Source organism: Heterocephalus glaber, unplaced genomic scaffold, assembly GCF_053883595.1.
Source record: "Heterocephalus glaber isolate CG9 unplaced genomic scaffold, H.glaber_assembly_v1.0 deba00001497, whole genome shotgun sequence".
Classification (NCBI taxonomy): Eukaryota; Metazoa; Chordata; class Mammalia; order Rodentia; family Bathyergidae; genus Heterocephalus; species Heterocephalus glaber.
The window spans coordinates 41,383,521-41,527,699 of record NW_028258320.1 but is presented as its reverse complement, the minus strand read 5'-3'; the positions used below and the strand labels follow the sequence as shown (position 1 = coordinate 41,527,699).

General features: G+C 37.2%; 3 protein-coding genes across 4 annotated transcripts; 1 reads left to right on the top strand and 2 right to left on the bottom strand.

Annotated features, from left to right (window-relative positions):
• Window positions 1–1,907: 1,907 nt before the first annotated feature.
• On the bottom strand, window positions 1,908–2,353 carry LOC101705831 (histone H3.3A-like). Its single transcript, XM_004838970.2, has one exon. The coding sequence runs from the start codon at window positions 2,316–2,318 to the stop codon at window positions 1,908–1,910; it is 411 nt and encodes a 136-aa protein (XP_004839027.1). The 5' UTR covers window positions 2,319–2,353.
• Window positions 2,354–33,707: 31,354 nt separating this feature from the next.
• Tnks2 (tankyrase 2) lies at window positions 33,708–110,755 on the bottom strand. Of its 2 annotated transcripts, XM_004838503.4 has the most exons (27): window positions 110,229–110,755; window positions 96,301–96,525; window positions 93,167–93,262; window positions 82,215–82,251; window positions 81,783–81,858; window positions 81,319–81,413; window positions 79,341–79,407; window positions 75,502–75,688; window positions 73,979–74,100; window positions 71,303–71,394; window positions 71,142–71,220; window positions 68,020–68,191; window positions 65,199–65,278; window positions 61,518–61,663; window positions 60,606–60,771; window positions 57,729–57,948; window positions 55,303–55,412; window positions 54,294–54,482; window positions 52,290–52,542; window positions 50,825–50,907; window positions 49,423–49,543; window positions 46,827–46,924; window positions 45,083–45,157; window positions 42,190–42,295; window positions 40,139–40,325; window positions 37,299–37,455; window positions 33,708–36,691 (listed from the first exon to the last, which is right to left on the bottom strand). In XM_004838503.4, exons 1-27 carry the CDS (start codon window positions 110,425–110,427, stop codon window positions 36,629–36,631), a joined length of 3,501 nt encoding a protein of 1,166 aa, XP_004838560.2. In that variant the 5' UTR covers window positions 110,428–110,755; the 3' UTR covers window positions 33,708–36,628. The 2 variants fall into 2 exon arrangements, with proteins under 2 accessions (XP_004838560.2, XP_087041030.1); XM_087184904.1 differs by lacking the exon at window positions 54,294–54,482.
• Window positions 110,750–114,703, top strand: LOC101724133 (high mobility group protein B3; the record flags this gene model as incomplete). Its single annotated transcript, XM_087185347.1, has 2 exons — window positions 110,750–110,938; window positions 114,034–114,703. Coding segments are annotated over 2 exons (702 nt in total), but the record flags the coding sequence as incomplete, so codon positions are not given.
• Window positions 114,704–144,179: the final 29,476 nt, after the last annotated feature.

Here is a 144,179-nt window from a genome sequence, read left to right as displayed (position 1 = left end):
GTACATTCCTTGTGGGGAATTAGTACATGTACATAATACATCTTAATTACTTTTTTAAACCTCCCTTTCCCTTAAAATTTTAATATGCATAGTTGCAGTCTGAGTTTGCAAGGGAATAGATTTAACACAAGACATATAATTTATAGGATTATTTTATAATACTCACCCAAAAAGTCAAATGCAGAGTGTGCAAGAGATCTGTCTAAGAACTAGAGGCCTGAAGAATCCACCTGAGGGCCAGGATCCCACAGAAATGTCTCACACAAGTTTGTAACAAGGATCTGCACCGGGAAGGCCTAAGGGCCAGGGGTGGAAGCTAGAGTCTGTGCTGGTGGGGTAAAGGATCTGTGCCACCAGGCTGAGATCCGCATTGGAGCCAGGAGGTGATGCTTAGTGCAAAGACCAGAGCTCCCCCGAAGAGAACAGCAGCCATTTCCAGTGACAGTGAGGAGCTCCTCCAACAATAAGAACAGCCGAGTTCATATCAGGAAAACCAGCTGTGGAAACTCCTCCAGGAAAATCAACAGCATACAATCTTCCCCTCCAGTTCTCCTTTTATGCCGTTGGCAACAATTCTCAGGTGGTTTTCCATGCCCAGAACCACACTGACTCAGTTCAGCTGGGCATTCCAAGTTGACCATTAGTTAATCCACCACATGCATGAGATTTGGTAAAATAGCAACGACAATGACATTAATTACCATGGGCCATCCAGTTGATACTCCCTAATAGAATGAAGTTCCTCAAAATCAAAATTATAGCCTGCTATGTCGGCACAGGCCTGTAATCCTAGCACTCTGAAGTCTGAGGCAGGAGGATCACCATGAGTTTGAGGCCAACTTGGGCTACACAGTGAGTTCAAGGCCAGCCTGAATTGCATAGCAAGACCCTGACTCAAAATAAATAAATAAATTTTAGCAAATAAAAAAGTAAAGAAAAATGAATGAAAAAAAGCAAAACAAAAACGTCTGGATATTCCATTGATTAGTGAGTAAATGTTAGATTTTAATAATGATATATATAGCCAGGTGTGGTGGTGCATGCCTGTGATCCCATGTGATTCCAGCACTCAGGAGGCAGAGGCAGGAGGATCACTGCGAGTTGGAGGCCAGCCTGGGCTACATAGTGAGTTCAAGACCAGCCTGAACTACATAGTGAGACCTTGTCTCAAAAAAAACAAAACAAAATAAAAATATGTATGTATATTTCATAAATTACAATTTTTCTTGCCTTCATTTTAGCCAAATTGCTAGTGGATTATACTTTTTGGATTATAACAACATGATGTGGGTTTTATTGCCAGAAATTTCATATTAGATTTTTAAAAAATCATTATAGTCCTTAGCTGTTTTATTTTTCATTGTATTCTTTATTCCCCCCCCCTTTTTTTTTTTTACAGTTTAGTGTATTTTAATAGCAAATTACAGGAACAGCACAGAAAGACAGACAACATTAAAAACATGTACTAGCATGTAAGTCAACTCAGAAAAGTATAGTGACTAGATGGAAGCTACTGTATGATAAAAATGCTGCAAACACCATTTAGTTGCCATCAATAAGAAATTTACTTGTTCTTTAAAAAATCCAAACGCTGGCATTGTCCAGAAAAATTTAACAGGTTTATGTATAATTGTTATAAAGTTGAACTGCTGAAACTTGTTCACTGAAACATTTTGACTTGCATTAATGCTTTACATCCCCGCATTAACATTAAAAATTCACACACAAATTAAAATGGAAAAACTTCCAATACCTGATTTCTGTCCCCTATTTTCCACTCACAATCATGTACTTAGGTACCTTTTGACCCCATGGGAAAAAAAATATCTAACATTCAGAACTCCCAATAACAGGAAGAAGAGAAAAAATTTTTTTGAGAATGAAATGTTTCCCACCATAATGGACTCTTAAGCACCTTCTCCACGTATGCGGCGTGCTAGTTGGATACCTTTTGGCATAATTGTTACACGTTTGGCAAGGATGGCACACAGGTTGGTATCTTCAAACAGGCCACCCAGATAGGCCTCACTTGTCTCCTGCAAAGCACCAATAGCTGCACTCTGGAAGCGCAGATCTGTTTTGAAGTCCTGAGCAACTTCTCGCACCAGACGCTGGAAAGGGAGTTTGCGAATCAGAAGTTCAGTGGGCTTCTGATAACGTCTAATTTCACGGAGCGCCACAGTCCCAGGCCTGTAATGATGAGGTTTCTTCACCCCTCCAGTGGAGGGCACACTCTTACGAGCGGCTTTTGTAGCCAGTTGTTTCCTGGGCGCTTTACCACCAGTGGATTTGCGGGCAGTCTGCTTTGTACGAGCCATGGTACAGGGACCTCCTTACTAGTACAGCCCCCTTCTCCTTCTGCTGGAGTTTGGTGAGCTAGAGGTGGCGCTGGCTTTGGAGAGCGACGGCAGCCTCCTCTTTTTGTTTTTATTTAGTTTTTTGTTTCTAAAAATTAATTTCAGTTCTGAATCCTTAATTGTAATGTAGTAGTAGCAACTGGATTTTTTCATAGATTTTGTAGAATCAGAAATGAACTAAATTTAAAAAATCATATTCATGCACTGAATTGGAATTACATGTGATGAATTAACATTATTGTAAAAATACTATAAAATATTTTAATAAATTGTTATAACATTGGAGTTTTTATTCTGTTAAAGCTAGAAACATAAAATATTTCTTAAATTTTTCTTTCATAGTTTTTAATCTGTTCAAATCTCTCCACAGTTGAGATTATACTTTGCTCTATAATGACCAGAAAATAGATTACTGAAATTAGCTTCAGGGTTATATTTGAATGTTTTCCTTCAAAGTCATGCAATCATTTACTTTGTTTTAGTTTTCTTATTTTGTTTTTGAGACAGGGTCTTGCTATTAGTTCAGGCTGGCCTTGAACTCACTATGTAGCCCAGGCTGGCCTTGAACTCACTGCAATCCTCCTACCTCAGCTTCTCGAGTGCTGGCATTATAGGCATGTGCCATCATGCATGGCTGGTTTTCTGTTTTATTGAAATGTTACTTTTGTTTATATGCCACATGCATTTTCATTTAAATTAAATAATAAAGTTTCTCTAATATTAAATTTTTTTCTTACTCCTTTAAAAGGTGAAATAATGTAATAATGTTGGAAATATTTGTTGCTTTATTGTTTGTGGTAGTGGAGACTGAACCCAAGACCTCATGCATGTTAGGCAAGCAATCCACCCCGGTTATATCCCTAGCCCCAAGAGCTTTTGATAACATTGTTAGTAGCAAGTGATATTTACATCAAATAAATACATGGACAGAACTGGCACACAAACACATTAAGATGAATGTAATTCTTATTCTTCTTGCTGGTCAGTACCATCATTATTTCTCTTTCTTTATGTGAATTTGCTTAAAAGTAAAAGACTTTAAACTTTTTGTAATGTCTATTTGCTGTTTAAAAATCAAAACACCCATTTTCAAGAAAAAAAAGAGGATAGTGCAAATTTATAATTAATTTTATTTTCCACCAACAATAATTTACTCTTCATTTAAGGGTGTTCCATCATTTCACTTATCTCATGCATCTTTTATCTGAGCTAGATTAAGTCTAATTGTTTGAGCAACATTTTTAGGGGGAAGGAGGATTATTTATTATACTCCAACTGGTTTAGACAAATAATTTCACATTTCACTTAAAGCCAAGGGGTAAAGGTAGGGTACAGTGATAGAGTACATGCCTAGTATGGATGAGGCCCTGGGTTCAGTCCACAGCAATTAATTGAAATCAGGAGCCAGGAAATGTGTTTTATATATCCGGCACTAATAGACGTCATGGTCTAACAATGCAATATTTATATACATAGGCCAACTTTTTAAAGGGAAGAATCATTTTTGTCCCCTTTTTATTGGTTATACAGATTAATGGGTTACATTTTGGTGGATTTGTACATGTACATAACATTCTTTGATAATTTCACTTCCACCTCTCACCTGCCTTCACATTTTGGGGTAGGGGCTTTCAATGTGTATAATATATACATTACCTGGTCATACATCTCTTCCTCTCCCTTATTCCCTTCTTACTTAACAATAGTTTCCCTTCTACTTTCTTGTCATATTTTAAAATCCCATATATTAGGGGAGAACATGCCATATTTGTCGTTTTGAATCTAGCTTATTTTGCTCAACATAATGGAGTCCAGATCCATCTACTTTTTTTGCAATTAACAGAATTTCATTCTGCCTTATGGCTGAATAATATTCCATTGTGTACATATACCTCATTTTCTTTATTCATTCATCTTTTGATGGGTGTGTGGGCTGGTTCTATAGCTTGTCTATTGTGAATTGTGCTGCAATAAACATGGATATGCAGGTATCTACATAGGATGCTGACTTTCATTTGCTTTGAGTAATATAGCTGGATTGAATGGTAGCTCTATTTTCAGTTTTTTTTTTTTTGAGAAACCTCATAATGATTTCCATAGTGGCTGTACTAATTGACATTCCCACCAGCAGTACAGAAGGATTCTTTTCCCTTCCCAGCATTTACTGTTTTTTGTATTCTTCTTATTTTTGCTTTTTGAGACAGGGTCTCACTTTGTAGTGCAGGCTGGCCTTGAATTCCCTATGTAGTTCAGGCTGACCTCCAACTTGCAGCAATCCTCTTGCCTCAGCCTTCCAAGTGCTGGGATTATAGGTGTGTGCCACCAGCCCTGGCTTTATTTTTTGTGTACCTGATAATAGCCATTCTGACTGGGATAAGATAGTATTAAAATATTATCTTGATTTGTATTTCCCCAGAGATCAATTTTTAAAATAGATTTCTATAACTAGCATTAATAGAAAATGCATAGAAGCCTCCTAGAGATGTGCTGTACAAATCTATAATGCAGAGAGGCAGACACTTGAGTGACTACTGTTTAACTTCATACCTGGATTGTTTTCTTATATTACTATCCAGTAAATTAAAAATTTCAATTTGAATTCATCCCACACAGTGATCATTTATTTTATTTTTCTTAACTTTTCTTACATGTTCAACTGTTGTAGTTTTAACTTTTAAAATTATCTTTACTAAATGTAGAAATTTCCCAGTGTTTTCTGTAAATATTGTCCTGGTAGTGCCATGAAAGTAAATATTATGCTGTTAGTGTCATAAAAATCATCAAAGTATGTAGCTAAGTATTGTACATGAATTATTTTTTTAGGATTGTTACAGCAATGTTTTATATTGGCATTTAGTGAATCTATCATCTATCACTGTGAATCTATCAATTGCTGTTTATACAGCCTTCTTTTTCAGTTCTAGTAATTGCATGTTGCTGTTTGCTATGGCTTGTGCATAGATGTCCCTCATGTGGTCATAGGCAGGGCTTTTTCAGAGGTGGCTGGATCTAGAGATTGATTCATGGTGTAATACTAGGATTAAGGGTATGTGATTACTAAATTAGTCCACTGATTGGTTTGGTACCCACCCTAAACTGGGGTAGAATATAAAAGGGGCAGAAAGAAGCTGCTATTGTTGCTTGTTGCTGATTGCTTGTTTTTGCTGTCTTCTGCCTACCATGAACTGTTTCTCCTCTGCCATGCCACCCTGCCTTGGAGCCAGCCAACTATGGACTGAAACCTCTACAAACTGTGAGCCAAATAAACCTTTCCTCCATCAACTTTGGGTGTCTCAGCAGCAAGAAAAGCAACTAAGACACTGTTGTAGTTTTTTTTTTTTGTTTTTTTTTTTTTTGGTACTGGGGATCAAAATGTTGTAGTTTTGTTTTTTTTTTGTGCTGGGGATCAAACTCGGGTCCTTGCGCTTGCGCAGCAGGCAGCAAAACCACTGAGCTAAATCCCCAGCCCATGTGGTAGTTTTTGAGACAGGTTCTTCATACGTAGCTCAGACTGGCCTTCAACTCAAAATCCTCTTGCCTCAGCCTTGGAGTGCTAGAATTATAAGCATTCACTACCACACCCACTCCCAGGACTTTTTTTCTTTTTCATCTTTTTCTTCCCACTCCCCTCCTCTTCCCCTCTCCCCTTCTCTCCCTTTCTTTCCCCTCCTTCTCTCTCTGTGCCTCTTCATTCCTTCCTTTCATGCTTTCTTCCCTTAATGAACAAGTAACAGTCATATTCTGATCTCTCCATTTGCAGGGATTCAATGTAAAATGAAATACTAAACTTTCTGCTATATTTATTCAATGGAAAATTGGATAATCATTCAATTGACTCAAACTGTGTTTTGCCTGAAACATCCTCTCACTGCCAGGACGATGTGATGGCCATCTTCCAGGATGCTTATCCAATATGTACAGTAAAGCTTAACGGGTCTCTTTTTCTTTATCCAGCTTGCCAATTTCATGGATATAACTTTCTTCATCTCCTAATAGACAGTCCACAGTTAGCATTTGGCTTTCTGAATTGTGATTTAATAGGTATAATTCTTTTTTATTCGTATTGCTTTGCTTTGTCATTCCATCTCCATTTTGTTAGAATTTGGAGTGTTGGGAATGTAGCTCAGTGGTAGAGGACTGCTTAGCCTATTTGAGACCTTGGGTTTAACTCCAATACAACAACAATAACAGCACTAATTTGGAGGTGCAAACTGTTTCATGTACTTATTCACGCTGTAGTTCAATGGGAATAACTTTCAATCTAAATTTGTTTTGATAAGTAAGTAAATCCTCACTAAAACATTTCCAGTGTCCTGTTTGCACATTTAATGCAATCATGTCCTACAGTTTAAAAAAATTTTTAAAAGGTCACTTTGAAAACTTTCTACTTTTTTCTTTCTTTTTTAGTTGCTTTTCTATTCTGAGTTCCATTTTGGTATTAAAATCTTTCTTTTTTTGGTACCGGGGATTGAACTTGGGACCTTGCAGTTGTGAGGCAGGTGGCAGCACCACTGAGCTAAATCCCAGGCCCTACAATCTTTTTTTGTTTGTTTGTTTTGAGACATTATTTTGCTATGTATTCCAGACTGGCCTTAAACCACTATGTGGCCTTGACTGGCCTCAAATTCAAGATCCTCCTGCCTCAGCCTTCTGAGCTCCTGAGTGCTGTAATTACAGGTGCATGCTAACAACACTCCAGGCTCCCATTACAATGTTGATTAGTACTCAGAACTAAGAGATTAAAAACTAGCATATGAGGTTGGAGATGTAGTTTAGTGGTAGAGTGTATTCAGTAGTAAGAATGCTTGCCTAATATGCTCAAGGCCCTTAGTTTGATCACCAGCACTACAAGGTAAATAAATAAATAAATAAATGTAATAACTTTTGGTGTGTATACAATTTAGTGGTTTGTTTGCTTTTGGCAGTACTGTGGATTGGTCCCAGGGAACACTGAGCTACATCCCCAGCCCTTTTTATTTTTTATTTGAAGACAGAGTCTTGCTAAGTTGCCCAGGCTGGCCTTGATCTTCAGAGCCTGCTGCCTCAGCCTTCCAAGTAACTGGGGTTATATGTGTTGTACCACCACACCCAACTAAATTTGATGATCTCTATTAAAAAGATGTGATTTCTTTTTAGCAGGGGACAGTAGTAGATGCCAATAACCCCAGTACTCTGAGAGGCTGAGGCAGGAGAATCACAATTTTGAGCCCAGTGTGGGCAACTTAGTGAAATCCAAAATAATTTTTTTTAAAGGATTAGGGGGGTAGCTCAGTACAAAGGTCTTGGGTCCAATTCCCAGTACCACCACCACTAAAAAAAAATTATATGAATTGTTTCCTACTTTTAAAAACTGTAGGTGAGACATATATTGAGAATACTGCTTTTATTCATGAATACTTCATGAACACAAACTTGATCACAGAAGAGAAGCCAGAAAATGGTCTCCTGGCACTATTCAGAAATATAATAGTACAGTACAATATAGGAATCTGTTGCATTTCTGCTGAGTGGAAACACTTGAGAAGTTAATTTATCTCTTCTGTAGCATAAGGGTTTCTGCTAACAAACTCTTCCTCCAACTCTAATAAATCAATTGCCAACATCAGGAGCATTCACAGTTATCTTTTTGTTTTGAGGACATAGATCAACAAATGTGGAGAAACATTTCCTTGGGTCTAAACAGTGCTGTCATAAAAGTGGATGTTTAAGATTTTAGTTTGTGTTGCACCAGAAGTGGGCCCACCCAAATGAGAGAGGTACCTTTATAAGTAGATACTTCATCATTAATAATCATTCCTGTTATATGTATTTGCTTTTCTTGTACATCTTCTTATAGATATTGTAAGGCAGCATTATATGGGTGAGGTAGTAGAGCTGGAACTTGAACCAGGGTTTTTCCAATGCTGCACAGCTGTCCCATCATCAGGCCGTACACCACCCTCTCCCTATACCTCAGTCTTTTATCCTCTAGGAATCCATTGTTTATGCTCAGAGTGCCTTTCTACCAGTCCCACAGGCTTCTGGATGCATCAGGTCTTCCTCCTTAACCAGGGGAAACCACTCTGTGATTTCATTAGATGGGCATAATCCCTTCCATCTTGGCCTGCAGACTCCACCATAGAAACTCATCAGAAAGATGAGTCTGATAATCACCACCTTATTGGTAAAATGATGGTACTGGTCTTTTGGACAAGCCTAAAGTCAGTTCATAATAAGACTTATATTAATCTACCTTAAAATGAGAAAAAAGGATAATATAGTGAGTTGTGATAGTGCTAAATTGATCAGATTGAAGACAATTCTTAGATTACATCCTTCTGAATCTTCAGTAGAGGTGGAAGGAGTTGGGTTTAAAATATCCTTTCTTTTACAAAGTGATGATACTAATATTATAGATGGTAGTTAAAAAATTTAATGTCCCCACTTGGCAAGGTAACAAAGTGGTGGCCTTTCGTCTTACCCCAAAATGTTAGATTTATTGGTTATGGGATTCTAAACATGTGGAAACCACTGGTTTGGCGCTCATTTGACATTCTCTGACTCCTGGGTACATTGCTAGTAGTGTTCTGGGACCTCAACAGAAGAGCTAGCTGATATGGGCTCTCCAAGTGTCCTTAACTGTTAGCCTTTTGCCTAATACACAGCTCTGTCACAAAATCCATTTCCACCGAAGGATTTGTGAACCTGAGAAAACAGTAACACTGAAAAGTGAACTGACAGGTGAAACACCTCTCAAAAATAGAGGTTCTTACCTAGTGAATGAAAGGAGTCAAGTCTTGTATCTCTACTTAGGCAGTCTCTCCCCCCCGCCCCCCCCGCCCCCGCCGCCCCCGCCTTTTGTTTGTCTGGGGTTATTTTGTTTTTTAAAATAGGGTCTTGCTTTATAGTTCAGGCTGGCCTTAAACTTGCTTTGTAGCACAGTTTGGCCTTGAACTCGCAGCGATCCTACTGCCTCAGCCTCCAGAGGGCTAGGATTATAAGCTTCTGCCACCACGCCTGGTTGTCATTCCCTTTCTTGGTGCCATTAGTAACTTCCCACACCATCACTTTGAAGTGTTCTCTAAATCATCCAAATTGAGGTTGAGACTATCTTGAGAATGTAATCAGCGGTGATTAAATGTTGAGATTTTTACAAATATCGATTGAAAAAAAGTAGCCAGGTGTGCACGTAGAGGAACGTGAATATGACAGCTCTCAGTAAGGCGTGCCTGGGAGAGCTCCGGTCTCTAGGCAAGGAACGATGCTCCCGGAGCCCCATCTTGCGGGGCACACAGGGTTAACCTCGGGCTAGGGCGCGCGCGTCCTCTGCCCGCCCACATTCCGCCTCTGAATGGGGCCAGTGGTCTGATGCCGGTGGGGTGATTTCTGCGCTCCTCGTCCGACTTCCCACTGGCCAGGCTGGAGCCCCTCCTGAGCCGTCCCTGGCTCCGCAGTCACTTTACCTTCGCCGCCATTCACATGGCCCCGCGGGTTACAAAGCAGAGCATTAGGAAGTCTGTGGGCGTCTCAGGAACTAGAAGTGCTTGGCCAGAAAAGTGGGGACAATTACAGTGGCTCTGAGGTCCCCGTCGCCCGGCCTTACACTGTGACCCTTTTGGGGATGTTAAAGGGGGCCTGTGTTTGTGACTCTGTTTCTTTGTCTGCATTTTGGAAATAAAGCATGATACAACCTCGGAAATATGTGTGAGCCCCATTCATTAAATCTTTATAAACCAACCAAAAAGGAGACACTTTTATTTATTTGCCTGTTTGATTTCATAAAGCAGATTTTACAAAACATAAACTTTCTTTTTTATAAAAGAAAAACGAAGTTTTAAGACTATGAAGATTTTAAATGAAAACACATGGTTTCACAAGTAACAGTCCTGAGCCAGTGCTAACCTTTTAACCTTTTCTTGTGACAAATCACATTTCAGGATCTTCTACTGTTAGTTTCAGTTGAGATATTTCAAAAAACACAGGGCCAGGATTTAGCTCAGTGGTTCCGCCTCCTGCCTCAAAAGTGCAAGGACCCAAGTTTGATTCCCGGTATCAAAAATAAATAAATAAATAAATAAATAAATAAATAAAACATTTAAGTTCTTCCTTTTAAAATGTGACCCTTCAGCCTTTTTTTTTTTTGGTACTGGGGATTGAATTTGAGACCTTCCGCTTGCCAGGCAGGCGGCGGCACCACTGAGCTAAATCCCCAGTTTAAATGTGATCCAATGATCATGAAAATTGGAGAAAATGTGATTAAGTCAGCAATACAGAACATTTTCACCAGATAAAGTAAACTGGATGCACAGAATGAGTACAGTGAAATGTCCAAGTAGAAAATTAACTCACCCCTTCAGTCTGTGCTTAGAGAGCCACTGACTGGATAGGCTGTGGGGGTGAGTGGGGACTTGGTCTCTCAGGGCGTCCCAGTACTCCTGAGGAGTGTTGTGAAAAAGGCTGGCGCAGTATTACCACAGGGCAAGTTCCAGGTGTTGCAGGAGCCTGGATGAGAGACATCCACAGGGTCAAGGTCTTGAGCCTGTGGGGCTTTGAAAGAGGAAAACTTTATCCTGGCAGATTTCCTTAAGAAAGAACCGAAGTTAGGCGAGAGGTTCCCCAGCTGTGCTGGACATTAGAGTTACTGGGGAGCTCTTAAAATGCCTCATGGCCCAGGTCACATCCCACCACAATTAAAGCAGAGAGCCAGGGAGTAAGAGCCTGGCATCAATGTTTTTTAAAAAAGATTCTAGGTGATTCCATCCAATGTATAGCAAAATCTGGGGAATTATTAAGGCAAAGAAGGGAGGCTGATGTTTTAAAATTTTGTGAAGGAAAACATTTGCCCAGTTGGTACTAGTAATTGTTCTTTTCTTTCTCCCTCTTTATGCAAACTTGTGTCTAGTAAGCATTTGGGGTGTGGCTATTGGAGTTGGGGCAAAAGCTACTCAAAATTTAGATGTATCAGCACCTTTGTGTTTTCCTATCTGCTTCCTACAGAGAGATGAAATTTTCATAGAGGTTAATAGGATAGAGCCACACGGGTAGACTGCTTGCTTAGCATGCATGAGCCCTGGGTTTGATCCCTAGCTACACAGGCGAAATACAGAGACAGTACTAGGGTTTTACTCCCTGAGGCTCCCCAGGAGTGGTGTGATACCATGCTCTTTGGAACTTCTTTTATTTTTTGGTACCGGGGATCGAACTCAGGACCTTGCACTCGCAAGGCAGGCGCTGGAACCACTGAGCTAAATCCCAGGCCCTCTTTGGAACTTCTTAGACTATTAAAGAATAGTTCCCACCCTTACGCTAGAAAAGAAGTTCATACCCTGCAGTTGATGATTCAATGAAAATACAGTCTGCATCAGCCTGGATTAAAAACTTTTCTTTCCTGTCCTCCTTTTAACTGATGGGACTCCCACTGAAAATGCCCAAGGGTATTTTATGCCAAGGCACACTGAGAGCATAATCTCAAAGACTGCTTAGTGAGGTGAGAGTGGTGGGTCAATCATCCCACTAAGAGCAGCAGGCACAGAGAACAGCCACTGGGCAGAGAGAGCCATAGCTTTCAGCTGGGACAGCTGTTCTAGCAGGAAGGAATGTTCTCTTATGGCCTCTTCTTTAGGCTGATCTTGACCTTGTGTGATTAACGCACCCCCAAATTTGGCAAGCTTTGTGTGATTTTTAATAAAAAATGGAAACAAAATTCAAATGGAAACGAAATTCCTTCGGTTGTTGCCTATGTAGTTATGATTGTAGCTCTTGACTGAAGAGGGGGCAGATAAACTGAGAGGAGTGATCCCCCCCGCCCCCGTTATTGAAGTGCTGCACTTGCCTTTGTAAATTGTAAATTTCAGACACTAATTATACAATGCTAAAGAGCATTCTTTAGGACGACTTAGTGTGCTAGTCGGCTGTCTATTACTGTAACAAATACCTGAGATAATCAACTTAGAAGAAGTTTATTTCTGGCTTACAATTTTAGAAGTCTCAGTCCATGATGAGTTGATTCTGTTGAGGGCACATCACGGCAGGAGTATGTGGCAAAGCAAAACCACTCATCTCATGCTTGGGGAGAGAAACAGAGAGGCAGACTGGCATCCCACAAACCCCTTTTCGGTATGCCCTCAAAGACCTTAAGGCCTCCCACTAGGCCCCACCTTTTAAAGTTTCTACCACTTTCCAATAGTGCCAGTTGGAGACCAAGCCTTTGGCACATGGATCTTGGGGGCAGTGTTCAACATCCATACTATAGCACCTGTTTTGGGTTTGGTTTTTTTTTTTTTTTTTTTTGTACTAGGGATTGAACTTGGGTCCTTGTGCTTGCGCAGCAGACGGTGAAACCACTGAGCTAAATCCCCGGCCCTTGGGTTTGGTTTATATGGTTCTGGGGATTGAACTGGGCTTCACGAATGCTTACACAAATGCTCTACCACTGAGCTGCGTTCCCAAGCCTTTTATTTTTTATATTGAGAGACGCTCTTGCTAAATTGCTAAATTGCTCAGGCTGGGTTTAAACTTGGCATCTCCCTACTCGGGCCTCTCGGAATGCTGGGATTACAAGGGTGTGACTGGATACATAGGCAGTTTTGTGACTTAGATTCATGTTACAAAGATAATCCCAAATATAGGACACTCTGAGAGAACAGGGCTAGGAATGAATCTAGAGGGAGAGAACTTTTTTTCATTAGTCCCATATCAAAGGCAATAAAGTAGCTGTGCCTCTGAAACCAATCAGCTGAGACCAGCACAAAGCCCTGAAAAGTGGAAACTGACCTAGAATGAGACAATCACAAGCAAAACTCATTGACCAGGAGAAACTGTGTTTAGTAAGAATGTAAATGTAGATTTTGAAGCCGCCTAGGAGTGGGTGGAAGCAGTTGTAGAGCCTGAAAATCATTCAGGCTCTTCCAAATACCTTTCTACTTGGGTATAACGAAGTAACAACTCACATTCATATGCACTGTAATTTGCTAAGTGTTTTCACAGATATGACCTCATCTGAGCCTCACGTCCAACCTGTGAGGTTGACAGGGCACACATGATATTTTCCCTCTTTTAACAGAGTGGGAAACTGAAGCTCAGAGTAAGTGACTTGAGAAAAAGAGCTACCCCCTTGAACCCAGATCCAACTAGAAAGAGCTCTTTCCACTCACTGTACTTCTTAAATTACACTGAGCACTAGTTGTAGTTGAACAAATCAGGGAGCTCCTGAAAAATACAGATTTCTGGGCTCCACTCTGACCTTCTAAAACTAGCTTCCTGGGACAGGGATCAGACTTTTTTTTTTTTTTTTTTTTTGGTACCGGGGATTGAACTTGGGACCTTGTACTTGGGAGGCAGGCAGTGGAACCACTGAGCTAAATCCCCGGCCCAGTAGACTATTTTTAGCCTGGAGATTTCCCCAGTCATTCTCCCCCGCCCCCAGTCATTCTTATTAAGACTCACTTTTGGTAACAAAACAAGAAACACATATAGACAAGACTCAAGAGTATTTTGTAGTTTTTATAACAGATCAGGGACTGTTTTATGTTGATTCACCACCCTTCTATGTGAACTTGTAGATCCAGCATTTCTTTGTACCAATTAGACCTGTGTGCTGCTGGGGAGGACAGATGTCTACCTGTTGTCTCCTGCCCCTAACCTGCTCTCAATAGTTCTGCCACAGTGGCCAGATATCCACTCTTTTAGGGACTCTGGCTCCCAATGGTGATAACATGCAGAGACATCATCAGGAAGGGCTGGTTAAACCTCTGAAAATGGGGGCTGGAGACGCAGCCCAGTGGTAAGGTGCCTGGCTGGTATGAACGTGGCTCCGGGTTCGATCCCTACTTGCCCAAGAGAAATAAGACCTTCTGATCATGATCAATTTAGGATGCAAGCTGTCCTAAGAAGGTGGAGCTCTGGGAGGGCAACAAAGTGGACTAAAATGTTTGCGTGAGGAAAGGAGAAGGATGCGAGACCCAGATTCTAGTTCTGCTTCTATTATTTGGATGAGCTTGTTCACCAAGTTGCTTCACCTCTCTGGGCCTCACTAACTTCTGAAATCTGAGGGGATATAGCAAACCCAAATCATTATTTCTAACAAAGTGTTAGGGTGAACACTCCCGTATAAAATAGACAAAGGCTGAATAGGGTAGGCAACATGCAGGTGCCTGATATGACAGATTCAAGGAGTCCATGAGGACTTAGAAAGTTAGACATTGTACAGTATGTGTGAGGCTTCATTTCAGTTTTTACCTCCTTGAATCATATTTCTTCCTCCCACATCATGGTTCAGATATGGCAATGTATATGAAAACAAATCCCCCAATCACACACATCTTAGAAACAGATGTGACCTTTAAGATTTCTTCCAACTCTCAATCTGTGAGCCTATGAGCTCAGTCTTAAGTGAAACTGGTTTCTAGCTGTATGAGAGAAAAAAAATTTAAAAGAATGATTACAAAGCTGGGCATGGTGGTGCATACATATATCACAGCTCTCTTAGAGGACTTATCCAGGAGGATCACAAGTTCTAGGCCAAGCTGGGCAATTTAGCCACTTAGCAACATCTTGTCTCTAAATATATAAATAAATAGTCTTCGAAATGTAGCTCATTGTGAAGGCCCTGGGTTCAATTCACACACACACACACACACACACACACACACACACACACACCCCTTTAGGGCTTGGGATGTAGTGCAGTGGTAAAGATATTGGCTAGCATGTGCAAGGCCCTAGGTTTGAATCCTAGCACCCCCTCCCCATTCCCTTTAAATTTAGAATGAAGTAGAATTATACTGACATGGATGTACATATCTTGGAGCTTATGTTGTTCGAAAGAAACAAAAAAAGCAAGATGTCTCACATTCTGTACTATTTGTGTTTTAAAAGGAGAGCAAGAAGAAACTCATATATATTTGATTATACATAGAATTTCTGGGAAAATACACAGGAAACTGATAATTGTTGGTTTTATGAAGGGAACTGAGTGGTAGGGGATGAGTGGGGAGGGATGTTTTTCCTTTTATACCTTTGAATTCTATATAATGTGCATATATTTTTAAAAATTGCACTTTGAGGGCTGAGGTTGTAGCTTATTGGTAAAGTACTTGAATAAAATGTGCAAGGCCCTGGGTTCCGTCCCCAGTATGGGACCCTGCCCCCCCCCAAAAAAAAACTAAAGCAAAACAAAACAGCAACACTTTGATCCATGACCAGCAACTCCATTTCTGGGAATTGAGCCTACAGATACACTCACACATAAAACACAGCCTGACTATATAACAGTTCACTGAGGCTTTTTTTTTCAATGACAAACACTTGAAACATTGTCTATCAATAGGATAGTGATAAAAATAGATTGTGGCACATCCACAAAGTATTTAATACCATGCACGCATTTTTAAAAGATGGCTGCAGATGCTTTCTAGGTACTAGTATGGAAAGATCCACAAGATAAGTGAAAATAAGAAGATGCAGAACAGTGTATATAATGTAGATTTTTAAAGAGTATCCATAGATTCATATTAGCTTGTATACCCATTCAAATCTGATAGATGGCTGGTGGTGTAGCTTGGTGGTAAAGCACTTGCCAAGCATGCACAAGGTCCTGGGTTCCATCTCCAGCACCACCTATCCCCTCATAAAAAAAATCTCTGATAAGGTGTGCTAGAAACAAATAATAATATTTAACATGGAACCATTGGATGAGTAGATGATAGGAACAGCAAAGAGTCTTCACTAATATCTTTTTGTACTTTAATTTAAAAAATTTTTGTTATGGTACTAGATGTTGAATGAACCTAGGAAGCACTGAGCTACATCACTAATCCTTTTTATTTTATTTGTTTAAAGATTTTGAGACAGGGTCTTTCTAAGTTGCCTAGTCTGGTCTTGTACTTGTGATCTTCCTGTCTCAGCTTTCTGAGTACCTAGGATTATAGGTGTGCACCACCTATAATGTTCTTGAACTGTGTAAATATAAGACCTATTCAGAACTTAAACAATGTTTAAAAACAAGTAAATGCATAAAAGTTACTTAGCTTTCACCTGCTTTAGGCCAAACAATGCTATTATAATTTTGCTTCAGAGCCAACAAAACAAAGCAAAAAAACCCAAATCCAAAATCACCAAAACACTATCTTAAAGAGTGGCCTCCAGAGCTTCATCCTTTCACATAGTAACTTTCAAGAAACCCAATTTAGCAGCACCTCTTCTGTCTGACTTCCTATTCTAGGGAACTGTTCCATGTCAGCTTTTTATCTACCCTTCTTCTACCCCCCAAAATAATTCTCATTAATCTTCCGTGGGACACCTCTCTGAACACTGTGGAGCCACCACAGCTCTGATTTATAGCACAACTTCGTGCTTGGAATTATAGGAAGGCAGAAGCTGTGAATACGGGTGTCTCAACAGTTCCTTAGGCTTGTCCAACTCCTATCTCTACTGCACCTCTTAGGGGCCTCACCTCTCACTTTCCCTCATATAATTGTTATCCTGGGGACCTTCAGAGGAGAAATCATTGCCTTCACAATAAATCTGTCTTCTTACACTCGAAGCCAACTCAATCTGTTTCCAACCCTTGCTAGAATCGTCTCTGTACCCTCGTTGTCCTGTTGCCTATTGTTTGTTTACCTTTACCTGCTTCCTGTAGTTACCGTCTAACTTGGCTCAAATCAGTTCTCAGAGCCTTCACGTCTCCGAGAACCCAGTGGTGAGTTTAAACAGGCTGCCATTCAAGCCTTCAATTAATGAGCGCCAGGGGCATTATTGCATTCATTTAATACAAATATCCTAGTCACTAGGGCTGGATACTGGGAATAGTCACAGACAAAATTGACATGGCCTCCCTCTGCCTTTTTGGGAAGGCAGTTTTACAAGGGATTAAATATGAAGGATCTTGACTCTGGCTGCTCATTAGAATTTCTGAGATATCTTCCAATCCCCCCAATTTGTAGTGGGGTTTGAACCCAGGGGCACTCTACCACTGAACTATTTATTTTTGAGACATGGTCTCCCTAAATTACCCAGGCAGGCCTTGAACTTGCAATCCTCCAGCCTCAGCCTGTCAAGTAGCTGGGGTGGTAGGATTGCAGATGTGTGCCACTGATCCCTGAATCCTGAGGGTTTCTTGTTTGTTTTGTTGTTTTTTTGCCATATTAAGGATTAAACCCAATGCCTTGCATGTGCTAGGGAAATGTTCTACCACTGAGCCAAACACACCCCAGTCCTTTATTTTCAGTTCTTTATTTTTAAAAATTTATTTATGTTTTTTTCTGGTACTAGGATCAAACTCAGGACCTTGTACTTGCAAGGCAGGTGCAGTGCCACTGAGCTATACCCCCAGGGCCTAGTTTTTTATTTTTTTAAGATAGGGTGTCATTAGTTTGCCTAGGCTAGCCTTAAACTTGGGATATCCCTGCCTCAGCTTTTTCCTGAGCTATTTTAGTCCACACTTGACTGTTTAAATTGGATCTCTAGAGGTAAGACCCACACAGCAGTATTTTTTTAAACTCTCCAGGTGACTCAAATGATGGCCAGAATTGAGACCCCCTTTCCAATACAACAGATTTACAGGCAATCTCCTATACAATCTAAATTATTCCTGATTGGGTTGGGAATGTAACAGAACGCTTCCCTAGTGTGCAAAAGACCTTGGGTCTGACCCCTAGAACACACACACACAAATTTGTAAGTGACAGTCCTTAACTGAATCATAAAATTCATTTTCTATAGGTACAAGGCTAAGTACGAGGGCTCCAGGGTAATGAAAACCTGTTTCATACCACAAACAACAGTTTAATTCTCAAAATAAAAGACAAGAAAGCCAAAAACATGGAGTATGGTCTATCCCCAGGGCAGTTAGAGGAGTTCATCCTACCTCAGAAAAGAGACTGGCTCTTTCTCTCCCTGGGAGCCAAGGACAGGCATCCAGCCCTGACAGGGGACGCATTTACCATTTCAGTTCAGTCCTTTTGATTGGGAGATGCTGCCATTAGAAGATGTTAAATGCCAAATAACATCATCTGGAATCTCTTGGTGATCCTTTGTGTTGCCAGCTGGGAGAGGGGTGTGTGGCCTCACCTTCTACTTGCCCTCTCTAAACCCCACCCAGGAGGGCTGGGAAGATACAAAGATGGTGTGGATGTCAGGGCGGTATGCAAATACAGACCTCTAATCCTATCAGGAATGCTTAGGGTGTTAATTTGACTATCTTTCACAGCTCATAAATCTACTTGGGGGCAAAGCCAAGCTGCCAGACAACATCAAGCCAAACTCCTTCAGATGCTGGCAGTTTGAGTAAAGCAGCTGGGGATCATGCCTCAGTAAAGTCCAATAAAGAGCTTTGTATGTGGAGGACTGGAAAGCAGCTTCTCACATTTGGATACAATAGAACAAAACAGTGGGAAATCTGAATGTCTGATTTTTCAGACTGGTGGTCTTCCCTATGCCCCTCCTGCCCACTGAGCCATGGATCCTCATTCATTCACAATTCTTTGCACGCAGATGAGTCTATCTTTCTCCCAAACAATTGCCTGCACAAACTCCTGTTGGATTAGTTTGTTTAATCCCTGTCTATAAATACAAACAGACTATATTCACTTCTATTGGAATATGCTAAATCTTTTTATATTAAAATCTGTTAAACTTCAGTTAGGTCATTTTTTTCCTAGATCCTTTCTCCTTGTATTCAGTAGTCAGAACAGAAACGTTTTCCTTTTTCTGAAACAGAACATCCCGCAAGAAGAGTTCTCATTGTTGATAAATATGTGGAGTAGAAACTGTCAACAGAAATCAGTTTCAACCTCTGGATTACAGCTTCATCCAGAATTCATCTGTTCCTCAAATCAATTTAAAGTACCACTGACTAGGGATTCTGAATAAAAACATCCTTTGGAGTGTCTGTTACAAGGGGAAGCACTAGAGAGGCACAGATAGATTTTCAACTACTTCCTCTTTGGTCCTCCTTTTGGAGGGAAAGTTGGAATAGTTTTCTGCCTTGAGGGATATAAAACTCCTGTGACAAATTTGCACTCTGGCTTGGGTGGTTACCAAGGAGGAACAGCAGTTATTGTTCATCATCTGAGACCGCAAGTCCCAGAAACACTGGAGATGCCTACTCCTCTTGCATCCCTGTGGGGTACAGGCAACCAATGACATTCCCACAGATTCCTGAGAAGCAGGAGCACAGCACCTTTAGGATAAGAGTTTCTGAACATAGCAGAAGAAGAATCAGAAAAGATGTTCTACTTATCAGACTTGGACTTTGAGTAAGTTTCTTTAACTCTTGAGTCCTACTGCCATCATCTGGAAGATGGGCATCTTCCATGTGGGATTATCTAGTGCATAGTATAGGGATTTCATGAATGTTAATTGTGATTATTGATATAAGTGATACTGGATTTGAGAAATAACTGTGATTATTGATATTAATGTTACTACTAGTGGTGAAATTTTAAAATGATAACTTTGATTATTGATATAGTTATTGCTGATAGTGGATATGATGTTATTACTGTGGTACCACTATTAGCTATTGCTCTTTCCATAGAGCAGTGAGTAGATTTTTTAAAAGAATTGAGTGAAGATCATTCATATAAGCCCATTAATTCGCTTCGCAAATGTTTATTAGTACCATCTATATGCTGTTCGAGATGGCACTAGGGGAACATTAACGAAATCCATCTTTGTGAAGTTCAGATTTTAGTGTGTATGTTGGAGACTGCAATACATAATAAGAAGTAAGTAAATTATACAGTTTTTTTTTCAATGTTGAGGATTGAGCCAAGAGCCTTGTACATACATGCTAGGCAGACACTCTGCCATTGAGCTATACCTCCAGCCCCTATATTGAATTTAGAATGTGATTAGTGAGTGGTGTAGGAAAAAATAGCAGGGTAAGGATTGTGAATGATCTAGGGGAAATGATGTAATAGAATTTAAAATAAGGTGGTTCAGAAAGTCTGTGAAGGTGACATTCAAACAATTGTGAAGGCAGTGGGACCATAGGCATGGGGAAGAGCATTCTAGGCACATAAATAGCAAACACAAAGGCTCTCAGGGAAGCATGTCTGTGTGTTCTGGAGAAGACTGAAGTGGCCAGAGGAGACTTAGGGAGGTGTAGAGTGGGAACTGGTGTCACAGGGATGCAGAGCAGGCCACATAGGGTCAAGCTAGGCATTTTAAGGACTATAAGATGGGGAGCCAAATGCCAGGTTTTGAGCAAGATGGAGAAATGTGGTTTGACTGAGGCTTCAGGATCACTCTGGACCCTGATCTGACATCAGACTATGGGAGTTAGGAGATGCGGATGGTGGACAAGGGTGAAAAAAGAGACTGGTGGATCAGTATTTGCTAATGATATGATACTCTACATAGAAGACTCAAAAAAACTCCACCAAAAGACTTCTAGACTTAATTGACAGACTCAGTAGAGTAACTGGATACAAGGTCAACACTCAAAAATCAATAGCCTTCTTGTACACAAATAACAGACTCACTGAGAGAGAAATTAGGGAAGCAATACTTTTCACAATAGCATCCAAAAAAATGAAATATCTAGGAATCAATCTAACGAAGGAAGCAAAAGACCTCTACATTGAGAACTACAGCACTTTGAAAAAGAGATCAAAGAGGATATAAGAAAATGGAAAGACATCCCCTGTTCCTTGTAGGAAGAACCAATATAGTGAAAATGGCCATACTTCCAAAACTGCTATACAGATTCAATGCAATCCCGATTGAAATTCCAACAGTATATTTCACAAAACTAGAGAAAACAACCTAAAAATTCATTTGGAACAAGAAGAGACCTAGAATAGCAAAGCAGGGGGTATCACAATCCCCAACTTGAAACTACACTACAAAGCCACTGTGATAAAAACAGCATGGTACTGGCAAAGAAACAGACCCCAGGATCAGTGGAATAGAATAGAAGATGCAGAAACAATTCTAAACATACTCAGCTACCTCATCTTTGACAAAGGAGCCAACCATCCTCACTGGAGGAAAGATAGCTTCTTTAATAAATGGTGTTGGAAAAACTTGATTTGAACTTGCCAAAGATTAAAACTAGACCCCTATCTTTCACCATGCACTAAACTAAAATCGAGGTGGATTAAAGATCTAAATATTAAAACAGAAACACTAAACTTGCTGGAAGATAAGTAAGGTAGAACTCTTGAAGATATTGGCATAGGAAAAGGTTTTAGAAACAAAACCTCAGTAGCAAGGGAACTAGCACAAAGAATCAACAACTGGGATTTCATCTTATTAAAAAGTTTCTGCAGTGCAAGAGAAACCACCAACAGAACTAAGAGACAACCTACAATGAGGGAGCAAACTTTTACCAGCTGCTCCTCAAAGGTCTACTATTTAGAATATACAAAGAACTCAAAAAAATCAGACCCCTCAAATATAAAGACCCAATCCAAAACTGGGCATTTGAAATGAATAGACATTTCTCAGACAAAGAAGTAAAAGCAGGAAATAAACATATGAAAAAATGTTCAACCTCATTGGTCATTCAAGAGATGCAGATGAAAACAACACTATGATTCCACCTCACCCCAGAAAGAATGGCTGCTATCAAGAAATCAACAAATAACAAATGCTGTCAGGGTTGTGGGGAGAAAGGAACCCTTCTCCATTGTTGGTGGGAGTGCAGGCTGGTGCAACCACTGTAGAAATCAATATGGAGACACCTCAAACAACTAGGATTAGAAGTCCCATTTGACCCAGCTATTCCTCTGCTGGTAATCTTCCCCCAAAATTAAAAGAATCATACCACAGCGATATATGTGGACCCATGTTTATAGCAGCACAGTTTGTAATAGCTAAAACTTAGAAACACCCCAGTTGCCCATCAACTGGAGACTGGATAAAGAAGATGTGGTTTTTTAATAAAATGGAGTACTACTCAGCCATAAAGAATGAGAAGCTAGAGACATTTATAGCTAAATGGATGCACATTGAGGCCATACTCTGAAGTGAAATAAATAGGACACACATGTGTAAATACCGAATCATTTCTCTGGTGTGAGAAACTGAAAGTGTAAATAAGGATTAAAATGTATAATTGATAATGTGAAATAGGAAGAAAAGGTCTAAAGGAGCAGGGGAAGTGGGAGGGGTAGGGGAAAGGAAAGAAGGGAAAAGAAAAAATATATGAGACAAGGAAAAAATGGAAACAAAGTCTTTGCAAATAGGTAGGGGTGGAGGGGTTGAAGGGAGGGCAGGGGAAGGGGAAAAAAATAAGAACCAAGATACATCATGTAAAGGTACAAGATTCCGATGATGAATGTAACTGTATTGTATTCCTAAAATGTACCAATAAACTTAATGACAGAGAGAGAGAGAGAGAGAGAGAGAGAGGGAGGGAGAGAGAGAGACTGGTGGATTGGGTGTGGGATGTCGGAGAAAGAGAATAATAACCCCAAGGTTTTGTCTTGACCAATTGGAGAGTTGGGGAGCCATTAAGTAGGATGGGAAGGGCAAGTTTGACAGAGAAGATTGGTTTGGTTTGGGCCACATTTTTTCAGACTTAGAGCTTAAAATATAGAACCCTTAGATATCACTAAAATATCACTCAAGTCTAAAATTATGTTTTTACATGAATGTGCACAGTAAAAATTCTAAGTTCAATGAATGTAGAAAGTGGAAAGTTAACTTTTGGCCTATCCTTTATCTTTGGCCACTTGGATCTCATCCTCAGATTAGTACCACTTATTAGCATGCTTCCAAAATAGTCTATGTACAAACAAGCCTATATGTTGACACTTCTTCTATATTAATTTTTCACATTGGTAACACATTGGTATCATACACAGTTTTGAATCTTGCTCCTCCCATCTCACCCAACTCAATAATCTATCTTGATCAGTACACATAGAATTGGCTCCTTTTCATGATTCCAATTTTCTGGCGTATGAATGCACTATATTAACCAGTCCTATATTGATAAGGAGTTGTGCTATTTATAACTTTATCTTTTTAAATAATACTGTGATGTATTTCCTGATCGTGGATCCTTTTATTCAGAGCTATCGCTAACATTTGAAAAGGTATTGCTCATTTCTCCTGTTGCAATTTTTTTCACACATGATATGACAGGTATTTCCTCACAGTGCTGATAGGCAGCTACAAGCCCATTAGTGGGGCTATACTGGTTGTTACAATATTAGCATATTTCTATAAACACTGTAAGTAGCTGATGCCCCAACACTCCCATGTGTTCTTCTCTAATGTCTCAAAAGCTCCAGTTTCCCCACAATGCAGCAAGGATTAATCCCAAGCAGAAGAGGGAGCCGTGAGTCTGTTCTGATGAGTTAGTACTTGGGTATTAAGTATTTCAAGTATCATTTCTTTACTTTTACTAATATGAGAGTTGAAAAATTACATTATTGTAAATTCACATTTCTCTTTTAAATACCTTTATTCTTTTCTTTTTTTTTTTTTTAGAGGGGAGGGGGTTTATTTCACTTACAGTTCATAGAGGTTTCAGTCCATAATTGGCTGGCGACACGACTGGGTTGGCAAACGTGAATTACAGAGGAGAAACAACATGTGGACACAAGGTAGCAAAGGAAACAAGGGGGTTACCAACGTCTTTCTGCCCCTTTTATTTTATTCAGGCTACTTAGGGCGGGTAGCACTCACACCCTTAATCTTAGTGCCCTTGAGCTTAGCATTACATCATGAATCAAATTCCAGCTTCACACACTCTAGATCAAGCTTATGACCATATCAGGCTTTGGGGGGACATCTAGACCCAAACCATAACCTGTCATTCCCTAAAGACTCAATTGTACATTCCTTTACACAAAAGGCCTTTAGTCCATCTCTAAGAGTTGCCAAAGTCCTAACAGTTTCAGCATTGTTGAAAGGTCCAAGTCCAAAGTCTCCTCTGAGATTGAAGGCAAACTCTTAGCTGCAAGTCCTGGTACAAATGAAAAGAAAGTTAAACATTTCCAACATTCAATGGCACAAGATAGACATTACCATTCCAAAAGGTACAAATAGGGGGATACAAAGGAATGGAACCAAAGTAAGTCCAAAATCCATCAGACCAAACATTATATCCTACAGTTCCACTTCCAGCATCCAAGGCAATCTGTGGCAAGTTGTGAACTCCAGAGGGCTTGGGTGGCTCCGGCCCTACAGCATTTCTGGTAGTTGTAGCTCCCATAGCTTCCCTCTGGGGCCAGCTCTGCTCCTTCTTTGCAGTTTTCCTCAGAGGATCCACACTCCTGGCTTCTCCAAACTTCTGGGGTCTCCATTGCACCTTCAGCTTCCCACTCACAGCTTCGCACATTGCCCTCTCAGGCCTCATTGGCCTCCCATGCCTCCTTCTGAAATCTGGGTGGAAGCCTTCCTGATTCAATTCTTGCATTCTGCAGGCACCTAAAACCAGTACCATGTGGGTGATGCCAAGGTCTCCTCCCAGCTGGAGCTGTAACCAGGCTTCCTTCTCTCTTGGCTGTAGGGGTTGAGCACCTGGATCGCTGAGCACTCTGAACCCAATCCCAAGGAACAAATTCTCTAGGCTGCCACCATTTTGGTACAACTTCCCTAGGCTGCCATTTTGGAACAACTTCCCCTAAGCCACTGCCATTCTGGAACATGGTGCTCTGGGGCTTCCTTCTCAAAGCAAAGTCCTTCACTTTTGCAATTTTGAGGCTGCAAAGGGTGGAATCCTGCTGTTTCTTGCGATGTCCTCAGGCCATCTTTTCTATTCTCTTCTTCCTTCTCAGCTATCAAGATCTCCTCTGCTCCATCTTTGCAGTACACACCTTTACTGGAGCTTCCTTTCTGGCCAAACTCAAAACATTTTAAATCATTCTGCTGTGCTCTTTGGTCTTGATTCTCAACATAGGTATGGCTAAAAGCCCCCAACTGTAGCCATGCTTCAGCATCAATATTGGACTGCCTTGAAATTTCTTCTGCAAGATTAATTAATCCACCGCCCCTAATCTCAGTCTCAGGCAGTCTCTGGACACAAACATAATGCAGACAAACTTTCTGCCAAGCCATAACACACATCATCTGGAGTCCAGCAGCCAATGCAGTCCTTCTTCCCAGCAGAAATTTCCTCAGCCTGGTGTTTACCAGCCTGCTGGTCTGCGCTCTCACCAGAATCTCCCATACAAAATAGCCTAAGGTGTTCTAGCGCTACTTCTGTCGCCAACATTGCCCAATCTTTCCTAATTCTTCCACTTCCCACTTACCATTTCTAAAGGCTTTTGAGCCACCCAGCCAGGTAATGTCGCAGCAACAACCTCACTTCTCTAGTACCAAATTTCTGTGTTAGTTACTTTTCTCTTGTTGCTGAGACAAAATACTCACACCGAAAGTTAGAAGGGAAGGGGTTTATTTCACTTACAGTTCATAGAGGTTTCCATCCATAATCAGCTGGCTCCAAGGCTGGGGTGGCAAACAAACATCACAGAGGAGAAACAACATGGCGTACACAAGGTAGCAAAGGTAACAAACTACCCCTTTGGTATTATATAATGTCCATCTTTATCACTGATAACTTTCCTTGCTCTGAAGTCTGCTGTGTCTTTTCTTTCATTTTCTAGGGCGGGTGTTGGGGATTGACTCCAGGACCTTGTGCATGCTAGGCAAGTAAGTGCTTTACCATTGACCTACACCCTCAGGCTAAATGCCATTTTTCTTTCTTTTTCTGGATATTGTTCATTTTCTATTGGGTTATGTTTTGTATCTTGCTTTTGAAGAGGTTTTTATATGTTAAGGAAATGAATTTCTTGTCTATGTTTTGGAAATATTTGGTACAGTTTTGCACTTAGCCAGATATTTTAAATTTTTATGAAGTTGAATTTATATTTTCTTTCAGTTTGAGTTTTGTGTTATATTTAGGGCTTCTATATGTCAAGATTAATAAAATTGATGTTTTATTCTTGTAGTTTTATAGTTTCATTTTTCTCTTACTTCATATTTGACTCATCTGCAGTATATTTTGATGTAAGGAATAAGGTTTTGGTCCAGTATTATCATTATCATTATTATTATTATTATTATTATTATTTTGTGCCAGGGATTGAACTCAGGACCTTGTGCTTTTGAGGCAGGCGTAGCACCACTGAGCTATATCCCTGACCCTACTATTATTATTTTTAAGCTCACACCAGAGGGTCTCCCATCCAAGTACTAACCAGGCCTGGTCGTGTATGCCTTCCAACATCAGATGAGATTAGGTGCACTGAAGGTGGTGTGGCTGGAGATGAGTCCAACATTATTTTTTCCCAGAGAGCTCCCCAGTTGTTGCAACACTATCATCTTTCCCACAATTACATTACATTAATATATTACCTCCTTAGTCAGTTTAGGCTGCCATAAGAAAATGCTTAGACAGGGTGACTTAAAACAACATAAATTTGTTTTCTTATAGTTCTAGAAACTGAAAATCTGAGATTGGGGTGCCAGGACAGTAGGGTTCTGGTGAGGGCCCTCTTCTTGGCTTGCAGATGGCTGCCTTCTCATTGTGTCCTTACAAGGCAGGCGCCCAGGAGCAAAAGCTCTCTTTCACTAATCTCATTGTTGAGGGCCAGCCTCATGACCTCACCTAAACCTAGTTAACCAAAGGCTGCATCTCCAAATACCATCACATTGAGGGTTATGGCTTCATGTCAGTTTTGTTTTCAAGATAGGGTTTCATCATGTAATGGTCTTCCCATCTCAGCCTCCTGAGATGCTTGCTGGGAATGCAGCACCACACCCAGTTCATGATATGAATTTTAACAAGAAACAGTTTTGTTCATAGCAGCCAGCCACCTTTATATATAGTCGATTTCAGATCATTTCTTCCATTCTGTCGATTAGTCTATTTGCCAGTATTACTGGCAGTAACCTTAAAATATTTTAACATGCAATAAGGCTGGTATTCCCTCAGGAAGTACTCTTCCAGATATTTTTCATAAAAATCCTTTTATGTTCATTTTATTCATTCACTTTTTGGGGTACTGGGGATTGAATCCAGCACCTTCACACTGAGCTACATCTCCAGCCAATTTTTATTTTGAGAGAGGTTCTCATTAAATTACCAAGTTGCCCAGGCTGGGCTCTTTCAGAATCCTTCTGTCCCAGCCTCTGAGAGTGTAGGATTATTATGTGCGACCATGCCTGACCTTGTATGTTTATTTTTTTCATAGTAACAGTATAAAAGTACTTTCCCACCTCTTTCCTCTAATGGGTTAATATGTTATTAGGTCATAGTAAATTTATATATTAATTTAGGAAGAGATACAATCTTTATAAAACTGAATCTCTCCAAGAACAGCATATTCTACTTGTACCAGTTTTGTGTCTCTAAATAACATTAAATATTTTCTTCTTTTGTTAAATTTATTCTTTTGTGTGTGTGTGTGTGTGTGTGTGTGTGTGTGTGTATGTGTGTGTGTGTGTGGTACTGGGGATTGAACTCAGGACCTTGTGCTTGCAAGGCAGGCGGTAGCAACACTGAGCTAAATCCCTGGCCCCACTGTTAAATTTATTCTTATATATTAGATATGTTTATTATTATAAATGGGATCTTTTCTTCCAGGATCCTGGAAGGCTGAGGCAGGAGGACTGCAAGTTTGAGTTCAGCCTGGGTAACCTAGCGACTTACTGAGATACCATCTCAAAAGACAAAAATGAGAACAAAAATAAACAAACAAAAATTGGGCCTCAGTGTGATGGCCCTGGGTTCAATCTCTAGGAAAAAACAAACAAAAGGAAAAAACAAACAAAATTTTCTACCATTATATCTTAAAACTGCATTTATAAAGAAGAGTATTATTTTTATTAATTTATACCGGCCATCTCAATGAATTTTATTTTATTTTTTTATTTTTTATTTTTATTTTTTGGTACCTGGGATCAAACTCGGGTCATTGCGCTTGTGCAGCAGGTGGTGAAACCACTGAGCTAAATCCCCAGCCCTCAATGAATTTTATTATCAATATTTTTTATTTTTAAAAATTTTATCATCAATATTTTTGGGGTTTTTTAGTTTTCAAATCAGTTGGAATTAAAAGTAACTTTACTTTCTCTTTTAAAAATTTTAACTTTTTTCCATCCTAATAAAATCTGGGTTTGGTAACTTACAAGTAAGGGTCTGACTTCAAAATCTAATTGATGCTTTCCCTGTACTGATGTTTATTTCGCTAGGAGTTTCAATTTAATTTCCAGAAAATATTAGTTAACAGGCTCATAAAACCCTGAGACCTGAATTCCTTCTACTCAACAAAATGAACAAAAGGCCCACACATTCAGATTGTGCATAGAAACTGTTCAGCTAAAGGAATAAATGTCTATTAAACTAAAAACAATACCCCTGAAAAAGCCAAAAAGCTTTTGCATTATTGATCCTACTCAGTTATTTTCTTATCCACTATTTTCTCCGTCCATCCATCCATCCATCCATCCATCCAAGTCTTGTATCCTCTCCTTGTTTCTTTTTGGTTCTATCAGTACTCATTTAAATACTTATTTTTGTTTTCTGCTATCTTACTGTGAACACATAAAGTCTCAAGTAGTTTAGACAAACTTTACATGAATCTTGTATTTTGATAGTGTTCTTTTTATCCTATTTACTATCCTGTAATTTCAACTGTTTTCCTTGTTTGAACTACAGGAAAATCTTAAGTATCTAGGGGTTTAGGATAGTTTACTTTTTTGTAGTAGTGGGATTGAATCCAGGGCCTTTATGATTATTTTTTATATCACCCGGAACTTGTAAATTTTGAGATAGGTTTTTTTTTTTTTTTTTGTACTGGAAATCAAACTTTGCCTTGTGCTTGCCAGGCAGGTGCTATACCTCTGAGCTACATCCCAGGCCCATGAGACAGGGTCTTGTTAAGTGCCTAAATTGTCCCGGCTGGGTTCAAACTTGTGAGGCTTTTGAGTAGCTGAGATTACAGGAATGTGCCACTGCAACTGGCTTTTTTTGTTTTGACCACTGTGATCAGAGGATGTTTTCTAAACTGTTTCTAATTTTTTGAGCTTACTAAGGTTATCTTTATAGTCTAATGCATGGGCAATTTTTGTCAATGTTCCATGAGCACTTGGTGAAAAGTTTTATATACAAGAATAGCTATTAGATCTACATTACATTATTTAGGTACCTTTTTCTTTTTGATCTCCTTGGTCCATCACACATCCTTTTACATAACTATTTCACAGAGTAAGAGTTCTAGCTGTTCTGATAGTTAACCACTTTTTGCAGCATTTACTATGGATGAGGCACTATGATAGGAGCTTTCCACATGCTTACTTTAATAGGTATAGCAGGGACCAGCTTCCCTAATCTTCAAAAAAATTTGCTTGAGAACTATTTGAGAGAGTATTATTAAACTTGCTTTGATATGCAATCACAGAATTCTAAAGAAAACTTTGAACTTGGTTAATGAGACTTTTTGGTCTAGAGGGCCTCTTTTACCAGCTACGGGTTTTCCCCTACTCCCCCACCTTTATTTGCCACATTTGTTCTCAGCCTTCTGTCTAGTGCCAAATAATCAGCAAGTGATACGGAGTAGCCTTAGGAATAACATTTTATTATTGTCATAAAAGCCAGATGCCACATTCAAAACTCAAGATCTAATCAAGAACTTTTTTTTTTGAGACAGGGTCTCTCTATGCACTATGTAGCCCAGGCTGGCTTTGAACTGTCCGTGGGTGATCCTTCTGCCTCAGCCTCTGGAGTGCTGGGGATACAGCGTGCACTACCATGCCCAGCTAATCAAGAAACTATTTAGGGTACAGGGAAACCACAATGGATAAAGCACCAAGAGTGAAGATGTTATCACTTGGGAGGCCTGAAGTAGAGGGAATGTTTTATCAAAACCTAGAAGAGAGTTGTGTAAGAGAGCCATTCTTTGAGGAGCAGTGACTTTTTTGGTTCAGGGGATAGCTAACCCAGTTTCTCTCACCCAGGGTGACTTTGCCCTCTAGGACATTTGACAATGTCTGGAACATTTTTGGTTGTCACATGGGTGGGTGGGTACTATTTGTATCTAGAGGCCAGAAACGCTCTTAAAACATCTTAAAATGCAAAGGCAGCCCCTACAACAGTTATCCAGCTCAAAATGTCAGTAATGTCAACACTGCCCCGAGACTGGGCAGGGTGGGAGCTGGCAAGTGCCTGAATGTTACTCTTTCCCCACACACCCTCCAATATCCTCCTGGGCTTCTACTTTGGCCAAACTCCATGGGAAGTCAGAGGGTAAGGGAACCTGAGCATGAAGGTTAATGCTATGGGGCAGAATTATTTTATGTAGACTATTCTTACTCCTTTACAGATGTTTTCTATTCATATTTGGGGAAAAAAGTACATGAATCATTTCCATTTCTACCAGTGTTCATTTTTATTACTTTTTTTTTTTTTTTTTTGTACTGGGGATTGAACTCAGGACCCCGGGCTTGGGAGGCAGGCAGTTTATTACCTTTTTTGCATCTTCATATTTTTACTTTTAGTGGTTATCTTTGAAAATTTAATATGCACACTTCAAGTTCAATATTTCAAGCTTTTATATTACATATTATTGTCCAGTAGTACTTCTAAGTCCATCTTGGTTTTAAAATCTCAAATATGTTTAATTGTAGTGTTTTAAATAGATAAAAACAGTCCTGTTACAAAACTCAAAAGAAACAAAAGAATATATAGAGAAAAATCTATCTCATATCTCTGTCCCCAGGTTTCCTCCCAATAGTTTATCCTATATCATGGAGGTTATTTTAAGAATAAACAAATCTATATTGTATTTTCCTCTATTACATAAGTAGTAGCAAATCACACACATTGGTCAACTGCCTTTTAAAATTTTCTTTGAGTTAAGATCTTGCTATACAGTCCAGATTCAAACTCAACATTCACCTGTTTCTCCCCTCCCCCGTGACCTAGTGCTGGGATTATAGGTGTGTACCACCACGCTCAGGAACTCCTTATACTTTATATTTCTTAAGACTTGAAGCTTGTTCCTTTTTTCTTTTTGGTACCGGGGATCACACTTGGGACCTTGTGCTTGTGAGGCAGGCAGCGGCACCACTGAGCTAAATCCTGGCCCATTGAAACTCATTCCTTACTGGTTAAAAAAATATCTACTTTGTTCACTATGCTTCTTGCATTGTACCTTTTCCTTCTGGATTCAACTGTTCTGTCAATGGTTTTTATCTTTTGAAAACTATTTTATCTGTGTACAGAATTTGAGGACAAGTTTTTCCTTAGCACTCAGGAGCTATAATTTCACTGCCTTCTGGATTCCACTGCTGCCACTGAAAAGCCTGCTGTCAGTGTTTTTTTTTTTCTTTTTTTTTTCCAGTACTAGAGATTGAACCTAGGGCCTCACACATGCTAGGGAAGCACTATACCACTGAGTTACACTCCCAATCCATGTCTTTTTTGTTGCTTTCAAGATTTTGTCTTTTAACGTCTGCAGTTTCCCCATGTAGAAGCCAACTTTTTATTTACCATCCTAGGTATTTGTTAAGCTTCAACTTAAGGATTCATACCCTTCAAGATTTCTGGGAAAACTTAAAAATTCCTCTATTCTTTAGATCTTCTACTCAATGTTTTTCAGTCCTTTCATATTTCTCATCTCTTCCTCTCTGCTACAAACGTTTTTATCATCCCAATTTATTGTCCGGGTCATCAACTATCTCTTCATATTTGCCTTATCTGTGGTTTAATCTTTTTAATTTAGTATGTATTTACATTTAGTTCTAAAGACAGCTTTTCAAATCTAATGCTTTTCACTGCTTGTGTAATGGCTTTTATAACTCTCCACCATTACACTCCAATCACTGAAAATATACCGATTCCATAGTTCATTTTTCTTTTGATTTGTGGAGATGCTAATTTTCTATTATGCCCGATTTGTGCTTACAATGCATTATTCTGGATTTTTGATGAGTCCATTTGAGGTTTTAAAAAAATTTATAGGAATATGTACTTCTTGGATCATGGGGCTATCTTTCAACCAGGTTGCCAGGTCTGTGCTTATGTAATTTTCAAACAGGCACCTAGTGATTTATATACAATTTCATGAGAATAAAGGGCTCAGTGGCGCTGCACCTGCCTGGCAAGCCCAAGGTCCTGAGTTTGATTCCTGGTACTTGAGGTGGAGGGTGGAGAGCTAAGTGGCTAAAAAAAAAATTAGTTAAAAAATTCTGTTTGGCTGGGCTCTGTGGTGCATGTCTATAATCCCAACACTCAGGGGGCTGAAGGATTGTGAGATTAAGGGCAGTAGTTAGTTCAAGGTTGGGCCAGAATACATAATGAGACCCCATCTCAAAAAATGAAACCCAAAAAACTATCTCCATGACAAGTAGACTCAAACCAGTAGTTTTGAGGTATTAGGGAAATGTTAATGATTATAATCAGTTATTGACCAAGTATAATGGTTAATGGTAACATAGGGAAGGGATATTTAGTTCTCAATAACCCTGAGGTAAGTACTATAAAACTTACAAAGGTTATATAATTTATTCAAGATTGCACAGCTGGTAAGGAGTTGGGTAAAAATTCAAATCCATACCCATCTGATCCTGGAGCCAAATCACTTAATCACTATTCAGCCGAACAAAAAATTTAATGAGGAAGCTAGGCATAGTGGCACATGCCTGAATTGCAGTTATTCAGAGGCTGAGGCAGGAACATTCCAAGTTTGAAGCTGGTCCTGGCAAATGAGTAAGACAGTCTCAGAATAAAAGATCAAAAGTGCTGGGAATGTAGCTCAGTGCAATCTCCAATCTCCTGCGTTCAATCTCCAATACGGAAAAGAAAAAATTTGTACTGAGGAATTAGTATGTGCCAGATATGCTATGTACTAGGTCTCTGGGATATAAAGCAAATATTGTCCTTAAACCTCTCAAATTATCTATAAAGGATTAGGTTTTTTCCATTATTGCCAATCTATTGCAGATTAATATTTTTTTATAAAATAAAAACACTGCAGCAGCATCAAGTTGCTAAAAGTTTATTCTCACCGTTTTAAAGGCAGTGCTGGGGACTAAACCCAGGGCTCTGTGCATGCTAGGCGAGTGCTCTCCCACTGAGTTATATCCCCAGTCCACTACCCTCAGTTTTTTGTATTCATCTCCTCGGGATGGTATGAAAGTGTGCACATCAAGCCTATCTACAGACCACACTTTTGTGCTGCACTGCTCTACAGTATACTAGCAGACGATTCTGGAGTTCTATGTACCTTTTTGTTATACAAATGACAACTGTGTGTAGATGACAAAGTAGAGAAGATATGGTGGCTGGTATGTGAATAGCAAGAGCTTCTTAAGGAAGGGTGTAATTAAGTATTTTAGTTCACAGCCTGCCAGAGCTAGTAAGCATAAAGGAATGTATGTGAGGACTCAGGAGACAGTGAATGGCCATACTTTACAGAAACATGACAGTTTTATTGAAAAAGGGCTAACACTACTTGCTTCCTCTGTTACTCTAGTCCTCTAATGGGTCAGAACAATAGGTAAAGGCACAGTCAGGAATACTAATTGTAAGAGCTTTGGGAAATTTATTTGTACATTTTCTCGCCTCATTAACCTGCAAACAACTGGATTACATCATACATTGGCACACATGCTTAGGAAATAGCAAGCAAATACTTCAATATTATCTTAAATGAAGCAGAAAGATAAAGCTGCTGAAATCTATTTCAAAGCAAGACTTACTGATTATTTGCACCATGATTTTATTACACAAAACAGAACTAGTCACACACAAGGACACTTATAATACTGAAATATAAAATATACACACTACTACACTTTCTTTTAATAAAATATACCACTAACTTTGCTATTTGGAAACTTACTGAAAATGTTTTTATATGACATAGAAAACAAAAATATATTCCTCTTTATTATAAGAAGACTAATTTCCAGGAATGAGTTTTAAGATTTAACCTTCTTATACCTACTTTCATCTTAAAGCATCTGAGTAACTATGGCCACGACATTCAATAATTCAAACTTTAAAAACTGCACTCTTTATCACTATTAGACTCAGAACTATGTTTTTCCCCCCTGAAATTATGGTTTATTATAATCTCAATCTATTTCTTCAAAGACCATTCAACACATTTATACTATTCCAGTAATTACCATGCTACCCAGAAAATCAAGTGAACAGTTTATTCAGAATGAAATGAGGGTATGGAATGTGATAGAGTATAAGCTAAGACACTCAAAATGGGCATAATGGTACTACTCACACAAAAAAATGAAATTTCACTTCAAAAAAAATTATAAGACAAAAGAAAAAGCAATTCCATGATTTTAAAGGTATTTCATGCAAAGCACTAAAAAATAACCCCCAGCCCCAGCCACCCAATAAACAAAAAGCTACCTGAAAAGATGGCCGTGCTAACCACAATATAATCATTCATGGAAAAACAATACATTAAGCAATGGATTAGATGAAATAACAGTTTGCAATATTTTAATTCCACAATGATTTCAGATGACAACTGCAGATTCACTCACGATAATATGAGCTAAATGTTGAGAGATGGTATGTAAATATAAATCCCATTAATTCATTTCATCACCTTCTAATTATAAACTTAAGATGGTTAAAGAATCTGAAAAATGTATATAAAATCTGGCACTATCTATTTGTGTTCCAAGAAATAACTGTAGCATTATGTTTGCAATTAGTAAAGAGATGTAAAAAAGCACTTCAAGGTCAGGATTTGACTTAAATAATGACAGTCTGTATCATAGAAACAACTCCAGAAATGCATTTACTTCGATTAACTCTAATTCAGCACTCTATGTACAATTAAGGAGTCAGGTACAGACTGAATAAAATGTGAAACAAAGGTGAATTTGTATAGAGTGTGAAGGGAAACATCCTCATTAACAAAGACTAAAGTGGGTAAAAATCTTTCCTCGACTTCTGAAGGAGCTAGAGTAAACAAGTAGATTGCCAAGCAATAATGCATATCTCTATACCAAGATACTTAAATATGCTTCACGGAAAAGATGGTTTTACATTGGAAAGCAGCAATGACATTTTATGGGATGGTAATTCCCTCCACAGCTGCCAAATTGCATACAAGCCTGGTCACCACGTGGACCACAAACTGAAGCATATTTCCAACTGGGCAGAACACCAGAGAGAGGCAACTCAGTAGTCTCACTGCACTTGCCCATTCAGGAGGCCATGGAAGGACAGAGATACCTACATTTATGATTCTTGGTTGAGTTTACCCATGGTGTGCAAACTGGCTATAAATGTAACAATAAGATCAAGAAAAAAAGAATAGAAAAAAAACAACAGGATAAAATACTACCCATTCCCATTTACTGTTTCTTCCCATTTTAGATTTAAGGTAATTAAAATGAATTGGGGAATTATCTAAGATTACCCTTTCCAACTCTGAAATTTAACTTCCTATTTACATTACATGAGAAGAACACCATAAATGTTCAAAAGAAGTCTCTAAAAAATAGAAGCATTAATTTTCACAGAATGTCACTGGAAAAACTTCAGAATGAACTCTATAGAGTTTGAGGTCAGAAAAGAAGCTTCTTTAGTAATCAGGACCTATCAGTTAGAGCTCTTTGGAATGTGTGTCTTATATATACAAAGGCATCATAAATTAAATCCCCAGAGTATTCATAACGTTCTTAAATGGCAAAGATTTCTAATGAGAAATAAATGCTTCCAGCAGCAAATTAATCTGATAATTTAGTTTTTCCCAACTAAATTTCTACTAACAACATAGCCTCTGGAATCAAATATAAAGGTCACTCAATCAGGATGATGTAAGATGAAGTATAGATGAGCAATACATGTGAAAAAATTTTGTAAACTGCTGTTCTAAAACAGTAAATTTATATTACAAAGCAAAGTAAATAAATATTGGGCTAGTACAAAAGCTCTTATTTACAGTTTTACAAATGAATTTGTATTCAGTGTAAATGGCGTGTTTTAAAGAACACGGTACTGTATTAGTAAAATGAGTTCTGTTGAGCGTACTGAGGGAAATGAGTTCCATTAGAATCACTGCATAATGTATAAAAGGTTCAAGTTAACTCTTAATAATTTAGTACAGACAAACCCAGTTTAATCTGGAATGGCATCTGTTAAAGTGCTGTGAAACAGGAAATATTTAGAAAACACTGTACACTATTAAAGCTTTATCAAGTCAGAATGTTTAACTTCTTTCACATTTTTTATCCTTTTGCCACAGGCCTATGGGCAAGACGAATTTTTTTCAGCAGAGTAAACTTTGAGGCCATCAGTTACTTCGGTGATTTTAGGTTCTCTGGAATTAGTTTCCTAAAACAATCATTTATCCATCAACTGTACTTTCAGGCCTTACAATCTGGTAAGTAATTAAATATTCAGGATAAGCCTGGAAAAGAAAGATTAATTCAAATATTAGTCAACAGATTTCTTTGAAAGGTAAGGAGATCTTCTGTAAAGATTTCTAACCTTTAGGGAAGAGGTTCTAAATTAGTGTTCTAGAATCATCTAGGGGCATTTTCTCAAAACATCCTTACCTTGAATCCAATCCTTTAGATTCTCAGACAAAATGTCTAGGATAAGTATTAAATACATGTCTGCTTTTAATAACTAAGGTGATTCTGATACCTACCCCTACCATCACCCCAATTCAGAAAGCTGCTCTAGAACAGGAGAGACTTATACATGTATTTGCTACACAGATTAACTATTAAACTGGGATTCTAATAAATCATATTTTACAAAAATATTTAAAAAAACTATCCAACCCCATTGGGATAGGAATAGGTTAGCTGTATCAATAATACTTTTCTGATTTTGACAATTTCAAGAGAATGTTATTTTACTGTCGTAATTTTTCAAATCTGAAGTTATTTCCAAGTTTAAAAAAAGTCCAGTTCTTAAGGGAACATACCTTATCAATTTAAGGCATTAGTAAGAAGTTAAAAGTATGGCTTTATAGCATTTCTGAAGATGAACAAATAAAATCAAATTACCTGTTCTCCTCTATAAATAACATATTCAGCTAATGCTAGGCCATTTACACTGGGCCGACCAGTGACTGAGTGATGACCTGGAGGAGAATGTGCCATTTTCATTGCACTGAACTGCAGGAAAGACTTTCCCAACGTTACTCGGCAAAAGAGCAGCTGCCTATAACAAAAAAGAAAAGATTGCCCTGAGACAATTATGATTGCTTTTATCATTCCACTCCCCAAAGAACTTGTAAAAATGTCTTCTATTAATCTTATTCATGAAATAACTTGTCAACTGAGTTAATTCTTACTTTAACTATAAAACCTGGAAAATCTAGCTATAGAAATGCAGACTCTACCATCTTGGCTGTATCCCAATAAAAACACAAATCATAGGCCAAGTGAGAAGGAGCAGAAGGTTTAGGAGGCTTCCATGAAGTAGCTTGCAAAGCTTTTATTCAACGAAGTCCAGTGAATTCCACCTTCAAAATATATTTGAAACCTATTTGCTTCTAATTCTACTGCTACCCTTAAGTCCTAATAAACAAAAATTTCACCTGAATGTAAGAGTTTCCTATCCAGTCTTCTTGTTTCTACTCTTAATTCCTGTCCAAAATATTTTCCATCCAAGCAATCAGTGATTAAAACAAACATAAATGAGGTCACATCACTTTTCTGACTTAAAACTTTTTAGAGGCTGTTCACTGTACTTAGAAGAAAATCCAAATTCTTTACAAAAGGCTTCAATTTCTCCACTCTCATCTTATATTCATTATGCCCCAGACACATTCATTTTCCTTCTTCATAAAGGGCAAGCTGCCTTTCCTGAGAGCTTTCATCCATATAATTTTCTCGATCTGGAATGCTATCTCTTTTACAACTACTCAACTGGCTGACACCTATTAATTTTTCAGTTTATTTGAAATGTTACTTTCTCAGTTTCCCTTACCAACACTTGAAACAGATTATTATCCCACTCACCTCAGGCATGTGATTAGCTTGCCTTAGTTTCAAAGAATCCTTTTTTTGGGTTTGTTTTAGAACAGAAGCAGGAGATTTTGGTGGATCAGTTGGTATTTCCCAAAGAAGAGAGGCTATACATTTTTTATTCTAAATTTGCTCTTTGGACACCTTAGTATTTATAAATTTTCTATTATGCTCACAATCAATCCAAGATAACTCAGAATGGAGAAGCCTTAAATTAATAAACATTTCCAGACAATCAAGCATTTTGTCCCAAAGACTGTAGAGGGCAGTGGTGACAAAACCCATGGCACTCATTTTATTGTGTTTTTCTTTTAAGACAAAAGATGTTAATGTGTGAGTTATTTTTTCTAAACTAAAACTTCAGTATTCAGGTTTAATTGCAGAGTTGTCATTTTGTAATAAGTAAGTTTTGGGTTGCAGTTTGGGCACTTGGTCTCTAAAAGATTCTCTATCACCGATATAGGGGATATACCAGGACACTGTGTATTACTAATAATCAGAACTATTTAGCCTTTAGACTACATATGATAACTAAAAACAGCATATGATTTAATCTTGGGAAATTATAAGACTACATAAATTACCAGTCCAATTTATGAACTACAGGTGGGCCTACTATATAACACCTGCACACCTATACAACACCTAGTCTATATTAAAGGAGAAAACAATATTATAAGATAGGACAAAATGAAAATATACTATCACCTTGTTTCTTTCCAGGACTGCAGCTCTTCATCTTGACACAGTTTTGAAATCAGTTGGAAAACTTTTACAAATCCTAATGCCTACACTGTATCACAGACCAGTTAAATGATAGTTTTTAAGGTGGAACACAGACATTAGTAGTTTTTAAAGCTCTCCAAATGAGTCCAATGTGCTGCCAACACTGAGAAGTACTGCTCTATGATTTTCCTCTAGATCAGTGTTCAGAAGTACATCATCACCTGGGAATGTGGTGGAATCTGAAGGTCTTCAGGACCATCCTAGTCCTATTTAATCAGCAACTCAGAAGGTGGGGCCAAGCAATCTGCATTTTAACAAGCCTTCTAGGTAATTCTAACATAAGCTAAGCTTTGAAAACTACAGTGCCTTAACTGTGGGATAAATCTCAGCAATTAATTTTGCCTGATTTCTCAGGCAACAGATGATTATTTTCTTATGATGATTTTATAAATCAGGTCCAAATCATTTAAATTATTTTAACAAGTTAGAACAGGTAACTAAAAATGGGAAAAAAGTACAAAGTAGTTATTTGATAATTATTTGCTTTCTAAAGGGAATGGAATGTTTTAATTATATCTCTTTCAATAGTACTATTACAAACTGAGGATTAAGATTATATCGAGTAGGAGACTCCCTCAGGCATTACTATAAACTGGTCAGACTTGGCAACTGGATGATGATGATAATGATTTGCAGTGCTGGAGACTGAACCCAGGGTCTTGCCCATGCTAGACAAGTGCTGCAGCACATAGCTATGTCTCCATTTTCTAAAAGAGTCCACAGTCCAATAATATTCAAGGGCTATTATAAAGTCTGTTTCAAGCCCAATGTTATTTTCTACTCAGCATTTTTTTTAGCATATGTGCTGCTGAAGTGAGCACGGCTCAGCATTTTTTAAAGCCCTAGTTGTTCTAATGAGTAAATGAGTTAAAAAAAATCAAATGCTTGAAATCATGTGTGGCCAATACAGATCATTTGGTAAACATTAGCTCTTTTAATACCTAGTAAGAAGAACAAAAACAACCTAAAACATGTCTAGTCTAGATTCCCAGAGTTGTCAGACATGCTTTGTCCTCCAAATTTCTCAAATATGTAACCAGTTCTTAGTTGATTCTTAAAAAAATAAGTGAGAACAATTGATCTCTTACCTGTGGCAAATGTAACAAGATCTGTCCTTGTGAACTGGACACCCAGTACCCCCTCCAATTCCATATACATATTGATTGCTTTTGGAAGAGTTTTCAGCAAAATAAATCCCAGCTCCAAACATGCCACCAATGTATGCATGTCTTTCATCAAAGCCTTTATGGATAATTGCATTCACAAAGGGAGACCCTGAAAAACATATAGTTAAGAAATTAAAATTTAAAATTTATCTTAGAAGAAAATGCAAAAAGTATAGCTTCCTAGATTATTTTTCCTGTGCTAGAGATTGAACCCAAGGCCTCATATATACCAGGCAAGCACTCCATCATTGAGCCATACAACCAGCCCTAGTTAAATTCTTAAGTTAAATTCTGCAACACACATCACCATCAACATCATAATAAAGCTAAAATAAAAAGGGTAACAAGTTAATTTTCAGCCAATTTAAAATTGATCGATTTCCCATACTGGGAATTGAACATGAGTGCTGACCTACCACACCATCCCTTTTAAAACTTTTTATTTTGAAACAGGGTCTCACTAAGTTGTCTAGGCTGGCCTTGAACCTATAATCCTATAATCCTCAGTTTCCCATGTAGCTGAGATTATAAGTGCATGCCACCATACCCAGCTCTGCTTGCTATTTTAGAATAAAGAATTCCTAATGCCAATTAATATTTCTAATTACATGGTAGTTCAGATACCGAAGTAAGGACAGATTCAACTAGAAAAACAGATTATGTGATATATCTATGCAAGAAAAGAACAAATTCCAGACCCTGAACTGAGAGTCTCATAATTCACCTTATAGCAGGCTGAATGCAAGTCTTATAAGAATGTCCATTATCTGTGTCCTTTTTCTAGATATCAGAAGTGGCCCAAGAAGCCTGTCATAGTCTTTTTATACCAGTTTCTCTTCTGTCCTTCATCTTGTCTTTTTTATTACCTGTTATACAGATTCCATCTGCAAATATAGCATTTTCCTTCCTTCCTTGTATGTATGCTAAACACAAGGGCTTAGCCAAAGAGGAGTATTGTGGGAACTAAGCCAGGGAGTAGAGTGAGGGTGGGGGTTAGGAAAAGGCAAACTGATATAGCTAAGTGATTTAACACTATCAGTGTCCATCAAAGGACAGGAAAACATATTGAATTCAGCTTTACAGAAATACAGATGAATAGAAACACTTTTTTTAGTTAGCTTGGAAAAACTGAAACTGTTTATTTACAGTCTAAATTTAAAAAAACCTCATAACCATAAAATTAAATAAATAACTACTCTGTTCTGTGTCAAGAGATTATCATAATTTTTTTTAGATTTTGGAATCAGAAGCAATATTTAGATACTGCACATGAATCCATTCTGTTATAACCATTCTTCCAGGAGACTGAATTTTTTTTTCCCGTATTGGGGATCAAACTCAGGACCTTGTGATTGCCAGGTAGGTGCGGCACCAGTGAGCTAAATCCCCATCCCCAGCTCCTATTATTTACTACTGTGTTTTACAGAACTTTGTATGTCTCCCAAAATTCTGTATCAAGGACAAATGAAGAACAGAATGGAATATAGGAAATACACTTAAAAGTTTGATAAACACTATATTAGTATCTATATTAACTCTGCCATATTCTTGAAATACCAATCAACACCTGCCAGCTTGTGATATAAAGAAACCAGTAAATTTCTGAAATAGTATGTAATGGTGCTCTCATTTTGACTAGAGTTATCGGTAATCTCTACAGGTCTAATGGCAATGGCTCTTTTAACACTTTAAAAGTGGTTTTGACAATCAGAATAGAGTGCGCACATTCTTTGGATGTGATTTCTCTGCCTTACTTCAACTCAATCAACTAGTTAAAAGTAAAACACTATTTCTCGGAATGGTCATAAGAAGCAAAAATCTATATAAAGAGGTTGAAAATATGAACATAAGTATAAAAGTTACAGAATCATTAGGTTTATTAAAAAAGCAAGAATATAAAGATTATTTGACGCCTGTCCCAAATCTTTCCTAATGTGGAGGAGGACAGTGGTATTAAGGGAGTAGGACTGTACCATGAAATAGCATTCTCTCATTTGCATGATTGTGGTTTTCTTCAGAAACTTCTTTTCTCCGATGAGTATATCTTTCCCATAGTTTCTTGTTACAAACCTTCTGAATCTAGATTAAAAAACAAGAAAAATTAAGTCTTGAGGTATAAACAGTTAAAACATAATAAGGGCAATATATTTACCCAGAAGGGAGCCAAAACTTTTTTCTGAAATGTAAAATATACTTGATTTTAGTCAACTAAAAATGCTATGTCCCAACCATGGAAGTTTAAAGTATAGCTACATTTTAGAAAGCAAAAAACTTCAAAGAAAAAAGAGCTACACGTGGCCATCCATGAAGATGTCAAGCACATGGTTAACTAAAATACGTCAATTTAAAATTATTTAAATTAAAAAGTACTGCTAAACTGTTAATAAAAATGTCCTAATCACACATGCTGAGTTCTTTATGTACGTATTACAAACAGAATAGTATCCTTCCCCCTTATCTGGTTCAAAGTACCGTGTTAGTCTGTTTTTAGTAAAAAATACTTGAAACAGTCATACAAAAAACTTTCTTTAAAACACACATACTCTCTCATTAAACTTTTTGCCCTAATTACTAAAATTTTTGTCTGAAGATGATTTATAGATAGATGCTGGTTTCATTAAGAGTACTTCTATGGTCACAATCTCAGTGCTGTTTCCTAGTTGTGTTTAAAGATGCTATAGACCCCTGGTGGATACCTAGAGCATACAAGGGAGCTGGTTAGTTTTTGTCTTGGCTCAAAATATTGCCACAGATGTATAATCAAGACCATAACCGGCAAAACCAGAACTCATTTATGTATTAAAAAAGAACAGAAATAAAACCATTTATGATGTACCTTGAGACCATAATGTTAGGTGAAATAAATCAGACACAAAAGCTGCATGGTTTCTCTTATATGACAAACCCTAAGTGTAAATAATTTAAAGAGCAAAATAAAAGATAATAGGAAACAGGGAGATACTAAAGATCTTTTGCAAATGGGAAGGAAGCCAAGAGGAGGAGGGAGAGGGAAAAGAAGGGAAAGTAAAAAGAATTAAGATATGTTATGTACACGTACCAACTCCCCATGGTGAACGTAATTATGTACTACAAACATGAACTAATAAAAATAAAAAATTAAAACAAAGAAAACTCATCTTGTCACTGAACATTTTTAATAAATATTTCATAAATATTTTATAAAGTATCTTTCTCAAATCCAAGTGTAGTACTTTAGAAATCAAACACCTTTAACAAACTCTACACATGAGTTGTGATACCTTTACCTGAATGTGTTCTAAAGGATCTGATTTCTGATAATATGATCGAAGCAAACTGAGTCAAAAATATAAACCTAATAATATACTTCCAGTGGTATATTATTTGATACTATCTACTGAGTTTTCAAATTTATGTATTAGGAAGACATTTGCACATATTCTAAAGTCTTATTTGCTACAATTATTGTTAAATTGTATCAACATAATTAATACCAAATCATTATGTATCTCAAATATGGTATATAATTTTGATTGCTACAGCTCAAGAAAAAGATAGCAACACTGGAAAAGACATAAAGCCAGTGAGATGACTGGACACTCACAGAATGACTCAGAACATTTGTTTGTTTGCAGTACTGCAGGTTGAACACAGGGCCTTCATACTGAACTATATCCTCAGCTCCCTTTTTTTTTTCTCTTGAGACAGGGTCTCACCAAGATCCACAGGTATACTAGACTGGTGATCCTTCTGCCTCAGGCTAAGTGATAGGATTATAGGGATGAGGCACAACAACTGGTTTTTTAAAAATTTTAAAACAGGGTCTTAAGGGAGGGGAGGGGAATGGGAAAAAAAGCAGCAGCAAGATATATCATGTACAAATTCCCTATGATGACTGTTATTCCCTATGATGATTATTATATCTAAAATGTACCAATAAAATTTGTAAAAAAAATAAATTGCCCAGATGACATCTGAACTTTTGATCCTCCTGCCTCAGACTTTTATTAGAGTGCTGGGATTACAGCCATGTCACCATACCCAACTTCAACACTTTTTTTTTGGTACCGGGGATCGAACTTGTGACCTTGTGCTTGTGAGGTAGGCGACAGAACCACTGAGCTAAATCCCTGGCCCTTCAAAACACTTTTAAAAGCTGGAGTAAACACTTACTCTGGAGGCTGAGGCAGGAGAGTTTGAAGCCAGCCTGGGTTACAAAATGAGTTCAAGGCCAGCCTGAACTACATAGCGAAACTGTGTCTCAAAACAAAAACAAAAACCCCAAACAAAAACAAAACAAAAAACTCCCAAAAGGTAAAATGTCTGGTGACTCCCAGAGCCTGGAGTAGTCACATTTAAAAAAAAAAAAGAACACCCCAAATCGGGCATTGTTAGCACTCATTTATAGTTTATAGTTGCAGCTCCTAGGAAGGCTGAGGCAGAAGGATATTTTGAGCCCAGGAGTTCAAGGTCAGCCTGGGCAACAAGGTGAGACACTATCTCAAAGCAAAAATGAAAAAGCAGGGTATCATAAAGGGAGCCTTTTTATAAGAAAGGCAAAAATGCAGTTTTCTTACAAGAGTACGCAAGTGATACTTTACATTTTTAGAGTCCTTAGCCTATATAATTCATCATTATACTAATATCCAGCATAACTCTGAATCTGAATGTTATTCGAGGGATTAATTATTATCAGGCTATTAAAAATGGTACTGGGATTTTAAGAATCTTAGCCTTCCAGGGATATGTTTTTACTCAAATAGTCCATTAAGCCATGTCAATGAACTACTGGGCTGGGAAGATCACGCTCTTCCTATAAAAGTTACTCACAGCTTCAGGCTTTGGAATCTACAATGTCAGAGAACTTTATTTTCACTCATTTATTACCTTGAGAATATTGTATCTATTGAAGATGCCACCTGCATGACCTCCATCTCTGTGTTCTCGGACTGTACTCTGCATCTGATAGAAAAATAAAAAGTGTGCATTAGTTTTTATATCTTTTTAATTTGTAAAACTTAATTCATCTTATTAATTCATCTTTTTTTTTGTTTTTTGAGATAGGATGTTGCTATGTAGTTCAGGCTGGCTTTGAACTCACAGTAATCTTCCTGCCTCAGCTTCCTGAGTGCTAGGGTTACAGGCATGTGCCACCATGTCCAGCCCTGATTTTATTTTTGAGAATACAAGACAGGTTTTAACATTTTTTGTTGTTGAAAGGATATGAATTCTATAAATTAATGAATACTACATTCTAGAAATCGCTATTAGTCAACAGATTTAGGTGAAAATCCTAATGCAAACTAAAGGAAGAAAAAAGAAAAGAGAATGCAAGGTAAACACTCAAAGCTAACCACCTGACACATTAAAAAGCAAAATAAGGATTTGTTTGATTTTAGCAATACAGCACAATATGTATTTCATTGAGTTAAAGTTTCTTGAGTTTTAGAACTCTCACTAAACTGTATCTCTGTGTTCAATACACACATAAGGGAGATGCTCTTTAAAGTGGCAGAGCACTAGGCCTTGGTTTCCCATACACACACACACACCACACACATACACACGGAGTAAAGTGTAAGGAGGGCACCATTCAAAGACTTCAGTTGATCCAATGGTTCTTTGGAAGTAACACTGGAATAAAATTTTCTTGTGTAAATAGTGCCTACAGGTTCCAGGTCTTCTTGAAGATTCTAGGCCCCCATGAAAGGAGAGAACATTAATACTTTCTTTCAAATGACATCAACCTCTTCTCCAACATACCAGGTTAGATATGTGCCTGATTATGGTTGCCCAATAAAATGCAGAATGTATCGTTAAAGTTGAGTTTCAGATAAATAATTTTTTTTTTTTTAGGATAAATACGTCCCATTCAATATTTGGGATATACTTAACCTAAAACTCCTTGTTGTTCATTTGAAATTCAAATTTAACCGAGTATCTTATATTTTTATTTGTTAAACCTGACAACCCTATTTGATAAGATTTATAATTGATATGGAAAATTTTATGTAAGCCATGTATTGCTTAATGATGGGAATATATTCTGAGAAATGTGTCATTAACAGACTTTGTCATCATGCAAACATCACAGAGTACTTAAACTAAGACAGCTATGAATCACTAGGCAATATAATCTTATGGGACCACCACTGTAAATGTAGCCTGTCTTTGACCAAAATGCCATCATGTAGCATATGATTGTGTATTTTTACAGTTTATCATGGTCCATAGCTTAACATAGTAAAATGTAGTTTCTAGTATATCCAGTTTACTATAGCTCAGTAAGTTTAACCTGGTTCTAAGCCTTTACAATTAACTTCTAGTTTATAAAAAAATTAGGAGATAGAGCAAATTTAATGACACAATGAATAACATCCAGGAACAGAAAAAAAAGAATTTTGTGTCAGTACTAATTGTAGTGAACCAAGTAACTGGAATTAAGGTTTATTGAGGGAGTACGCTCTAAATTTTAAATGTCTATTTTTTTTGAAGTACTAAGTGGTAAAAAGGCAAATTTTTAAAACCATACTGCATGTTCGAACATCTGGAAACTTGCAGAAGATTTAGGAATTGAATGAACAATAAATTTGGCTAATCTATCTTTTTCATTTAAGCGACACAAACGTACCTCTTCCTCCACAGACTGAAACTCTTTATCATCAGGAGACAGATCTATAAGAATTGTTCCACTACCAGCGCTGTTCAAAGTCAAATACGGGTTAAGACCTATGAAATGAAATTTGAAGGTAAAAAAATTTTGCCAGTAAAACACCACCAACCAAAAATAATCACCAATTTATCTGATGCTTACTACCAATTTATAAAAACATTAAGTTTTAGAGTAGTTCAGATTTATAGGATGGCTGAATGGACAGACGGTTCCAGTATATCCTTCACCCAACATTCCCTTTGGTTATATACCACTTTATATACATTTTATTTTATTTTCACTAGATTTCCCCAATAATGTCCCTTTTTTCTTCCAGGATCAAAACTAGGATACCACACTGCATTCACATTACTAATTTTTGACCTGACAAGTTTTAAGGGTTTTGCAACAGTATTTCAGAAAATCTTCTATCTCCTATTCTTAATAAGTTTACAACTCATTTTTTTCTTGAAATTACTCCCTCTACTATGTAGTTTTTGTTTTTTTAAAATTTTTTTTTTTAGGTACTGGGGATTGAACCAAGGGCCTTATACATACTAGGCAAGTGTTCTACCACCAAGTCATATCCCCAGCCCTTTTAAAATTTTTTTATTTTGACACAAGGTCTCATAATTTTCCTAGGCTGGTCTCCAACTTGTGATCTTCCTGTCTCAGACTCTTGAGTAGCTGGAATTATGGGCGTGCACCACATTTGGCTTTTGTCCTTTAATTTCTGTAAGTTTGCCAAAGCTCTGCTGTTTTCTCAGGTAGGAGGCCATTAGTGCTGGGCTAATGCAGTGGAGGTTTGCCACTGGAGATTAAAAGCACTATTATATGTAGTACCAGCACCAAGTCAGATTCTGAAGTCTTAAAGGAATGCTTAATTACCACTTGTGTAGGAATAATGGAGATCTGATAGAATATTATAGAATAAAGACTAACAAATGCTTGACTAAGGCATCTGCAACCTTCCCAAGATGTTTATCAGTATGGAAACATTACTAGTAAACTAATGACTGAATGCACTGAATATCAACAAGATGAGGCTTTCATAAGACCAGTAGAGGTAGCTATTGGTTCCTTTTTGCAAATCAGACTAAGGTATAGGACCTGGGCTTCAAATGAAGATGAAGGTGGTAACTTTATGTAGGAAAGTGACCCTGATGTGCTGGAAAAGACAAAACCATTCTGTCTCAGGACCACATTTCTCCTCCATGAAGGAATATGAATGCTCCTATCCTTCTGGAGCCGATTATATCAGAATAATTATAGGACTAGAGGTGACAAGGAATACCTCTGCCACTTGGGAACAGTGTGTCTCTTACTGTCATGTTTCCTGAGACTTTCAATGCAGTCCTAATAACTAGGGTGTGCTAATTGTATGAACACAACCTGCTTTCCTTTTCTTAGTAAACTTTTTCCTGAAAGACCTCTTATCCCAGTATTCTATCACAACCACTAACATACCAGAGGGGTATTAGTCCAGTAGTCACAATGGAAATCCACAATTAGAGTTCTGTTTCTTTTTCATCTTTTATGCTATTCATACTGTATACAAATATTCCAGGGAGTCATGGTTTTCCCTCTTTTTATTATATAAATTTTATTCATCTATATTAGACATAGCCAGGATTTACCTCACATTTTAAGCATCTTGCTCTAGTCTCTACCAGGCAAGGTAAGTACATTTACCTTTAAGTGACTGTATTCCACAATACCAGTTTAAAGCATTCCTTGGCATAAATTACATTTTTAGAAGTACTTTTATTTCTTCAAGAGGTGGACTCTGTCCTGGCTAGTACATAGTATTTCCTAAAAGCCCCTTCATTTTTGCTAATGAAGGTTTCTCTTCAACCAGGTTGTAGGGTTGTGACTTCAATTATAGGATGTTTTGGGTCTCAGGGTAAATCACTCCCTTAGTTTAACAATGAAGTCAAAATGTTTTAACACTTAAATAATTCACCCTTTAATCTCAAGACCCTGTACATAGGAAGTATGTACACAGGAGCTCCAGTGGCACAATCGGTTAGCATGCGGCACTTAAACAGGAAGTGTTAACATCTGTTGAGTGATTGCAATTTGCATTTTCCTTAAGAACCAACTTGAAAGAGGAATAAAAATATTATCCAACTTTGTTGTAATATCATCAGTTGCTTATTCTTTTTCAGTATTTTTTTCTCTAAGTGCTTAAATTTTAGCTATGTAAGAGATATACTACATATACTATTAGGGTTAGCCTAACACTTAGTCATTATCTATTATATTAGCATAAGAAATGAGACATCTAAATTTCAAATTTTAGGGTTAAAATAACTTCAGAAATGATCTCATCTAACTTCTCCATTTTCAGAAGTTAAAGCAATACTCAATTTTTTAATGGCTTTGAAATTTTACTTAGGTTCATACAGTCAATACCAGCAACCTGAGAAGTTTAACTGTTAGCAGAGGCCTTGATCTCCGGTTTCCCCAATCTTCATAAGTATTCCTCCTCCTCTACACACTTTCAAATTATCATTCCGTACACTGAGGGCTGCCTTTGTGTAATCTGATAACAGCAATTATTAAAACAAAATACCTTGTTGTCCAGAAATAAGTCTTTCAACTCCTTTAATTAGTTTGTGTCTGTGTCCGTAAGCATTGATTCCAATCTCCTTCAGCTCCTTGTGCCCCATCTCTACTAATACATCCAAAGTGATCTTACAAAAGAGGATGAAACTATTTAGAATGCTTATCTGATGGGCAGTCATATCTTAGTATTCTCATAATATATTAGACTCATACATCAAATTATTTTGAATAATTTTGATAGAAAAAAATTATTTGTTAAACTGAAATTAACTAAAAATAGAGCAAAACAGAAAGTCAAGTCACGAATGCACTTTCAAATTAACCACATTCAGGTATAACATTTCATCTTTTCCATTACACCTCCCACCCCCAATCCAACCCTATTTATGCATTCACTGTCTGCAATGGTTTCTTTAGTTTGCATTAGGTAAATGGTACTTTTACATCATTGTTCAAATGAACTCTTTCACTTAAAATATACTGTCTACTTCATGCAATTAAAGCCTTTCAATCCTATTTTATTTATATACCTTCCATGGAGCTATGCTGGAATAGTCTAGTTCACAAGTAATTTTTCCTTCTTTGAATTTCTAAAATCTATGGGAACTTTACTTCTTTGTATGTTCTTGTTCTAGCTCCATAACTACACCAAAGGTTCCTTTGGATCCAAGTCTACAATAACTATGTATAGTTTTTGGTAATAACAACATAAAAAATCAGTAAGTAGCCAGGTGTGGTGGTGCATGCCTGTAATCCCAGCTCTCAGGTGGCTGAGGCAGGAGGATCATCACAAGTTCGAGGCCAGCCTGAGCTACATACTCAGTTCAAGGGGAGCCTGAACCACACAGACCCAGTCTCAAACAAACAAACAACAAAAAAATTAGTAAATGTATTCTGCAAGAATATCTTCAATTGAAATTACCAAAAAGCCCAGATCTATGGCTGGCATATCCTTCCCACAGCTAGCAAAGTATAAGAGTAGTGAGTAACAGAACTGAATAAAGAGAGCTCAAGGAAGTTTTATCCCCGGTACCAAAAAAAAAAAAAAAAAAAAAGAGAGCTCAAAGATAATTTATTTAAAGGACTACAATAAACCTAACATTCAATAAAGCCAATTTATTACTACAGGACAGTCAAATTTTTATGATCTAATAAATTAAGTGGAAATTCCAAGATCAACCCAAATTAAATGAGCAAGTGCTATCTAGTATCTTAAAAAGCACTTGGAGCTGGGAGTATAACTCAGTGGGAGAGCACATGGTTAGAATGCACAAGGCCCCAGCACCAAACAATCTAAGAAAAAATTCTTCCCCAATAGCTTACAAGGTTCAAGGGATTTCAAGTATGTCCTAAATTTTCTTTGAGTTTTAATAAAACACGAAACCAAGCAATACAATTCATCTACTCACCTGTTCTCTCTCAAATATGTCCATTAAATGTTCAAGTCCAAGACTCCTTACAAACTGAGTTATGCTAAAATCTACTCCTGGAACTGGGGGAAAAAAATCCAGAACAAACAAAATTTCACATCAGAATCATGTATATCAACACTGTAATCAAGTTTTGTGATGTTACTCTGTATGTGAAGAAAATAAAAATGAGGCAAAATATTGTATTAACAGCCATCTGGGACAGAATACTGAATACAAAGTCAAAAATTACAGAGAGCCGGGTACATCAGCACATACCTGTAATCCCTGCTACCATGAGGGTGAGTTTAGATGCAACTTAGCAAGACAAAAAACCAAACAAACAAAAAACAAACAAACCAGGCAAGGTGGCGCAGGCCTGTAAACCCAGACGCTGGGAGGCTAAGCACAACTGAAAGTTTGAGCCTACCTTGAGTAACTTAGCAAGAACCTGTATTAATCACTTAGCAGTTTACCCTAGCGTCACTCAGGCAGCGCATCTGTTTATGTAACAGCTATCCTGAGCACTGCTTGGGCAGCTGTCACTTCAACCAGTCAATTCTTGTATTAAATAAATTTGGTAAAATTGTCATTTTTTTATATTTCCTGTTATACTATCTTATAAAAGTTAATGAAAAAAATATGCAACTTTTGGTCATCCTGCATTTAAATAATTGGGTCAGTAAGTGGTTAAAAAACAAAACAAAACACAAAACAAAAATGGTTAGGTACTTAGCTTAGTGTGAAAGCCTTGGGTTCAATCTCTAGTGCTGAAAAAAGGGGTGGGGGCAGGGGCTGGGAAAGAGTAGTGCTTGTATAGCATGCTCAAGGCCCTGAGTTCAATCCTCAGTACTGCCCCCAAAATTAAGAGATACATAAAATTTCAGCATTAGAGAAAACAGTTAACCAATGGGGGCGTTCTTGTGTTAAAAAAACTCATTTTTAAACTTTATTTTTAACTGTTATCTTTAAAATCAGGATATCTTTCAGGATGCAAATTCCTTTACAAAAGTTTATGAAAAAAGTTCCCTATTATTGCACAGGGTCAGATGAATCTTGACAGGTAAAATGTTTATACCTAAAGTGTAGGTTAGCAGCACAAGACATCAGTTTTCAACATAGGAGAAAGTTTTGTTAGGAATTCTAATTAATAATGCAAAGAAAACCACAAAAGGCTAAAACTTTTAGGCTATGTCAATTAATGTGGTACTAGTAGTTGTAGTTAAGGTTAAAAAAATGTGTTTCGAACTGGGGGTAGTGGTGCACGCCTGTAATCTCAACACTCAGGAGGCTGATGCAGGATCACTGGGAGTTCCAGGTTAGCTTGGGCTACATAGTGAGTTCAGGGCCAGCCTGAACTACAAAGTGAGACCCTGTCTCAAAAAACCAAGAGTTCCTAGCATTCTGAATGACAAATATGGGGCTGCAGTAACAGTAAAAAAGTTACTTTTACAGAATATCTTACCTTCCTTCCTTTCTAAACCGGAAGCACCCTCTGTTCCACTTGAGCTAACTACTGAAGACAGTTCAGAAAAACTCCCAGATAAGTTGTCAAGACTGCTGGCTGCAGAAAGGCTTGATGGGCTGGATGGACCTGAGGACAGAGAATCTGCAGTGGCTCCTGGGCTTCTCACACCATTGAGCACTTGAGGTTTGTAACATGAAGGCAGAGCAGATGGGGGCATGGCTGCTGTCAGGAGAGCACTGACGTCATCTGCCTAGGGTATATTTCAGAGAAGAAATCTGTCACAAGAAACTTTTAAAATTCTTTTACACTAATAGAATGCAGTTAAAAATAAAACAAAACCCAGCAAATGTGCACTAGAACTGCTTTAACACTAATACTCGATTACTTTATCTTAAAAGTGAAGCAAACAGATTGATAATTCTACTAAACTTATAAAACATAATTCACAACATCTCTTCCAGATCTCATTTAATAAAAATAAAACTCAAATGTGGCAAACCATGAATAAAATTCTAACTTTGATACCATAACTGAAAGGCACTAAAATGAATCAGAAATACCAATTTTCAAAGATAACCCTATTGTGATCCTTAAGTAAGCAATTCAACCTATAGGGAATTGAACAAATGAAATTATGTTTGTATTTCTTGGAAAATATTCAGTGATGTATTTGTTCCTCAAAATTGGGATACAATTCTTTTTGGTAAAAAAAATAATTTTCATCAAATCTACCAGAATGAAAAAAATCTCCCTAATGAACTGGTACATTAATTTGTTTCACTAGTGACGTATAACATTTTTCACCAGGCTCAATTAAGATTCTGAATAACTTAGCACAAAGTAAATCTATCTGTTTTCATGGTTAGTCATTTATAGTGCCTTACTCCAATTCCCACCTCTTTCTTCCCCCTCAATCTGTGCATTCTTATGGCACTTATAGTTAGTGTATACTTGTTTGTCATAACAGTACCATTTATTGGATCATTTTTATGTGCCTGATACCATGCCATCGACTTAAAATATACCACCTTGTTTAATTCTCATACTGACTGGATATATTCTATCTTTTATAGATATGGATCTAAGGGTTAGAGTTAGGCAACTTGTATGATTATATAAGTACAAGTAGTAGAGCTGGTATTCTAAACCAGGTCTGTTGGACTCTAAAGCTCATGCATGTTCTCCAAAGCATTTTGTTTTACTGTCACCTGATAAATGAAGGTAGGGTGGAATGAATTCTAAAAGTTTACTTCTAAGGTAGTTTGGACTGCAAAGACATGTCACTGAAGAAATAATGCTGCAAGTACGGCTGGATTGTCAGCCAGCTGAGAAAAAAGTCAATAAAATACTAAATGTAGCCAAACTGAATCAGTTTCTTATTGTAGCTTGAATAATGGAATCTCTCAGTAGAAAGCAGTTTGCAGAAGAGACTCTCCTTCCTTTCCATCTTATTTTTGTCTTTCTTTTCCTTTACTGTTCTGGTCAATGTCCTCAGTGGTAAAGATAACAGAGAAGCTCATTTCACAGTGGCCAAAGCAGAGGTGAAAGGTAAAATGGAGGCTGTTTCATGAGATTCAGTGGGAAGGTAAGAGGGGAAGAAAAGATTAACAGGCTTTTTGGAAAGGACTCCATGGTAGTAGCAGGCTTTGTGGTTATATCCTGAAGGCAACGTTCCTAGTTGGGCAAGTTGATTAAGACCTAAGGCGTATACTATCTTGCACTGCATATATTTTAACAACTTTCATGGAGGATTTGTGTCTGTTTTGCTCCTTAGCTAATGCAAACAATTACAGTGCTCTTTTGCCTATTTCCATAGTATTTAGTATACGATAACTGATTCATAAACTCCATTATTTACTTATAATAACAAAGACATCCTGTATTTAAGACTGGGCTAAAATCTAGATTTTTGCCACATTCATTATGAAGACATAGTATCTATCAAGTGAATTTTAAAGGGTCAGGAAAGCATGGAGATTTTTTAAAAAGCTCATCACTTACTGAAACCAAATCTAAAGGTGTTTGTCCTTCCTGATTTTTAAGAGTAGGATCGGCTCCATGGGCCAATAATAAAGCACAAAGCTGTGTCCGGCCCTTTTGAGCGGCTTCATGCAAAGGTGTGAAAGCCCATTTGTCCGTGGCATTGACACATGCATTATACTTTATTAGTAAAGCTGCTACATCTACATGCTGGAAAAGAAAATACTCTTGTTACAGTCTGAAATATTATTTTATCCCTTTTCAGTTCTTAAGAAACTAACTGCACCTACTTCCATATTTTCAAACTTTCTCTGAAAATAAATATTAAAGCTGTTTCTCCCCATTATTAATGGTAGCTGCTTAAAACTTACTGAAGATATTTCAAAAAATCTAGACAATAGTTAAAAATTTTACGTAATAGAAACTAAACTAATACTTTTACATTTTATTTTATTTTATTTTGAGACAGGGTCTTGTTTCGTAGTTCACGCTGGCCTTGAATTCACTATGTAGCCCAGGCTGGTCTCGAACTCATGGTGATCCTCCTGCCTCAGCTTCCTGAGTGCTGGGATTACAGGCATGTGCCACCACAGCTGGCACTGATATACCTTTAATGATTTTTAACTTATATGGGTAACTGCTGAAAATCAATTTATAAACTAGCAGCCTTCTTCAATTATCCAAATATAATAATGATAAAAGTCAATACTGATCATAACATTCAGGGGTGTTTTAAGTTAGGATGTACCTTAATCTCTACAGATTCCTGTGAAAATAGGTTTAAACCTGACACCAGCAACCAAAATCACCAATATCTCACTGAAAATAAGAGACAGATGCTAAAGAAGATAATGAAACAAATGACACCATATTTTATATCACAAAGCAAGTTTACAAATGATACAGAACTAAATCTTGGAAGGTATTTTTTTGTAAAGCGAAAAAGTCAAAATTCTATATAAACTGATATTTACTTTTACTCTGAAAATTCCAGATTTTATTTTATATAGGTTAACACAGAAGAACTTACCCCATAAGATGCTGCATTATGTAAAGGAATAAGACCTCCTTTGTCTTGAGCATTCACATCAGCTCCATGTTGTAACAAATATTCTGCAACTTCTAAATTATTATAACCAGCTAATTTAGGAAAGAAGTAATATTACTTTCATTTATAGATACAAAAAAATCACAAGTATGAATTAGCTATATGTATCTGTAAACTACAGGTACTACTAAAAAAAAAAAGATTTTATATAAACCTGAAATTCTGTAGTCTATGAAAAATTAATCTGGGAATTAATTTTCCCTGGCCTCAAAAGTTGGAAGTTTTGGTGGTATCCATTGGTTCCCAAGATTCCAAAAATTATATTAACTGATTTTCTTCTGTCTTTCTACTTAAAACCTTATTGAAAGTCCCTGGCTTTATGGTTGTTACAACTTCCTAAATGCAGGTCCATGGTCTCAAGGCTGCAAGTCACAGAAAGGCATCTAATCATACAGGAGTAAATACCTCTGCAAGTCTGGCAGAGAAACCTGTGCTCCAAAAGGCATGAAGTAAGGCTTAATATATTTGGAAATATGCTGTAATTTCCCAGTTAATGCCCTGTCAACTATCTTACTAAATACTGATAAAGCCTATTTGACACATATAAAAAATTTGGAACTGAACATTGCCCATATAAAAACAGAAGTCACGTAAAATTTGAAAATGGTTCAAAAAATTTATTTTTTCCTTTTCTTAAAAAATTTTTATTTTTACTAGCACATGTTTGTAGTACATAATGACTACATTCATCATGGGGAGTTGGTACATATAAAGAATACATTTTAATTCTTTTTCTGTCCCATTCTCTTCCTCTCTCAAAACATTCATATTTATTTCTATGATAGTTTTATCCTTTTGCTGAAGAATCCAAAGCATAAGAATTTTAAAAGATCAAGTTAGAAAAATGAAACTACCATAAACTAATTATTACACTAATCTAAAAGCCCTTCCAGATTTCAAGATGTAGGAAATAACACTGTACAAGTGGGTAGAAATATTCTATATAAACATACTTCTGATTTACAAAGACAGTGTGGACTTTTCCAATTCCAGATCAGGTTATATCTTGTCTTGCATAGACTACTAAGACAGTAGAAACAGTAAAGCTTTTGCTCATCAGGTTAGCATTTAATCTTCTTACTTAAAAAATGACACACGGAGTAAATTCATTTTCTTGGACAGTGAAGTCCAAACTTACATGAAGTGAGAATTTAAAGATAAAAAGATAAAAATTTGGTATGTATGGTGAGGGGACTGAATCCAGAGCCTCATGCATGCCAGGCAAATACTCTACCACTAAGCTATCTATACCCTAAATTATCTTTTAAACATTAGCAATACATTTAAGTCATACAAGACTGAAATGAACTGAGAATAGATTTTCATCTTCTATATTATACAAAGTAGCAGAAACAGCTGCATTACTTTTCTTTAGTTTTAAATCATCCTTAATCAACTGTGCCTACTATATAATACCATGACATCCACAATGCAGCTAAAAAGGCTATACTGAAACCACACTGTTGTATACCCACATTAAAAGTAACTGCAACCTGTGCCAATTTTGACTGGAAACTTAGAACAAATGTTATGGACTGAACCACGTTCCTTCAAGTTCTTATGAACTTATACCTCGAACTCCAGTATCTTAAACTGTGAATGTATTTGGAGATAGGGCCTTTAGAAAGGCAATTAAGTTAAAATAAAGCCATTAGAATAGGTGCTAATATAAACTGAACAAAGACCTGCTGATGCTTCAATCAATCAGACTTCTATTGCCCCTAGATCTGTGAGAAAACAAATTTCTGTTGTTTAAGCCAGTTAGTCTTTGGTTATGGCAGTTCTTGCAAAGTAAAACAACAAATAAATTTAGCAAGAGGTTTATGTAACTTCTGAAAGTCTTTAAGAAGACTTGGCTGCCTGTACCTAGCAGCTATCGTTAAGAAGCATGTAAGGCTTGAGTTTCCCATGAGGAAGGCTGGGTGCAGCAGGCACATTTTTCAAAACTCACCCACCAAAGATGATTCAAGCCATATAGTGAGCTGGAATAAAAGATCCCAAATCATATGGTGACTGGCACAGCCTGTTTCAATTTTTCTTACTGAATGTAACATGCCACGCTAGTACTAACATGAATTACAACATAAGTAACAGCTTGAAGTATGGTTACCCCATACAAATACACTGAAGAATACAATGGTGCCAATAGAAGGTATTTTTTGGTACCGGGGATTGAACTCAGGACCTTGCGCTTGTGAGGTAGCTGCGGTGCCACTAAGCTAAATCCCCAGCCCAATAGAAGATATTTTACTTTGAATGTTTCCAATTTAGTTACAGGAAGCACTTTACTCAAGTAAAATAAATCTTAGATGTCACCAGCCTAAATCTGTAAAACTTCATTCACTTACCGGCTAAATGTAAAGGTGTAGAATGTCTGCCTTGAGTATCACGGCAATTTACATTATCAGGTGAAGACAATTTCTTCACTCTGGCTAAACAACCCTTTTTGGCAGCGTCTAACAAAGCTGCATCTCCTCTAAGTAGATCTTGAATATCCGTATCTCCATCTTTAACAAGATCCAAAGGAGTGTTCCCATCTCTATTTTTCTTTGTAGGGTCTGCACCATGCTAGGCGTGGAAAAAAAAAGAGGAAGAACTGGCTAAGTTGTACCCTTTGTCAATGAATACAGTCAATTTAACCATACTCTCCCAATCCAGAAAATATTTAATATTAAGATTCTATGTTAAAGGTTTATATGGTTGTTATTAATGTTTAACCTAGACAGAAAATTACAATAAAATGATTATAGAGGCAATTAAGTATTATTGGGGTTTAAAATTCACTAATGTAATCAAAATGTTAAAAGTATACTCAAAATAAAGCAGCAGTTCATTAAAAAGTAACTTTCATGTACATTCTAGTTATACTTCATCTAATGACAAGGATATATCCTGAGAAAGACATCCTTAGGCAATTTCACTGTTGTGACACTATAGTAGTGTACTTATTACAGAAACCTAGATGGTACAGTTTACTCCAGGCTATATGATTATAGCTCACTGCTCCTAAGCATTAAACCTGTACACTACATTATTGTACTAAATACCATATAAACTGTAACACAACGGTAAGTATTTGTGTATCTAAATATAGAAAAAATATAGTAAAACAATTTTCAGCTACAATATAATTTATGGAGCTACTGTCATATACATGATGGCCAACCTTTTAGAGACTGAGTGCCCAAACTGAAGCTCCACTGTGTGGGTACATATTGCAAAGCTAACGCTGCAATTAAACCTGAATACTGAGGTTTTAGTTTAGAAAGAAAAACACAATGACACACGTAACATAGGTTTGCCACCACTGATGTAGTCCATTGCTGACTGAAATGTAATCATGCAGTGCTTGATTTTTACTTTTCATAATGAAATAAGGCATAAATCTATCCTTTCATTTTCACTGTAAAAGACCTATTAATATCTGTATTAAACCAGTACCACCAATTTTTTTTTTTAGGAGTATCAAATGATTTTATTATAAAACACTATTTATCGATCATTCACTTTTCTAAATATTCAACCGTGAGAACAAAAACTTCTAAGACTCACTAGGCCCTTGCAGGACAGAAAGATGCCTGGACAAAGAGCCTGAAAGTGGTTTTCTTTATATCTAATGTCTGGCTTCCTCATCACTCCATGGCTGTATGTTTTGTCACCCGATAAGGGAAAGGAAACTGGCTAGAAGAGTCATATACAAGAAGGTCATAACAACTTTAAGGCTATCAATGTTATCAGCTTGTACATTCTAATTTTTAACTCTGAGACACAATTACCAAGTAAGCACTGTCAAATACCTACTCTCACCTAAATATACTGTTATTCTTTGAAGTTACCTTTGGGACTGACTATGTTCTTTCATTACAGTTTCTGCTTATCTGAGAGTGCAAACTCTAAAGCCCATGTGTAGTCTCCATGTTCAAGTATAAAAGTTCATTTCAGGACCACATTAGGTTGCTGTAGTGTTTATAATTCTGTAGTGTCTACTGAATGTAACACCATTGGACAGGCTGGTCAGGTGGCGGCACAAAGCAGGTGCACATGAACAACCTTCTCACTGCCAGACTTGATGCTTGTTCAATTTGGACACCGCACCATGGTCAAAGCAGAGATCTTGAAATCAGTGGTGACCCTGGCCGACTGAAGTAGTACTCTTAAATAACAGGAATCCATTTCTTCGCCATTAATTAAACGGAGCTTTCAAAAGGTTTCAGGCCTTAGGAGGTATCTTGGGACAGAGCTGGAGGGTCCTGGCTTTCAGGCTCCAGAGGCGGTGCCCACACAGCTTCTTTTTTCTTGGCTGCCAGGAACTCATGAATTGCTCCTTCTAAGTGTGGCCTAAAGATGTGGTTTAGTTTTGGATCCACCACCTGAGATACAATCCTGTCCACTCCTGCTTCCAACATCCCTGACTGAACCACATTCTGTCTCAGACCATTTCGCAATTGGTTCTTGTTCATTGTAGGATTCCATTCCTGCTTGTCCAGATGTGTCGACACAAAATTATCCACTTTCTGCCTCACGTTTTGGTAAGCTGGATTTATTGCATGAGTGGAGAACTTCTGATGGGAAGCTGAGAACATCCAGTACTAGGAAAGGTGGAAAGCTCTGTCAATGCTTTTCTTGGTGTCTACATCTGCCAGGCAGTCCCAGCGGAAGCTGTCAAACAGGCCCTGGCTCTTGAGCTGCTCCACGATGACAGCGATGAGCTGCACCCCAGGCCCACGAGATAAACTCTCTACGGCTTTTTCTCTGAGGAGGCTGAGGGCCTAGATTATGCAAAGGAGACAGAGGGCCCCTCAGAGGCAGTGATGGAGGTGCCGGTGGGGGCGGTGGTGGAGGAGGCCAAAGCAGTGGTGTCGGAGGAGTCGGTGGGGGCAGGGGCAGCAGTAGAGGGGGCCGACCAGTACCACCAATTTTATGCTAAATAAAATGCCAAATAAACTGGGCTAATATACTACATAATAAATCAAGTGCTTTAAGGTTAAATTACTAAACAAGAAAAATATAGATAATAATCAGAAAACTACATGATAGTTGACTATACAAAAATAAATCTATGTGTGATAAATACACTTGTACATTAAAATATAAAAAGTAATGACATCTTTTTCTGAAATCTAGTTATAGAATTAGGTACCTCTGTTTCCTACTCTTTTACTAGTTCAAGTTTATATTAGAGTTATTTGAAAAGTTAACATATTTTAAAAAGTACTTAAATATACCTGGAGCAGAAGTTTGCAAATTTCATATTTTCCTTTTGCTGCAGCTTCATGTAAAGGTGTAAATTTCCATAAATCAGCTACATTCACTACTGCTCCATGCTTAACAAGAAGTTCTGCAACTTCATAATGTCCATAAGAACACGCATTGTGCAAAGGTACAAGGCCTCTGAAAGAAAAGTTAAATGAACAATAATGCCAGAGAATATAATTTCAATAATGGCATATAACTAATAAAGATATTTCTTGAATTGTATGAGAGATTATACTGATTGTACTTTGTAGAATCTAAATGTACTGAAAACAGAATTCTTTTTTGGGGAGAAGGGAAAAAAATTTAAACTGGTAAAATTCAAATATCTTTAATAAAAAACATTGAAAAATTCACATTAGAAATCAGTATCACACAAAAAAAGAAATTAGTATCACAAAAATGTGGTAATCTCCTTGGCCATCTCCAATTTTTCTTTTTTCAGAAAGGGTTTCACTATATAGTTCAGCTCGCCTTGAACTCACTATGTAATCCAAGCTGGCCTTGAACTCACAGACAGAGATCCTCCTGCTTTACTTAGCTTCCCAAGCACTGGGATTACAGGCATGCCCCACCATGGTTTGCTTGGCCATCATAAACTTATAAGGCATTATGCAGGTCAAGTCTGTCCATAAATGCTAGCCATTATAAATTTTTTTCTTTTTGTGATACCAGAGATTGAACTCAGGGCCTTCTCCATGCTAGGCAAGTACATACTCTACCACTGTGCTATACCCCACCCCCCATCATAAAATCTTAAATGAAATTTTAGGAGCTATAGTTATAGCAATTTTAGGAAACAGACTATCTCCTGAAAAATAAAAATAGTTTCATAAAAAGGCTGGACAAAGGTAATGAGAAGCCTGACAATTGTTAGTACTCACCCTTTATCTTTAGCATGAACATCAGCTCCATGCTGTAGCAGATATTCTACCACAGACACCCTGTTATACCCAGCTGCAAAATGAAGTGGTGTAGACTGACGCCCTTCAATGTCTCTGCAGTTGACACTCTGAACAGTACACAGTTTCTGTAGATCAATACAGTATACACGTGATACTACATATTCTCATTTCTTATTTCAACTTACATAGTAGAAAACTCACTTGTCTGATTTATTTTGTCTCATTCAATCTGCATACTCAAAAAAAAAAATATTTTTTTGGTACCAGGGATTGAACTTGGGACCTTGTGCTTGTGAGGCAGGTGGTGGAACCACTGAGCTAAATCTTCAGCCCTCAAAAAATATTTATTATTTCACCTTGCTATTTACTGAGAACCCATGTGGTCCTTTCATCTATACTTGTATCTTCTACTTTTTCTATAAAGCTAGGAGGTAAATTTTATCAGTACTACTATTACAACATAAAAGATAACTTAATATCAATTACTAAAATCATTGTATGGCAAATACAGGTAGAGGTATGCTGGACCACAGAAGTACCAGGATCACCAAGGGGGTTGTTAAAAATTCAGAACCTGAAACCCCTACTTACTGAATCAGAAATTGCATTTTAACAAGATTCCCTAGGTGATCTGTAAGTACATTAAAGTTTGAGAAGAACTGCTGTAGACCAATGGTTCTCAAACTTTCATGTGCATTGGGATTCCACCTCTAGACTCTAAATTTACTGTGCTTGGAGTGAGACTTGAAATCTGCATTTCTAGCAAGTTTCTAGGTGATGCTGATGCTGGTGGTCAAGGACTTACAGAGAATGAATCATACCATATTATACAAAATGCTATACATAGAATGCTAACTGGTTATAAACCAGCTAACATTAGCCAACAGAATGTTACAGGTTGTAAACTGTCCTTCAGAGGATAAAGAAAATGGGCATTCAAATAATTTTCTGTGTTCTTTGGTTCAGATGAAGAAGCTTAGTTGAGAAATACTAACTTCAAAAGTAACACTCAAGATACTTAAGAATATTTTACATGAAAAACAGGAAAGTTTGGGGAAAGGAAAGCAACACAGATAATAAATCACAATGCTGAAAGCCTGAAAAGAGGCTGGGTGTGGTGGCACATGCCTGTAATCCCAGCACTCAGAGGAGGCTGAGGCAGGAGAAATGCTTTGAGTTTGAGGCCAGTCTGGACTACCTAGCGAGACCCTGTCTCAGAAAGAAAGAAAAAAAAAAAAGTCAAAAGAATCTCAGTGTTAGTAAAAACTCTTCTTTTCTTAGCAGTGCAGTGCCTTCCTGGCAAGCGTGAGGCCCCAAATTCAATTCCTTGTACCAGGAAAAAAAAAAAAAAAAAAAGCAGAGATAACCAAAACTCAATAAATCCAAGGAAACAGCTAATACTAGTGGGCTTAGGTCAACAGGTTTAAATCACTAGACCGGCCAAACTCTTCTGTGCTTCCTAAACAAGAACTTGTTAGATATAGAGATTCAAGGTCCTGTTCAAGACATGGTGTTTTTTGGTGGGTCTGAAACTGGACCTTAGGAATAAATTTTTTTGTTGTTTTGAGACAAGGTCTTGTTGTTAGTTCAGGCTGGCCTTGAACTTACTATGGAACTCATGGCAATCCTCTTGCCTCAGGCTTCCAAGTGTTAGGATTATAGGTGTGTACCACAATGCCCAGCAGGAATAAATATTTTTAGTATGTGTACCAGGTACTGCTAGTTTTGGTAGTTATCACAGGCTATTCTACTACTAGTTTAACAAGTTTTGTAATAGTAGGGGTTCAATAAAAGTTTCAGTCTGATGGATTACCACTAAACAGACATAACAGCACACAATTAAATGGTCATTGGGTAAAATACAGATGTTCTTGTCCTAGGATCCATACAAAGCCATCTGTCTAAAGATAGGAAAGGTGTAAAAGGCTGATGAAGATAAATTTTCAACAAGTGATTTTAAAATCAGAGGGAGGGAAGAAAGTTCAGTACCTATCAGGGAGAGATGGTCTTCTTTAATCTAATGGCATTATTTTGTTTTCTAAGTCTAATTCCTGCCTCAATCTCATGTCTTCTTCATCTAGGTCACTTTGATCTTCCTGAAAACAAAGTTTAGTCTTTAATATATATACTTAAGTATAATTTTATGTTCTTCAAATTACCACTTTAAGAAAAATCAACAAAAAAACAAATTATTTGAGATGTTTATACTACTTATACAAATACAGCAATAGGAAAGGATTATATGCATTTTAAAAGATCAATTCCCAGAGGCTCTTCATTTAAAAGATCAGCGAATAAATTTTCTCTGAGCTCTGCAAAGAGATCAACACTCATATTTCATTTTCAGAGAATCTATAATTAGTGACTGTGTGATGGGTCTGTTTAGGATTGAGAATATCCCATGGAAATACAGTGAAATTATTTCAAATAGTTACTTCTGTCACAACTTAAATAAACAATTTTAATTTTTAAAATAAAACTTATCATTCATTAGTGCCACCTCAGAACCATCATAGTTTTTTTTGTTTTGGTACCGGGGATCAAACTCGGGTCCTTGCACTTGCACAGCAGGCGGCAAAACCACTGAGCTAAATCCCTTGCCCAGAACCATCATAGTTTTGAAAAGTCTCTAAGGGGGAAAACATACAAAGCTTTTCTTACCTACTAGCTTTGAAAATGAAAACATTATTACATTACTGAAGAAGTATTTAATTCATGACAAATGGTGAGTTAATTCTAATTTACATGAGCTGAAATGAAAAATAATCTAGTTCTTTCAAAATATTAGCCTTTTTGAGTTATCTACCTAGATATATACTTTCTATAGAGAACAAATACCTGGTATAGGCAGTTAAAACATTACATATATTTGTAAGGTAAAAACAGAAACAGAATCTGAGGAAAGGTTATCTGCTGTAGGAAATGAAGCAGACATGATCTGAAATTGACTGTTCCGTGAAAAAAACCCTCAGTCTACATGAATTGAAGATTAGTAGGCAACAATAGCTCTGCAAAGTGGCAACACATTATTACTGTATAAATATTGGCTGAGGCTGGTTGGAGAAGAAAATAGTAGAAATCTGTGCAAAGAAATGACAAAGTTTTCCTTGTTTTACATGTCATAGGTTAACGAAAGTGGACAGTAATTTGATATACCTTATTCTTTCAAAGAGATGAATAGGTTCTTTAAGCAAAACCCATTTTGTATTATATGAAGTTTACTTAAATTTGTGAATGTGGTATTTACTAAGGTTTATGTTAAAGTAGAGTCTTTTTCTTTCATTACTCAGTGTTTCATATTTGTAGGGAATTAGCTATTTTTGTCCTCTTAAAGTAAGGCACATCTAAGGCCGGGGATTTAGCTCAATGGTTCTGCCACCTGCCTCGAAAGCGGAAGGACTTGAGTTCGATACCCGGTACAAAAAAAAAAAAAAAAAAAAGGTAAAGCACATCTAAATAAACCAAACTCTTCATTTTAACAGTGGAGATTCATTAAAGTAAAAATAAAAATCCAAAGGTAACAGGGCTGGGGATTTAGCTAAATTGTGGCACCGCCTACCTCGAAAGCACAAGGTCCAGAGTTCGATCCCCGATACTAAAAAAAAAAAGACAAACAAAAAAACCCCCCAAAGGTAACAAAAATATGAGATCATATCTTACTTTTACAGTTTCTACATCTCCAGCCTTTGCAGCTTCCAGTAACTGTCTGTCTGCTTCTGAATTACCTAATGGGATACCCTCTAAAAAGAGAAAGAGGGACAGAGTGATTAACTTATATTTACAAAACAGGACCCCAAGCTTTCAGGGGGGGATTTTATCGAAAAGTAAAGTTCTTTTACAGTTTGCTATATTATATAGGTCTAGGATATCTCTGTGGTAGTGGGGAAAAAATATTAAGACCCTTAAAGCTCTTTTTGAAACATAATACATATAAACAAAGTATTTAAGTGCATATAATTATAAAATGTAATTTAAGCAGTATAAAGGAACATAAAACAGATAATGAAAGGTAACCTGCTTAATAATTATGTCATGTGGAATTCTGGAAAAATACTAAATTAACAGAGCAAAAGCCAGAAGTCAAACTATGGTTCTGCCATTAACTAGGGTAAATCATTTAATCTAAACAGAGGCAAATAGTTTTAACTTCCTGAGTCTCAGATTTTTTTCAGCTCAAAGAGCAAAGTTGGACTAGAAGAATCAAACATTTCCAGGTTTGAAATTCTGCTTTATATCTCACTCAGAACTTCAGAAAAGAGTACATCTACTTTATATTTTAGAACCAAATAAGCTCCAGATAGATTAATTACACCTTAAAATAACCAGAAAGACAAATAAATGTTTTTATATCTTGGAACAGAAAAGGTTCTTAGAGCAGTACATCCCCTCGCTCCTAAATCTGTCCAGCATTAACATAGCATTAAATTATAAGGCAGAGAACAATGGGAAAAACCACATTGCATCATGCATTTAAAAGACTACATTATAACATGACATATAAAGCATTCTTTTTTGCCAATTTTAAAAAGTTTTATTTAAGACATTGTACTTTCCATTTATAATACAGTACTTTAAAATGCAATGCTAATATAAGGTGTTCTTATGAGAAACATACTTGGGAAGACTCATCAGACACATGGACATCAAAAAGTACTTCATATACAAAAAAGTTAAAATGGCCAATTAACATAAAATTATGTTCAAACTTACTCATAATGAGAAATGGCAAAAACCAGTTTTTTACCCACTAGTACACAAAGAGGATTTAGGGATTTATACTCATGAAACTTCTACAGTTTGCACTAAAAAACCCACCTATTCTGTTAATTCACAAAATGCACATTCACCTATGGAAAATATTAACAATCATACCTAGTGCTGACAAGAAAAATAGGTCCTTATAATCTTAATAGGAGTGAAAAATAGTATATATGAATCTTCCAGACGAAAAACTGACAATTATATGCTACCCTTCAACCAATTATATGCTACCCTTCAATTTCACTTCAGTAATTTATTTCAAGAAACTAGCTGGAAAGTGAAGCTATATATAACCACTTAGTGTAAAACTGACAAGGCAGTAAAAATTTTCTTTTTGTTTTTTTTTGAAACAGGGTCTTGCTATATATATGGTTCAGGCTGGTCTTGAACTCACTATGTAGTTCAGGCTGGCCATGAACTTGCAGCAATCCTCCTGCCTCAGCCTTCCAAGTATGGAGATTACAGATGTTCACCACTACATCCAGCTAGGTGGTAAGTAGGCAATTTAATGTTATTACTCCTAATCATATGAGTTGGGTATGAAAAAATAAAGTATTCTTGACAGCAGTCTTCTAGTTAAATTCAGTTTTGGAAGATCTTAGGAGGGTACATCAACTTGCTTTATCTATTCAAACAGTATTTTTCTCAAAATGTGTTTTGTAGATCTCAGGCATATAGATCATCAAGGACGAATGCTGAGAACAGAAAAGTCTTGACTTTATAGTTTTTCTAATCTGAGTTTTGAGACCTCAAAGGTACTCTATTATAGTCTAATAAAAGACAGAGATGTAGACAAATATTTTTAAGGATCGGGGAAGTAGTTTAGTGATAGAGCACTTGAGCACTGCCTATCATGCGTAAGGCCCTGGGTTCAATCCCCAGCATGGGGGAGGGGGGAATTTATGGGACCAGATTTCTAGGTTGAACACTTATGCCAAGTATGTAGATGAAATGTAACGAGTACAAGCACATTCAGTAACTGTTATCTTATACAAATTCTATATGCCTTAAATATGCAGGATCTAAAGAGGAATGAAGAAGCATTTATTTATTTTATTTATTTATTTTTGGTTTTTTGAGACAGAGTCTCACATTATGTAGTCCAGGCTGGCCTCCAATTCGTGGTGATCCTCCTGCCTCAGCCTCCCAAGTGCTGGGATTACTAGCGTGTGCCATCATGTATGGCAGGGTCAGTATTTAAAGTATTACATTATCAACAGAGTTGCTGTACTAAAAGAACCTCACCTTTAAAAATTTCCCTTTCTTTAAACGCACCATGATTGATGGCTCATGTTTGTAACCTTAGCTGCTGGGGGGTGAGGTAGGATTCCAAATTCCAGGCCAGCCTGGGTAACCTAGCCAGCTCCTATCTCAAAATAAAATTTGAATAAAGGGACTGGGTGTAGCTTAGCGGTATAGTGCTTGCTTAGCATGCACTGGGTTTAATCCCCAGTGCCTAATAAATAAGGAACTATTTTACGTGGCTCTTAAAAGCTTCCTTGACAAAAACTTGACAGCCATTTATTTACTCAGAGAGACTGGGCGGAAAATAAAACAAGAACAAATTACTTAATGACATTTGGGCATTAACTATAATAAGTTAACAAGTGTGAGTTAAGAAGAACCAAATATTCATTACCAACTACTACATATAACACCTAAGGGGTGAAAAAAATTTTAACAACTAAAAAAAAATTAATGTCATGGAATTATTTAATACCTTGAAGCACTTGCTGCACATTTTCATTTCCCATCTGCAATGCAGTAAAGCCTTGCAGGGATATGATGTTAGGATCGCACCCGTAGCTCAGAAGTAGGCGGCAGGTTTGTAGATGACCACAATGTGCAGCTCTGTGCAGAGATGTCTGACCAAGATTATCCAGAGCATTGACCTTAACAATGCAGAAAAAGTTGATTTTAGCCTTTAGTCACAATTTAAGGACATTTTTTTTTTTTTTCTTGGTACAGGGCGGGGATCGAACTGGGGACCTTGAGCTCCAGAGGCAGGCAATGGAACCACTGAGCTAAATCCCTAGCCCAGTAGTACACAATTTAAAACCACAAAATCAGGTAAATCATAATATTACTAATTTTAAAATCTCAATTATCCTTTTATGAAGTATTGTCCAGTGCCAAAACAATATTTGTTGCTCAAACCCAGACACAAATTCATCAATTATGAGGGCTGACAAGAGAAGGAAGACCCAGTTTTGAGTTAAAAATGTGAGATGTTGAGTATAGGTTGTGTTTAGCATTAAAGTACTCAGATTCACCATATTTAGAGCTAGACACTGCCTAACAAGGTTGAATTTATGTATGTTTTAGATCTCTGAGGTCTAGAAATGTGGAGATTAACCCCAAGGTAGACAATGGTCAGGAGCAAAGCCAGAGATAAATTGGCATTACAATACTTATTTCTATTGGCTTAATCTTCTATCTACCTCATTATATAAAATATAATTTGTGTAGATATGTGTTATATCCACACAATGGAATACTTCAACAATATAACTGAACAGCCATTGGTAGGTAGATGAATCTCCAAAACATTACACTGATAGAAAAGCCTTACAGAAAAAAGTATATATTGTACTAGTCCATGAATATGAAGGCCTAGAAAAGGCAAATCTAATCTAGTCAGAAAAAATAAAAACTATTACCTCTAGAGATGAAGATTGCCTAATGAGGCCTTATCTCTACCATGAGATGGTTCTTTATCTTGACAGAAGAGTTCTGGTTACATTGATGTGTGTACTTGTCAAGATTCAGCATACATTTAAGATTTGTGCGTTGCGTTGCATGTAAATATCTAAACAAATACTTAACTTTAGTTCTGTAGGTAGAGGTATGTGAGCAAAGTGTACAGTAATCTGCAAATTATTTTGATGTGTCAAAAATTAAGATGAATATGTAAAAAAGCAATATAGTAAAAAGTGATAGAATCCAGGTGATGAGTATATAATTATTTTATGTAAAATTCTTTCAACTTGGTTTATCTTTAAAAAATTTCACAAGAAACAAAAATCACTTCTTGGGCCAGGGATTTAGCTCAGTGGTTCTGGCGCCTGCCTGGCAAGTGCAAGATCCCAAGTTCGATCCCCAGTACCTAAACAAAACAAAACAAAACAAAACAAAACAAAACAAAAAAAAATCACTTCTCTCAGTCTCACTTCCACCTCCTTATCAAAGAAATAATGTCAAAATATAACTGAGAAATTCAGTTCCTCAGGAAACAACCTTATGCCTACTGGTGTGCTTTGAGGCACTGGTCAATTTATACTCATGGAATCAGAGAATATTTGAAGAAGAATATAGCAACATTTTCTCAACAAATATTTAACTAGACTACAAAAAGCTAATCTTCATGTTTACAAATCCTGCAAATTCTATATAAAATTCTCAAGGCAATTAAACTGTTTATTCATATACCCAAACTCACAGAAATGTGAAAAGCATCCACTTGAAAACTTTATTTAGGTACGACTCTGTGTTAAGAGTGGGATGACCAATTTTTCCTGGTTTGCCAGGGACTTGCTTTGCTTTGTTTTAGCACTTAGAAGTTCTGTTTCTGGAAATCCCCAAGTCCTGGATAAAAATGAGTGGTTGGTCAACCTAGTTAAGGCTGTCTCATTGAGTTTCACAACTCAAATTCAATATCCATCCAGAGATTCTTAAATATATCACATGTATGAAAGAAGCAATCAAAAAAAGTTACAGAAAAGAAAGACAAATGAGATATGCCAACCAGTCAAGTGGAAATAAACTTTATTTTATTCAATAATTTACAATAAGAAAGACCAAGATTATACATTATCAAGAACTCCCCCAATAAAAGAGAGATTAGGACACAGAGATTAGGCAACACAAAAAGAAACTGCAAAATTCTACGTGGTTAGTTGAGTGAAGGAAGGACATACAAAACTATACAGCAAAACCTGTTTAGAGAAGGGCCTCAGGGGCTAGTCAAGGGAAGGGGGTTTGTGTTCTTTTATTCTGCCTTCATGTGGAGCAGGTCCATTTTCCTATTATATATTAAATGTCTACTAAAGATTTTATTGACTCTGGCTACAAACTGAAAACTGCTGACTTAGGTAACTCTTCTAATCTGGGGTGCTATGTATATGTTTACTACGTACCCTTTTTGTTGCTGTTTTTTTTTTTTGGTACTGGGGATTGAACTCAGGACCTTGAGCTTGTGAGGCAGGTGTCAGCATCACTGAGCTAAATCTCTGGCCTACGTAGCATTTTTTAAGAGTTCCTGTGTAATAAAATTCCAGTCTTGACAGAAGCACAATTACTCAATAAAATGCTTTGTACACAAACACCAACTAAAAGAACAATAATTCATTAACGTGTATGTATGTTTCTATTCAAATTATTTAAATCATTTATTTCCTTCTACTCAAGTGCCTTGGGTTAGTAACAAAAATAATAGAAGCTAAAAAAAGACTTACTACTGGGGTAAATAACAGAAGTTATCGTAGTCAGATATGGTGAGAAAAGTTAATTGACTGAAAAGATAACTGGACAGAATCAGTGTGACCCTAGCTGGGGACTTTCTATCGTGTATACTGTCCTTAAGGATAACTTTTACCAGTGGTGTATGGTTAAAAGGAAGGGAGAAGGCAGGACATATAGGAATAATGTATATGTGAATAAATACATTAACATTCTACCAAAAAATTAGAAACAGAGCTTTACCTGCAGGACTACTTTTAAACGTAGATTAAGAGAGAAATTATTCTAAAACTTATGATAAATATTTTAGGGGTCAAGCGTTTCATTTGCTAAATAGAAAAAGAGCTCACTGGATTACCAAAGATTACCAAAAAGGCGGTATACCTTTGCTTCATGTTTCACCACTACTTCAACAACATCATTATGAGCTTTCTCAGATGCCACGTGCAGAGGAGTCAAGAATCTTAAAGAGAAAAAGCCAGACAATGAGTGTATTTTCCAGAGAATAAAATGTCAACAATATTTAATTTAAAAAGTATACTTACTCTTTAGTCTTTTCATTGATGTTAGCTCCTTTTCTTAGCAACAATTCACAGATTTGTTTTCTTTTGGGATATGGAGATCCAGCAGCACAATGCTAAATAATTTAAATTCTAGCATTAATCGAGGACGATACATAACTGGTTTTTAAGAATACTTGTGTTTCCAATCAAGAAGTTATTTAACTTGTTTTATTTTTGACCTTAACTGAACTTTTGATAAAACTCTCTTTGGGACAAGATGTGTATCAATTACCAAATCTGGACCAGGACTAAAAAAATTTCATGTGCCAATTGACCTTTGTCGTTAAATATCCAGAACAAACTTTGTCTTGTATCTTTGAAAACCCACGACTGATGTGATGAAAAACTTAATGTGAGCAATACTCCTAACACTGTTTCCATATAACATGGTGTTTAAATTATGTTTAAAAGTCAAGAAAACACCCCAAAGGTTGGGGTTTCTTTAAATGAAGAATACTCATCTGTTCTAAATTCTCCTTGGTCAATAGCACTGATGGACTAGCTTATAAGCTGAGTAGTATTTATCTATGTCAACTACTTGCTGCAGCAGAATCAAGAGCTTGGATTACCTGTCTGGCACATTCAGTTTTAGAAAATGATATACTTTGGGTTTCCTGGCTGCAGCATCTATATGTAAATTGCATCAAGGAGGAAAGGAGATAAGAGGTGGGAATTTGCCAGTTAAGCCTAGTTAAGTATTTTGTGGTCATTGCCTATGTCTTTGCAAGCTCAACATCCAGGATCATACTCATGGACAATGGGCATTCAATAATGTTGGAATGATGACTAAATCAATGTATATATGTTAAAATTAAAACTTGAAAATTCATGGAATTAAAGTTCTGGTTAATTATTAAGTAAAGGTGGTCAATACATCTAAAGGTATAGTACACATGAGTTTGTTCTCTGATTGTACCCTGTTATTAATTATAATGCCTATCAGATCCTCATTACTACTGCATGCTCATTCTTTGATACTCTTATAGTTACCAAAATCATTCCTTCACCTTCAATAAAATCAAATCTAACTGGTGAACATAGTTCTTTTGGCATATAATCCCAGGACTTCTACCAGGAGAGCTCAGAAAATGGAAGTAGTTTATTTCCAACGATTCTTTATCACACCCATCTCAAACTGCACTCCTACTCTTCCTATGTACCATCTTAGGGCAGGGCCACAATCTACAGAAACTGTGAAGAAATTGCTCCTGGACCACAACTACCCTCAATATTAATTCCCAGTATGTTTTAAGGTTGTTTAATAGAAAGACAGGGGAAATGGGAAAACAACAGCTAGTAAAACACTCTCCTCTTATCTACACTTCTGGTTTTCATGGGTTCAGCTACTTACAGTCAATTGCAGTCTGAAAATATATGGAAAATTTCAGAAATAAACAATTTGTAAGTTTAAAATGGTGCCTGTTTTTGAGAAGCGTGATAAAATCTTGTCCCATCCTGCTCGCGAAATGAATCATCTCTTTGTCCAGTGTATATAGGCTATATAACTTAGCAGTCATCTCGGCTACTATCAGATGGACTGCTGAGGTATCACAGTGCTCCTTTCAAGTTAACTCTTATTTTACTTAACAATGGCCTTAAAGTACAAGAGCAGTGATGCTGGGAATTTTAATATATTAAAGAGAGCTGTATAAAGTGATTCCTTTAAATGAAAAGTCTTAATAAGGAAAGATAAAATACGGTATGTGAGGTTGATAAGAGTTACAGTTAAGCTACTGATGCTAATTTCTTACTGTGCCTAATTTATAAACTGTATTGTAAGTACGTTAAAGAATAAACAGTACAGTATACACAGGGTTCAGTACTATCTGTGGTTTCAATATCCACTGGGGATATTAGAAAATAGTTCCTGCAGATACAGGGAATCTCTGTTTTAGCTTCCAAACCAGAATTGTTCCATCCAGCAATTCATAAAACAGGATGTTTTTCTTTACAAATTGTTACTTTTAAGGTACCCTGATTTCAGCATTATCATTTCTATATTGTCACTTATCCCTGACACCTATTCTACTCACATCTATTTTGTTATACCTCCACCAGGGAAGTAACCTCTAAAACACTTCATTCACATTTTTGAACTAATTCTGAAAAAATACTGCAAAACTCAAAGGAAACACAGCAGACGTTTTGGTTGTTTTTGAAGATGGGTCTTGCTATGTTGCCCAGGCAAGCTTTGAACTCTACATCCTCTCAGCCCCCAGGTAACTGGGATCACAAGCATGTGCCACTGCACTGGGCTCAGATGGTTTTTATCTGGATGGTGGTATTATTTTGTCATTATTTTCAGTGGGTTCCAAATTTTCTAATATAAGCATTTATAATTTTTATAACCTCTCAATGGCAAATGATACATACCACACATTATAACACATATTAGTATATGAAGAACATTTTTTCTGAATATTTTCAAATTAATAATGGAATTGCCTTTTTTGGGGGAGGGTACTACTATTTGTTACTGTTCGAAATTTTTTCTTTTTATATGTATGTGCACTGCTTTAAATTTTTTTTTTTTTTTTTTGTACCAGGCACTGAACTCAGGACCTTGAGCTTGTGAGACAAGGTGTGGTGCCACTGAGCTAAATCCCTGGCTAATTTTTAAAAATTACAGATTTTTAAGAATTAAGTTTGAAACATTACCAATGCTGTTTCATGTGTTTGAGGATGCTTGAAATTCACCATTTCCAGAGAGAGATGTTTTTTGATTCGTGTAACGTCAGCTTCCCGTGCAGCCTGAAGCAACGAATGGCCTTTAAATTCATCTAGATGAAGAAGCATTTAAATATAAATGAGAATTATCAAATTAATGGTGCTTTACCTAGTAAAAGACAACTAGGATTTTTCTCAAACTTATTTTCAAACTAGACTGGGGCTCTGCAGACATTCTCCAAATATAACTCTGGAAAAGTCACAGTGGTACCCAGTTCCCCGTCAGTTAGGCTCAATTTATCCAAGAGTCTACACAGATTTGGCTATGGCAGATTTATGGTCTGCTCTCATTCATGGCTTACAGATTGTCTAGAGTGCTGCAATATATACCCAGACCAGAGTGTTTTGTGAATTTTCCAAAACACAGAACTTTTCTCAGTTAAAGAAATAAAACAAAGGGTGACCATAATCCCTACACTAATATTATGGCCGTAGTGGATGGTTTGGCTCAAACCTATAAGGTAACTGCGGAGCAGACAAGTTCGTTACTACCAAGTGCCACCCACAATGTAAAAAGGGCATTTTCTCAAGTTTTCTCTTGTATTCATCAGACTTGTGAAACTACTCGTTATCCTTTATTACTCCATAACACAAGCTATTTATATGTAGCAATACTAAATCTGAATTAGGTAGTTATTCTTTTCTATGTCTACTTCAGCTACAGACAAAAGAACCACAGAAGTTGGCCCAGATACCAAAGAATAAATGTTCAGATGTGGGGACCAGCTGAGCATGGTGATACATGCCTATAATCGCAGCAGTCAAGAGGCACAGGCAGAAAGATCTTGAGTTTGAGGTCACCTGGGCTACACAATAAGACCCCGTCTCAAAAAACCAAAAAAGGGGCCAGGGCCACTCAGTAGTGCTGCCGCCTGTCTTGCAAACACAAGGTCCTGAGTTTGATCCCTGGTACCAAAAAAACCCAAAAAACCCCAAAAAACAAAGACCTGGAGACTATATTTATGAGATGTTGATGTCAATCTTACAAATGACACTAACTTCATACTAGATTAATCAGAAAGTCAGGCTCAAAACTCAAGAGCTTTCATTTCAAAAGCATATCATCTATAATAAGACTAATACATATCAAAAGAATAACAACTTCAAAAAGCTAATGTATCTTCTTTGCACAGCATCTAGAGTAAGTAGAAACTTCCAAGTTATTAAATATGCTAAATAATAAGACACTCATGGATAAAGAGAATATTTTATTATTTAGCACATTCATGAGGGGGCCATAATTTGTATGTCTCTGCACCAGAGGTACATGCATGACTGTCTCTTGTATAACTGGACCACGTCCACCACCAATGGTATAAGCCATCTGATCGAATAGTCATGCATGTACCACCAGTGGGAATGCGTTAAGCATTTGCAAAAGTAAGAAAGAAAAAAATGTTTAGTTTTTTGTTATCATAATAGGCTATCTGAATATTTGTAACTTTTATACTTACATGATAATCTTTCTTTTAACTGTGGTGTGGGAGCCAAGTCTATAGCACTTTTATTATGACAATTCAGGAGTGTTGGATCTGCACCATTACTCAGGAGAAGAGAACATACTTCAACTCTGTTCTTAGAAGCTGCCTCATGAAGAGGAGTGAATTGCCACAAATCCATTGCATTCACACAGGCACCATGCTGGGGAAGAAAAAGCATATATCCAATGTTCAATTTTTAAGTTTAGAATTATTAGTACTGTGTAACTTAAAACCATGCAAGGTTTAAAGAGATTATGTTCCCAAGGTTTACTTGAGCCAATTATTTCAGAAAAAGAGTAGTTTTTGCCTAATAGAAAAACAGTAGCTGATTGTTAGGACTGCCTGAAAGGGTGTATTTAACTCTTATTGTGAAGAACAATGAACAAAGCTTTATATTTAACCTGTATCTTTTCCAAAAATTTTATTCATTCATTCATTCATTTTTTTGTTGGTGGTACTAGCAATCAAACCCAGGGCCTTGTGCATGCCAAGCAAGCACTCTACCACTGAACTATATCCCCAGCCCATTCCTATCAACCAAATCAAGATACCTTCAATACTCCATGTTTCTTCATGCTCCTTTTACAAGCATTTTCTGCCCTGTTCTGACTTTTACAACAATATTAATGTGTTCTTGAATTACACAAAAATGATATATAGTACTGTATATACTTTTGTACCTAACTTCTTTCACACATAACAATGTTTTTGAGATTTATTTACATTTTAGCAACAGTTCATTTTCATCATTGAGAAACATTTCATTGCACTGATATATCACAATTTACCATCAATCATCCTTTAATGGATAGCTGGGCAGTTTCCAGTTGTGTGTGTGTGCATGTGTGTGTACCTATGAATCAAACCCAGGGCCTTGTGTATGCTAGGCAACAACTCTACCACTGAGCTATAGCCCCCAGCTCTAATTCTAGTTTTTCACTCTGATGAATATTCTTAAATTTCTTTATGACCATATGTCATCGTAGCTAATATTTAACTTTATTAGAAATTGCCAAAACATTTTCTAAATGGCTGTATCATTCTACAATGTCACCAGCAATATTTGAGTTCCAGTTGCTCCATATACTTGCTAACACAGTGTTACTATTAAACTTTAAAAAATTTTTAGTGATTTCCAAGTGTTGGAGTTGGATGGACCATATAAGTTACACTAGTTCAACTTCCTGTCAAACACAAAATCCCTTTCATAGCATACCCGACTGAAGGCAAATCAGCTACTTGCTCTTTTTAGCTGTGCTACTGAGGACTGAATGCAGAGCCTCACATATGGCAGGTAAGTGCTCTGCCACTGAGCTACATATCCTATCTGGTACTTACTCTTTTAGTACTTTCAATGACGGGGAGCCAATTTTGGCTAACATGGCTTTTATAGTTACCAAATAACCCTTGATATTACGAAGTTTACCTTTACATTAAGTTAAAACAGGCACTTTTAACTTGCTTCATTTGTCTTCTTTGGTACAAAAGAGATCAATGCTCTTCCAATTCAGTATTTGACAATCATTCTTATGTTTTTCTTTTTCCAGTCTAAACACCTAAAAGTTTCTTCATCTTTCTATGAGAAGGTTCCTAGACTTATCATCCTGGTGCCCCTCAACTAAGTAACTTTAAGAAATTCATTTTACAGAGCTGAGGATGTAGCTTGTCTGTCATGTGCAAGGCCCAGTATTACAAAAAACAATAAAACAAAAAAACCGAGTCAAATAATATTCCCAATGTGGTTTGTGTAGAGTATACTGTATCCATTATTACATTTGCTCTTGACACTATACTTCTATAATTAGTTTAAAATTATGATACTTATTTCTCTTTCTCCCTGCACAGTATTGGGGATTGAACCCATGGCTCTCTACCATTGAGCTATATGCCCCAGCCCTTTTTATTCTGAGACAGGATCTCACTAAGTTGCCCAGGCTGGCCAGGAACTTGTGATTTTCCTGCCTCAGTCTCCTAAGTATCTGAGATGACAGGCATGTGTCACTGCACCTGCTACATTATGATACCTTTCTAAGTAGTCACATCACAATTTATACTTACAGTGAAACAGTGAGCAGTTTAAAAACTCTAGAATTGCTTTAAACATGAAGCAAACATCAAAGTATATTCTCACATCTTGTTCTTGTGCACTTGCTCAAATACTAGCTATGTTTTCCTTGTTTCATGGTAATCTGCAAAGCTATAAGACTCCTTTCTACTTAAAAAAAATTTTATTAGTAGATGTTTAGAGTACATCCATCATGGGGAGTTGGGACATGTACATAACACATTTTTAATTCTTTTCACATCCCCTTAATCAAGACAACAATAAATGACCAAAATAAAAACAAAGACAGACTCTTCTGGCAGTCCATTAGAGGTTCCAACAATCCCTTTCAAGCAAAGAAATTTTGGTCAATACTTTCTGAACAACTGTTTAATTAGGAATCTACCTAACAGAATTTTCTCCAAATTATAGCCAGATCCATCTATTTTTCTTCTTTGTATATAAAGGCTATGAGAAGAAAGTTGAATTACTTGTTGTTCTTGTGTTTACTAGTACCATATTTCATTATATGACCCAGGAATCATGTGTTGGTGCCTTCCATGCCTAGACCCAGTGCCCTAGTCAGGAAAAATGGTCACTGAATGTCTGCTGCTAGATGACAGTTTCTGCTACCTGGACTCTTTAGCAAGGGTTGTTGGCTTGGTGGTGCCCAGGACCTCTCCATATATTCCAAGTTCCTGGCTATTTGCCTTCTCCTGATTTTCCTGAACATTGCTACTCTGGCAACTGCCTGTACCCTAACGTAAGCTAACATCCTTTCTAAATATGACCTCTAAGTCAGCTTTCTCTTACTGTTTCGTGATGCTGGGCAAGTGCTCTACCACTGAGCTACATTCCCAGATCTTCCATTCTTTAGCAGAACATCACTCAGTTTTAAGTTCCTGTGCAACCTGATGTTTCACTCTTATCCACAATAATATTCTAAATGTTGTTGAATTCAAGATTCAGTTTTACAAAAAGCAAAAGCATTATTGCTACAAATGCACACTATTAAAGCTACATTTTAAATATACAAAGGTTTAGATGCTACACAGACTGTATAATCATAACTATAAAGTTGCTTCTGTAAGAAAAATGTATCCCATGGTGGCATGTGCCCAGAAGGAAGCACAGTGGCACTGGAAATAATTTTCTTTCCCTTTCCCTAACAGCTGCTCAGAGAGTGAGGAAAGTACCAAAAGGGTACCCAAGTCTCAAGAATGTGTGCAAATTCATACATAGAGAATATGTATACACAGAAATGGGACAGAAGGGAAGGGGCGTGAGTAATATCTTTGGATCCCACTATTCAGGGATATGCACCTTCCACTCTCATCCAGTAATAGTCAATGTAAGAAGTTTCCAGCAGCCTTGGGAACCTGTTTTTTAAATAATAGCTACCAGTATATGGGATAAAGTGAACTCACCAAGTCAGCCTGCTCCTACATAAAAGTACAACTGGGCAAATCCTGCAAATATCATGGTGGTTTTAATACTGTTATGAGTTACTAAAAATTGTTTTCTCATCTTTAGCTATAAATTACAGAATCACAGATCTGTTATTCATGACCATAATGCTACTTCATATTTAAAACTGTATGATATCTTAAAAATCTGATGCTAATCTGTCAGTCACCTATATTTTATAATGATTATAAATATTCCTCCTCTATTAAGCACTTAGAACAGAGGAAAAAATAGAAATACCACATACTTTAAATAATTTTATACAATTATAGAAAGCAATCAAAGGTGTACGAGAACTGACCTTGACCAGAAGTTCAGTTACTTCATAATGACCGTAAGAACAGGCATTGTGTAAGGGCACCAGATCACTACAATGAGAGAGGGGGCAAAAAAGCCTGTTATTATAGACTCCCTAGGCCTAGGGAAACATAAATTAAAATTATTTAGCTTTAAATAATTTAAACAGCAAATGCCTTATGTGACCTAAAAAAAATGTACAAAATTTGGTACCATTCATTTGAACCTTTAGTTCTAACAATTCTAACTCCCCAGTCTCTTTCAAATCTTCTTTCTCCACTGCTATTACCACTGACTCTGTTTCGGCCTATATTTCTTTCCTGCACTACTAAAACAGCTCCCTCTCCAATTTATCCACCTACTTGTAGCCAGATTTTTCTAAAAGGCAAATATGATGTGGTTATCCTTGTTTTAACATCCTTAATAATTCTTCCTTACTTCCTACAAGAGATAGTTCTAATTTCTTAACATGGCTTGCACAAAAATCTAACTCTTTCTCTGGCCGTACTTTCAGTAATGGTGTAGCTACAGATCCTCGTAAGTCTCTGGGTATAAGATACATTTCCTTCTCCTCTTTGATTTAGCTCATCTTTCCAGATAAAGTTCAAACACAAGCTCCTTCTTGAAACATTTTTGAAATCCTATAAGGTAAACTGCTATAGTCTTCAGTAAACTGAAACCTAATTCATTCATGACAGGAATGGAAGAACTTTCTATAAAGAAAGGCATAGTGGAACCTTAAAATCCTGACTTCTGGGGCCAGGGATTTGATGCTCAGTGGTTCTGGCGCCTGCCTCGCAAGTGCAAGGACCCGCGTTCGATCCCTGGTACCAAAAAAAAAAAAAAAAAAAAAAAAAAAAAAAATCCTGACTTTCGTCTTTAAGCTTCTCGTTATCCGTGAGGATCACTCAGTACTTAGTTGCCACAGCCACTATTATGACAGCCTCTTGTAAAAGTGATGGCCACCTGTGATTTAGTCTCTTTACTTCTTTGTACTGTCTTCAAAGGTTAACTGCTTTCCACCATGCTTGTACCATTTTTTAATATATGGATCTTTATTTGCCCGAGCACTAATTTCATTCCCAGCTATTTTAGTAAATACTTCCACTTGACTTTCCATCATATTAATAAAATGAAAAGTTCTAAAAGTGAACTCCGTGGTTTCTCTCAATTTTCCTTCTTGTACTTCAGTATGTATGTTATTGGGTCTCATTTAGATTTAGGATTTGAAATACAATTTTCTTTATATTCTTTTTTCTCTCATCATGTCCAGACTTTCAAAATATCTCATCTACTCTTAAATTGTAAAATCTGTTGCTCCTATGCCTTCATTTTCATTTTTCTCTCCCTCTACTATTAAAGCTCATTATGTTGGAACCCTTATAATGTCGACTTCTCTGTCTGCTCTTTTTGGCTCTAGTCTCTTCCTTCTCCAATTAATCCTACACGCTGTTCCAGAATACACATCTTAAACTCCTCTTTCAAAGTTTTTTTTGGGGGTGCTGGAATCAAACCCAGGGCCTTGCAAATGCTAGGCAAGTGCTATATCACTCAACAATATTTCTAGCCCATTTTCACTGCTCCTTAAATGTGCTGTCCCAACTACTTTAGCACCCTCACTTACACAAATTGTTGCAGAGTGAGTGTTCCCCAACTTCTTGCTTTCTAGCATTGAGAGCTACCATTAAGATCCAGGTCACGTATTCTGAAGGATTTTGAAATTATTCCATCCATCACTGACAGGCCCCTCCTGGTAACTCATGTAGTACTATCCCTATTTAACACGTGGCTCTTAGGAGACACCTCCAGGATTTAGCAGGTATCTTTCATGTTCCACAAAGTGTAATGCCTAAGTGGTACTCTTAAGCTCAATGAATGTTAATGGTGTGTAGTAAAAAAAAAAAAAATAATGCCTTCTATAAAGGTACTAATTTGTTAAAAGAACTGTAGCACATGGTCTTTATTTCTGTTGAAATGCTTACCCTTTATCTTTAGCATGGACATCAGCTCCATGCTGTAATAACAGCTGTACAATCTTTATTCTGTTGTATCCTGCTGCCAAATGCAATGGAGTTGACTGAAATGTTAATAATATAAATTAATGAAATTCACACCATGGCTGAGTAAGATGTGTTAAAAGGTAAGAAACCCAAATATAGAATCAGAAAATATATAATTATAACTCAAACATCTAATAAGTAGTTATCAGTTGGTCCTTATAAAATCTAAAATACACTGAAGATACAGTGTAAAAGTTTTAAGTTCACTACTGCATATGGTATGCGAACAACTAAAATGTTTATGATCTTTAAATTTTACTAAGTTTAAGAATTAGTCTGAATTACTACTTAAAATAAAACATCAATACTCTTTTCAAGTATATTTTAATAAGATAAATGCATCTTCTTATTAGCAGAAGAGCACAAACATAATTCCAAAATATTACCTTTCTGCCATCACTTGCGTGGCAGTTGACATTTAATGGTGTAAGTAGTGCCATCATTTTTTCCTCATTGCCACTCCTAGAACACCAAAAGATGTATTAGCAATTTGTATTCTTTATCAGATCCTAATGGAGACATATACTGCCTCCATTAAGACAAAATCATTCTCTTTTACATTATATTTACTGGGTTGTATTTTGGGGTAGGGGGTGTTCTGAGAGAGCTTCTTGCTTTATAGTTCAGGCTGGCCTTGAACTCACTATGTATCCCAAGCAGGCCTTGAACTCTTAGCAATCTTCTTGCCTCAGCCTCTCAAGTGTTGAGATTATAGGCATGTGCCACCATGGCTAGCCAAATTACACTTACTGTAAAAAAACAGTATTTTAATGGTAAATGCTTTCATGGTACATTATTTTTATAACATTAGAACACACCTGGCACTTTCCAAGAGTTCATCTTTCTTATATTCACCTGTGAATTAGGAAAAAAAAATAAGCAGAAATTAAAACAAAACTCAATGACATCTTATGCAAAAAGATGCCTGGTGAACTATATTTAACAGATATTTAATACAGATAAATTTGGAAATAAATTTCTAATAAATGGAAAGTGGTTAATCAATAGAATATCATGTAGGTTAAAATAATACGTAATGAATACTTCTGTTATGAAAATGAAAAACAAAGAATGATTAAATGCTAATAATGTAGTGTTTGTTTTTTTGATAGTAGTAGGGATTGAACACAAGGCCTTCACACTGAACTATACCTCCAACCCTTTTTAGTTTTTGTTTTTTCTTTTTTTGAGACCAAATCACATGAAGTTATTAAGTCTCTCAAGCTGGGCTTGAACTTGCAACCCTCCTGCTTTGGTTTCCCAGAGTGTTGGGATGACAGGCATGTCACCATGCTAGGGTATAATGAAGTGTTAGATTACAACTATATAAAAACAATATGCAGAGAAAAATGGAAAGTCTAAAGGGAAATAAACCAACATATTAAACTGCCTTGGGCTGAGCCTGAAGATGGCCTTTCGCCTAATCCCTACTCCCTTTCTCCTCCATAGATTAGATGTGTCTGTTTGACTAAGATTGTAGATCCTGGATGGCACAGCCCCAGCAGACAGTTACATTATGTATCCTTGTTCCTTTTCAGCACATGCCCCATCACGAGATAATCACATTCAGCCTAGGCTACGTGGGCTGCATGGCACTAGTTACCCCACCTTCCTACACTATAAATAAAGAGCACACTGGACGCCAGGTGGTCATTAGCTCATCAGGCTATGGTCCCACCTGGTCTCACTTAGAAACCTAATTTTTGTACGTATCCTTCTTTCTTATTATTTTCCCATTTTCTTCATCTCCCACGGCTCTCCCTAGCTTCAGACCAAATGCTGTGCAGGTCATGGCATTAAACAAGTTTGTCTTAAGTGTTAAAGCTTATTGGTAAGCTTTCCTTTTATTTCCTTAAAATTTCCTAAAACAAGTAACTGATGGAAAAAAAAAAAAAGCATTCACAATTTCACTCAAAACCAAAACATGGGGTTAGGGATGTAGTTCAGTGCTACAGTGCAGGCTTAGCACATGAGACCCTAGGTTCAATCTCTGGCAGCAAAAATGTACTAAAATAAAAAATTTAAAAAAAAAGAAACAAAGCCCAATATACTAAAATTAAAAAGAAAAATCTATCACATCACTTAATTAAACAATCATTAAAACTATTATGAACCACAAAGTTTTTTCAACATTAAGGCTGTTTTTAGCCAGGCATGGTGGTGCATGTAACCATGGTGGTGCATGTAACCCCAGTACTCAGGATGCTGAGGCAGGAGGACTGCTGCAAGTTCGAGGCCAGCCTGGGCTACATAGTGAGTTCAAGGCTAGCCTGACAGTTGAGACCCTGCCTCAAAAAAGAAAACAAGAAACAAGAAACAAAAGACTGCTTTTAGTTAATGCTACTTTAAATATCTACAAATATAAAAAAGATTAATTGTAAACTATGTCATTAACATATTTATAAATTAATACAAAACTATAAAGTATTTTATTTTCTCCTTTTTAAAATCAGAGTATATTTGCAATACATATACTGGGGGATTGGTCCATGTATATGATCATGATCATACCCTTTAGGCCCTCTCCCTAGCCTCAATCCCTCAGACTTTCCCATCTCCAGCAAATCTTTTTGTTTCCTATCAGCTCTTTTGTTTTACTTTTATTCATTTTAGGATTCTCATAAGAGAAACTATGTGCTATTTAACTGTGTCTCATTTATTTCACTTACATTGTGGTCTCAAGTTCCTGCGGATGACATGACTTCATTTTTCTTTATGGTTAATAGTATTCTTTTGTATGCATATTCCATTTTCTTTTATCCATTTGTCTGTTGATGGGCATCTAGGTTGTTTCTAGAGCTTAGCTATTGTTGAGCTGTGCTGCTATAAACACTGGTATGCATGTATCACTGAAAACAGTGTCTTTAACTCTTGAGAATATACCCGAGAGGTATGGCTGGATCAAATGTAATTTCTATTTTTACTTTTTTGAGGAATTTCCATACTGATTTCCATAGTGGCTGTATTAATTTACATTCCCACATCCTCATCACCATTTGTTCTTTTTCATGTTCCTGATAATAGCTGATTGCCACTCTGAGATGGAATTTCACAGCTGTACTGATTTGCATTTTCCTAATGGCTAAAGATAAACATTTTTTCACGTACTTATTGGCCAATTATACGTCTTACTTTGAGAAATACATATTCAGTTCATTTCCTCATGTTTTGATTAGGTCATTTGATTTTAGAGGGATTAGTTTTTTTGAGTTTTTTCTATATTCTAAATATATTCTAAATAGAAGAGCTGGAAAAATTTTTTTCTTGTTCTGTAGATTGTTTTCCCACCCTGTTGACTGCTTCGTTATATACAAGCTTTTTAATTTGATGTACGTTGACTGCTTCCTTTGTTATATACAAACTTTTTAATGTGATGTAATCCCATTTGTTAATTTTCAATATTATTTCTTGTGCTACTGGAGTTCTATTCAGGAAGTCCTTGCCTTGTGCTTCAAGTGTTTTCCCCTAAGTTATCTCCTAGCAGTTTCAATATTTGTTTTATATCTAAATCTCTGATCCATTTTGACTTGACTTTAGTACAAGATGAGAGATATAGATCTAGTTTTAATCTTCTACACATGGATAACCAGTTTTCCCAGTACCATTTCTTAAGAAAGCAATCTCTTCTCCAGTGTATGTTTTTGGTGTCTTTGTAAAAAAAAAAAAAATCACATCTGATGGTGCATGGAGTTGTTTCTGTGTCTGTTCTTTTCCATTGGTTCACATGTCTATTTTTGTGACAGTACTACACTTTTTTTGTTACTGCAGCTTTGCAGTGTAACTTGAAAACCAGGATTATGCCTCCTGCTTTGATTTTTGCTTAGGATTGCTGTGTTATTATTCCGGGTCTCTTCTGGTTCCATATACATTTTAAGACTTTTTTTCTAGTTCAGCGAATATTTTTGGTATTTTAATCGGGATAATATTAAACCTATAGATCACTTTTGAAAGTGGGGTCATTTTAACAATATTAACTGTATATCTATAGAGCTGGGAATGTATATCTATTTTATGTCCTCTTCAGTCTCTTTTTTCAGTGTTCTGTACTTTTCATTAGAGGTCTTTTATCCCCTCGGTTAGGTTGAAGCAAAATACTTACTGGTACATTTTAGATAAGGAATTTTTTTTTTTGAAACTGTGAATAGAACTGTTTTCCTGATTTCTCAGTGGGTTCATTATCGGTGTACAAGTATGCTATCAATTTTTATGTACTGTTTTTGTACCTTGCCACTTTATTGAATTTATCTGCTCTAAGAGACTTCTGGTGTAGTTTTTTGGATCTTCTACATAAAGGATCAGATCATCATCAAATATGACTAATATGACTTCTTCCTTTCCTACTCTTATTCCTTTTCTTTCTCTTGCCTAATTGTCCAGGTTAAGTTTTGAGTATTATATTGAACAAGAGTGGTGAGAGTTGACATCCTTGTCTTGATCCTGATTTTAAAGGGAATACTTTCAGTTTTTCCTTATTCAGTATGTTGGTTCTGGGTTTCTCATATACAGCTTTTATCAGTTTTAGGTAAGGTCCTCTTATATGTATTCTCATCAGTTTTTATCACGAAGGGATGCTAGATTTTTTTTCAAAGGCTTTTTCTCCATCTATTGAGATGATCATGTAACTTTTATCCTTGATTCTATTTATATGGTATATTATAAAATTTACATATGTTGAACCATCCTTGCATCCCTGGAATGAAGCTGATTTGGCATGGTATATTATCTTTTTAATGGTTAGCTGAATTATTTGCAAGTATCTTAAAGATTTTTGGATCTATGTTCATCAAGGATAATGGTCTGCAGTTTTCTTTTTCCTTACCTAGCTTTGCGATCAGGGTAATGCTTGGTTCATAGAAATGAATCCTGAAGTGTTTCTTCTCTTTCAATTGCTTGGACATTTGATAGCACTGGCATTAGTTTCTCTCTATAGCTCTGCTAAAATTCAGCAGTGAATCCATCAGGTCCCAGGTTTTTCTTAGAAAGCAGTTTATGTTCTTGTATCAGTTTTATTCTTTGGTAAGTGATATATATCAAAATTTGTCCATATTTTCCAGATTCTCAATTTATTAGAATACAAATGTTCAAAGTTGTTTCTAATAATACTCTGGATTTCTGTGATGTCTGCTGTAGTATCACCTTTTTCATTTCCAAATACAGTGATGTATGCTGGTTCTTTCTTTTGGGTACAGGTTTATAGCAAGTTAACCTTTCAAAGAACCAACTCTTTTTAATCCTTTGTATTTTTTTAAGTCTCAATTTCATTGATGTCCACTCTGATCTTTATAATTTCTTTCCTTCTGCTAGTTTTGGGTTTGGACTGTTGATATTTCTAGGACCTTGAGATGAATCATTAGGTTATTTACAGTATTTCAGGTTGCTGTGCTTTAATATAGGTACTCACTGCTAAAAAATTCCCTCTTAGAATTAATGTCATTATGTCCCACATACTGTGATATGTTGTAGTGCAATTATTATTTGATTCTAGGAATTTTAAAATCTTTTTTCTTCTGTGACCCAATGATCACTCAAGAATGTTATTCAGTCTCCATGTGTTTGTGTGGTTTCTTTTGCTTTTGATTTCTAGTTTCTTTACACTGTGGTATGTTAGGATGCAAAAAATTATTTCAATTCTTTTTTATTATTCAGACATGTTCTATGGCCTAAAATATGGTCTATTTTGGAGGATGTTCCACGGGCTACTGAGAAGAATGTACACTTTATAGGTAGGTATCCTTTTGTTCTACGCTGCAGTTTAACTGGTATTTCTTTGTTAAATTTTTTTTTTTTGGTTTTTTTGGTCTTGTTGAGCTGTTTTGATAGCAGGGTACTAAAGTCTCTCACTATGATTGTACTCGTGTCAACCTGTCCTTTTATGTCAAGTAGTTTTTGTTTTACAAAATTGGTGAATTGATGTTTGATGCATATATATTTACAACTGTTACCTCCTTTTGTTGAATTGTTCCTTTTACCAATATGTACTGACCTTGTTTTGGTTTGAAATCAAATTTGTCAAAAGTTAGAATAGTGACTGGATTGCTTCTAGGCTCCAACTGCTTTGAGTACTATTATCCACCTTTTCACTTTCAGTCTGTGTGTATCTTTGTGGATAAGGTATGTCTTTTGATTGGAAAGTTAAGGCCATTTACACTGTATTATTGAAAGTTATGTACTCTTTTTATTATTTTTGCCAATATTGATTCCTTTTTCTTTTGTTTACTCTCCCAGTGAGATTTATTCTTTCATTTAGGTTCTTGCATTTTGTTCTCCTTCACTCTGTTTTGGATTCCTTTTAAGTACTTTCTGCAGTGTTAATTTGGTGGTCATGAATCTTTTTAGTTTATCTTTATCAAGGAAGGTCTTTATTTCTCATCAATTCTTAAGGATAATTTTGCAGCATAGTAATCTGGGTTGGCAATTATTTTCTTTTAGGTCCTGAAAGACTTAAATTCTCCTGGCTTTTAAGGTTTGTGTTGTAAAATCTGCTGTTATTCTGATGCATGTTGCCCTCAAAGGTAATTTGGCCCCTTTCTCTAACAGCCTTTAGTATTCTTTCTTCTGAATTTCTGGATTTTTTCTATGAAGTGCTGTGCCTATTTGAGGTTCAAAATGCCTGCTTTTTATGGATATCTCTCTCAATGACTTTCCTGTCACTGGACTCAAAGCCTGACATCCACAATCTGAAGGAGGAGAGGTTTATTTTGGCTCACTCCATGTTCAGCTGGCTCCAAGGCAGGAACAGGATGTCATGGTGGAGGGAAAGCTTCTCAGCCCATGGCAGCCAGGGAAGAGCAGAGAGAAGGGAGGAACTGGGGACGAGAATACATCCTTCCAGGCCACACTCCCAGTGACCCACCTCCAACTGGACCCCACCTGCTGCTAATAGCACATTTAGCTATTGAATCATCAATGGATGAATCACTGATGAATACAGAGTACCCATGATTCAACCACCTTCCAAACATGAGAACTTAGGGAGACATCCTAGATCTGAACCGTTAACAGTATCCATCTCTGTATGGATTTGGGGACTTTTCTGCTATAATTTCAGTGAAAAAAATTTTGTACCATTAGTTTCTACCTCTACCTCTTCCTCAAGTCCAATAATCCATACGTTTGTTCTTCAGACTCATTTAAGAGCTCTTGGATAATCTTTTTTTTTGGGTACTGGGGATTGAACTCAGGACCTTGCACTTGTAAGGCAGGTGTGGTGCCGTTGAGCTAAATCCCCAGCCCTTGGATCATCTTTTGATTGCCTCTGTTCTTGTTATTACTGGGTAAATGTAATCAATCTACTACATCAATGTTCTCCTTAAGTCCTGATATTCTATCTTGTGGCTGATCTTGCCTACTGTCAAAACTTCTGATTGAGTTTTTCATTTCCAGGACTTCTGCTTGATTCCTTTTCATAACCTTTAATTCTATACTTGAGTGGTCTTTCATATCCTACACTGCCTTTCTTAGCTCATTCAGCAGCTTATTTGTATCTTCTTTAAGCTTGTTGATCATTTTAGTTATTTATTCATCAGCTGTTTATTTTTTATTTGATTTCTTTTATTATTTTAACTATGAAGTCTTTTGGGTTCTTTGCCTGGAAATTCATCCACTTCAGTGCCTATGAGATCAGCTTTGGGAGAGTTATGTATTTCTGGAGGCATTTTGTTGTCCTGTTTTCTCATGATCATTGTGTTTTGGATTGAAGAGTCTTAGATCATTTGAGGTAGAAAGCTCTGCACTACAGTAGAGATGTGTTTAGTAGACAGATTTCTCTCTGTGATATACTCTTGGCTTTGGGGATGATTCAGTGTGCAGGCACCTACTTTACTTATTCAGATTACTAGGATCAGTTCCGAGCTATGCACTGTGAGAGAACAACTGCCAATAATATCAACATCCAAAGAGCCAATCATATATTAACATATAATATCAAACTTGTTTTAAAAGCTTTCAACTCTTTCAATAACCCAGGAAGACAAGAAAATAACAACATGAAGAATAAGAACAAGCTGGGAGTTAGGAGAAAAGAGGGAGAGAGAGTGAGAAAAGAGAAGCAAAGAATCAAAAAACAAGCTTTTTTCTTTTTTTCTTTTTTTTGGTACGGGGGATTGAACTCAGGTCCTTGCACTTGTGCAGCAGGTGGCGAAACCACTGAGCTAAATCCCCAGCCCTTTTTTTTGTTTTTTGAGACAAGGTCTCCCTATGTAGTTCAGCCTAGCCCTGAGCTCACTATGTAACTCAGGCTATCCTTGAAGTTGTGGCAATCCTCCTGCCTCATCCTACAGAGTGCTGGGATTACAGGCATGCACATCATACCTTTCTATAAAAAACAGGTTTTGATAGTTATTATTTTTAAGCCCTGAAACTAGGGGGTGGGATGGAGGTGGGGGCTAAAAAGTTATGTGTGGAGGTGCAAAGAAAGAAACAAAGTGAAGAAAATATAAATGGAGACACTAACCATATGTTATCAGCTGTGACCTTGTCTAGAAGATCTCTACTATTCTGCTACTTGACAAAGTCAAGAAGTATAATATAGTAGGCAACAGAAAATTAATGATATTCAGATTAATGCTAATAGTGTATACTGACAGGAGAAGAAAAGATAAAAAGAAAAAAGGAAAGAAAAAAATACAAAAGAGAGGCAGAAGGAAGTATGTGAAGGAATGTGCAGAAAGCAGGGAAAGGGAGGCAATCAATATAGCCACAAGGTGAGAGAAGAGGTAAGGGTACTGTATACAAAAAGTCTAAACTAACCATAGTCAACAAAATAGCAATAAGCCAAAAAAAAAGGAAAAAATTATTTATGTATGAGATTGTCCTGCTTTGTTGGTTAGAATGAATTATTTCTGAGCAGTTTGCCAATGTTGCCGTGTTCAGACCACCCACCATATTGAGGAGCCTCTTGTGTTGTCATGAACCATGAAGTGGAGTTGGAGGCACTCTCTCAGGTGTATCAGGTTTAGAGTCCCAGCCCACACTTCCACCACAATCTTTGCAGCAGGTTATACTCTCTCTCTGGGGTTCCCAGGTTGTGTGCTTGCCACAATCTCTATACAAGCTTCTGCTCCTTTCTTCTCCCCTATCGGTGGCACACTTGGCTCCCTATCTGCCTCCTGCCCATGATCCCAGAAGCAAACAGGGGTCATGAACTCCAATCTAGAGTTCTTTGTCCAACTCCAATACTTGTACAACCCAGCTGTCTTACTCAAAAGTCAGAGCCAGGACTGTTGGGATCATCTCTCACAACTACTAGTTCTTGTCACTTCTGTCTCTGCCTCAGTCCCTAGTCTCTCTCTGGGTCACAGTTACTTCAGTATCCCACTGAACTGGAGATGTAAGGCTGAATCTGGGATATCTGAGTTGGTGACTGATTTTTAGTTTTGTCCCAGTCCTCCATACTTCTCTCCAGCTCTGGATCTCACCTGGGATCAGGGCTATCCTCTTTTACAGGAATATGTCAGTTTCTGGGTCCCTGCATCCCAGCAGGAATGACATTAGGCTAGGCTAGGTCTGTCCTGCAGTCAGTGGTAGCTAGGGCAAGCACTAAGCTGGCCTTTACCTCCAGAGGATTCTACCCCTGGAGTATTCTGGCACAGTCTCCAGATCTGAGGTGAGAGCAGTGCTAAGGTAGATTCTTATTCTAGCTTTTCTTATTTCAGTATTTTACCCATTTGCTCTTTTACTCAGATTATATTCCTGTGAGGGTTTTGCTATCTCCCTGTGCAGCCACAAATCTACTAACCTGGATGAATGCCTCTGAGTAACATAAGACTGCTGTTTCCTCTAGACCACCGAGATGGAATCTCCGAAAATTTTTACATATGATGAAACAACAGCCAAACTGCTACCTACAATTTGAGTTGTATGAAGTGTATGGGTGCTGAGACTTCTTTTGTACCCCAAGACTTTTTAAAAAGGTGTAAGTATGGAATAACTTAGAAGAGCAAAAGAAGAAACACACACGGAATTAACTGATAGTTATAATAGCAGCTCATATATCCAAAAACCTTTTCAGGGACTAGTTTTAATTGCCTCAGCAATGCCACAAGAAACTTTGCAAGTCTAAAGTCCAAGCACAAAACTGGAGAGCAGAACTCCACAGGCTTTCCCCTTTTAAGGAACTGGGTTTTTTTTGTTTGCTTGTTTGTTTTCTTCTGGTGGAACTGGGGACTGAATCAAAGGCCTCTCATGCTAGGCAACTGCTCTACCACTGAGCTATATACCCTTGGGCCTTTTTAGTTTTAATTTTGAGAAAAGGTCTTGCTAAGTTTCCCTGGCTGACCTGAAACTTAAGATCTTCTTGCCTCAGCCTTCTGAATGGCTGTAATTAGATTCAGGCATCACAACCCAGCTGGCTTTTGCCTTTCAGATTAGACATGATTCTACTGGTCATCACACAGTAGCTAATAATTCAATAAATAATATGAGACAGTTGCTTAAGCAAAATCATACTGACAATGGAAAAAAATACATGAAGTAGATACAATTTTAAAAAGCTTACTAGTCTAGGCTGGGTGTGATGGTGCATCCTGTAATCCCAGCACCTGGGAGGCAGAAGAATCATTGTGAGTTTGAGGTCAGCCTGGGCTACATAGTGAGTTCAACGCCAGTGTGAACTATACAGTGTCAAAAAAACCCCAAAACAAAACAAATAAACAAAAAAGCAACAACAACAAAAAAAAAAAAAGAAAGAAAGAAAGAAAAAAAGCTTGCTAGTCTAAACTCTAGAGTTTAAATCTTGGAAACATCCCAAATGGCCATCAACTGATGAATGGATAAAGAAGATGTGGGGTTTTTTTATACAATGGAGAAAGATGAGCTTCAGACATTTATATTTTTGCCTATTTCTTTTCTTTTCTTTTTTGGTACTGGGGATCGAACTTGGGTCCTTGCGATTGCGAGGCAGGCAGCGGAACCATTGAGCTAAATCCCCAGCCCAAGCTTCAGACATTTATAGCTAAATGGATGGACCTTGAGACCATACTCTTAAGTGAAATAAATAATACTGCACTGTTTCTCTGGTGTAAGAAACCAAAAGTGGAAGTAAGGACTGAAATGTATAATGGATGTTGGGAAATGGCAAGAAAGTATTCAAATGGGAAGGGGAACAAGGGAGGAGGGAGAGAGAAGGGAAGGAAAGGACAAGAAAAAAAGTGAAAATAGAAGGAGAAATGGAAACAAAGCTTTTGTACACAGGAAGGAAAGGGGACTGGGGGGAAGGGATAAAATAAAACAATATTTATTTAAAAATAAAACTCTAGAGCTTTATATATTAATTGATTCCAAGGGCATGAATATATTACAGCAGAGTATAATAATTAGCATTCTTTATGGTACTAGACTAAGTATACTGTATTTCAGTATTTTAAAGATGATCACTGAAAAGAATGATTACTTCTTTTTGGAAGTATCCCATCAAAAATCATTAAAATACACACAAAAAAGTAATTAATGTATACAGAGGTAGACCTAAGTTATCTGAAAAATTCAGATATTTAAAAATATCCTCAATATATGACAGCACACATGATTATCTATCATGCTCCGCCCCAAATAAGGCAACAATGATAAAATTTAAACATGAACTTGAAAAGTTTTATCCTTTTAAGACAAGAATCAAATGTGAACTGTCTAGATGGAGAAAAGAAGAGCAACTGAACAGAGACTATTTAAAAACCCTAACTGAGGTTACTAGCTGCAGGAGGCAGACGGTCTACCTACCAAACTTGTTCTTTATATTCTTCCTGGAAACATCGAAGTGATTACACAGACTTACCAGTAAGCACTGCTTTGGCAGATGGGTCTGCTAAATCTAACGCTGTTCTTCCATCTGTATTTCGGATGGTTGACTCTGCTCCATGCTGTAAGAGCACTGAAAAATAGCAATACACCTTTCAGAATGGTAATCATGACAACTTTATTGTAGTATATCATTTTCTTAAAAGTTCTGGTCTATAAGTTTAAAGACTCTCATAGCCTAATAATACAGTAAATGGTATTATTTTAAATATATATAAAATATTCTATGACTTAATGCACGACAGGCACATTTAATAAGATTCTTGATTCAATGTGAGATTTTCCTGTAATTTAAATAGCTAGTGACAAGGGACCGAGGACAGATAAAAAATATATTAAAAAAAAAACAAAACAGGTTAAGTTTGCTTGACAGCTTTTCTCATTCCAAAGGAACAGTGCCTATACTAGAAAGGTTGCTCTATTATGATAGAAATGAAAAGTCTAAAGCTACAGAAAGCCCAGGAATAGAGATCTATAGGATTAAAAATTCTAAAGTCATCAGTTGTCATCATTCTACTCATCAAGAAAAAATAACCAAACAATCATCAAGAAAAGAATAATCGACAGCTGGTAGTTGTTCAGATTTGTCCTTTAGTGAAACCATAAGGCACTGCACTTCAATAGCAAAGTAAACTAGCCTGAGTGGAGTAGGTATTCACTGAAATCAATGAAATATTCCTTACAAAGACATGGTTCCTTTGGAAAAAAATCATAACTGGAGATATACAGATAAGAAGTTGACAGCTGAGTGGGTAGTATTTGAGGTTAATGACATTCAATTTTGAGTTAAAATCCAAAAACTCTCTCTAGAGTTAACAAACCCCAAATCGAACTGCTACATTAGTCAATCTGAACAGTTTGGGGGGGCATCTAGACGATTAGTAAAGTACTCTTGTGTGTGTGTCACAGAGGTGGGACTTAGGCGTCTATATCTGGACCCTCATCCTCTACTCTCAGTTGCTGTTCTCCTACTCAGCTTCTGGGCCACCATGAACTAAGCAGTTTTGCTCCACCACATCCTTTTCCCATGGTGTCAGTGGATCATGGACTGAGACCTCTAAATTGCAAGTCATATAAGCCATTTCTCCTCTTCTTCCTTCTTTCATTTCCTTTGTGGTACTGTGGACTGAACCCAGGGCCCTCACGCTGAGCTACTTCTCCAGCCCTTATTATCTTTTATTTCAAGACAAGGTCTTGCTAAGTTGTTAAGTTGTCCATGCTGGTCTCCGATTTACAGTCCTTCTGCTTCAACCCCACAGAGGCATATGCACCACCCTTGGCTAGCCATTTCCTCAAAACCAAAAAAAAAATACCCCCAAATCCTCTAAGTGCTACATTGTAACCCAAGGCACTCAAAAGAGGAAGCCTTGTGTTATGCTCTGTATTTATTATATAAAAGACAAGGGGCCAGGGATTTAGCTCAGTGGTTTCACCGCCTGCTGCGCAAGCACAAGGACCCGAGTTCAATCCCCGGTACCAAAAAAAAAAAAAAAAAAAAAAAGACATACCAACACATTCTATTCATAAATAAGAAGCTGAAGAAAAACAGGCAAATATACAAAGAAAGGAAGCTCAGCTCCTGTTCTTTGATAGTTAATTTCCATCCTATTCTATCTACAATGTGCTGTTCAACATGAATAAAATGTGAGCCAGTCACATATGTAATTTAAATTTTTATAGTAGTTACATGAAAAATAAAAGGAAAATTTTCAATTAATTTTAACATATTTTCTCTAACCCGTATTAAAAAAAATCAACATTTTCATTTGCATTTTAATCAATATAAAAATATTAAGATATTTTACATTCTCTTTTTTTGTATGTCTTGGAAATAGGATATGAATTTCCCCCTTATAACACATTTCAATTCAGCATATCCTTAGCTACTATAGTGGATGGTGTAGGTCTGTAACAATACTTAGAAAACTCTATATCATATTAAAACTGTATATCTGAGACTCCTGAAATACCAGGAAGGGGAAGAGTAACACATAGGAAAGGAGAATTTGGCAGCAGTAACTAGAGAATCTATTTTCCACCTTTTAAATGACTTAAACTATGCTGGTGACTTTGATATAAATGTTGAATTGAGATCTGGGGAGAGCTTAGTTGATCTTTTCCTAGTTCTCAAACCTGGCTTTCCGTCTTCAAGGATTTCAACTGTTCTGTTTTGGATCAGCAGAAAAATGGAGTTAAGTAATACTGAGTCCAAAATCCTTGATTCTGTTTGGCTCAGAAAAGTAAATATCAAGTTAATAAAAATTCTGTCTTCTCACATATAATTTGTCAGTGATCAATCTGTTAGAAAATCTTTGTTAGGTTCAAGTATTTTAAATTACTAATAAATTTTCCACTAAATGCTTCATTTCTCTTGCTATTTTTAAAATCCTCTAACAACATCAGGTTATATCCTTATTTCTCACTTGGGTTATTTTATAGCTCCCTAACTAGTCTTGCTGATACAGCCCATCCCACTCAGCTCCTACCAGATTACTCTTTCTAAAACATAACACTCTCATGAAGTTATTCCTCTCTTCAAATATTTTCAGTAATACACTGCTTATGTAGCAATAAAAAGTTCCTGAACCTAAAATTCAAAGCTTTTAATAAAGAAATCACTATCCACTTTTTAAACCATTCTCTCACTAGAAAGACCAGAAAAACTCCAGGAAGTTGGGCCTCAAGATTTGACTCCTGCCAAGTCACGTCGCTAATCATTATTTTCCAACACTTAATGTTCATTTCTACCATATCTTTACTTGTTTTTTTGTGTATCTTATCTCTCAAAAGATTGTAATTTTTTAGAGAACAGGAAGTTTGTACTCTATTCTCCAAAGAAATTTAAACTCAGGCCGGGGATTTAGCTCAGTGGTTCCAACGCCTGCCTTGAAAGTGGAAGGACCTGAGCTTGATCCCCGGTTCTAAAACAAAACAAGGAAATTTAAACTCAGTACCATATACAAAAAAACATTCAGTAAACAGTGGTTAAATTATGAAGTGTTCTTAAATACCTAAATTCAGCCAGACAGAATTTGATATTAACAAATGAATTCAATTTAGATTCAGAATAGTTACAATTGCTAGAAAATTTAAAAAAGTAAATAGTCTTACCAATGCAAACGTCAATTTTTCCTTTAATTGCAGCTTCATGGAGAGGTGTGTAATTCCAATTATCTCGAGCATTTGGGTCTGCACCATGTTGCAAAAGGAGATTTACTACTTCAGCATGACCAAAAGAACATGCATTATGAAGAGGAATAAGCCCCCCGTCATCACGTGCTTGGACATTTGCACCATTCTGAAGTAAATATTCAACTACATCTTTTCGCCCAAAACCTAGAATAAAACAAATTGTCCACATTTAAGTTTGTCAAAAAAAAAAAAAATTAAAATCAGTAAGTATAAGCCATATTAAAATGTTTCAGGATGGAAAATAAAATTAAACAACCCAAGAACTGTTAAAAGGTGACCTGAAATATATCAGCAATTCATCTTTTTTTCCCATTAAGTTTATCGGTATATTTTAGGTATACAATAGTTACATTGATCGTTGGGATCTTGTACCTTTACATGATGTATCTTGGTTCTTATTTTTTCCCCTTCACCTGCCCTCCCTTCACCCCCTCCACCCTTCCCTATTTACAAAGACTGTTTCCACGTTTTTCCTTTTCTCATATTTTTTCTTTCCCCTTTTTTCCTTTCCCCTTCCCCTCCCCCTTCCTTTAGACATTTTCTTCCTACTTCATAATATCAGTTATACATTTTGATTCTTATTTACACTTTTAGCTTTTCACACCAGAGAAACTATTTGGTATTTACATGTGTGTCCTATTTATTTCACTTAAGAGTATGGCCTCAATGTGCATCCACTTAGCTATAAATGTCTCTAGTTTCTCATTCTTTATGGCTATCCATTTTATAAAAAAAACACATTTTCTTTATCCAGTCTCCAGTTGATGGGAACTTGGGCTGTTTCCAAGTTTTAGCTATTACAAACTGTGCCCCTATAAACATGGGTGCACATATATCACTGTGGTATGATTCTTTTAATTCTTTTGGGAAGATAACCAGCAGAGGAATAGCTGGGTCAAATGAGACTTCTAATCCTAGGTGTTTCAGCTATCTACGTATTGATTTTCACAGTGGTTGCACCAGTCTGCACTCCTACCAACAATGAAGAAGGGTTCCTTTCTCCCCACAACCCTGCCAGCATTTGTTATTGGTTGATTTCATGACAGCAGCCAATCTTTCTGGGATGAGGTGGAATCGCAGTGTTGTTTTCATCTGCATCTCTCGAATGACCAATGAGGTTGAACATTTTTTCATATGTTTATTTGCTGCTTTTACTTCTTTGTCTGAGAAATGTCTATTCATTTCAAATGCTCAGTTTTGGATTGGGTCTTTATATTTGAGGGATCTGATTTTTTTGAGTTCTCTATATATTCTAGATAGTAGACCTTTGAGGAACAGCTGGTAAAAGTTTTCTCCCACATTGTAGGTTGTTTCTTGGCTCTGTTGGTGGTTTCTCTTGCAGTGCAGAAGCTTTTTAATAAGATGAGATCCCAGTTGTTGATTCTTTCTGCTAGTTCCTGTGCAGCTGAGGATTTGTTCATGAAGTCTTTCCTTAAGCCAATGTCTTTGAGAGTTCTACCTAACTTATCTTCCAGCAAGTTTAGTGTTTCTGTTTTAATATTTAGATCTTTAATCCACTTCAATTTTAGTTTAGTGCATGGTGAAAGATAGGGGTCTAGTTTTAATCTCTGGCAAGTTCAAATCCAGTTTTTCCAACACCATTTATTAAAGAGGCTATCTTTCCTCCAGTGAGGATGGTTGGCTCCTTTGTCAAAGATGAGGTAGCTGAGTACGTCCGGAGTTGTTTCTGCATCTTCTAATCTATTTCACTGATCCTCAGGTCCGTTTCTTTGCCAGTACCATGCTGTTTTTATCACAGTGGCTTTGCAGTATAGTTTCAAGTTGGGGATTGTGATACCCCCTTGCCATGTGTCTGTTGCTTAGAATTGCTAGTCTAGGTCTCTTTTTGTTCCAAATGAATTTTTGGATCATTTTCTCTAGTTCTGTGAAATATAGTATTGGGATTTCAATCAGGATTGCATTGAATCTGCATAGCAGTTTTGGAAGTATGGCCATTTTCACTATATTGGTTCTTCCCACTCAGGAACAGGGGATGTCTTTCCATTTTCTTACATCCTCTTCAATCTCTTTTTTTCAGAGTGCTGTAGTTCTCAATGTAGAGGCCTTCTGCTTCCTTTGTTCGATTGATTCCTAGATATTTCATTTTTTTGGATGCTATTATAAAAGGAATTATTTCTCTAATTTCTCTCTCAGTGAGTCTGTTATTTGTGTACAAGAAGGCTATTGATTTTTGAGTGTTACCTTGTATTCAGCTACTCTACTGAATCTGTCAGTTAAGTCTAGAAGCCTTTTGGCAGAGTTTTTTGGGTCTTCTATGTAGAGTATCATATCATCAGCAAATAATGACAGTTTAAGTTCTTTGTTTCCTATCTTTATTCCTTTTATTTCTTTCTCTTGTTTAATTGCTGTGGCTAACGTTTCCAAAACTACATTGAACAGGAGTGGTGATAGTGTATTTTCTTGTCTTTTTCCTGATTTTAGTGTGAAGGTTTTCAGTTTTTGATCATTTGTATTATGTTGGCTGTTGGTTTTTCATAGCCTTTATCAAGTTGAGATAAATACCATCTATTCCAATTTTCTGCAGGGTTTCTATCATGAATGGGTGTTGAATTTTGCCGAATATCAGCAATTAATCTTAACAGAGCCAAAGGATCTTTTGCTGCTCAGGAGCCTGTAGTACCTCAGTAGTGTTTTAACTGGTGCTAGCTACTTCAGAGAAAGAACATAAAATAAGTGATCAAAAGCTCAAAGGTCAAATGTTTTCCACTATATGATAGCATTTCTAATTGTCAAGAGTTCTCCATACTTAGTGTATACACATTTTTAGATGTTCAAAGTATATAAGTTAAATATGTAAATCATCACCTTATGAAATAGTAAATTTTCTCTAATTCTTGCTAGTATAGCTTTCCTATCTCTATTTCATAAAATGATCTTGCTAAAGTGAATGATTAGGAGTCAGCAACAGAGCAAGACTAGCTTACAGTTTTTACTTGTCTATATAGGAGATGTGATGTGGAATGTCTTTAAACAAGCTCCTACTTCGGGCACTTGAACAACACAATCAACTTTTTCTATGTATGGATACCCACATTCCACAATTCTCCTAAAGTGACCTGAAACAAAACAAAAAAGTCTAGTAACTCAATTATTTTAGTTTAGTACCAGTGTGGATTTAAATTTCTTGTCATTTCCATGTATTGTCATTCCCATAGAAAACTGTGAAATGAAAAGGAAGCAAACAGAAAGGTTTATATTTATGCTGAGGGACAGGGAAAGAACTCCTTACTCTTCTGACATTTTTTCTAAAATATTCTTAAACATCACCAAGCCTGAATGTAATCCTAAAATTACTTGTGTGGGAATGAATGAGAAAGCAATGGTACAGTCTTTATAGGTTGACAGGAAACTGACTGTAACTGAGTTGAAGAGATTAACTAGTTTATTTTGGGGGGTGGTATTTGTTTTTAACGCATTCTGTAGTCACCAAGATGAGTATCTTTGCTTCTCTCTCTCAAAAAGTTCACAATTTAAGGGAAAAACGCTGCACTCTAAGCAAAAGAAACAAAATGCACATGACACTGAAGGTATGCAAAAGCAAATTCTTTATAAAAGCCAGTACACAGAACGCTAAAGTAGGTAGATGATAGATGAGGAAGAACCTTGTATATTATGTTAAGGTGGTGTCTGGACTTTCACACACTAGTGTTTTTCAGATAATAGATTTCAATGAAATCTTATCTATGATTCCAATATATGTTTAATGGTATCCAATGCTGGTATATGGTTGGCAGTCAGCTCAAATTAACTGAGATGTGTATCCTCATTCTTCCCTTTCACAAAGATCCAAAAGAAAATATCCCTGTGTTTTTGAGCCACCACCTAGAAACAATTTGAAAAATACTACCATAATACATCAGCAATCAGTGAAGACTTGTTTAGGGCAGTAACTCCATTATATATATATATATATATTTTTAAAGAAAGATCCCTTTGAAGTCTTGTGTGGATAAATGGATGAAATGGGAACAGGCAGGAGGTAGACAAAATCTTAAGATTTTAGACTGCTATTGCCAAAGTGACAAATGAGAAAAAAAATTCAGATAGATATGGCAGTTAGAGAGGTTATGTTCACATGGTTCACGGGAACAGAACAGGTTAATATTCACATGATAAAAAGGTTCTCCTCTGAAGCCTGTCTGCTACTCCCATTCTCAGCTTAGAGGAGATACTTAGATACTCCCTTCTTGAGTATCAATTTTTTACATATATTTTTAAAGTATATGTGTACATATATGCCAAGTAGTAGGTTCTGTGGATCCTGAACTCAGGAAGCTGGTCATGACCATAAAGATAGTACTGAAGCTAGGCAAAAATACTAAGACGACTCACTGTCTGTTTTGTTGAAAGTATACTTTCAATCCTTCTCACCTTGCACTGTAGTCCTTTCTCACCTCAAGGTCTTTGCTGCCCCCTGTCCCTCATTGGTCACTCACCCCCTTTTTACTAGATCATTCTTTTGTTTTTTGAGACAGGGTCTCAGTGTGTAGTTCAAGCTGGCCTTGAACTCACTACATAGCCCCAGCTGGCCTCAAAGGCGAAGTGATCCTCCTGTCTTAGCCTCTCAAGTGCTGGGAATATAGGCACGCGCTACTACACCTTGCTACTAGATCATTTTTTTTTTTGTAACAGGGATCAAACTCAAGACCTTGTGCTTGCCAGGCAGGTGCAGCATCACTGAGCTACATCCCCGGCCCTACTAGATCATTCTTAACAGTATATAAACATGTTCTAAATTCTTTCATTTTATAAAAAGTACTCTCCCTAAACTATCGCCATTTCTCTGGTCATCAACATAACCCAGTCTGTAAGGACTGTCTCCCATTCACTCTTCTCCCAAACTCAATGGACTTCTGCTTCTTCCTTACAACTGCTTTCAACAGTCACTTAAAATTTTCACATTACTAAATCCAAAGGATACATGTCTATCTTTGACTAGCCATCTGAGCACTATTCAACAGACTATTCCTTCCTTCCTGAAAAACCTTCTGGAAGGATTACACAATATCAAACACTCCTGGTTATTCTTCCTGTCTCATTCATTTAACAAATTATCAGGAAATAACACTATGAGCCTGACACTTTTCTGGGTGCCTGAGAGGCACCAATGAACAAACTAATTCCTTAACTTTGTGCAACTTCTCTCCTCCATGGTGATTAGGAAGATGAGCAATAAACGTTTTTTAAAAAACTTATGTTAGGCTGGGCGTAGTGGTGCACATCTGTAATCCCAGCACTTGGGAGACTGAGCCAGAAGGACTGCCATGAGTTCAAGGCCAGCCTGTGATACACCGTGAGTTCATGACCAGCATGAACTACATAGTGAGACCCTACCTCAAACACCACCACCACCTCCACCAACCAGAAAACCAAAATCAAAACCAAAACAAAAACTTATTTTATTAGTGATAAAAAGGAGGTGATGAGAGAAAGAACAGAGGGCTATGATGTGTTGTGAAAGTGGACTGTAAAGTTGAATACAGTAGGTCCTGGTGAGATGGTGATATATGCTCAAAGGCTTAAAAGACATGAGTGAGATGAGTGAGTTAGGCCAGAGTGGGTAGAGCACAGAGAGTAAGGGGTAGCATAGGAGGAAAGGTTAGAAGTTGAGAAGGGCCAGATAAAAGGGTAGGACTTGAGGACCACTAAGAACTCTAGCTTCTTCTATTTTGAGCAAATGGAGAGTCACTACAGGGATCTAACATTATGTGATATTTTTCTCTCAGGCTGCTGCTGGAATAAACTACAGTAGAGTATGAGTAGAAGTAGGTAAGAACTCATCGTGACTTGGACCACAATCTGGTGGCACTTGTCAACATGATAAATGGCAGGTTCTGGATATCATGTAGGTAGAGCCAACAGTTTCTTATGGACTGGATGTGGGGTGAGGGTAATGGTGAGAAACAGAGCAAGAATGTGTAAAACGGAGTGAAGAATCATGGATGATCCCAAGGGTTTTGGCCTGAGTAACGGTAGAATGCAGCTGTCATCAACTGAGATGGGAGAAAGTTGAAAGAGATTTTTGGCAAAGGATATATCATATCTCTCTGGGGGCTTCTTGGTTCCTCTGTACAACTTATAAATGCTGGGATTCCTCAAAATTCAGTTCTTGCCAGGCCTTGTGATGCACACCAGAACTTGGGAGGTTGAGGCAGGAGGATCGATGAGAGTTCGATGGACTACATCGTGATGGGCCGGAGATTTAGCTCAGTGGTTTCGCTGCCTGCTGTGCAAGCGCAAGGACCAGAGTTCGATCCCCGGTACCAAGAAAAAAAAAAAAAAAGGTCATAGTGAGCTCAAGGCCAGCCTGAACTACATAGCGAGACCTTGCCTCAAAAATCCAAAACCAAAGCCAAAACAAACAAAAAGAAAAACCAAAAAATCTCAGTTCTCTACCTCTTTTTAGATATTATCTACTCATGCATTCACTAAATAACTTGATGTATCTTTGAGATATGTCAAAATCATCTCAAACTGAGTATTACACGTTCCAAGCTTCTCTCCACTTCCAGTGACACTGTCCTATTCCAAATGCCATCACCTCCAACCTGAACTACTGTAACAGTCTCTTAAGTGGGCCTCTCATTCCCATTTCTGTTACTGGTGACCTTTCAAAAACAAACGTAATATCACTTCCCTGTTTAAAACAGTTCACTGGCTTCCCATGGATGATCTTAGAATAAAATCCAAACACTTTACTGTGGCCTACAATTCCCCTGTATGAACTGGCCTTTACCACCTTCTCTGTTTCCTAACACTCTTCCATTTCCCAACAATGATCCACATCCATGTGAGTCTATAAAGCATGCAGGGACTTGGTAAAGGCTGTCTTTCTTCTTGGAATGTTTTTCCCTTTGAAACAACATCCCTTACTTCTACTTACTGTCCTGCCTAAATGTCTTCACCTTAACAAAGGAATTTCTAACCATCCTATCCCAAGCAGTCTATTCTGCCCCACTCAACATTATTTTCTTTCTTTTGGAGCAGTACCGAGAATTGAACCCAGAGCCTTCATACTGAGTTAAATTCCCAGGCCTTTTAAAAACTTTTATTTTAATATTTTGAGACAGGGTCTCACTAAGTCACCAGGTTGTCTAGGCTGGGCTCAAACTTGCAATGCTACTGCCTCACCCTCCCAGAGTGATGGGATTACAGGTGTGTACCACTATGGCTATCTTATTTCCTATCTTAACACTTAGTCTGTCTCCCCATCTCCTTCACTAGAATGCAAGTTCCATAAATTCAGGGATTTTTGTCTTTGCTGTTTACAGTGGTATCTTTGTACTTATTAAAATTTGTAATTACTGTTTACTTATCTCATGGAGTCATAGTTCCATAAAGGACAAGAACCATGTATATCTTAGTTCATTATTGCCTTTTCAGTGTCCTTCATAGAATGTGGTAGCCAGCAATTTGTTGGTATTTGCTGAATTAATACATCATGGTATAAGAAAGGAGACTTGGAGGTAAACTAAGAAAGAATGGCAGTACATGTAGAGGCCAACAAGGAAAATTTCAAGGAGGTCAAATCACTTGCCATCAACCCCAACTTCAGTCTTTGTTTAATACTACCTGGGGATTGCTAATCATATTGTCCTCACCAAGTAGGTTATTCATCACTGCCCCTATTTGAGGCATTCAGTAAGTATCTGGAGGAAATGCTTTTTAGAAAACCCTTCTTAAATTGGAAGAGTAAGAGAAAAAGAATCAGAATTAAAAAAATTAGTAAAGATGCCTTTCCCTTTATACCCACTTCTGAAAGGAGGATTACTGTTTCTTTGGTGGTAAAAAGCACTACAGTAATAAAAACAGCAACCCACAGGCTGGTTCCCTCTCACCCTCAAAAGGAGAGTTCAGGGTGGCACAGAAATAGTTGAAGTAGAACATCTAGTTGTTACAAGATACAGTATCAACTGGGAAGACATCTGTTCTAAAGGACTGGTGATCTGGGTTAAAGCTCAAGTAGTGGCCTTTTGTCAAAATATCATTGGAAAGAGATCACTCTGGAGATTATTGAAACCGCAGTTTCATCTGAGGAGCTATGGGTAGAATGGGTCAAGTGATTATAGTTATAAACATTCCAAGACACAGATGTCTTCAATGTTAATGACTCTCTATCAACATGGTTCTGCAGCTATGAATTAGGATGTTTAAAACTCATCTGGAGGTGGACAGCAGAGATGAGCATGTTCTCTAAGTCATACTGTTAGGGGTATAACATATGAGTGGAGGTGATCTGCTATGCAGATAGCAGATGAAGAGTCTGAGAGTTTTCAATGTTTGAAGCCACATCTTGGCACTAAAGGAAAAACCTAAGAGTCAGAAGGTAGATACTTCAAATAAAACTCCCCACTTCTGGTAGTTTGGTGAACATTCAGATCTAAGATGTGACCCAAATTTTCATGGGTAATCTCTGCAGAAATCCTCATTTTTAAGGTCTCAAGCATAGTTCAAGGGCTGGGGATTTAGCTCAGTGGCGCTGTGCCTGCTTCACAAATCCACAGTCCTGAGTTTGATCCCTGGTACCAAAAAAACAAAAACAAAAACAAGGAATAGTTCAGGCCAGGGATGTAGCTCAGTGGTGCCATACCTGCATGGCAAATGCAAGGTTCTGAGTTTGAATCTCAGTACTGAAAGAAAAAAAAAGAATAGTTCAAGACACACTGGCTAACTAGCCATTTCTTGAAGAAAAAACAGCTTCACATGGTGTTATAGCTTGTATCTAGATGTCCTTCCAATGCCTCATATAGTCATAGGTGGGGTTTTTTAGAGGTGGCTGGATCTAGGGTGAGTGATGTTGGGATCAAGGGTGCACCTTGGGTGTTGAGCATTACCCACTGTAGGGGAAGGTAGCCTGGATGGAATATAAGGGACAGAAAGAAGGCTGCTGCTTCTGTTGCTGCTGCTTGTCTTCTGCTGTATCCTGCCTGTGCTGCGATGCCCCTTTGCCATGCTATCCTGCCTTTGAGCCAGCCAGTTCTGCACTGAAACCTGTACAAACTGTGAGCCTCCTTTAACTTGGGTATTCTGTCTCAGCAACAAGAAAAGCAACTAAGACACAGTATATGTGGATCTAGTTCTTACTGGTCAGGTAGAACGTGAACAGGCACATCCTAAGAGTCAATGCCAATCTCCATATCCTAAGGATCTCTTTACAAAGGAATCAGAAGCCATGGATGCTCAGCACACATTATGGTTTATAATTATGAAACAACACTCATCTTCAAACACTGTTCTAGGTGTAAAAGTCCTGATGAATTTATACATCAACTATGAATCTACTATAAAGCACTGACAGTAAATCAAAGAAGGCCTATATGGAAAGTATAACTGTTGGTTAATAAATGATGTCACTTAATGACATATCTGTCATTAAGTCCGCCAAAAAAAGTATACATCAAGAAAAGAAAAACTTGTATAAATGTTTTAATACTAAATTTATTTCAATATGAGATTAATAAAAGTTGGCTTTGGCCTCTACAATTACAAGGGGTGCTCAAAGTGGTGGCCATTAGCTTCCAGACATTTATCAGTATGATGAACTGCTGAAGTGTATATACCATTTTTTGGCAGACTCTATTTTATTAGAATAAAGTATTCAAGGGATAGGGCTTTACCCATCTCAACTTGGGACAGATATACTGTCTGGCTAGACACATGATGGTAGAAGAAACTTGGAAAAGGATGTCATGGCCTTTGGGGTGACAAACGCCGACAATCTGTGTGGGGGATACTGAAAAGAGAACTGAAAACTAGTTGTCTACTTCTAGGTTCAGAGGAGCTGAGAAAAAAGGTAGAGCTAAAAACCTTGATAATATATTGGGAGATAAAATGAATCAAGCATTCTGAATTCTTAGACTCATCTTTATTTGATTTGGAGATTTTTCTGTTGATGTAAGATTAACTGTTGTTGAAGGCAAAGAATGTGGATATTATCTGTTGTATCACTCCTACCTATGATGGATGCTGCATTACAGCTAAATATGGAAGTGGTATTTAAACATTTTTACAAGTCTTCAGTAGGATCCTTTTGGGAAAGGCTGTGAACGGCAATCATAAAAATGATTTTATTTTTAGTAGCTGACCTGTTGAAACCTTGAATTGGGGGCCATGGCAAGTCATTTTACTTTTTTGTGTTAGATCATGAATGACCTGATAGTCAACTGTCCAACCTATGCAGAAACCCCTTCTACATCTCTGAAAGATGTCAATTCAATCACTGCTCAGATACTTTCAACCGAATAGATTGTTAAAATCTGTCTGACTCCTTGCAACTTTCATCCTACTTGCCTTAGTTTTGGCTGCTGAAGGCGCAACAGTCATATCCACTTACTCTTCTTCATGAATCTGTCATATATGTGAAGACGGTAACATGGTCTAGTTTTCTTTCATCTCTAAAGTAACTGCAGTTTTCATCTCTGTTGTGTGTATGACAAATTTTAGATGCTCTAATTTTATCTCCCTCATCTTGAAAAAAAAAATTTCTTTTAGCTGGGTAGGGTGCCATGGACTTATAATCCCAGCTAGTAGGGAGACGAAGGCGGGAGGATTGAAAGTTCAAGGTCAGCCTGGGCAATGTGACAAGACACTGTCTCAAAATAAAAAATAAAAAGGGTGTAGCTTGGTGGTAGAGTGCTTGGCAAGGCCCTGGGTTTAATCCCCAATACCGGGAAAAATGCAACTCACTTAAACAATTCAGTGTTGGACATAGTAGCTTTCTTTCTTTCTTTTTTTCTTCAGCAGCAAGGATCGAACTCAGGACCTTGTACTTTTGCGAGGCAGGTGCAGTGCCACTGAGCTAAATCCCCGGGTCCCAATTGAGTGTTATAATTAAAGTTCAGTTTAATTGGTCCAAAGGACATGGAACAATAACATAACATACTATAAATCAAACAAGTGTTAACTAAAACTTTACAACATAAGCTTGTTTTAAATTTGTTCTTATCAATTTCATAGATTATATACTGAATTTCTTGAAACTAATAAATGATTTTAGATTTTTCTCTATTGAATGTTACTTCTCTGAATACTTCAAAGAATACATATTTAAGATTCTCAAGCCATGAAGTTCCATCCCACTCATCCACAGTTCTAAGATTCTAAGGAATGCCTTTTATTTTTCTTTTACTATGATGGGCACCAACAAGACTTTCTCCAAAGTTTCTGTCACCTCCTATTTTTCAGTAAAAGTTCAGAGAAGCAGAGTTTTAAAAAGTGGTACCTGCTGTTTTCTAGGGGATTACAATGTCAAGAATTTCTGATAATCTTCCTTTTAGTAAAATTAGAGCTAAAGTGGCCTGAACACCAACTTGCCTTTACAAGTTCTCTGATTTGTTAACAAAAAAATCATTCTGTGTGTGTCTAAGTGTGTGTACTGGGAGGGGACAGGCAAAGGGTGGAAGGAAAAGTAATTTTCTGAATAATTTTTCTCCTAAGAAATGGCTTAAGTCACAGTTACCTGGAAGTATGTAATCTATTTCAATAGCAAAAAAACCCTAATAAAAGTTCTTGTTTATGTTTATTATCTTTTTTCATTAACAGAATTTATCTCCCTTAGGGCTGGCAAGTGATTAATTGAATTCTTTTTGAATGAAAAGACAAAACAATTTTGTTCATTTTCTGTAGTCTGCACACAACTCTCATTCCTACTGTTCCTGAGAAGCAAAATTAAAAGACAAAACATGTCTTCCTTGAATAAAACCTCCAAATTTTAATTGGCTGACTTATTAAAAAAAGTATGATTGCTCATCCCCCAATTATCCTCCATAAAGTACAAACAACTAACTACTTGGTCAGGCAGTTACAGTGCCACCACTTATGTTGGACAGCTAAACAAACATATGCTTACATATACATTAACATGGTTGATAACTGAGTGTCTACAAAAGAGATTATGAAATGTATTCTCCAAATAATAGAAGAAAACGCAACTTGTTGTACTTATTTTATTACTTCTATTTATACCTTTTTTTATTTTGGTACTAGAGATCCTGAACTAGGGACTGAACCAAAGGGTGCTCTACCCTTTTTTAGCTTTAAATTGACAAATGGTTTTGCTAATTTGCCCAGGCTGTTGTAGAACTTGTGATCCTCTGGCCTTAGCCACCATGCACAGTTTACACCTTAATGTTTAAATCTTATAACCTAAACCTGACAATACAGGCAAACTGTGATGGGTAGGCTGGTTCCTAAAATATTATTTTTCATTTCAATATGGCCAAACATGAAATCTGTTAAAAATGCTTTGAAATGTTGCAAGAGAACAAAAGGTGCAATGGTGGATGAAGAACAAAGTCAATGAGAAGCTAATATCATAATAGCACACCTCCAAATATTACTTACTATTTTCAGACATGAACTCATTAATACACCAAATTCTTGCAAGGTAGCAACTAAGATCTTCCTCGGTTATTTTTATCTCATAGATCAAGTGAACATAATCTAGGTAACATTACCCTTTGGATTATGTACCGCTTGTTTGTGACAGTCTGCCAAATCAGTTAATGCTGACTACATGGTCAAACAGGACAATTCAAATTAGCTGAAGAAAGGCAGCACTGTCCACCAAAATCTCAGGAAAATGATTAAGTGAGATCTGACTTCAGTATTCTCATTTTTCTTGTCACTGCCTGTTTTTAGTCAACCATCGTCCCCCAAAACCTTTTTTTTCCTCTTAAAAGGCTCCCATACAAACCAAAGGTGCCACTGATCATGAAAGCATGCTTCCTGCAAGTAATTACTTTTAAATATAAGGACAAGTCGAAGCAAACAAGTCTCCACTGTAAAGGCAATGTCTGTGAACAAGAATATTTTTCTCATGTTCCTCTGCATATCATTTTTGCCCCAAAAGAACAGGGTATGTAAAAACGTATACCACTGCTTTTTCAAAAAAAATGTTTTAAAAATCATGATATACACCAAATAAAACACCAAGATAGCAAAAGTATGAGAACTCACTCCCATTTTCAATCACACATGGCTCACTTGAGGTTAGACACAGTCACAGCTTTTCCTCAAAGTAAAAAGTATAAATGCCTTACAGGAAATTATTTGAGTGTCCCACCTCTGGCGGTTTTAAATATTGCGAGACTGTATTTAATACTCTAATATCATCATTAAGTGAACCTAGTAACTATAGTAAAGAAAGTAATTCAAGCGACCTAACTCTCTTTGAGGCAAAGTGAGTTCCACTAAATTCCAGAGTCAAGCTAAAGTACCTGCACCATCTTCTCTCTTAGGCTATTACTTTCCAACTCAATATGTGGGGCTGACTTCCTGCACCTAGCCTAAGACCTCAGTTCTTCCAAACTTTCCTATTTCTAATTCTAGTTTCTCTAAAAACTTGCTAATGATTGGATACTGACAAACCAATTAACTTCAACGTGTCACTAGCCCATTAAGCAACTCCTCCTAAATTGCACTCTCAAATCTTACTAAGGCCTCTAAGACCTCAAAGGATTGATAAACTATAGCAGAACTTGCAAGAACGGCAAATTTTTGAGATAATTAGTGTTTGGAATCACAAGGTCTATCTAAGTCGTCCCCCATTATTTCTTGTATGTTGAGGCCTTTCAGAGTAGTAAAACCGGAAGTTGATTACAGGTATTGTTGATACTGTAAAACAAAACAAAGCCATCCACCCAACAACTTCCAGTAAACGCGGTACGCTTTCCCCACTCACTCCTAATTTCCCCAATCTCCCTTTGAAAAGAGCGAAGTCACTAGGACTAGAGTACCCCGGGAGCAAGGTCAGGGACCCGGGGCACCGTGCGTTTTCCGGCCTGCGAGCCCCGGAAGAGTAGGTGGGCGGCGCTGATCCCGGTTACCTGCGGCGAAGTGGAGCGGGGTGGATTTCCTGCCAGCAGTATCGCGGCTGTTCACCTTCTCGGGCGTCACCAGTCTCTTGACTCGCTCCACGTCCCCGTTGCGGCACGCCTCAAACAGCTCACGGGCTGCCGGCTCCACAGCCTCAGCTACCAAGCTCGCGCAAGCCGCGGCCCCTCCAGCGCAGCGGCGGCCCGACATGATCCTGGCCACCGCCGCCGCCGCCGCCAGGAGCAGCGCCAGCAACGGCAGCAGGAGCCCCGGCCCCGCGAGCAGGAGGGCGAGGCCCTCCGAAGGAGACGCGCTCAGGGCCCGGACCGCTCGGGTCCTTGCTGTCACCGGACCTGGCGTAGTCCCATGGCTATCCAGCCACGCGCTCCTCGCTTGGCTCCCCGCCCTGCGTTTGCCCCGCGGCGGCGGTGGAGGCACCGCGAACCCACTGTCGGAGCCCTGAAGCCAAACGGCAGCGGAAGCTAGCAAGGCCCCTCCTGCCAGCTTCGTCGAACCCTGGGAGTGCGCGTGACATCGCCTCGCGCGTGCGCAGTTATGGGATGCCGGCAGGGTATTTTTCGGGGAGTCAGGCTGCGCGGAGGGCCTTGTGGGAAACGTGAGGCTAAAGCTTTGGTCCGGTGGGAGTGGAAGGGGCTTCGTCCTACCGCCATCTTTATTGCCGGATGTGCTGAAGCTAAACGACTCATTGTCTCTTTTAAAGGTATAGACCTCCCAAGACTAATTTCCATACTCTACGCTGAAAAAGAGCCCTTGAAAATTTCCTCCGTTTTTGTATATTCTTTTAGTAATCTTAGAGTGGAAATTTTCTATTTTCTTATCTTCCACAAGCCCTTTCTGCTGGGGACTAGTTTTGTCATATCACTATGTCTCTTCCCTTAAACCTCCCGCCCTACCCTGTTCCCCCATAACTGCTTTTCTCGTTTCTTGTAAGCCCCTTTTCAGAAGTGAACTGGTTGCTCTCTACTTATTAAGAAGTTTGGATTCAAAGATACCTAACTTAAAAGGAAATCAATAAAGTGATGAAAGTTAATTTCAATTCTAAATTAACAGTTGAGAAGGACGGCTCTTATTAATTTCTTTTTCCGTTGTCAAGGTATTAGCTCAGTACTGACTAGAGGACCTATGTGTGAATCAGTGTCAGTACAGAACACAGGACAAGGCTGAGGTGCTGGTACACTGTGGTAGGCAGAAAGTTTTCTGAGTTTTTACCCGCTTTGACTAACATAAGAAAAACACAGAATTCATTTTCATGCTTAGGGTAGTGACATTATTGTGTGTGATTATTCCTCATGCCATCCCATTGTGTCAAGAAACTGAATGAAAGGTATACATAGATTTTATTTACATAAAATTATACACGTTGACCTTTGATAAGCTGGTAGGAGTTTCCCCCCAGTTATATTATCCTGTTTTTCAGGGAATCCAGATTTTTTTGGAACAATTTTATAAATATGAACATTGTTATAATATGTAAATTGAACCAGGCACCTTTGAGGGAATTGTGATTATTTCATTATTGTTTCTTTAAAGGACATATTGTAGCTGAGTGATGAGCTTGTAGGATAACATTAACTTTTCTCCTTGCAAGCTACATTCACAAAGAAGTTCTAACCCCTTGGTGTACCTTGGAAAATACCATTTATTTTCTTACCCAACTTCAAATTGTCCAATTCTTATCCAACTTCAAAAGTTCCTTTCAAGTACAAACATATATACTTTATCCCAGTCCCCCACCTTGTCCATTAACCCTAGTTAATCTTGGCACTTTTTTATCCATTTTACCTGCAGCAGTTGTTTCTAGCAATGCTGCAGGAACTAGACCCTGTCAAACAGATACAAAGTCTTTAAACAACATATGGCTATATCTAGATTTAAGATGAATGGACAACAGGATCACCATGACCTTACGAAAGTGTTCCTGGGATGATTTTCTCAGATTCCTCTTCACATTGAAATCAAATATAAAGGTTATCTCTTGGAACTTGACCACTGCTCTTTTGCAGTGTTTCAGCAAACTCTCTACTCTTCTATACTCCTTGACAGTAGGTAAATTATTTTACTACCCGTAGTTCCAGCTTTCCAGACAGTGCTTCTCAGGTCAGAACTAGCCTGTAATTCCAGCACTGGCTGAGGCAGGAGGATCTCGAGTTTGAGGGCAAGACAACCTGGGATATATAGTCGTCCCTGCCTCAAAACAAATGAAAACAAAATAACAACAAAAAAACCCCCTAAATACACAAATTATGACGTCATATATACTTGATCCATTTAGAATAAATCTAAATTATGATGAATATTAATAAAATGAATAGCCATGATCATGCCTAAGAACTAAAACACCAATAGGATTTTTTCATGTTTTTCTTCCCTATTCCATCCACTTGTCAAATATACTTCCAATTTTTATTATTCATTATTTAGCAATTTCTACTTATCATGTATTCCTTTCCTCTGAGTGTACCGTGAAACAACATATTGTTCAGTTTTAACTTTTTGAGCTTTGTAAAAATAACACTTTACAATTTTTTTTTACTTAAATGGTTTGTGAAACATATATTCATTTTTCATTGCGTTAGAGAGTTGTATTGTGTGAATATACCACAAATTTACAAACCCAGCTAAACATTTGGGTTGTTTTCCATTTTTTATTGCTATAAACAATAGTGCTATGGGCAAGAACTCAGTATGAGAGGCTTTTAGACACTATGGTCCCTACTAATAGTATAAGAAATGGAATTGGTTTGTTCAACAAGCAAATATACTCAATTATATAAAACAAAAGTTTCTCAAAATAATGAAACAATATCTACCTTGTCAAACCCTTTCAAAAATAGTAATTGTGACTTTGAACAAATGGATTACAAAACTCACCAAGTGGTGACTCAAGGTTTGAAAAACAGTGCAGGAATGGATTATAGTGACTATGAGTGTTCACTTTATAAGGTAATGGCAAGTTGTTTTCAAAGAGATTTAATATTGTGAATACCTACTAGCAGCATGTAGGATATTTTTATTTATTTGGTTTTTGTTTGTTTCCTAATCTGTCCTCACCAACCCCTGGTATTGTCAGGTTAATTTTTCCAATTTGGTGAGTGCAAAGATCAGATAGGACTTAGCTGACATTTTGAAAAATAGTAAATAATCATTAGTGAAATAAAAAAACTATAGTGAAATATCACCTCATACATATTACTATGGCAGAAAATAATAAGTGTTGGTGAGAATGTGGACCAATTAGAATCCCTGTGTGCTGTTAGTAGGATCATAAAATTATGCATCTGTTCTAAAAAAACAGAATAGTGGGCCAGGAATTTAGCTCAGTGGCACTGCACCTGCCTCACAGGTGTTCGATCCCTGGTACTGGGGAAAAAACAACAAACAAACAAAATCAGAATAGCAATTCCTCAAAATATAAAGCATAGAAATACCATATGATCCATTTCTGGGAATATATATACAAAAGAATTGAAACAATCTCAAGGACATATTTGTATATCCATGTTTGTAGCAGCATTACTCGTAATAGCCAAGAGGTATAAACAACCCTAATGTCCATGAAATAGACAAAAAAAATATGTGGAATATGTACATAAAATGTAGTAATATCATTGTCTTAAAAATGAAGGCAATCTTGTCAAACGCTACGACATGGATGAATCTTGAGTATATAATGATACGTGGATCTGCGTGTTGTGCCCTGTGCTGCCCAGACTCGCAAACAATACAGTCAGGATGGGTAAAGGGGACCCCAAGAAACCAAAGGGCAAGATGTCTGCTTACGCCTTCTTTGTGCAGACCTGCAGAGAGGAGCACAAGAAGAAGAACCCCGACGTCCCTGTCAATTTTGCAGAATTTTCCAAGAAGTGCTCGGAGAGGTGGAAGACGGTGTCTGGGAAGGAGAAATCGAAGTTTGATGAAATGGCCAAGGCGGATAAAGTGCACTATGACCGAGAGATGAAAGATTATGGACCTGCAAAAGGAAGCAAGAAGAAAAAGGACCCTAATGCCACCAAAAGACCACCGTCTGGATTTTTCCTGTTTTGTTCAGAATTCCACCCCAAGATAAAATCCACCAACCCTGGTATCTCCATTGGAGATGTGGCCAAAAAGCTGGGTGAGATGTGGAATAACTTAAATGACAGTGAAAAGCAGCCCTACATCACCAAGGCGGCGAAGCTGAAGGAGAAGTATGAGAAGGACGTGGCCGCCTCTAAGTCCAAAGGAAAGTTTGATGGTGTTAAGGGTCCTGCTAAAGTTCCCCGGAAAAAGGTAGAAGAGGAAGATGAAGAAGAGGAGGAGGAGGAATAAAAAACTGTTTCTCTGTCTCCTTGTGAATCCCTTAGTGTAGGGAGCGCCGCGACTGAACGTCTCTTAGGTTAAATGCCAGCCGTTTGATCGTGTAGTCTCAAATGCTCTGGAAGTTGGCAGTAGTTGCCCTGTGTGGCTTGGGGGTCTGGAGCGCTGGGAAACTGTATCAAAGCTGTACATATTTCCAGACATTTTTAAACTGAAAAGGCACTCCGTGTTCTCCTCGCTCTGTGCACTTTGCTGTTGGTGTGTAAAGGCATTTGAAGATGTCTCTGCCGTTTGTTTTTTAATTTGTAAGGTGGTGTTAACTATGTGGTTATTGGTCAGAAACCCTTAGCTACCAACTGTACATATCTAGAGTTTGTAAAAAGAACAAAGCAATCCAGGCAAACCCTCAATGGCCCCTGCTTGGCGCTGAGGCTGTGGGACAAATGCCACTGGGAGGGGACCGTAGGGCTGTCGCTGCAGCTGTGGCGGGCGTCCAGTCAGCTTCTGTATATAGTGACCTAGCATCCCGCTACTCATCTTAGCTGGGGACTGAGAAGTGTTTGGATTCTTCACTTTTGTTTTTTTAGTTAAGTGCAGTAGATGGAAACTGTTTCCAGACTGTAGAACTCTTCATTTTCCGCAGAGAGCTAATGAAGATTCAAAAAGCTTCTGTACTTAAACAGGATTTGCAACGTTGTGTTATTTTTTTGTATGTTTAGAATGCTGAAATGTTTCCCAAGTTAAATAAACAGTATTACATTTTTCAAAAAAAAAAGAGAATATAATGCTAAGTGTAAGAACACAGTCACACAATAGATGAATAATTCTATGAGGTATGTTCATTGCCAAGTGCAGCCATAACAAAATATCACCAATTAGATGACTTAAACAACATTTGCTCACAGTTATGAAGACTAGAAGTACAAGATTAAGGTGTTTGCAGTTTTGATTTCTCCTGAGATTTCTTTCTCTCCATCACTGGTAGATAGCTAACTTTTCACTAAGCCCTCACATGGCCTTTCCTCCATGGGCATATTCCTAGTGTCTGTTGGGTGATTCCCAATGTCCTCATTTTATAAGGCTATTAGACTGGTTTAGATCCCACCCCATATGACTTCATTTAACCTTAATTTTTTTTTAAAAGCCTTTTTTCTAAATAGTGTATTAGGGTTCTTTGAAGAAAAGAACCAATGAAATATATATTTATAATTATATAAGGGGATTTAATAGATTAGCTTACATGATTAGAGGCTGGATAGACCCACAATATCTGTGCATGGTACACAGCTAGAGAAAGTAGTAGCTGCTTAGTTGAAGAAGCTAGAAGTTTTAAGAATAAAAGGGACCAATGATACAACCCCACTCTGAGCCTGAAGCCTGGAAGCTCCCTGGAGAATTGCTGGTGTGAGTCTACACTGAAAGTGGAAGAAGTTGGAGTCTGATATCCACAGTGATGGCAGTGGCAATAGATGGACCTGCTCAAGAAAGAATCAAGCTTGCATCCTGGCAGGCTTCATTTTTTTCCCTCTTGTGTTTCATTTGGGCCTCCAGCCTATTGGATGTTGCCACCCACATTCAGGGAGGGTCTCCCCACTGAGTTTGCTGTTCCAAACTGTGAAGGTGTTCCAACTCTGGAAAGACCTTCACAAACACACCCAGAAGTGTATTTTACTAGTTTTCTGGGTGTCTCTCAATTGAATCAAGATTAACCATCATATCTATTCACACTTAAAGGTACAGTAGCCTTCAACCTAAGAATTGAGGAGTGGATGGAGAACAATTCTACTGGTAACATGAAGTATCTAAAGTAGTCAAAGTTGCAGAAACAATGTAAAACAATGATTATTAGGGAATAAAGAGAAGGGGAGATAGATCATTATAGTTTCAGTTTTATAAGATGAAAAAGTTCTGGAAATCTGTTGAATAACAATACTTAGCACTACTGAACTGTATAATTAAAATGGTGAAGATGACAAAAACAGCCAAGAAAGGGGTCCTTCATAAATAGTAGAAGTTTAGTTCTGGACACTGGAAAATACAAGCAGCGAGCTTTGTTTCCCGTGAAGGCTGCTCTCTGTTTCAAGATGGTATATTGTTGCTGCATTCTCTGGAGGGGAGTAGCACTGTGTGCTCATATGGCAAAAGGGATTGAAGGGCAAGAGATTGCTTTCTTCTACCTCAAAGAACTAGGGCTAGAGGTCCCATTTGACCCAGCTATTCCCCTGCTGGGTATCCTCCCTGAAGAATTAAAAGAATCATACCGCAGCGATATATGTGCACCCATGTTTATAGCGGCACAGTTTGTAATAGCTAAAGCTTGGAAACAGCCCAAGTGCCCATCAACTGGAGACTGGATAAAGAAGATGTGGTTTTTTAATAAAATGGAGTAGTACTCAGCCATAAAGAATGAGAAACTAGAGACATTTATAGCTAAATGGATGCATACGGAGGCCATACTCTTAAGTGAAATAAATAGGACACACGTGTAAATATCAAATAGTTTCTCTAGTGTGAGAAACTGAAAGTGTAAATAAGGATGAAAATGATTAAAACAAATAATTGATAATTTGAAATAGGAAAAGGTCCAAAGGTGTATGGGTGGTGGGAGGGGAAGGGGAAAGGGAAGAAGGGAAAGGAAAAATTATGAGAAAAGAAAAAATAAAGGAAACAAAATCTATTTAAATAGGGAAGGGTGGAGCAGGTGAAGGTCACACAGGTAATGGGGAAAAAAATAAGTAAGATACACCATGTACAGGTACAAGCACCCAATGATAAATGTAAACATATTGTATACCTAAAATGTACCAATAAAAGAATAAATACTAAAAATAAAAGATTGCTTTCATCAAATTTAAGCCATTTTGTAAGGGTGCTAATCCAATTAAAAAGTGCAGAAGCCTAGTCACTTCTCAAAGGCCACGTTTTTTTTTAATACTATTGATTTGAGGATTAAGTTTAAACCTGAATTTTGGAGGGGACACCACAAAACCACATCTTTTCATGTGTTTATAGTCTATGGTGTATAACCTTTTTAGTAAAATGCTTGTCTTCCACCCATTTTTAAAGTTATGTGTTTTACCTTTTGCTTTCAATTTGTAGTCATTCTTCATATATTTTTGATAATAATCCTCTTAATTATATTCGTTGAAAATATCTTCTTGCAGTTTGTGGTTTGTTTTTCCCTCTCAATGAAAAGATGTCTCAATTTAATGTAGTTTAATATGTATATTTTTCATCTAGAATTTGTGTGTCAGAAATCTTTAAGGTTGTAAAGATATTCTTTATTTTCTTCTAAAAGTTAAAATTTTTGCTTCACATTTAAGTGCTTAATCATATGGGCTTGATCTTGGGGTAGAGTATTAAATAGAGATTCAATGTATTTTCTTTATCTTTTTTCCATAAAGATAAATTTTCTTAGCATAATTTTAAAGTATTCCCTTCTTTAAGAAAAGAGCTACAGTGCCACATTAGCTCCCATAATCCATGAGTCTGTTTCATACTCTATTTCATTCCATTGATTGATCTATCCTTCCTCCAATATGATACTATCTTAATATTTAATAGTAGTCACTGGCCCATAATAACTATGACATCCTCAGAGACATCCATTGCGAATACCTCCTACTCAAGGAAGTAGAGCTAATTCTTGATTAGACCTTGGTTCTGCTCCCCTTAAGGAATTCTCTAACTTAGCATTTTTCATGGTTCTTGAGTTTAACTTTACAGCTTTCTCAGTCTGCTTGGAGCTATGCAAATTTCAGGACCTGAAGTTTGTTTTAAGACTGGCATAGTTGAATGCTGTTAAAGTCTACACTTTGTTGTTGACTCTATTTATTAGAGTTTGCTTTTGGCAAAATAGTTCCTTCTGATAGGTTTCTGATCAGTTTGCTTCTAGTTAATTCCACGTGCCTATAACTGCACCTAAATTCTTTTGTAGATATAGTTCTCAAATCTGATTATTTCTTGTTTCTTTGCCACCATCCTTTATCTCTTAATGTTGGCTTTAAGGCCATCAGGCTTGGGAAGAAAGGCCAATACCTTAATTTATTCTTTGCTACTTGTCTCAATCTTGTTTTTGAGACAGGGTCTCACTATGTAGTCCTAGCTGGCTTGGAACTCACTGTGTAGCTTACACTGGCCTCAAACCTACAGTGATCCTCCTGCCTCTGCCTCCTAAGTACTAAGATTACAAGTACATTACCATGCCCAGCTGTTGTCTCATTCTTTTTTTTTTTTTTTTTTGGTACTGAGGATTGAACTTGGGACCTTGTGCCTCCAAGGCAGGCAGCAGAACCACTGAGCTAAATCCCCGGCTGTTGTCTCATTCTTAATGGCTCTGTCACATAAAGTTTTTCTCAATCTTTTAGGCTCTGTATTTCTGCATTCTCTTTATTCCTTTTCATTTTTATTTGAAACCAGCCAATTCTTATTTGAGATCATCTTGTTTGCTAATATCTTGCTATGGTAAATACATCAGAAACAACCATAATACGTGGTTAACCTTTCCCCCTCAGTGTTTTTGCCCAGACCAATGATGGCAAACCTTTTAGAGAATGAGTGCCTAAACTGCAACCCAAACCCACTTATTTATCACAGAGTGCCAGCACTGCAATGAAACCTGAATACTGAGGTTTTGGTTTAGAAAAACCAACTCATACATTAACATCTTTCATCTTAAAAAAAAAATACAATAACATGTGTGGTATAGGTTCACCACTGCCCTCAACATTATATAATTACTATAAGATTTTAACCTAACACAATGTAGGAGCTGGCAAAACAGTCTCTGTAAAGCTATTATTTTTTTGTGTGTCTGATGATGGAGTTATTTTTTCTTAAAGACCATTACATTTTCAACATATTTTTTTTTCAATTTGAAAAAGAATAAAATCATAGCCAGATGCTTTGTATGAGTAAGTTTACTAAATGGATGCTTTCTTTAAAATGTAAGCTTTAAAACTGGCAACTATTCCAAGCTGGCATAGCCTCTTAACAGTTGTTGGTAAAGACAGCCATCTAGTGGAAATAGTTCTACTTAATTTTTTTTAGTACTGGGGATTGAACCTGGGGCCTTCCCACTAAGCTACATCCCCAGATTTCTTTTCTTTTCTTTCCTTCCTTCCCTCCCTCCCTCCCTCCCTTCCTTTCCTTCTTTTCTTTCTCCCTCCCTCCCATTTTTTTTTCTTTCTTTTTTGAGACAAGGTCTAAGTTGCTGAGTTTCTCAGACTGGACTCAACCTTGTGATTCTTCTGCCTCAGCCTCCCAGAATTCTGGCATTACAGATGTGAGCCACTATTCCCATTTCTACTAATTTTTAAGACCAGCAAATACAATGAACACAAATCCTTGGTCCAACTGCAAAGTGCAATGTTGTTTAAAGCTTAAAAATAGATATATGAAGAGTATCCAGTATTCAGATGGTTCTTATCTTATATCAGGGTCTGAAAGTGAAGAGAAGGAAGGACACGTGGTGAGCTAAGGAGAGAAACTGGTACTTTGTGCATTGGTCTAGGGAATAGAGTGCCATTAGGATAGAAAGAACACTGGCCTCAAATATGCATTGCTTTGGACTGTTTTAAAAAATTTTTATTGGTATATTTTAGGTATACAATATAATGACATTCATCATTGGAAATGTGCACCTTTACATAATCTCTCTTGGTTCTTATTTTCCCCGCTTCCCCTGCCCTCCAACCCCTCCATCCCTCCCTATTTACAAAGACTTTGTTTCCATTTTCTCATTTGCTCATATTAATTCCATCCCCTTCTTTCCTTTCCCCTACCCCTCCCACTTCCCTTTCCCCTTTGCCTCCTATTTCACATTATCTATTATACCTTTTAGTCCTTATTTACACTTTCAGTTTCTCATGCTAGATAAACTATTTGGTATTTACACATGTGTGTCGTATTTATTTCACTTAAGAGTGTCGCCTCAATGTACATCCATTTAGGTATAAATGTCTCTAATTTCTCATTTTTATGGCTGAGTAGTACTCTATTTTATAAAAAAACACATTTTCTTTATCTAGTTTCCAGTTGATGGGCAATTGGGCTGCTTCCAAGTTTTAGCTATTACAAATTGTGTGGCTATGAACATGGTTGCACATATATCACTGTGGTATGATTCTTTTAATTCTTTGGGGAAGATACCCAGCGGGGGAATAGCTGGGTCAAATAGGACTTCCAGTTTAGTTCTTTGAGGTATCTCTGTACTGATTTCCACAGTGGTTGCACCAGTCCACACTCCCACCAGCAGTGGAGAAGGGTTGCTCTTTCCCCACAGCCCTGGCAGCATTTGTTATTGGTTGATTTCATGATAGCAGCCATTCTTTCTGGGGTGAAGTGGAGTCTCAGCATTGTTTTCATCTGTATCTCTCAAATCAACCAGTGATATTGAATATATTTATGTGTTTATTTATATTTCTACTTCTTCGTCTGAGAAATGTCTGTTCATTTCAGATGCCCAGTTTTGGATTGGGTCTTTAAATTTGGGAGGTCTGATTTTTTAAAGTTCTTTATAGATTCTAGATAGTAGACCTTTGTCTGAGGAACAGCAGGTGAAAATATTTTCCCACGTTGTGGGTTGTCTCTTCACACTGTTGGTGGTTTCTCTTGCTGTGAAGAAGCTTTTTAATTAGAAGAGATCTCACTTTTAGCTTGTTTGTGCTATTTCACGGGCAAATAAGGTTTTGTTCATAAAATCTTTTCATACACCAATGGCTGCAAGAGTTCTACCTAGCCTATGTTCCAGCCAGTTCAGTGTTTCTGTTTTAATATTTAGATCTTTAATCCATTTCGATTTTAGTTTAGTGCATGGTGAGAGATATAGGTCTAGTTTTAATCTTTGGCAAGTTGAAACCCAGTTTTCTCAGCACCATTTATTAAAGAGGCTATCTTTCCTCCAGTGAGGGTTGTTTGGCTCCTTTGTTGAAGATGAGGTGGCTGAGTGTGTCTGGAGTTGTTTCTGCATCTTCTAAGCTGTTTTACTGGTTCTTAGGTCTGTTTCATTGCCAGTACATTGGTGTTTTTATCACAGTCGCTTTGTAGTGTAATTTCAAATTGAGGGTTGTGATACCCCCTGCCATGGGTCTGTTGCCTACGATTGCTTTTGCTATTCTAGGTCTCCTCATGTTCCAAATGAATTTTTGGATTCAAGGTGAATGAAGTATGCTGCTGGGATCTCAATTGGAATTGCATTGAATCTATATAGCAGTTTTGGAAGTATGGCCATTTTCACTATGTTAATTCTTCCTACCCAGGAGCAGGGGATGTCTTTCCATTTTCCGATGTCATCCTCAATCTCTCTTTTCAGAGTGCTATAGTTTTCAGAGAAGAAGTCTTTGATTTCTTTTGTTAGGTTGATTCCTAGGTATTTCAGTTTTTTGGATGCTATTGTGAAAGGAATTGTTTGCCCTCTTTCTCCCTCAGTGAGTCTGTTGTTTGTGTAGAGGAAAGCTATTGATTTTTGTGTGTTGATCTTGTATCCAGCCCCTTTACTGAATTTGGTTATTAAGTCTAGAAGACTTTTGGTGGAGTTCTTGGGGTCTGCTATATAGAGTATCATATCATCTGCAAATAATAACAATTTGATTTCTTCATTTCCTATCTTTATTCCTTTTATTTCTTTCTCTTGTCTAATTGCTGTGACTACTGTTTCCAAAACTATATTGAACAGGAGTGGTGATAGCAGACATCCTTGTCTTGTTCTTAATTTTAGTGTGAAGGATTTCAGTTTTTGATCATTTAGTATGATATTGGCTGTTGGTTTTTCATAGATGGCTTTTATCAGATTGAGGTAGAGACCCTCTATCCCAATGTTTTGTAGAGTTTTAATCATAAATGCGTGTTGGATTTTGTCAAATGTTTTTTCTGCATCTATTGAGATAATCATATGGTTTTTGTCCTTGGCTCTATTGGTATAGTGTATTACATTTATTTGTTTGCATATGTTGAATCATCCCTGCATCCCTGGGATGCATCCCACTTGGTCAAGGTGTATGATCTTGATGATCTTCTGCATTCTATTTGCCAGTATCTTATGAAGGATTTTTGCATCTATGTTCATTAGTGAGGTTGGCCTATAGTTCTCTTTTTCGGTTGGGTCTTTCTCTGTTTTGGGGATCAAAGTGATGCTTGCTTCCAGGAATGAATTTGGGAGTATTGCTTCCCTTTCAATTTCATTGAAGAGTTTAAACAGTAGTGGCAGCAGTTCCTCTTTAAATGTCTTGTAGAATTCAGCAGTGAAGCCATCAGGAACTGGGCTTTTCTTAGTTGGTAAGTTTTTAATTATGTCTTCAATTTCATTGATTGATATAGGGTTGTTTAGAATTTTTAGGTCTTCTTCATTAAACTTTGGTAATTCATACTTATCTAGGAATGTGTCTATTTCTTCTGTGTTTTCCATCTTATTGGCATATAGGTTCTGGAAGTAGGTATTGATGATCCTCTGGATTTCTCCTGGGTCCATTGTAAGTTCATCCTTTTCATTCATAACTTCATGGACTTGGGCCTTTTCTTTCCTTTTTCTGATAAGGTTGGCTAAGGGTTTGTCAATTTTGTTTTTTCTTTTGAAGAACCAACTCTTGGCTTCATTGATTTTTTGGTATTGTTCTCTTAGTCTCCATTGCATTGATTTCTGCTCTGATCTTTATAATTTCCTTCCTTGTATGAGCTTTGGGTTTGTCCTGCTCTTCTTTTTGTAGATGCTTGAGGTTCAGCATCAGATTAATTGGGCTTGCTCTGTTTTCCTAATGAGTATTCACTGTTATAAATTTCCCTCATAAAACTGGTTTCGTTGTGTCTCATAGATTCTTTTTCTTTTACATTTTAAAAACTTTATTACAATAAAAGACATATTGACATTAATCCTAAAAATACTCCCCCTGGCTTTGAACACACTTATTATTTCATTGCTCTTGCCTCTTTCTGAAGCAGTTCTGGAAGTCCTCTTTCATGTTTTTAGTTGCACTGTTTTGGCTGCTTCAGTGTCCTGAATTGATATAAAACATTTAACTTTCATGGTCATTTTGACTTTGGGGAAGAGCCAGAAGTTACATGTTGCTTTTGGATGAGGTGTGTCCCATAGATTCTGATATGTTGTATTATCATTGTCATTTAATTGTAGGAACTGTCTGATTTCTTCTTTAATTTCCTGGGTGACCCATTGGTTATTCCGAAGTGTGTTGTTCAATTTCCATTTGTTTATGAAATTCTTGCCGTTTCTTGTGCTGTTGATCTCCAATTTCATCGCACTGTGGTCTGATAATATATAGGGGATAACTTCAGTTCCTTTGCACTTACTTAAACATGTTCTATGAGCAAGTATGTGGTCTATTTTGGAGAAGGACCCGTGTGCAGCTGAGAAGAACTGTATTCTGATTTTTTGGGGTGGAACACTCTGTAAACATCTATTAAGTTCATTTATTCAAGAGTTTGATTGAGTTCTAGTATTTCATTGTTAATTTTTTTGTGTAGTTGATCTATCTGCTTGTGACAGTGGGGTATTGAGGTCCCCACTACTATTGTATTAGCGCTTATATAATTTTCATGTCCATTAGTATTTGTTTTATATAGTTGGGTGCAGTAGTGTTTGGTGCATATATGTTTATAATTGTCATCTCTTCCTCTTGGATTGTTCCCTTTACAAGGATGTAGTGTCCTTCTTTTTCTCTCTTAGTCAGTGTTGGTTTGAAATCCCCTTGATCTGCAAAGAGGATAGCTACTCTTGCTTTTTTTGGGGTTCCTATCCCATGGAGGATTGTTTACCACCCTTTAACTTTCAGTCTATGAGTTTTTTTTGAATTAAGTGTGTTTATTATATGCAGCATATTGTTGGATCTTGCTTCTTGACTCATTCTGCCAGTCTATTTCTTTTGATTGGTGAGTTGAGACTGTTAACATTGATGGTTATAACTGATAGGAATTGACTTATAATTGTCATGACTTTTTCTGTCTGTTAGATTCTCCCCCTTTGCACTGAATTTCTTGTCGTGTTTGACAGATTCATTTTGCTGTGCTTCCTGGGGTTGTGATCCTTGTCTTTTCCTATGATATTGTCTAAAATTTTTTGAGTGTTGGTTTGGTATTCATGAAGTTCCTAAGGTGCTCTTTGTTATGAAAGTATCTTATTTCTCCATCAATTTTGAAAGATAGTTTTGCAGGGTACATCAATCTGGATTGGAAGTTGTTTTCCTTTAGGGCTTGGAATATGACACTCCAAGCTCTTCTTGCCTTGAGGGTTTGTGTTGAGAAATCTGCTGTGATTCTGATGGGCTTTCCTTTGTATGTGATTTGTTTCTTTTCTCTACCTGCTTATAGAATTTTGTTCTTCTGTTTGGTTTCTGGAATCTTACCTATTATGTGCCTATGTATAGTTTTTTTTTTTTTGATCAAGGCTATTTGGAGTCCTATATACCTCACTTATCTGTATGTTAAGTTCTTTTCCCCTGCTTGGGAAGTTTTCTGCCATCTCTTCTGTGAACAGTTTTTTTATGTCATCTGTACTTTCTCCTGTTTCTTCATTTGCTGTGATCAATCTTATGTTATTCTTCTTTGCATTGTGTAGCAGCTGGTCAATTGATTTCTTGTAGTCCCTTACTATTTTAAAGCAATTTTTCTTTTCCTGGTCACTAATTGCAGTCTTATCTTCTATATCTGAAATCCTGTCCTCATATTGGCTCATTCTGCTGCATGGCCTTTCAATGGAGATTTTAATCTCCTGATTTGTTTGCATCTGTTTTATGGATTCCATTTGTTTCCTCTATTGGGCTTCCATTGTGTTCCTCAGCTCCTGTGTTTTTTTTTTTTTTATCTGTGTCCCTCTAGATTTCTTAATCATGTCTTACACTATGGGCACAATCTCTGCTGTTATTTGAGAAATTATTTCTGATTTCATTTTTTCCAGGTCCTCTTCTTTTGCCAGTTCAGGGAGTCCAGGTTGTTGAGTATCAGATTGTTCCATCTCTTTTCCCTTTGGGGATCTGGGAGTGTGGTTTTGAGACTTGTTTAAGTGTCTTCTCATTTCAGTGGGGGTGGGGGTGGGAGGGATATGTGCTTCTTGCACTCACGTGGCTCACCTCCTCTGTGCTGGGGGCAGTGGTAGGGTGGCCTGGAAGGTTTACCTCCTCTGTGCTGTGGGCAGCTCTGCTCCTTGGTGCTCACTTTGGTCTGGTTTGAATGTTGTCTAAGGTAATAGGAAGAAGATAATTTTGCAGTATAGCAAAAAGTTTTTTGATGTGAACTGAACAACCAGCACCTAGTCATAGTGCAGAAAGTGCAGTTAGTTGGCAGCCATCAATGCAGTAAGACTTTCAAGATAAGTTTTTCTTTAAATTGACATTTTAAATAACTAAAGCCTTATGATATATCAAAAACACTGAAAAGACTCAGATTCTGAGAAGGAATGTTCTAAAGCTGATTCTGACTTATGAATGTGAAGACCTGAGTTAAATCTGCTTCTGGTATTATAATTTGTATGACTTCACTCATTTTGCTTATCCAAATTAGCTCTCTGGTTTTAAAAAATAGCATAATGATAACATGTACCCCCAAGATTTATATTTTGGAAGACAATAACTCTCTGTTTGGTTCTTTGGATGCTAGTGATGAATCAGTGATACCCAGAGATGTATAGTCAATCTCCATCCATCCATGTTTAACTTTTGTGGCCTATAGGCCACTTAGAGCATATGCAGTTCTCCAATTGGAGGTTTAAAAAGTCACTAGCATTTTCAGAACTAAAGAAGAGTAAAATTATTAATAATCTCAGATAGGTTTGATTATGGATGTATTGAGCTATATATCAGATTTTATATATAAATATTTTCTTTTCTTAGTCTTTTTCTTCTGAATTAGAAAATGCTAATTCATAATTATCAGCCATCAAATATGGGAACATAAGCCACGTCATCTTTGACAATGGTGCCAAACATCCTCACTGGAGAAAAGACAGACTCTTTAATAAATGATGCTGGAAAAACTAGGTTTCAATTTGCCAAAGATTAAAACTAGACCCATATCTTTTACCATTGCACTAAACTAAAATCGAAATGGATCAAAGATCTAAATATTAAAATAGAAACACTAAACCTGCGGGAAGACAGGTTAGGTAGAACTCTTGAAGACACTGGCATAGGAAAAGACTTTATCAACAATACCTCAGTAGCACGGGAACTAGCACAAAGAATCAACAACTGGGACCTCATTGAAAAGCCTCTGCACAGCAAGGGAAACTACCAACAGAGTGAAGAGACAACTTACAATATGGGAAAAATTTTTTACCATCTGTTCCTCAGATAACCGATTACTATCTAGAATATGTAAAGAACTTAAAAAAATCAGAACCCCCAATTTAAAGACCCAATCCAAAAATAGGCTTCTGAAATGAATAGACATTTCACAGAAGAAGAAGTACAATCAACAAATAAACGTATGAAAAAATGTTCAACACCACTGGTCATTTGAGAGATGCAGATGAAAACAACACTGAGATTCCATCCCACTCCAGAAAGAATGGCTGCTATCAAGAAATCAACCAACAAACGCTGGTGGGGCTGTGGGGAGAAAGGAACCCTGCTCCACTGTTGGTAAGCTGAAGCAACCACTGTAGAAATCAGTGTGTAGATTCTTCAAAAAATTAGGATTAGGGGCAGGGATTTATTAGCTCAATATTTTCTCTGCCTGCTGCCCAAATGTAAGGACCCGAGTTTGATCCCCAATACCAAAAAACCCAAAAAACCCCCCAAAACAAAAAACTAGGATTAGAGGTCCCATTTGACCCAGTTGTTCCCCTGCTGGGTATCTTCCTAAAAGAATGAAAAGCACCATACCAGAGCGATATATGCGCACCCATGTTTATAGTGGCACATTTTGTAATAGTTAAATCTTGGAAGCAGCCCAAATGCTCATCAACTGGTGACTGGATAAAGAAGTTGTTTTTTTTTTTACACACAAAAAATGGAATACTACTCAGCCAAAAAGAAAGATAAACTTCAGACATTTATAGCTAAATGGATGCACCTTGAAGCCATACTCTTAAGTGAAATAAATAGGACAAACGTGTAAATACTGAATTGTCTCTCTGGTGTGAGAAACTGAAATGTAAATGAGGACCAAAATGTATAACAGATATTGTGAAATAGGAAGAAAATATTCAAAGGAGGAGTACAGTGGGGGTGGGGGAAGAAGGGAAAAATTGAAGAAAAGAAGGAAAAAACAGAAAGTTTATGTGTATATAGGGAGGGGTGGAGGGGTTGAAGGGAGGGCAGAGGGAGGGGAAAAATAAGAACCAAGATATATATGTACAGGTAAATTTCCCAATGATGAATGTGATCATAAGGTATATCTAAAATGTAACCAGTAAACTCTATAAATAACAACAACAAAAAGAAATGGGAACAAATGTTTGCAGAGTTTCTCAGGTAGTTTTGGATTTTTGCCTTGACTCAATCCTAGAAAATTTGCACAATTTTCCTCCGAACAGCATAATTTTTTCTGATTGGTCAGATGCTAATATTTCCAATGGTTGGTTGTAAGTAGCTCTAAGAAATACATTTTGATATCCTGTTGCAGTGTATGGTTGTTGTTTTAAAATGGGACCTATAATATATTATGGGTTTCATTCTTTAAAGAGTAAAGAAAATCAAGTATTGACAGAATGAAATGATTGACTATTGAATCATTTCATTACAATTCAGCTTTTTCATGAAACCCTAATCCTTTAACCTCAGCATTACAAACATAAAGATATTTTTACCTCAAAATAAGAAGTTTGGCTAGTGAAGATACAGTGCATATTTTAGACATATGCAGCTTAAGGAAGCTATTTAAAATCTCTAAAATGATCTCCACCAGCATTATCAGAACAAAACCTAGAACAAAAATTTACCCTCTTCACTTTAAAAGCTTATGTGATCAGCTGGCATACTTTAGCATAAAAAGTTTGACCCTTTAAAAATTTGTTCTTATATCAAGCTTATATTTATTAGGCACATCTTGATCATTGTCACAGTTGCCAGTATTTCCTATAACATCAAGTGATGACCAGGCAGCACATATATAAGGTGCTGGTTGTGCTCTGCAACTACAGTGGCTTGTGGATTGTTTAAGCACATCTTTCATTTGCATAGCAGCACATCCCTTGCTTTGTCCATATGTGGCACTCTTTCACTACTAAATCCACTACACATTTTCCACTTCACATCACAGGCTAACAAAATAATTACTAATCATAGATTCTTTTTCTGTATTATGCATTTTCCATGATAAATGTGTACAGTCATCAGATTCATTCTATCATGTATATAATGCAGATAAATGATAGGAGGTGGTTCATAATTTTAGTGGTTTTGAGCAATAATATATTGAAATCACTTCTAGCATGTATATGTAATATAACTGCCTTCCACAGATACAGTCCAGATACTCAGAGTTCAATAGCAGGCTCTGATAAATAAATTTCAGTATATTCTTTCTTTATAAGAGATAGACACCAATTCTATTGATTATGACTATTTTATTTTATTTTTATTTTTTGTATTAAATTCTCTTGTTAGTACATTGTAGGTATACAACACAATTACATTTCTCATTGGGAATTGTACCTTTACATAATGCATCTTGGTTCTTACTTTTTCCCCATTCCTAGCCCTCCCTTCACACCCTCCACCCTTCTCTATTTACAAAGACTTTATTTCCATTTTTTCCATTTCTCAGCATTTTTCCTTTCCTTTCTTTCCTTTACCCTGCCCCTCCCACTACCCCTACGCCTTTGGACCTTTTATTCCTATTTTACATTATCGATTATTCATTCTAATCATTGGTACATTTTAGGTATACAATATAATGACATTCATCATTGGAAATTTGCACCTTTACATATTCTCTCTTGGTTCTTATTTTTTCACCCTTGCCCAGCCCTCCCTTCAACCCCTCCATTCCTCCCTATTTACAAAGATTTTGTTCCTAGTTTTCCATTTTCTCATATTAATCCCATTCCCTTCTATCCTTTCCCCTAGCCCTCCCACTTCCTTCCCCTTTGCCCCTTTTCTTCCTATTTCACATGACCTATTCTACATTTAGTCCTTATTTACACTTTCAGTTTCTCACACCAGAGAAACTATTCAGTATTTACACATCTGTGTCCTATTTATTTCACTTAAGAGTATCGCCTCAATGTGCATCCACTTAACTATAAATGTCTCTAATTTCTCAATTTTATGGCTGAGTAGTACTCCATTTTATTAAAAAACCACATTTTCTTTATCCAGTCTCCAGTTGATGGGCATTTGGGCTGTTTCCAAGTTTTAGCTATCACAAACTGTGCTGCTATGAACATGGTCGCACATATATCACTGTGGTATGATTCTTTTAATTCTTTGGGGAAGATCCCCAGCACTGGAATAGCTGGGTCAAATGGGACTTCCAGTCCTAGTTCTTTGAGGTATCTCCATACTGATTTCCACACTGGTTGCACCAGTCTACACTCCCACCAGCAGTGGAGCAGGGTTCCTCTTTCCCCACAGCCCCGCCAGCATTTGTTATTGGTTGATTTCATGATAGCAGCCATTCTTTCTGGAGTGAAGTGGAATCTCAGCATTGTTTTCATTTGCATCTCTCGAATGACCAGTGATGTTGAACATTTTTTCATGTATTTATTTGCTATTTCTACTTCTTTGTCTGAGAAATGTCTGTTCATTTCAGATGCCCAGTTTTGGATTGGGTCTTTAAATTTGGGAGGTCTGATCTTTTTCAGTTCTTTATAGATTCGAGATAGTAGACCTTTGTCTGAGGAAGAGCAGGTGAAGATTTTTTCCCACATTGTGGGTTGTCTCTTCACACTGCTGGTGGTTTCTCTTGCTGTGCAGAAGCCTTTTAATAAGAAGAGATCCCATTTGTTGATTGTTTGTGCTAGTTCACGGGCAACTGAGGTTTTGTTCATAAAATCTTTTCCTACACCAATGTCTTCAAGGGTTCTACCTAACCTCTGTTCCAACTGGTTCAGAGTTTCTATTTTAATATTTAGATCTTTAATCCATTTCAATTTTAGTTTAGTGCATGGTGAGAGATATAGGTCTAGTTTTAATCTTTGGCAAGTTGAAGCCCAATTTTTCCAGCACCATGTATTAAAGAGGCTATCTTTCCTCCAGTGAGGGTGTTTGGCTCCTTTGTCGAAGATGAGATGGCTGAGTGTGTCTGGCGTTGTTTCTGGATCTTCTAATCTGTTCCACTGGTCCTCAAGTCTGTTTCTTTGCCAGTACCATGCTGTTTTTATCACAGTAGCTTTGTAGTATAGTTGCAGGTTGGGGATTGTGATACCCCCTGCCATGTCTCTGTTGCCTAGAATTGCTTTTGCTATTCTGGGTCTCTTCTTGCTCCAAATGAATTTTTGGATTGTTTTCTCGAGGTCTATGAAGTATGCTGCTGGGATCTCAATTGGAATTGCATTAAATCTATATAGCAGTTTTGGAAGTATGGCCATTTTCACTATATTAACCCTTCCTACCCAGGAGCAGGGGATGTCTGTCCATTTTCTGATATCATCTTCAATCTCTCTTTTCAGAGTGCCATAGTTTTCAGAGAAGAGGTCTTTGATTTCTTTTGTTAGGTTGATTCCTAGGTATTTCAGTTTTTTGGATGCTATTGTGAAAGGAATTATTGGCTTATTTCTCTCTCAGTGAGTCTGTCATTGGTGTAGAGGAAAGCTATTGATTTTTGTGTGTTGACCTTGTAACCAGCTACTTGACTGAATTTGGTTATTAAGTCTAGAAGACTTTTGGTGGTGTTCTTGGGGTCTTCTATATAGAGTATCATGTCATCTGCAAATAATGACTATTTGACTTCTTCATTACCTATCTTTATTCCTTTTATTTCTTTCTCTTGTCTGATTGCTGTGGCTAATGTTTCCAGAACTATATTGAACAAGAGTGGTGATAGTGGACATCCTTGTCTTGTTCCTGAATTTAGTGTGAAGGATTTCAGTTTTTGGCTATTTAGTATGATATTGGCTGTTGGTTTTTCATAGATGGCTTCTATCAGTTTGAGGTAGAGACCATCCATTCCAAGTTTTTGTAGGGTTTTTATCATAAATGCATGTTGGATTTTGTCAAATGCTTTTTCTGCGTCTATGGAGATAATCATATGGTTTTTGTCCTTGGCTCTATTGATATAGTGTATTACATTGATTGATTTTCGTATATTGAACCATCCTTGCATCCCTGGGATGAATCCCACTTGATCAGGGTGTATGAACTTCTTGATGATCTTCTGCATTCTGTTTGCCATTATCTTATTAAGGATTTTTGCATCTATGTTCATTAGTGAGATTGGCCTATAGTTCTCTTTTTCAGTTGGGTCTTTCTCTGCTTTGGGGATCAAGGTGATGCTTGCTTCCAGGAATGAATTTGGGAGTATTGCTTCCCTTTCAATTTCATTGAAGAGTTTAAACAGTAGTGGCAGCAGTTTCTCTCTAAATGTCTTGTAGAATTCAGCAGTGAAGCCATCGGGGCCCAGGCTTTTCTTAGTTGATAAGTTTTTAATTACATTTTCAATTTCATTCGTTGATATTGGGTTGTTCAGAATTTTTAGGTCTTCTTCGTTCAACTTTGGTAATTCATATGTAGCTAGGAATCTGTCCATTTCTTCTGTGTTGTCCATCTGATTGGCGTATAGGTTCTGGAAGTAGGTATTGATGATCCCCTGGATTTCTGCTGGGTCTGTTGTAGTTTCACCCTTTTCATTCCTAATTGCATGGATTTGGGCCTTTTCTTTCCTTTTTCTGACAAGGTTGGCTAAAGGTTTGTCAATTTTGTTGATTCTTTCGAAGAACCAACTCTTGGCTTCATTGATTTTTTGTATTGTTCTCTTAGTCTCCATTGCATTGATTTCTCCTCTGATCTTTATCATTTCCTTCCTTGTATGAGCTTTGGGGTTGTCCTGCTCTTCTTTTTCTAGAAGCTTGAGGTTCAGCATCAGGTTGTTTAATTGGGATCGTTCTGTTTTCCTGATATGCATATTCACTGCTATAAATTTCCCTCACAAGACAGCTTTCATTGTGTCCCATAGATTCTGATATGTTGTTTTGTCATTGTCATTTAATTGAAGAAACTGTCTGATTTTTTCTTTAATATCCTCTGTGACCCATTGGTTATTCAGAAGTGTGTTGTTCAATTTCCACATGTTTATGAAATTTTTTGAGTTTCTTTTGCTATGGATCTCCAATTTCATCACACTATGGTCTGATAATATACAGGGGATAACTTCAATTCCTTTGCACTTACTTAAACATGTTCTATGTGTGAGTATGTGGTCTATTTTGGAGAATGACCCAGGAGCAGCTGAGAAGGATGTGTATTCTGATTTTGTGGGGTGGAAGACTCTGTAAACATCTGTTAAGTTCATTTGTTCAAGAGTTCGATTGAGTTCTAGTATTTCATTACTTATTTTTAGTCCAGTTGATCTATCTATTTGTGACAGTGGGGTGTTGAGGTCCCCCACTATAATTGCATTAGTGCATATATGACTTTTCATGTCCGTTAGTGTTTGTTTTATATAGTTGGGTGCACTAGTGTTTGGTGCATAGATATTTATGATTGTCATCTCTTCCTCTTGGATTCTTCCCTTTACAAGGATGTAATGTCCTTCCCTATCTCTTAATCAGTGTTGGTTTGAAATGTACTTGATCTGCCAAGAGGATAGCTACTTCTGCTTTTTTTCGGGTTCCTGTCGCATGGAGTATTGTTTTCCACCCTTTAACTTTCAGTCTATGAGTTTCCTTTTGAATTAAGTGTATTTCTTGTATGCAGCATCTTGTTGGATTTTGCTTCTTGACCCATTCTGCCAGTCTATTTCTTTTGATTGGTGAATTGAGACCATTAACATTGATGGTTATAACTGAAACGTATTGACTTGTCATTGCCATGACTTTTTCTTTTTGTTGGGTTCTCCTCCTTTACATTTAATTTCTTGTCATGCCAGATGGGTTCATTCTGCTTTGCTTCCTGGGGTTGTGATCCTCAATATCTGTTCCTAGGATATTATGTAAAATTCTTTGGAGTGCTGGTTTGGTATTCACGAAGTTCCGAAGGTGCTCTTTGTCATGAAAGTATCTTATTTCTCCATCCATTTTGAAAGTTAGTTTTGCAGGGTACATCAATCTGGGTTGGAGGCTGTTTTCTTTTAGGGCTTGGAATATGTCACTCCAAGATCTTCTTGCCTTGATGGTTTGTGTTGAGAAGTCTGCTGTGATTCTGATGGGCTTTCCTTTGTATGTGATTTGTTTCTTTTCTCTGACTGCTCGGAGAGCTTTGTTCTTCTGTTGTGTTTCTGGAATCTTAACAATTATATGCCTATGTGTAGATTTTTTTTGATCAAGGCTATTTGGAGTCCTATATGCCTCACTTTTCTGTATGTCAAGCTCTTTTCCCCTGCTTGGGAAGGTTTCTGCCATTATTTCTGTGAAGAGGTTTTTTATGTCATCTGTGCTCTCTCCTGTTTCTTCATTGAGCCCAATCAGTCTTATGTTATTCTTTTTTGCATGATCTAGCAGCTCCTGGATTGATTTCTCATGTTCCCTTATAATTTTGAAGCAATTTTTCTTTTCCTGGTCACTAATTGCAATCTTATCTTCTATATCTGAAATTCTGTCCTCACATTGGCTCATCCTGCTGTGGAGACTTTCAATGGAGTTTTTCATGTCCTGGAAATCTATTTGCATCTGTTTTATGGATTCCATTTGTTTTTTATGTTGGGATTCCATCATGTTCCTGAGCTCCTCTCTAGATTTATTAATCATGTCTTGCACTAGGGGCACAATTTCTCCTGTTATCTGAGAAATTATTTCTGATTTCCTTTTTTCCAGATCCCCTTTTGTTGCCAGTTCAGTGGGTCCAGGTGGTTGAGTATCAGAGTGTTCCATCTCATTTCCCTTTGGGGTTGCTGTAGGTGATCTGGAAGTCTGGTTTTGAGACTTATTTACGTGTTTTCTCATTTTGACTGGGGCAAGGGGCTGTTAGCGCCTGCAAGGATTACCTCCTCTGAGCTGGGTCAGGTGGGACAGGGGCCGCGAGCAGTGGTAGGGATGGTGACCCAAAAGCCCTTTCCTGTGGGCTGGGAGCATTGGGAGGGATGGTGGCCAGGAAACCCCTTCCTCTGGACCAGGAGCAGTGGGATGGTGGCTCAGAAGCCCCTTCCTCTGGGCCAGGAGCAGCGGGACAGAAGGTGGCCCAAAAGCCCTTTCCTCTGGGCTGGGAGCAGCGGGAGGGATGGTGACCTGGAAGCCCCTTCCTCTGGACCAGGAGCGGTGGGACGAAGGCTCAGAAGCCCCTACCTCTGGGCCGGGAACAGTGGGACTCAGTACCTTGGTCTGGTGGTCTGGTGTCCTCTGCGTCTTTGTAGTGTGGAATCTGGTGGCTGCCTGTCTGCAGTGGGGTGATTCGGTGTCTTCCGCGCGACTGAGGACCTTGGTAGGGCGTGCACAGACCTGCCTATCTGCAGCGGGCTGATTCGGCATGTGTTCCGCGTGACTGGGGACCTCGGTAGAGTGTGGGCAGACCTGCCTGTCTGCAGTGAGGTGATTGGGCGTCTTCCGCGCGACTCAGGACCTCAGTAGGGTGTGCACAGACCTGCCTGTCTGCAGTGGGCTGATTCGGCATGTGTTCCGCGCGACTCGATTATGACTATTTTAAAAAATGTCTTATCAATACTGTAACTCTTCTTTTTACTATAAGGAATTAAACTTGAGTGTTGCCTCTGTAATTCAGTCTCTTTTTTGCCAATAATCCTCAATTTAAGATTGGAAATTATTTTGTGCACATTCAATTACTGGAGAGATAATGGTGCTTTCAAAAGTATGAAAATGTTTGAATGACATTATTTGAAAAACACTGCTCTAGAGACTAAGAGCAAATGGATACTCAATTCTCAAAAATTCTATAATCAGATATTAATCATCATACTTCCTTTTGCAAGTTTTGTGTGAAATAATTACACTGAGACGTCCCTATGTAGATGGCTCCAGGTCCCCTTCCCCATGCTGGAGCACTACCTGTGGTCAGCTCACCCCGCTGGCCTTACTCCAGGATCCAGAGCCTCACCTACTTTGTTCCTCCCTGACTTGGGGGGTGGCAGTGGGCAGTGACAAATGAGGATGAATAATAAAGAGACATGGAGTTAGCTCAACATACGGGCAAAAGGGGACTCCTACTTCCAGCAGACCGAGGAGCCCCGAGCCTTTGGCTCACTTCACTTTTATTCACCCAAACACGGGCACAAGCAGTCAAAGTAACACAGGATTCATCTGGTTTCTAATACCCATTAGTACATGCTCTGGTAAACAACCTCAGCTGTCCTAACATTTTCCTAATATGCAGTCACCCTTGAGTGCAGTCTTTCTCCTTTGTGTTCACAGAGGAGGCCAATTAGGCCTTAATTCTCCTCTGATCCTCAGCATCCCTGTACCAATTTTAGTTCTATATTCACATCATAGACTTGTGATAGAATTCTTTATTTTGTTTTGTCTGAGATAGGGTCTCACTATGTAGTTCATGCTGGCTTTGAACTCACTGTGTAGCCCAGGTTGGCCTCAAACTCACAGCGATCCACCTGCCTCAGCCTTCCAAGTGCTGGGATTACAGGCATGCGCCACCATGTCTGTGATAAAATTCTTAATAATAATATTTCTATTGTTGCTTGGCATGGTGCTATACACCTGTAATCCCAGCACTCTGGAGGCTGAGGCAGGGGAATTGCTGTGAGTTCGAGGCCAGATTGGGCTACATAGTGAGTTCAAGGCCAACTTGAACTACGCAGGGAAATTCTATTGTATCACTATTTTTAGCTACAATGAATCATTATTAAACTTTTATATATATATTTCTTTTTTTTAATACTGGGCATTGAAATCAGGGGCTTATGGATACTAGGCAAATGTTCTACAACTGAGTGATATTCCCAGCTGTTGATATATATTTTTGAACCTGGGATATAACCCAACATAATAATAAAAAATTGCTAACTTTACAGCCATGAAAATTAATGCAAAATGATATTAAAAGTTATTTTACTCAATTTACTGAAACTCACCTGAGATCAATTGGCTAATAGAGTTCTTACATGAAAAAAATTTAAGGATAGAATGGCTTTTAAGACTGTAATGAGATTTTTGTGAAAAATTATAATCTAAACTTCAAATTGTCTGATTATGTAATAAAAAATTTTTGAATTTTTTTCCCCTCTGAAACTGCCAAATTGCCTCTAGTTCCTTAGATACCAGTTTGAAAAATCACTGCTATAGATTTTGGCAATTTTAACTGCATGATTTTGGACAAAAAGAATATAAATTTCATTGGTTTTTGAGGACAAGCAGAAAACACTGTGAGTGGGAATCTTTGATGTCTAGATTGTTGACTTAGTAATAATTCTTCTTTTTTTGGTACTGGGGATTGAACTCAGGACTGCGTACTTGTGAGGCAGGCAGCAGCACCACTGAGCTAAATCCCTGGCAACTTAGTAATGATTCTTGTGAAGTAATTCAACTGCTATTCTCTGAGCAAGAGTAGACAATCTAGGTGATATTGAAAGTCCCAAGTACCTACTTTTACTTTTAAATGGAGAAATGAGAATAACTTTAAAAATTATACCAATTCTTTTTTTTTTTTTAGACAGGGTCTTGCTAGGTAGGCTGGCCTTGAACTTATACTGTAGCCCAGGCTGGCCTTCAACTCATGGAGTGATCCTTGTGCCTCAGCCTCCTGAGTGCTGGAACTATAGGTGTGTCACCACACCTGGCAAAAAAACTACACTAATCATTATGAAGGAATTCCTATAGATGGATATGTGGATGTATGTGTGTGTGCATGTGTACAGTCATATATTATCTTAATCACTTTCCTTGCTGCAGAGACAAAATACTTCAAACCCACAATTTAAAACATTTGGTTCACATTTTTAGTCCATAGCTAGCCCGCTTCAAAGCAGAGAGGCCTAGTGAAAGAGTTTGGGTGAAGGAGAGCTCCTCACCTCATGGCAGTGTGGAAGCAGAAAACACGAAGCAAGAAGCAGGGGAAGGAGACAGGTCTTTCCAGGCCACACCCTCAGTGATCTGCCTTTTCCAACCAGCCCCCACCTCCCAATACCACCACAGCTGTAGCACCCCCCTAATTCATATGCCCTGCCTCTGAGCACATGAGGCTTTGAGGAGAACATTCATATATAAACCATGACATGTGTGTATGCTTAAACTTTTTCAGTTTTTCACTGAGGTATATTTTACATAGTGTAAAATGCACTGATCTTTTTTTGATGATCAATAATCTTTAACTACATTATTCATGATTTGTTCTTATGGTTATCTCCCATGCAGTCATTAGTTATCAGTGATAATGCACTAATCTTAAGTGTGTTCTACTTGTGGCTATCCTTGGGTGATCATGACATAAATTCTCCATATTGTGTGCATCTTTCATTCTTCAATTCTTTCTTGAAAAGAATTTTATTCTTTTAATGAATTTCTGAGTAGTTCTCCATTCTATGCATCTTTCTTCCTTCCCTTCCTTCTTCTCTTCTCTTCTCTTCTCTTCTCTTTCTTCAGGACCTCATGCTCGCCAAGCAGGCACTGTGCCACTAAGCTACATTCCTGACCCTCATTCTATCTATGTTTATTTGTTTATCCACCCTTTAATGGTGGACATATAGTTGTCTCTAATTTTTTGCTGTTATAGGTAAAACTGCTATGATCACCAGTATGCAAGTCTTTGTGTGGTATATACTGAATTTTTATTTCTCTTAGCTAGATGTCTAAAATTAGTATTGCTGGACCATCATGTTGGTATCATTCCTGTTATTAGAAAGTACCAGTTTTTCACAGTGGTTGTACCAATATACATAGTGAACCAGCAGCGTGTGAGTTCCAGTTGATCTGCATCTTCTTTGACACTTGGTATATAGTCAGACTTCTAATTTTAGCTCATGAGTATGTAATGGTATATATTTAAATAAGTGAAAACTTATTACTCCTTTCAATACTGCAATTGTATTTTTGTTTATGTATTAGTTTTTAAGTTAGAAGACAATCTGATATATAAATGAAATATTTTTGACCTATTATTGTCCTTTTCCTAGCAATAGCTTGGTTCAACTTTCTTTTAGTTTAAGATCTATACATATATTGTTTCATTAGAACTAAAATGTTTACTGTAAAGGATAAACTTCAGTGGAGTCAATGAATGTACCTATGAAGTTATCTAAAGGACATTTATTATGATTATTATTATTGTTATTTTTATTTTTAAACAAACTTTAAGCTGGGCTAATTAGGCCTCACTAGCCACATTGAAATTATATACAACTTTTATTTTATTTTATTTCACTGTATTTTTTGCAGTGCTAGGGCTTGCACGTGCTATGCAAGTGCTCTACCACTGAGCTATAACCCCCAGCTCTAGGGATACTTATTTCTTTCCCATATACTTTAAATTTTTACATTTTTTTATTGGTTATAGAGATTAATTGGTTTAATTTTGGCAGATTCATAGATCCACACTACATGTACTTTGATCATTTTCACCCCTCCGTGACCCCCTTTCCCTGCTCTCCCCTCTAGTTTCATCTTTTTTGGGGGGTTCAATGTGTATATTTTGTTCAGATCCCTTCCTTTTATTACCCTTAGTCCCTCCTGCCCTCCCTCTTATTCTCTTCCTCTTATATTAATAGCTTCCCTTCTGCTTTCTTGTCTTTTTTAAGATTCCACATATTAGGTAGAACCTAATCTTTCTGAGTCTGGTTTATTTTGCTCAACAAGATGGTCTCCAGATCCATCCACTTTCTTGAAAATGAAAGAATTTTGTTCTTCCTTATAGCTGAATAATACTCCATTGTATGTATATAACACATTTTTCTTTATCCAGTCATCTGTTGATGGGTGTCTAAGCTAGTTCCATACCCTGGCTATTGTGAATTTTGCCACAATAAATATGGGTATGCAGGTATCTCTATAGTATGCTGAATTAAATTCCTTTGGGTATATGTGAAGGAGTGATATAGCTGTATTAAATGGTAGCTCTAATTTTAGGGGTTTTTTTGTTTTGTTTTTTTGGGTACTGGGGATCGAAGTCACGACCTTGCATTTGTGAGGCAGGTGCGATGCCACTGAGCTAAATCCCTGGGCCTATTTTTAGTTTTTTGAGGACCCTCCATACTGATTTTCATAGGAGCTATACTAATTTACATTCCCACTAACAGTGTAGAAGGGCTCCTTTTTCCGTGCATCCTCACCAGAATTTATTGTTTTCTGTATTCTTGATGATAACCATTTCACCTGGGGTGAGATGGAATCTCAGTGTAACTTTGATTTTCATTTCCCTAATGATTAAAGATGTTGAACTTTTTCCCACATACTTATTGGCCATATATACTTCTTTTGAAAAGCATTTATTAATTCACTTGCCCATTTATTGATTAGACTATTTGATTTTTGGTGTTATACTTTTTAGTTCTTTATATATTCTAGGTATTAATTCTTTGTCAAAAGAATGGCTGGTAAAGATTTAGTTATTTCCTTTTCTGTGCAGAAACTTTTTAATTTGATGTACATTAGTCCCATTTGTTGATTCTTGCTATTATTTCCTCAGCTGATTGACTCCTATTTAGGAAGTCTTTGCCTGTGCTTATGTCTTTAAGTGTTTCCCTTCTGTTTTCTTCTAGCAGTTTCAAGGTTTCGGGTCTTATAACCTAAGTTTTTGATTTACTTGAAATTGATTTTTACACAGGGTGAGAGACAGGGATCTAATTTCAATCTCTTTAAGTGTATATCTAGTTTCCCCAACACCATTGTTAAAGATGCTGTCTTTTCTCCAACATATATTTTTGGCTCCTTTGTCCAGAATCAGATGGCTGTATTTGTGTGGCTTTGTTTCTGTGTCTTTTATTCTGTCACCATGATCTATGTGTCTATTTTTGTGCCAGTACTATGCTGTTTTTTTTTAAACTGTACCTTTGTAATATAATTTAAAATTGGGTATTGTGATAATTTCAGCCTTTTTTTTCCCCCTTAGGATTGCTTTGTCTATTCTGGGTCATCTGTAGATTTTAGGATTTTTTTTTTTAGTTCTGCAAAGAATGTCACTGTTATTTTGGTGGAGATTGGATTGAATCTGTAGATCACTTTTGGTAATATGGTTATTTAGACAATATTAATTCTGCTAATCCATGAACATGGGAGGTCTTTCCATCTTCTGGTGCTGTCTTCAATTTCTTTCTTCAGGGTTCTGCAATTTTCATTGTAGAGATCTTTGATCTTCTGAGTTAGAGTTATCCTAGGTATTTTATTTTATTTGAAGCAATCCTGAATAGAAAGCAACATTTATTTTTAATACCACATGATTTTTCTTATTTTCAATTACTTATATAAGATCATGAATTTTGATAAAATATTTTTATTCATTTAGGAATGAATTTAAAAATGGCTTACTCCATCTTTACCTAAAAATTTGATTTCTTTTTAACTCTGGACAAATTGTTGACAAAAAATGTAAAATAGCATTAGTAATTTTTAGGAGGTAACTTCTGCTTTCTAAAAATCAACTCTCAAAGGTTTTATTTTAAACCTCAAAAGTAGCTGAGTGTGGTGGCACATGCCTATAATCCCAGCACTTGGGAAGTTGAGGCAGGAGGATTGCCATGAGTTGGAGGCCAGTCTGGGTTACATGGTGAATTCAAGGCCATCCTGAACTATATAGTGAGATCCTGTCTGAAAAAAACCAAACCAAACCAAAAAACCAACCAACCAACCAATCAACCAACCACAGAAGTCTGGTTTATTAATTTCACAGTAGCAAGGGCTTTTGACTTAATAGTTTCTGCTTTAGCCCCCCCCCGCCACAAGCTTTGTTAAAATAGGTAGATCTTTTTCTAAAGATCATTCTCTATAATATAGCCAAATTTTAAAAAATAACATTTGAAATCTGTACACTTATTTTCTTAAAACAATGAAACAAAAAAATAAAGATTGTGATTTCTAAGTTTTTTTCTGTAACTGATTGAATTCCATATCTAGCATCATTAGGTGTGTTCATGAGTCTGTAGTCTCATAACAAGGCCCTGTGTACATATACCTTTCCTCATAGCTTTGGTTGTTCATGTGGAAATTCATGTAAGAATATTTATTTCAGTGTTATTTGTGTGGTCTCTATTTAGATGTTCTCTTGAGTACCCATTACTAAGAGAGTGGGTAAGTAAAATGTGGGGATTGCATACCATGAAAACAAGTAAAGAATTAGAAGTAGCTAAGTAGATTTACACAGGTCACTGTACATGAATTTAGAGGCATAGTGAGCATGAAAGAATAGTACAATAGAAAGAAGTGTAGCATAATATTATTTAAAGTAAGTTAAAATTATTTTTATCTTTATACAAAACAATGTATATTACAAGAACACTTACAAACAAAAAGATACTGGGTCAACTCATTGACCCAGTTCCCTATGGGGGGTAGGAAGGAGGAAAGAGGAGGGAATGAGGATTAAAGGGAGAATAAATAAACTATGGGCGAGGCCTTGTGTAGACCAATGATGATAATGGAACTTGATGTGAGGAATATGATTAACTCAACCTTGTGTAGCTGGAGCATTCACTTCTCGTCCCCCCAGATCCCTGAGATAAAAAGTGTCTGTACTCTTTCATCATGTATTTGCTCTGCATGTGTATCTAATCTTTTCAGATAATGTTCCGAGCAAGTTTGGGAATACCTCACTTTTAAAATCTCACTTTTTTTTTTCAGGTACTGGGGATCGAACTCAGGATCTTGCGCTTGCAAGCCAGGCACTGTGCCACTGAGCTAAATCCCCAGCCCCTAAAATCTCACTTTTAAATTTGTCTCTGATATGGAGTCATGAAAGACATTTTTTACAGATTTTATTTTTTCCCAAACCACAATAAGAAACAAAGAACTCTTTCAATCCTCAAGTCAAAAAAGAAATAGAAGTAGAATGCGGTATATTATATAATGCTATTAATATAAATTAAAATTATATGCACACAGAACAGTATATTTTACAGAACATCTATCAGCAGAAAGACTCTGATTGAACTTGTTGTTGCTGTTGAAGAGTGGAAGGGATAGTCGCATACATCTGTATTGGCACACAGTAGTAGGAATGGAAGTTTAAAAATGGGGCATGTGGGAAAAGGATTGGAAAAAATAATTCAGTAGATCTGAGACACCGAATTAAAGATTATTTCATGCATATTCTCTCATTTTGTTCCTACAACAACTCTGTGAAGTGGGTTATGATTTTTATTTTACAAATAAGAAAACTGAGAGCCAGAATAATTAATGTTTTACTTAGCAGACAACCAAAGCTTAAGTAATACAGATATTTATTATTTCTGTGCTCAATATTTCATATTATATCTTCCTGAGAGAAGAAAGATCAAGCACAGAATATAAAAGTAACTTAACCCATAATTTAGAAGGATTTATTGGTTTTGTTTTTTTTTTTTCAATTCTCCCAGCTATGTGGTACCTTTCCTTGGCCTTTTAAAACATACTTGTTACTCTTTAACTGTGTTAAAATTGAAAAACTAGTGGTCTGGTTTTTACATACCATGCTGCAATCAAATTGAGATCTTACCGAGTAGTTACTTATTAAGTGGAACATACGATAATTTCAGAGTTGACATTGGAATTGACTACAGGTGAAGCTGAACCCTGTATTGCCTTAAACTTCTGCTACTGATTGCAGTGGAAAAGAGTTTATAGTAGTTCATCTTATTATCTTATTATAATGTGATCTTGTAGCATGCAGCCTTTGAAAACAATTTTCCCAAGGAAAAAAATTTAGTTTTTCCTAAAAAGTACTTTATAACGAACACTAAACACATCTGTATTCAGATTTGTAAAGAAATTATCTATTGAGTCAAATTCTATTTACATTCATTTTCTTATGTTAATATCAAATCTCAATTATAGATTACTCATAATTTAGTTTTAAAAAAATTCTCTTACTTAGGTAGAGAACAGGAAAAGTGAGACTAAGGTACAGAAAAAGGAAAATGGGAAATTCAGTAGTTACTAGCAACAACAAAAAATTCTTTTAATTGAATACAAGGGAAGGAAAATAGAAAAGTAAAAATCAAAATCACTTGTCATTGGGCAAGGCAGACAGGAATATGAATTTGATTCTTACTTAGTTAAAACATTTTTAAAAAAAGTGTTTTCGTGTATGTGTGGGTGCAAAGTGAGAAATAATCAGAAATTTGGCTCTTTGTTTCAATGGTGTATTTCCAAGGCTACAAGCCCATCCTAGAAAAGCTCACTCTACATGTTCTTCACCAAGAACATCAGCTAATAACTGCCCCCTCCCCCTACAACAGGTCCTGTTCACATTAGGAGAAAAAGATGATTCTCCCTTTACATCAAGGGCTGGTACCCTTTAAAACTATGGTGCCATAGTCCCTATCCCTTCCCTTTGGCATTTTGGATATGGCTTATGGAGAATTTCTTTGGCCACAATTTCCTGATAGGGAAAGAAGCAGGATACTGAAGGAAGGAGTATGCAGGCTGCCAATTTTTTGTGACCGAGGCACGTAGCTGACTGTCATAGCAGAGAGGGAGAAATGTGTTGGCAATCAATTTTGGTACAGCATAGATGCTT

Excerpts from the sequence above, each read along its gene's own strand:
- Tnks2 (XM_004838503.4), bottom strand. The coding sequence starts at position 110,427 with ATGTCGGGCCGCCGCTGCGCTGGAGGGGCCGCGGCTTGCGCGAGCTTG. Across the intron at positions 75,689-79,340 it reads TAACTGAACTTCTGGTCAAG|CATGGTGCCTGTGTGAATGC; the intron begins GTCAGTTCTCGT and ends TTTCTTCCCCAG. Across the intron at positions 46,925-49,422 it reads ACTTATTTCTGGACAACAAG|GTCTTAACCCGTATTTGACT; the intron begins GTATTTTGTTTT and ends TTCATTTCATAG.
- LOC101705831 (XM_004838970.2), bottom strand. The coding sequence starts at position 2,318 with ATGGCTCGTACAAAGCAGACTGCCCGCAAATCCACTGGTGGTAAAGCG.